Below are 129,275 nucleotides of genomic sequence, written 5' to 3'. Positions count from 1 at the left end.
TCAATCTTGGGAATGGGGTACCTGTCCAATTTGGCTGCTCCGTTGATTGTTAGTTTATAGTCCCCGCAGATCCGGATGGTCTGGTTTGGTTTAAGGAATTTGGGTGCTGCCCACTTTGAGAACTGGACCAATCTTATGATACCCAGCCTCTCTAGCCGGTACAACACAGCATCAAACTTCTCTCTCAGGGCGTATGGCACCGGTCTTGCTTTCAAGAAGCGAGGGGTTGCTTCTGGGCCCACATAAATCCTGGCCTGTAGGCCTTGGATTTTTCCCAGTTCATCCTTGAAGACAGTGTCATATTTTATTAGCAACTCGAGTGGTGTCCCTGCTCGCAACTGGAAGATTTCGGACCAGTTTAATTTAATCTCTTTCAACCAATCACACCCTAGAAGGCTTGGTCCTTCACCTCCTACCACCATCACTGGTAGCTGTACCAATTGGTGTCTAGAATGAACAGTTGCTCTAGTGATACCTATTACCTGGATTTCTTCATCTGCATATGTTTTCAAGTTGGCAGATGTTTGTTCCAAATTTAATTGTTGATCACCTTTATTTAAATATCTGAAAGTGTGTTCTCCTATTACAGTGGGAGAAATACCTGTGTCTCCTTCCATTTTTAATTGTTTACCATTCATTTGCACTGTGACAATAATTGGCTCTGTCTTTCCAACTTTCATGTTGAATAATGAATAAATGTCAGAATTGGTTCTTTCCGGCTCATCTACACTACAGACTTCATTGAACTTCGATTGTTGTTTGGAGGCCTGTTTAAATCTCACTTTGCAATGTTTCAATATGTGTCCACTCCTGTGACAAAAATAACACTCTACTTTTTTAAATTGCCAACCGCTAGAAGAATGATTGTTTCCAAGTCGATACAAATTCATTTTTGATTTTGTTGCTGAGCGATTTCCTCGCATTTTTTGGTTTGCAGGGGCTGTTTCCCACTTCATAGCAGAGTTCTGGCTTTTCACGCCACTTTCTGCTGACTGTTCCTGCCCAACTAGGAGGACAGCGCTATTTTGTGCCCCTTGAATTGCTTGTGAATCCCTTCCGGAGCTTTCCATCACCAGCGCTATTTCTAACGCTTTCTTAAAATCAAGATCCACTTCAGCCAGCAATCTTTGCTGAATAGCATCCTCCTGCACGCCACATACCAAACAATCTCTGAGCATGTCATTCAGGGTTTCACCCAATTCACAATGTTCCGTTAGTTGTTTTAATTTCACCATGTAGATAGCAATGGACTCCCCTGGGACTCCATTCCATCAATTAAACCGGAATCTCTGCATTGTGACTGAGGGCTTGGGTTGAAAATGTCCCTGAATGAGGTCTACTAATTGACTGAAAGTCTATGAATCTAGAGCACTGGGGGCCTTCAAGCTTCAGATTAAACAGTAGGTCCTGCCTCCACAAATACTCAAGAGAATCGCTCTCCTCCTTCCCACCTCTGTGATTTTGTTGGCTTGAAAGTAGAACACAAGTTGATCTATATATTGAGAATAATCGTTTGTGATTTGTTCAAAGGGATTGGTTCTGCCAAACTGTGGCATTTCAGATCAGAATATCTTCTTTTCTTTTTAATGAACTTAGATACCGACAATCTCTGAGCAAGTTACAGCAGCGCATCTGATGTTCCTCATCGCCAGTTTGTTATAGAGTTGATCTTCCAGACAACTTTTCTGAGTGGACACAGTGAACTTTATTTACAAGACAGCAGCAGCAACTTACATATGTGCATCATACTCCGTAACTAAAGAAGAACTCTCCCCTAGAGGTTCCCTGCGCTGCTGAGATGTTGATTTACACAAATCATGTGATCTTACAACACAGGATCATTCTTAAAGCTACAGTCCTAAGTTTATCCAAACTATAATTACCACAGAGAGATTATTACCTTTAAGGTTCTGCTTCTTAGTTTGGTGACTAGTTCCTCGTACTGACTATGCAGAGCCTCCTTCCTCATCCTGCCTTTTTCTTGGTACCTACATGGACCACGACCACTGGAACCACCACACCCACTGCAAATTCCTCTCCAACCCTGAGCAGATGCCAGAACCCTGGCACCGGGCAGGCAACACAACCATCTGCACTCTCGCTCTTTGCTACAGAGAACAGTGTCAATCCCCCTCACTATACTGTCCCCTACTACCACTATGTTCACTTTTGCTCCCCCAATTTGAATGGCTTCCTGTACTACGATGCCGTGGTCTGTTTGCTCATCCACACTGCTGTCTCTGCTCTCATCCAAACAAGCTGAGTGAACCTCAAACCTGTTAAATAATTGCTGAGGCTCACACTCCTGCACTCCTGCCCTCTGGGTCCCCTTATCTTCCTCACTCGCAGTCATACCCTCCTGTCCCTGGCCACTGACCAAATCTGAAGACCCGGTCTTAAGAGGTGTGATTGCCTCCTGGTATAAAGCATCCAGGTAACTTTCCCCCTCCCTGATGTGCCGCAGTGTCTGCAGTTCAGCCTCCAGCTCAATGACTCTGAGCCAAAGCTCCTCAAGCTACAAACACTTACTGCAGACGTGTTTGACCTGGATCACAATGTTATCCAGGAGCTCCCACATGCTGCAGCCTCGACACATCACCTGCCCTGCCATCCTTAAGGTGTTTTAAATAATTACTCAATTATATTAATCATTTACCTATGTCGTTTCATTGTATATTTTATTAACTTTACCACACATTTGTGTACCTTTTAAAGCCTTAGGGATAGAATGGAGCTTATTCACTAGCCCGATACTCACCAAATTGCTCACTCCTTTCCCTGGACTGGAGCAAGAACCAATTCCTATGGGGTGAGAAAGATAGAAAGAGGAAATAAACACCTCCTTCCCTGCTTCACTGAACTTCCCCTCTCACCAATCTCCAAGTCTCCACTCAGTTAGCTCAGCTGAACTCCGTTTGCCTTGGCTGCACTAAAGAATCCTGAATCCATTGTAGACTGAACTGCGGCTTCAGTAACCAGGTTCAGGCACTTAGCTAGTTAACTACTCAGCTCCTACAGCTGAGAGTGAGTTTACCTTGTCTAAATTGCCAGAATGAAAGAACTCAGCCTGCCTGCACAGTACTTTCCAGTTACTGCTAATTGCAGACTAGATTAGCTTTTAAGAACAAAATTTAAGAGTAAAAATTAACACTTTAACACCCCCGCACGCCCAACCGCCAAATTCCAAGTCTTCACTCAGTTATCTCAGCTGCACTCCACTTGCCTTTGTTTGTAATTTGTTAATTAGGTAGTTAGTCAGAACTAGTTTCCTAGCCATAAGTGGCTGAATCAGCTGACTAGGATTTCAGCTGGTATAAATACAGGAGGTTTCACAGACCTATGAAGTAAGTAGCAGAAAGGTGAAACTTTGTCTGAATGGAGTGAGGCTGAGAACTGAACTCTGGGAAGTGAGGGAGGAGGTGCTTTCTGGTCTTGTACAAGAATAGAGTGGTCCAAGAGAAGGAGCTGGAGACAGTGAAATCATGTCAATGTATTTGCCCACTCACTCAAGCTGTCTAAGTCCACATCCTGGGAGTGGCTGGCTGTGCAGTTTACAATATTCTAAGAATCAAGGCTTCTGGAACACTGTTGATGCTGGTGAGACAAAATTCACGACCAAGAAAGAGAAGGAAAGAAACTGATTTTATAAAGAGGTTTGGATAAACACTTGAAGGGAATGATATGCAGGAACATGGGAAATTAACAGGGAATGAAACTAAATGGAGGGGAAAAGGCATGGGGAGGTTTGAACATAGGAATGGGAATATTAAAATTGAGGAGTTACAAGACCAGGAATCAGTGGAGGTCAGTGAGCACAGCGATGATTAGTGAATGGGATTCGGTGTGAGGTAGGACATGGGAAGCAGAGTTTGGGATGAGCAGTAGTTTATATGGGGTCAGAAATCAGCTCTGGGTCGAATAGAAATCAAAGGTTGCATCAGCCTGGTTCAGCCTCAGACATTGGTCAGGGAAGTGGATGCAGTTCATGGGTATGGAATGGAGTTTATAGTGGGGACTGATGACACTGACTTCAGTCTTCCCAAGAGTTTAATGAGAAAGAATAAGAGAATGAATCATGGTTTACAGAATTATCAGGGACACCAACTGCAACACAAGTGAAAGAAAATTACAAAACCAGGAATGCAGTTCGCAATGGGGTATAGAGTTAATAACTGATTATAGAGAATCACCAGCAGCAACAGCAGCAAAGAGGGCAGAGTAAATGATGGGAACAGTAATACAGTTAAACATGGTGGACAGAGTTAATAGAGAGACTTACCAGAGACACCAACAATAGCCAGGATGGGATAGTAAAAGTACTGAACGATGTAAAGTGAATATTTGATCTGAATTTTTAACGATAGACGATCATAATATGTGCAAAGAAAGTAAAAATCCCAGGAGAAACTCCTGTCCATTGTTGTAACATTCCAGTCGATTGTTCTCAGATTCCAATCCATTGTTGTAACATTCCAATCCGTTGTTCTCAGATTCTGATCCATCCTCTTCCCCTTCTCTGGAGCCGCTGATCCCTGTCAGTGTTCGTGGTGACGTTCCCGCTGACATTATGGGATAACACATTGAAAGGATTCCCTTTTAACAGAAGAGGGAAACCCTCCAGTGACACAATTAGGATCCATGGAGAGTGACATTAATTACAGTCACTGAACAAACAAGTTCAGTTAATCCCTTCCAATCCAACACTTCTTATACCACAATAAAGTAGAACATTTACCCGGTCTGGATGTGATTTGTGAGGGTAACTGAGGGAAGGAATGGTGGAAATAGTGGACACACTGACCCTAACCTTCCAATCCTCCTTGGATATGGCGGTGGTGCCAGAGAACTGGAGGGTTGTAAATGTTCCATCCGGTTTAAAAAAGGAGAGGGGGATAAACCCTGTAACTACAAACCAGCCAGTCTCACATCAGTGAAACATTGGGGGAAACTTCTAACTTCTAAAATCTGTAACAACTTAAAATGTGGTTTGGAAAACATGAGTTAATAAATGAGCAGCAGCAAAGGTATGTTCATGGGAAATCGTGTCTGACCAACTTGGAGTTCTTTGAGGAAGTAATGGAGAGGGTTGATGAGCTCAGCCTGGTTCATGTTATGTATATGGACTTTCAATTGTCACATGTTAGGAAGGTGAAACCCATAGATTAAAGGGGCAGTGACATTGTGGATACGACACTGGCTATGGGACAGAAGCAGACAGAAGTGGTCAACGGTGACAATTCAGGATGGAGGGGAGTACACAGAGATGTTCCCCACGAGTCAGTATTAGGACCACTGCTCCTTCTGATACAGTTAAATGACCTGGACATATATAAAGGATAGAATTTTGTTGTTTATAGATAACAGGAATACAGAATGTAAACAGTGAGGAGAATTGGAATAGGCTTTAGGAGGACATAGATTGGTGAAATGGAGAGAGAATTTGTGGTGTCCAATGATTCAATTGTTCTGCCTTTGATTATGTCTGTCTGTTGACTGATCAGTGCTCATGGTGCTTGATTAATTAAGCCTGAGTGTGGACTCAGAGAAAAGTAAATAAAGCTGGAGAAAGTGCTGGAAGCTGGAGCAGACATTTAAAACACTGCGAATAAAATCTGTTAGACACGTAGAAAATCAACATCAATGTGAGATATAAAATATAAAACATACCTGAGAAATGAAATTTAATGCAGAGCAATGTGAATGATTCATGTGGGAGGAAGAATGAGGACAGATGATATAAATAATATCAGGTGATTTTAAGTGAGGTGCAGGGACAGTGGAGAACATGTACACAAATCCTCGAAGGCTTTTACACTCGATGGGTGTGAATTTCCAGCCCCATCCACCACCGGGATCGTCTGCTCCCATCGAAAGTCAATGGGCTTTTGTTTGGGCCACCAAATCTCCCGCAGCAGGTCCCACCATGGCGTGGCTGGAAAATCCTGGCCTCTGTCTCTGTCTAAACCAAATATCCTGCAGGGATTTTTAACAATTTGATCAACTTCTCCTGCCACCTTCAAAGATTTGTGCATTCCAGATTGGAACAACTCACTGGATAAAAATGTTCTCTTTCTCTCCCCTCTGGTTCTTTTGACAAATATTTGAAATCTTGTAACTGAGTGTTTTTCCAGTGGAAACAGTTTCTCCTCACTCTGTCAATACTCCACATTAATTTGAACACCTCCATTCAATCTCCCCTTGACTTTATCTGCTCTAAGGAGAACAATCCCAGCTTCTCTGATCTCTCCATATAACTGAAATCCTCATCCCTGGTACCATTCCAGTAAATCTCTGCTGCACTCCCTCCAAGACCCTCACATCCTTTCTCATATGAAACACCCAGAATTCAACACAATTCCTTTTATCCAATGAGTTGTTCCAATCTAGAATGCACTGCCTGAAGACATGCTGGAAGCAGATTCAGTAGTAAGTTTCAAAAGGGAACAGGATAAATACCGATAGGGGGGATTTGCAGGGTTATAGGGAAAGAGCAGGCAGGAGAGACAAAGCAAAATCGCTCTTTCAAAGATGGTACAGACATAATGGAGCAAATGAATTCCATTCAGGCTGTATGATTATCCGAACCTGTGATTACAGAATCCAGTGAGTCCACACCTCATGTGTACAATTGACATTCAGCTGTTAACTAGTGCACCATCCAGATTCCATCACTTACTCATCAAAATACAAGGCTACGACTGTGACATACGCTACAAACTGGCTTGTTCCATGCTCACATCTGATCCAAAACTGCAGATATTTCCTTAGATCTGCAAGTGGATTTCATCGAAATGGAAATTGAAGACATCTTTCATATCAACCGGCTGAATTTCGGGAAGAATAGATGCCAGCAAATGCAACAAGAGATGTCCAACGTTCCTGTATTGCAACAGTTATGGAAGACTGTGATTGGAGGGTGGCCAGAGTCCTTCCAGGATGTTCCAGAGGCTCTAAGACTATTTTGGCCTCACAGAGATGAGCTTGGGATTCCCCAAGGGCCAGAAAGTCCTTGTTCTCTTAGACCTGACATCCTCCAGCAATTGCACCAAGTGTATATGTGGATAGATTGAACCAGGAAACAGGCTGGAGAACAGTATAGTGATCAGGTATGAATCTAGACATCGAATGATAAGAACGTAAGAAACAGGAACAGGAGTAGGCCATTCGGCCCCTCGAGCCTGCTCCACCATTCAATAAGATCATGGCTGATCTTCTTGTGTTTCGATTTCCACATTCCCATCTACTCCCGATAACCTTTGATTCCCTAGCCTAACAAGAATCTATCTACCCCTGCCTTAAAAATATTCAATGACCCCAACTCCACCACCTTCTGAGGCAGAGTCCCAAAGTCGCACAACCCTCTGAGAGAAAAATGTTCTCCTCATCTCCATCCTAAAAAGGTGACCCCTAAATTTAAAACAGTGCCCCCTAGTTCTGGACTCTCCCACAAGAGGAAACATCCTTTCCACGTCCACCTTGTCAAGGCTGTTCAGGATCTTGTATAATTCAATCAAATCACCCCCCTCACTCTTCTAAACTCCAGTGGAAACAAGCCCAGCCTGTCCAACCTTTCCTTAAAAGACAACCCACTCATTCCAGGTATCAACCTAGTAAACCTCCTGTCAACTGCCTCCAATGCATTTACATCCTTCCTTAAATCAGGAGACCAAAACTGTGCAGAGCATTCGAGGTGCAGTCTCACCAATGCCCTATATAACTGAAGCAAAACATTCTTACTTTTATATTCAGTTCACCTTGTAATAATGGATAGCATTCCATTAGCCTTCTTAATTACTTGCAGTACCTGTACACTAAGTTTTTGTGGCTCATGTACAAGAACATCTAGATCCCTCTGCACCTCAGAATTATGCAGCCATTTTCCATTTAAGTCATACTCTGCTTTTTTGTTCTTCCTGCCAAAGTGAACAACTTCACACATCCCACATTAAACTCCATTTGCCAGATCTTTGCCCACTCACTCAACCTTTCTATATCCATCAAGAACCTCCTTATGTCTTCTTCACAAAATACTTTCCTACCTATCTTTGCGTCATCTGCAAATTGAGCTACCAGCCTTCACTCCCCTCATCTAAGTCATTGATGTAAATTGTAAAAAGTTGAGGCCTCAGCACAGACCCCTGTGGGTCTCCACTTGTTCACATCCTGCCAGAGGGAATGTGAGGCGTGCCAAGTCAACATGCCCTGACATCAGAAGAATCATTATTACCTCACAAGGTACCCACACATCCAATAAACATTTGATGGTCCAGAACCTGAGTATTGCTGAAAAAAAGAGACAGTTTTTGTCAAAGCTTTTCATCTTGCACTCGTCAGGACAATTTGCAAGAATGGCAATATAAGGGAAAAAACAAATTTATACTGTGTGAGTAGAGAGTGCTGATTGGTTAGCAAGTAGACTCTGATGGTAGAGATGCTGCCATGGAGAATGCACCAGGTGATGGTGACTTACAGCTAACTGCTAAGAATTGTTTGAAATGTAAACCAGGCAGCTTGACTCTGATTGATCAAGACATTGCCCTGAGGAATGAACGAGTGAATGGCTGTCACTTATTTTGTTCAGTTAAACAGGCGCAATGTGCGTACATGTTCTTTCTGTCTGCAATGAACAGGGCCCTGTGAATAAATATATGTAGCTTCCAGTACACACAAATGGGCCACACTGTGAGGCTGCCTGACAATCTTAAAATCTTAAATTGATCATCAGCATAATTCTTAGCACACTGCTGATTGTTTAGCAAATGTTCTCCAATCGCGAATCATATCTAATGTTGCACATTATGTTTTATGGGCTGGTTGGATCCAGCCTGTACCTTGCCCATTGTGAACAGTGGATGGGACATGATGTTGATATGATCCGCCAGGTTTTGGGACATACGGCCTACATACCTAGCATCACACTGGCACTGAAACTCATATACCACATTACTCACTTGTGTGATAGGCAAAATGTCTTTTTGGCTTGATGGCAGCATCTTGTTAGTGGCCAATAGCACTCGTGTTGCTATGGCATTGTAGCAGTGTGAAACAACTAGTTTCACCTGCTGCTCAAATTTTGAGATACCTTGCCCTTCTAGAGTAGTGTGAGGTAGATTGGGCACTTTTCACAGCCAAAGGAGACAGTCTTAGGCCCGTTCTTGAGTTTGCGTGATATACAGTGTGAAATAATCTGATCAGGGTAGCCATTATCCTGCAGGATGCCTTTGATGAGCCCTATTTAAGCATCAAGCTTGCATGATGAGCAAATGGCTTGGGCCCTATTTTAAACTTCAAACAGTGCATGGCAGTTAAATGTCAATCACCATCAACTGGTGCATTCTCCATGGCAATGCCTCAACCAATCAGAGTCCACTTGACCAGCAATAAACACTCTGTTCTCATACAGTATAAATTTGTTGTTTCCCTTTCATTGCCATTCTTGCAAATTGACCTGACGAGAGCAAGACAAAAGAGTCTCTTTTTTCATCGATACATCCAATAATTAGAATTTTAACCGATCTCTTCAGCATCCATGGGGTGATTTCTTGGTTGTGATGATTTCGCCAAATATTCATCAGTTCCATGATACATCCAGCGCAGCCACTGCCAACGCATTGGGTGGAATTTTATGCCGGCAGCATTTTACAGTCACGCCAAAGCTAAGGGACTTTTGAAAGGCTCCCGGCATTTTACAGCCCCACCCAGGCCATGACAGGGCTGTAAAATTCTGCCCATTGAGTTCAATCTTCAGCCTTTTTGAGGCACCGTAAGAAGTGGTTTCGGACAACGGAGCCCAATATTCTGGAAAACCATTCAAGGTGATGTGTGAAAAAGTGGGGAGTTGACATATTACCTCATCACCCACACTACCCCAGGCCCAATAACATGGCCGAATGGATGGTCTGCACTGTAAAGTCTTTAATTATAAAATGTTGATCGAATCTTCCAGCACAGGAAGAGGCCATTCTGCCCACTGTACTTTTCAGGCTCTTTGAAAGAGGGACCCAATTCATCCCATCCCCTCACTCCTTCCCTGTAGCCCTGCACATTTTTCCTTTTTCAATAAATATCCATGTCCTATTTGAAACTGAATTATTAAGTGATATTGAATCTTCTTCCATCCCCCTTTCAGACAATCATCATAACTCCCTGTGAAAAAAAAAAATTTCTCCCCATCTTCCCCCCGGCATTTTTGACAATTGTTTTAAATGGAGTTGAAAGTTGTATTGGTGACTTCCTGATTCTGGTTGTGGACCTTGCCTGATGTTTGGGGAAGGACCGTACAGATTAACAATGACAAAAGGCCAATTACTGACCTACAGCTGGAGACTGAAAGGTCACCTTTAATGGTCAGAATCACAATGTCAGACCACAGAGCAAGATGGGATCAAACAGCACAGGAGGAAGGCATTTGGCCCATTGTGTCTGCGATGGCTCTTTACAACAATGAGCTGAAGTTCCACTACTTTAGAATGAATCAATATAAAAATATCCGTATAATTCAGGAGACTGGAGGACCCTCTCTAGCCAATAAAAAATCAAAGCAGCAAGTTTGTACAAAGTGACCTGTAAAAACCCCACTGGACAGAGCTTTGGAATGTAAACTCAGTTTCTAATTGTTGGCTTGTATGCAATGCTGAAAAATTTTATTCACTTAAAGAATGTAAAACATTAATTTTATTGGATAGTGTTATGATTCCCAGAGAGACTGGTAACTTTAAAAAAAGATATGAACTTCCCAGTAAACAACACAAAGAATCACATGACAAGATTTCATGTTTGAAAACCTTTGCTGTAACAAAACACCAAAATCAACCCAGACTAAACACTACTTAATAGGAAACTAATACTCCAAACTAGAGAAAAGGTATTGGCCATTAACTTCTTAACACAGCCAAAAACACACCACATTTATACATTACATGGATCTCTCAGCAAAAACGTAGTCTTGTTTTTAAAAGCCCAAATCCTTCCTGATTTTAACAAGATATTTCTCCCTGCCCAAGATTTCATTGAAGTCACGTTGCGAGGTCTCCAGGCAGATTTCACAGGAGGTCACATCCCTCTCTCCAAATTAATCTATTTTATTTGGAATTAAAGGAGGAAGTTTAAAACATAACTATCTTATAAAGTCCACCATTTGCACAAACAGACATGTATGGTAAGCACTTACCCAATTTCTCAACGTGCACTTTGAGCAGATGTGATTCCTCTCTGGGAATGTGCATCAGTAAAATATGATTGTTTATGTGAACAGAACTGCAGTGACTACACATTGAGCAGGGTGATGCCGCACAGACTGTTTCACCACTCCTCCAACTACCTTCCACATGATCCATCCAGCACCGGTGTCCAGTGTCAGGAGTGTGTGACATCTGCAACATGCAGTGCTGCCAAACCCCTCGGCTTCCCTGTGAACCCACAGCCTCTACCACCGAGAAGACAAAGGCTTCAAGCGTAGTGGAGAAACCACACAAACATCCTTCCCTGGAACATACACGGCATCTTGACATGTGGGGAATCGTCTTTAGTCAGTGTGTAACAGTCGCGTGTGGATGACTGCCTTCAACACAGCACTCATGGTTGAACTGCACCTGATAAACTCCATCTGATCTTTGAGTCTGATCATTGATGAACAAGAAATGCTGCAAGGAGCAGCTCAATCCACAACCCTTGGTGTATTACAGCCTTATCTGAAGGTCTGGAGAAGGAAACAGCCTTCCACTGCTGGACATGCATGGGCACACCCTGGCTCCTGATGGTGTCAATGAGAGCTGGATTTCAGAATGCAGTCTTCAGTGCCAATGGTAAGGACCGCGTTCACTCTGTTAACATTCTCACTGAGGGTGCAAAAACAGACCCAAACATTCTTTGCAATTGATATGTGTGTTTACAACTTGTGTAATTGTGATGTTAGTGTGAGGTCATCCATTTTGGAATTGAAAAAATAAATTCCAAAATGTTCTAAATGGTTAGAAACCAGGAACTGGAGAGGAACAAAGTGGTTTGAGATTCCAAGGACACAAATTATTAAAAGCTGGTGGTCAGGTAAAGGTAGCAATAAAAAAACGATGAGTGGAATGTTGACCCTTACCTCAAGGAAGCTGGATTGTAAAAGGAATGAATTTCTGCTTCAGTTGTATTGAACCTTGGTCAAACCCCATCTGGATATTATATTCAGTTCTGGGCACCCAGCTCAGGAAGTGCCGGGTAGATTCACCAGAATGACAACGGTGCTTCGAGGGTTAAATTATGAGGAGAGCTTGTATAAGCCTGGCTTGTATTCCATTGAGTTTAGAAGATTGAGCAATGATCAGATTCAGGTGTTTAGAATGTTAAAAGGATTGAAGAGGTCGATACAGAGAAACTATTTCCTCTGTTGGGGGAATGAAGAATGAGGGAACATATTGAGCTCAGTCATTTAAGAGGGAAATCAAGAAATAACTTTTCACACAAAGAAACCGGGAATTTACCCCCAAAAGGCTGTGGATGATGGAACAACTGCAGATAACAAGACTGAGATTGAGAGATTTTTGGTGAGGAATGATTTCAAGGGATCTGGAGCTAAGGTGGGTAAATGGTGGTGAGGGACCAATCAGCTGTGATCTAACTGAATGGTGGGAGGGAAAACCACCTCCTCTTGTTCCAATGTTCCTAATCTTTATCAGTCCCTCCTCAGACAGGGGAAGCATTGCAGCAGAACGATGGTTAAACTTTGTTTTTCTATTAGTCAGGACTCATCAATTGACGTTAAATGTTTCTCGATCACCCTTATCTCCTGAGGTTTTGTGGATAAGCACAGACATTAAAAACAAAATGAGGAAAAAGTTCAGATTTTCAAGTGGAAAAGGCTGCGGACACCGATTTCCTTTACTTTCAATTTAGTATACGGTATTCACTGCTCCCGATGTGGTCTCCTCTACATTGGGGAGTTCAAATGCAGACTGGGTGACTGCTTTGCGGACACCTCCGTTCAGTCCACAAGTATCACCCTGAGCTTCCTGTTGCTGGTCATTTCAATTCCCACCTTGCTCTCACTCTGACCTTTCTGTCCTTGACCTGCTACAGTTTTCCAATGAAGCTCAACACAAGCTCGAGGAACAGCACGTCATCTTTCGACTGGACACTCGACAGCCTTCTGGACTCAGCACTGAGGCCAACACTTTTAGATCAGACCCTCTGTCTTCATTTTGTTTTTTTTGCTGGTTTGTTTGGGTCTCGTTTCTTTCTTTATTCCTTCATGTTACATTCAGACGGTTGCTATGCAGCCATTAACACCACATCTGGACACATCTTCTGTTTCTTTCCTTTCCCAATTACCACTGCCTTTGGCTTTTGTTCCATGAAACCTTTTATCCTTTAATCTCTCTTGCCCTCCTCCCTATCACACACCTTCCCTCCTGTTCTTCCACACCTCTCCCCGACCACTTGCTCAAAACCTATTACATTTCGAAACTTCCTGGGATTTATTACAAGTTGTTGTTGTTGTTGTAGCAGTGTGAGAGTCTCCATTTCCCACCACTCCATTTATCAGTCTGCACGCCAAGCTCCCTGGGTCAGTGTGGGCAGTGCCCACCAGTCATCCTCATGGATCAATGAACAAAACCACGTGAGATGATTGGATTAATGGTGCCTTCAACATGAGAACTTGTGGAGCTGAATTCAGTCAGGTGACACCAGAGCAACTCAGAGTGATTCCCATTGGTCCAAATAAAATCGGCCCTCCTGGTAATAAACCCGTGAGTTCTGTCATTGGTGGAGATTGTGGAGATTGGGGCTGTTTAATTGGTTCAACGTTGCTGCTTCTGGTCTCATTGGTGTCAGGTGAGTGCAGCTGGTGTGTATAAAAGGTGCTGCTTGGTGGCTGAAGGGATGGTGAGTTGTTTGGTATCATGGGGGATTTTGTAGTGAGGGCTTTGTTCCCAGTGCTGGTGTTAGTTGGAGCTGTTTGTGGCTCTGATACTTGGCAACAGTTTCTAGGCCAGAGTCAAAGCCACCCCTGTGCCTCAGACAGTCTCTCCTCCTGGGCCTCCCTTTGGTTCCCATTTCCGTGTGTCTGAGGGTGGAAGTGTGTCTCCACTGCAGACTGTGATGGTGCAGTGTGGAGAGGACAAGCTGCTGCTCAGGGTCCAGCTGGATTTATTTGGAACCTGGCACCTGATCAAAGCTGCTGACCTGACCCCGGGGACAGCAGGTTGTTGGCCAACCAGGATCTACTCTCAGAACCACACTGTCCTCTTTGACTATGGATTCCAAGAGTGTGGCAGCAGGTTGCAGGTAATGGGAATCCTCAGCTCTTGCTCTAAGCTCGAAGTAGTTTATTCCCCACTCTTCATTCCAACACTGGGTGAGATGTCAATGATATTGAGGAGATATATCTCCTGCTTTATAAAACTACAAATTAGCATTCTAGTCTGTTATGTACTTTACTTTAACTGGTTCCTGAGTCTCTCCAACGTATGACATCAGCCCCATTGGTCTTGAACTTTCTCTTTGGATCCTCCAAGCTTTTCCTTTTGTTGTTTTGAGGATTTTCATCTCTATTCCCCTCATTCAGATCAATTCAACTGGAAACTTCAGTTTCAGTCCAGTTAAATCCAATTTGATTGTCTCTTAAATGAAGAAAATGGAATAAGAATTAAGTCCTCTTTGACTGAAAAGTAACTCCACACTTCCCAGTTTCCCTGCCATTGGAATAAATGGGGCCCTGGCTTCAAACTGTTCTATTTCCATGCTTCATGTTATTGTCCACTTGTGGCTCCTTTTACTGTTAACTGAAGCTGTCCTTTTGTTGAGAGACTTCCCGATTAATGGACCCTGATCTTGTGCGCATGATCTCTCTCCTTCGATAAGGGCTGAGGTTACAAAGCAACAAATAATCAGATGAGGCCATACGGCCCCTCGAGCCTGTTCCCCAATCTCCCCACAACATATTCTTTGATGCCCCAAAGTAAATCCATCTGTCTAAAATATACTCAATAACTGAGCATTCACAGCTCTCTGGGGGAGTGAAGTCACAAAATGCATGACCTACAGGATGTTCTGGCAGTGTTACATGTAGGACTGAGCACGCTACTGCCGACAGTAATTTAAGGCCCATGATCCAGACCCAGGGTCGGTTTGCTGCTGAACACAAATGTGGGTAGACCAAGCTGTACCTGTGAAAATAATTCTAGTTAATGAAGACTTAGTTAAGCTACAGGAGACAATGGAGACTTCTTCAAAACAGAGCATTCTCTGAACACCCTCAAACTGGGATAGAATTCCCAAGATTCTTTCCTCACTGAATGAAGAAATTCCCTGGTACGTTAATCGTAAACGACTGGCGCCTGACCTGAACTGACAGCCCCTAATAGTAAACTCTCCAGTGATGGGGTAGCAGTCTCTTCACACTGACCCTGTCAATCCCCCTCACAACTGTTTTCAGGGGATGGGATGACTTCATTGTTAACCCCTGTGTAGAACATTCTCATTTCAGAACAGTTCTTCATTCCTTAACCTGATTTTTTCAGATGATTGGAGATTTCCTCATCTACACCACCCACCTGAACCACACCCCAGAGTATTATGGATCTGTCATTGTGAGAACGAATGGAGCTGTCGTTCCCATTGAGTCGTTATTTGAGGTGAGAATCTTTACTCGCTTTGTCAATAAGATCTACAGCTGCTGGTGGTCTCTGAAGATGTCCTAAAATGACTCCCCTGCCTTTCCAGGAAGGGCAATGTGAGCAGTGACCCCATCAAGCCCACCTGGATCCCATTCAGCTCCACCAAGTCTGGAGAAGGGCATCTGTCATTCTCTCTGCGCCTAATGAATGGTATGTGATGGGTGGATGGGGAGTGATTTCCTGTAGTCACTCACTGGGAGTTATAGCCACTGTCTCTAACCCTTGCCTTCTTGTACTTCAGGTGACTGGCTTACAGAGCGCACTTCGACTGTCTACTACCTGGGTGAGCTCATTCACATTGAGGCCTCTGTTTCAATGACCAACCACATGCCCCTGAAGCTCTACATTGACCGCTGTGTAGCTACATTGAGCCCAGACAAGGACTCCACCCCGAGATACAGCTTCATTGACCACAATGGGTAAGGAGCTCTCTGCTTTCTCCAGCTGGTCCCATCTCAATGGCTTCACTTGATTCACTTCCTGTCCCTTTTTAATCTTTCTTCAGTTGCCTCCTGGACAGCAAAGCTGAGGACTCCTTTTCAACCTTTGTGTTGCCAAGAGACGAGCAGGAGCTGGACAAGCTCCGGTTTGACCTGGATGCGTTCCGTTTCCTTGGAGATGACCGTTCCTTGGTAAGAGGAAGCTGATCATTGGGGTCTCCATGTTGGGAGGGAGTCACTGAATCATGACTTGTGTTGAATGTGTCCCTCAGATTTTCATCACCTGTCACCTGAAAGTTGCTCCAGTGGATCAGAGGGATTCCAGGAACAAAGCTTGTACTTTCCAGATGGTGCAGAATGTGTCAGTTCCCCCTCTCTCTCCCTCAGGGATATGTTGTGTGGGGATGTGATGCACAACCTGGTTGATGGGCTCTTTCTCTTGTTTAGCTGGACCCCATTGGAGGAATCGAGCATTGACATTTGTGCCTGTTGCCATGTGGGTAACTGTGGTGCCACAAGGGAGTTGTGGTTAGGTCCCAGAGGAAGGAGAGATCTTGAACCTGAAGCTGGTGGGACATTGATCCTCTAGATGTTGGACGTCCCCCTTTCCCCTCTCTAACTGGAATGTTTGATGTTGCAGAGAGTGAAGCTGGATTGAAGTGGGAGGGTGAGGCCTCACTTGGAGCCCTGCTCATTCTGGATACTGATGTGACCAAGATGGCAACAGAGTCCCTGAATGAGGCTGAGCGAAGGATGCAGGAGAGGTCTCCAGGTGGTGAGTTGGCCGACTGCTGGTTTCCATTTCCCCCTTTGTGTTTCCTTCACTAACCATTAGTTTCTCATTGCTTTGTAGGTGTGGAGTCTGAGGTGGTCCTGATCGTGGCCCTGACTGTGACAGCTGTCTCCCTGATCTCTGCTTCATTCTGGAGGTTATTAGCTATGAGGAGAGGTTGGAGAAACTCGGATTGTTCTCACTAGAGCGACGGAGATTGAGGGGCGACTTGATAGAAGTTTACAAAATTATGAGTGGCATGGACAGAGTAGATAGTCAGAAGCTTTTTCCCAGGGTGGAAGAGTCAATTACTTGGGGACATAGATTTAAGGTGAGAGGAGAAAACTATAGAGATGTGCGGGGCAAGTTTTTTTACACAGGGTAGTGAGCGTCTGGAATTCGCTGCCAGAGGAGGTGGTGGAAGCAGGTACGATAGTGGTGTTTAAGAGGCAGCTTGACAAATACATGAATAGGATGGGAATAGAGGGATGTGGACCCAGAAGTGCAAAATGTTTTAGTTGACGGGCAATATGATCGCGCAGGCTTGGAGGGCCGAAGGGCCTGTTCCTGTGCTGTACTTTTCTTTGTTCTTTTCTTTGTTCATTGCTGGCCTTGCTCCTGTACAGGAAACACAAGCAAACTCAGGTCAAACAGTGATCGATGATCATTAAAATGATCAATAAAGCAGAGACTCCTTCTACCTTGTGTCAGGGAGCTGAATGGTCTATGCATTCTCCTTGTTAGTTAAATATCTCCATGGACCTAATGACTGGTGTTAGTCTATCCAAGCACAGAACTAGGCCTCCTGAATGATGGGTTTACTGAAGGTTGAGAGAAGCAGGAATTGCTCATTTTTTTTCTGGGTGCTTCAGACCCCAGGCTAGGTATCTATAGCCACCCAGTGTGGGGGAGGGGGTGTGAGCAGGCCTGGCATGTGGGGGAGGGGATGTGAGCAGATCTGGGACCTCCTTGTGGACCTGTTCCTGAGCCTGACTGGTGTGGGTGTTTACTCAGGCTGCCTCACTCTCTTCCATGGTGATGTTCACCCCCTGGAGAGGGGGCTCACTGTATTGGAGTGTTTGAGGTTTGCTGTCATCAGTGGTGCCAGAAGGACCGAGTGGATGATCCATCTCAGCCTCCTCCTGAGGTCTCCAGCATCAGATGCCAGTCTTCAGCCGAGTTGATTCACTCCTCATGATATCAAGAAATGGCTGAAGGCCCTGGATCTGCATCTGCACTGGCCCTTACAATATTCCAGCAATAGTACTGAAGGCTTGTGCTCCAGAACTTGCCGTTCCCCTGTTCAAGCTGTTCCAGTGCGACTACAACACTGGCATCACCCAGCAAAGTGGAAAATTGCCCAGATGTGACCTGTCCACATAAAAAGCAGGACAAATCCAACCCGACCAATTCCTGCCCCATCAGTCGACTCTCGATCATCAGCAAAGTGATGGAAGGGGTTGTCACAAGTGCTGCTTGATAGCACTGTCGCTGCTCACTAACACTCAGTTTGGGTTCTGCCAGGGCCACTCAGCTCCTGACCTCATCACAGCCTTGGTCCTCAGGGCAGTGTCCAAACCCCAACCATCTTCAGCTGCTTCATCAAAGACCTTCCCTTCATCATAAGGTCAAAAATGGGGATGTTCACTGATGATTGCACAATATTCAGCATCATTCAGGACTCCTCAGATACTGAAGCAGCCCATGTCCAAATACAACAAAACCTGGGCAATATCCAGGCTTGGGCTGACAAGTGGCAAGTAACATTCGTGCCACATGAGTACCAGGCAATGAACACTTCCCACCAGAGAGAATCTAACCATCTCCCTTTGAAATTTAATGGCATTACCACCACTGAATTCCCCACTATCAACATCCTGTGGGTTACCATTGACCTGAAACTGAACTGGGCGAGCCACATAAATACTGTGGCTAAAAGGGCAGGTCAGAAGCCATGAATCCTGCAGTGAGTATTTCACCTCCTGATTCCATTAAGCCTGTCCACCATCTACAAGTCAGGAGTGTGATGGAATAATCTCCCCTTGACTAGACAAGTACAGCTCCAACAACATTCGAGAAACTTGACACCATCCAGGGCAAAGCAGCCCACTTGACTGGCACCCCATGCACAATCATTCGCTCCCTCCATCACCAATACACAGTGCACAAGATGCTCTGCAGAAACTCACCAAGGCTCCTAGAACAGCACCTTCAAAATCCACGACCACTACCATCTAGAAGAACAAGGGCAGCAGATAAATAGGAACACAACCAACTGGAAGTTCCCTGTTAAGCCACTCACCATCTGACTTGGAAATATATCGCCGTTCCTTCACTGTCACTGGGTCCAAATCCTGGAACTCCCTCCCGAACAGCAGTGTGGGTGTACCTACACCACAGGGACTGCAGTGGTTCAAGAGGGTAGCTCACCACCACCTTCACAAGGGCAATGAGGGACGGGCCATAAACGCTGGCTGAGCCAGTGATGCCCAAACCTCATGAATGAACAAAGTATTTTGTTTCTGTTTTCATGGTAGACGACACGAACAACATCCCAATAATAGTGGAAGGTCAAGGGGCTACAGGGAGCAGGGGTCTTAAAACAACCACTATCACGAAAGAAAGAGTAATGGGAATACTAATGGGACTTAAAGCTGACAAGTCCCCTGGACCTGATGGCCTGCATTCTAGGGTCCTATAAGAAGTGGCTGCAGAGAGAGTTTATGCATGGGCTGTCATCTTACAAAATTCCACAGGTTCTGGAGATGTAATGAAGTCAGGAGCTGAGAGTCCCTGGCGAAATCCATACTGGGCATCAATGAGCAGGTTATTGCTCAGCAAGTGCTGCTTGATAGCACTGTTGATGACTCCTTCCATTGCTTTACTGATGATCGAGAGTGGACTGATGGGGCGGTAATTGGCTGGGTTGGATTGCCCTGCTTTTTGCGTACAGGACATACACGGGCAATTTTCCACATAGCCGGGTAGATGCCAGTGTTGAGCTGTACTGGAACAGCTTGGCTAGGGGTATGGCAAGTTCAGGAGCACAAGTCTTCAGTACTATTGCTGAAATATTGTCAGGGCCCATAGCCTTTGCAGTATCCAGGGTCTTCATCTGTTTCATGATATCACGTGGAGTGAATCGAATTGGCTGGAGACGGGCATCTGTGATGCTGGGGACTTCCGGAGGAGGCTGAGGTGGATCATCCACTCAGCACTTGTGGCTGAAAGTTGTTGCAAATGCTTCAGCCTTATCTTTTTCACTGATGTGCTGGGCTCCCCCATCATTGAGGATGGGGATATTTATGGAGCTGCCTCCTCCAGTGAGTTGTTTAATTGTCCACCACCATTCACAACTAGATGTGGCAGGACTGCAGAGCTTAGATCTCATCCGTTGGTTGTGGGATTGCTTAGCTCTGTCTATCACTTGCTGCTGATGCTGGTTGGTACACAAATAGTCCTGTGTTATAGATTTACCAAGTTGACACCTCATTTTTAGGTATACCTGGTGTTGCTCCTGGCATGCCCTCCTGCACTCTTCATTGAACCAGGGCTGATCCCCTGGCTTGATGATGATGGTAGAGTGGGGGATATGCAGGGCCATGAGGTTACAGGTTGTGTTCGAGTACAATTCTGCAGCTTCTGATGGCTCACAGCGCCTCATGGAAGCCCAGTCTTGATTTGTTAGATCTGTTTGAAATCTATCCCATTTAGCACAGTGGTAGCGCCACACAACACGATGGAGGGTATCCTCAATGTGAAGGCAGGACTTGGTCTCCACAATGACTGTGCAATGGTCACTCCTACCGATACTGTCATGGACAGATGCATCTGCGACAGGCAGGTGGGTGAGGATGAAGTCAATCATTTTTTTTCCCTCACCACCTGCCCCAGACCCAGTCTAGAAGCTATGTCAATTAGGACTCAGCCAGCTCAGTCAGTGGTTGTGCAACCGAGCCACTCTTAGTGATGGACATTGAAGTCCCCACCCAGAGTACATTCTGCGCCCTTGTCACCCTTAGTGCTTCCGTCAATTGGTGTTCGGTATGGAGGAGCGCTAATTCTTCAGCTGAGGAAGGACGGTACGTGGTAATCAGAAGGAGGTTTCCTTCTTGTTTGACCTGATACCATGAGACTTCATGGGGTCCAGAGTCGACACTCCCTCCCGACAGTATAGCACTGTGCGGCCACCTTTGCTGGGATGATGACGGTGGTTTCTGGGACCTGATCTGTGAGGTATGATTCCATTGCTTCACTAGTCTGTGAGACAGCTTTTGGCACTAGCCCCCAGATGATAGTTAGGAGGACTTTGCAGTGTTGACAAGGCTGAGTTTGCCGTTGTCTTTTCCGGTGCCATGGAGAATGCTGGGTGGTCAGCAGAATTAGTTCATTTTCAAGTTGGCTAATGGTCACTAGAGGAGTGTCCCAGGGACCCGTGCTGGAATCTCAACTACTTACAATCCATATGAGCAACTTGGATGAAGGGACCGAGATTATTGACAAATTTGCATCCAATACAAGGATAGGTGGGAAAGCAAATTGCCAGGACACACAGGTCGGGATTTTCCAGCACCACCTGTCACCAGGATCTTCCGGTCCCGCCAAAAGTTAATGGAACTTTGGCTGACCTGCCCCATCCCCTGTGATGGGCACTGCCACATGGGGCCGGAAAATCACGGCAAAGGGATATCGATGGGTTAAGGGAGTCGGCCGATATTTCAGAGATGGATAAAAATGTGGGAAAACGTGAGGTTATCCACTTTTGCAGGAAGAACAGAATAGCAGAATATTATTGAAATGCAGAGAGACTGCAGAATGCTGCAGTACAGAGGGAACTGGGTGTCCCTCATACATGAAACTCCAAAAGTTAGCATGCAAGTCCAGGCAGGAATTAGGAAGGCAAGTTGAATGCTGGGCTTCATTACAAGGGGGACAGAGTGTAAAAGTAGGGACGTCTTGTTACAATTGTACAGGGCTTTGGTGAGACCACTCCGACTGCACCGCGGACAGATTTAGGCACCTTACTCAATGACAAATACACTTACATTGGAGCCAATTCAGAGAAGGTTCACCAGGTTGACCCCTGGGGTGAAGGGGATTGTTTATAAGAAAAGTTTGGGCAGATTGAGGGTATAAACATTGAAGTTTTGAAGAATGTGAGCTGACCGCATTGAAACATATAAGATACTGAGGAAGATTGACAGGGTAAATATTGAGCAGTTGTTTCTCCTGGCTGGGAAATCTTGAAACATGGGGGCACTGACTCAGGATAAGGGGCCCATCATTTACAACTGAAATATGGAGACATTTCTTCACTGAGAGTTGTGAATCTGTGGAATTCTCTACCCCAGAGGGGGAGTGGATGCTCCATCATTGAATATAGTTAACGCTGAGAAAGAACAGATTTTGGATCTCAGGGAATCGGGGGATATGTGGAGTGAGAGCAGCAAAGAGCTCCCAGAATGAGAGCTGCTGAAACATAGGATTGAACCAGGGAGCTTCAGATCCTCAATCTAACACTGTCCCAACTGAGCTATTTCAGCCACCATTTTGCTGTGTTTTTGTGCCATTCTTTTAGAAGAAAATATAACCCCACCTGCTGGAATTCTCCCTCCTGCTCATTCCTCATTTCGTGGCACTGCAACCTGACCAGGGCGTTTCATCTCTCCTCTCTTACACCCAATCACACACCTTCCCTTTTCTTCATTTTATCACCCTCCCCTCGCCTAAAGCCCATCACATTTCAAACTTTTCCCACTCCTCATCAAAACTTATCTGCCTGAAACTGCAACTCTCTTTCTCTCTACACACCCGCTGTCACACCCGCTGAGAATTTCCAACATCTTCTCTCTTCATTAAAAACAATTCTCTCTTACTCCATATCAGAAACACAATGGACATTATGCAAAATAAGTTCCCTCTCACATTCCCTCTCAACTTGTTTGCTTTAAAACTTTGCATTTTTATTCTTCTGAAATTGTCTCAAATTAAACACTAAACTCCTGACATGGACCCATGCATCCATTTAGCACGGATGGACGATCAGTTCACAGACATTTCACTATTAATCTGCTGCTGTTAATTGTTGCCAAGGGCCTTTAAATTAGGCAGAGGGTGATGACATCATACAGACACACTTGGCCACCATATCAGAAAGCTCCCAGAGTGTAATCTCCGATCTAGCGCTTTGAAAGGTTGGAATTATTGATGTAAACTTGGAAATGTTTGACTTCACAGGCTGGGATTGCCTCAATCTCTCCCTACACTAGTCTTCCTCCCGAGCTGTTTGTGTTTGAGCTATCCCACTCGATTTGGGGCAGGATAGTGGGGGAAATCCAGGCCCAGGACAAAGAGACAAAACCTGAAAATCAGAGCCAGGTCATTGAGGAGAGAAGTTAGGAAACACTTCATCACACAAAGGGTGGGAGAAGGGTAGAACTCGATCCCACTATACAATCACAGAGACAAGCTCAATTAATCATTTAAAACCTGAGATTGAAGGAGCTTTGGTGGACCAGGGAACTCAGGGAGATGGGGACAAGGCAGGTAAATAGTGTTAGGATTCACATCAGCCATAATCTCATTGAATAGTGAAACTCATGTTGCTACGTTTCAATGTTTTTCCTGTAGCTTTGATGTGGATCATTTCGAAACAATGGACTCTTCTGATGTCATACAGTCCTCGTGTTATGATGTCATGAAGATAAATAAATTACAGCAGAGCCTTGGTAGCGGAGAGAGTTTTGTTTGAGACGGCAGCAAGCCCTTTGCTTAAGGATTTGTAATTGAAATACAGGACAGGGCATTGGTGAGACCACATCTCGAATACTGTGTGCAGTTTTGGTCTCCTTATTTAAGGAAGAATTAAGTATGTTGGAGGTGTTTCAGAGGAGGTTTACTAGATTGATACCTGGAATGAGCAGATTGTCTTATGAGGATAGGCTGGACAGGCTGGGCTTGTTTCCACTGGAGTTTAGAGGAGTGAGGGGTGACCTGATTGAAGTCTATAAGATCCTGAATGGTCTTGACAAGACGGAATTAGAAAGCATGTTTCCTCTAGTGGGTGAGTCAGAACTAGCGGCAACTGTTTTAAAATGAGGGGTCACCCTTATCAGACAGAGATGAGAGTTGTGCGACTTTGGAACTCTGCGTCAGAAAGTGGTGGAAGTGGGGTCATTGAATATTTTTAAGAAAGATTCTTGTCAGGCAACAGAATCAAAGGTTATCAGCGGTAGGTGGGAACGTAGAAGTCGAAACACAAACAGATCAGCCCTACTGTTATTGAACGGCAGAGCAGACTCGAGGGGCCGAATGGCCTACATCTGCTCCTATTTCGTATGTTCATAAGTCAGCAATGGAAAAGAAAGCTAGACAGCATATGAACATCAGGAATAGTGTTGTAAATGATGATGATGAACAATGTCTACACTACCGGCTCAGTATGGTGCACCAAATATCCTATCCTGCCTCATTGGACGAACAATGGAAGAAGTCAGGGAAATTGTACACCACAGAGACAAAGAAACTTTTATACATCCCGAGGCGTCCCACTCAAACCAGACCCAAGTCCTGTCTCCAGTTCCGGTTGCTAAGAAACAACAGAAAGATTCAGCTGCTGGAGACGGTAACAGAGAAAAGGCACCAGTTACCAGATCGGTGGAACTTGGACCGAACACCAAGGTTGGCACAAAAAACAAACCCAACTGGCGGCTGTGAAGAAGAAGGTGAGAGGGAGGTGAAGGGTGAACTGAGGAGGCAAGGGTCACAGTGTCAGGAGGAGGTGGTCACTCAGTGGGATCGGAGGTCAAGATCCAGTGTATAGACCGTCCACTCTCTTTCACTCCTCAAACTCTTCCACTAGGTATTAGTTCCGGAGCAGCATTCACAGAAACCTTGAGAACAAGCCACTTGTCATCGTGACTAGGATTTGCCATTTGATCATTGTCCAGACTGCCATTGACACTCACTCCTTAAGAAATGCACACTTAACCCGTTCTCACACTCTCTGCAGCTGCTGCCCAATCTCCAGATTTTTCTCCAATCTTGGAAGATATTGCTGTCTCTCACCTATGCTGTCACCCCTCCCACTGATCCTTATTTGAAACCCTCTAATCTCCCGCCCTGTCTCTCACAGCACCGGGACCCCATTCATCAAAGTCACAGAGAACAGCTAGTGTGACAGCAACAATTACTGACATCAGAACCTGGATGTGTGAGAACTTTCTCCAAACCGTCCTCGGTTAAATTAAAGACAGCCTGTTTGGTTCCTGCCAGGACTCGTGTTTCTGGTTTTCACCCATCAGCCTCTCTGACTGCTGGGCCTGACTGCTTGGAATTATGCACCTACCTGAAGCAGAGCTCTGTTTCCTGTTGTGTATCCACAGTTACTTTTAATAATGAAATGTGTCCATCTGCAGGAACGACTGGATCAGGTAAGTGAGGAAAACCAAAGGCTGAAGACAGCGATCACCAGAACGACTGAAGAACTGAACCAGATCAGGACGAAGCTTCAGGAAGAAGTTTTGGGAACCTGAAAATTCAATTTTAGCCTCGTTTAAAAGTTGCCTCATTAACTTTGTCTCCAGATTGTTTCGAAATTCTAAATTGTATATTCACCAAGACTCGGGAACTCCAACCAAGTCACAGCCCGAGCTCCCTCCGTTTGATTTCACTGAGTAGTGAGGTTTATGGTGTGTCATTGGTGAAAGAATTTGTTTTGTAATTTCAAATCTCTCACTCTCATAAGATTGTTCTGGAGAAAATGTTCCAGCGAATACATTTCAAGACAAGAAGCACAAAGAAATTCTGGGGTTAGCTATTTCGTGACTTTTAGTTTAAATGATTTTTACACAGCAACAAGAACTGGAACTGCCCAGCTCTTTCCAATCTGAACTACATGCAAAGAAGGAGGTGTCTCAGAAGGTGGGCGATTTGCAGGGGGGCGTCGCTGACTTGAAAGAAAAGGTATAAATCCCACCCAAAGTGCAACAATGTCCAGTGATTTCCACTGGCCTTATATTGTGTGCTTCTTAACCTCGTAGTAGTTTCATTTGAGGGATCATCATCCCAAATGGCTGCTGTAAGCAGGGAGTTTGTATTAATATTACACTCTGCCCCTATTCCTTTTATTCAGGAGTCTTGTCCATCTTTTCAGGTGTCCTCAGTCTTTGCATCTTGGAGTGTATGTGGTACAATGGAGTATGTTAGACTCAGTCCCATAAAGGGTTAACTGTAATAGTCTGTGATGTCAGAGAAGGAAGTGACTTTCTCATGTGATGTGAGATTCTGGGACAATCTGAAGTGAAAGGAAAACAAGTATGGTCAGAAGCTTGTAAGAACGTTCTCCTTAATCTGTGAATATGTGAAAATAAATGTTAGCGTCTTTATAGCTAGCAGTCTTCACAATTCACTGAAACTGCTCCAGCCCAACAGCACAATCATATAGTGCACAGTTTGTCTTTGATGATGTGGAACTGGAGCATGTTCTTTGTAACAAGCTGAACATTCCCTGTAATGTCGGACTGGCTGGTTAATGTACACTGTGCAGCTGAACATTCCCAGTAATGTCGGACTGGCTGGTTAATGTACACTGTGCAGCTGAACAGTCCCTGTAATGTCAGACTGGCTGGTTAATGGACACTGTGCAGCTGAACAGTCCCTGTAATGTCAGACTGGCTGGTTAATGTACACTGTGCAGCTGAACAGTCCCTGTAATGTCAGACTGGCTGGTTAATGTATACTGTGCAGCTGAACATTCCCTGTAATGTCAGACTGGCTGGTTAATGTACACTGTGCAGCTGAACATTCCCTGTAATGTCGGACTGGCTGGTTAATGTACACTGTGCAGCTCAACATTCCCAGTAATGTCGGACTGGCTGGTTAATGTACACTGTGCAGCTGAACATTCCCTGTAATGTCGGACTGGCTGGTTAATGTACACTGTGCAGCTGAACAGTCCCTGTAATGTCAGACTGGCTGGTTAATGTACACTGTGCAGCTGAACATTCCCTGTAATGTCAGACTGGCTGGTTAATGTACACTGTGCAGCTGAACAGTCCCAGTAATGTCGGACTGGCTGGTTAATGTACACTGTGCAGCTGAACATTCCCTGTAATGTCGGACTGGCTGGTTAATGTACACTGTGCAGATGAACATTCCCTGTAATGTCAGACTGGCTGGTTAATTTACACCGTGCAGCTGAACATTCCCTGTAATGTCAGACTGGCTGGTTAATGTACACTGTGCAGCTGAACATTTCCTGTAATGTCGGACTGGCTGGTTAATGTACACTGTGCAGCTGAACAGTCCCTGTAATGTCAGACTGGCTGGTTAATGGACACTGTGCAGCTGAACATTCCCTGTAATGTCGGACTGGCTGGTTAATCTACACTGGGCAGCTGAACAGTCCCTGTAATGTCAGACTGGCTGGTTAATGGACACTGTGCAGCTGAACATTCCCTGTAATGTCGGACTGGCTGGTTAATCTACACTGTGCAGCTGAACAGTCCCTGTAATGTCGGACTGACTATTTTTTGGAAAAATATACTTTATTCATAAAATATCTGGAACAACATTCCAAACCACTTCAAAATCACCATCACAAAGGTACAATCAGATTCAGCTTTTACAACATGTATCACCAGGTGCATAAGTACAAACAATGAATATTACAATCATTTGCAGACATTCATTTGAGCTGTACAGCCCGAGGGGATTTAAACATTTCCCAGTCCCTCGGTGCCCTGGCAGAAAGGTCTTAGACAGTGACCCTTCCCCATTGCGCCTTTGTGGCAGCTGCCCCAAGCTTTAGTGCGTCCCTCAGCACGTAGTCCTGGACTTTGGAATGTGCCAGTCTGCAACACTCGGTCGGGGACAACTCTTTGCGCTGGAAGACCAACAAGTTTCGGGCAGACCAAAGAGCGTCTTTCACCGAGTTGATGATCCTCCAGCTGCAGTTGATGTTTGTCTCGGTGTGTGTCCCTGGGAACAGCCCGTAGAGCACAGAGTCCTGTGTCACAGAACTGCTCAGGACGAACCTCGACAGCAACCACTGCATCTCTCTCCAGACCTTCTTTGCAAAGGCACAATCTACAAGGAGGTGAACAACGGTCTCTTCGCCACCACAGCCACCTCGAGGGCAACGTGCAGAGTGGGTGAGACTCCTGGCGTGTAGGAAGGATCTGACGGGGAGGGCCTTTCTCACCACCAGCCAAGTCACGTCTTGGTGCTTGTTGGAAAGTTCTGGCGTTGAGGCATTCTGCCAAATAACAGTCTGCTCGGGAAACCATCCCACAGGGTCCACCCTCTCCTTTTCCCGCAGGGCCTCTAAGACGTTACGTGCCGACCACTGCCTGATGGACTTGTGGTCATAGGTGTTTCTCTGCATAAATTTTTCCACCAGGGACAGGTGGTACGGCACGGTCCAACTACTTGGAGCGTTCCGCGGCAGCGTGGCCAGACCCATCCTTCGCAACACCGGGGACAGGTAGAACCTCAGCACGTAGTGACACTTGGTGTTTGCGTACTGACGGTCTACGCACCGCTTGATGCAGCCACACACAAAGTTGGCCATCAGTATGAGGGCGATGTTGGGCACGTTTTTTCCCCCTTTATCTAGAGGCTTGTACATCGCGTCCTTGCAGACACGATCCATTTACGACCTCCAGATAAAGTTAAAGGTGGCTCGGGTGATCGCCATCGTGCAGGTGTCTGGAATGGGCCAGACCTGTGCCACGTACAGCAACAGCGAGAGTGCCTCACACCTGATGACCAGGTCCTTACCCGCAATGGAGAGGGAGCGTCGCTCCCACATGCCCAGTTTTCATTTCACCATAGACACTCGCACCTTCCAGTTTCTAACGCATGCCCCGGTCCCTCCGAACCATATCCCCAGCACCTTCAAGCTGTCAGCTCTGACGGTGTAGGGGACAAAGGATCGGTCAGCCCAGTTCCCAAAGAACATGGCCACGCTCTTCCCACGATTTACCTTGGCTTCCGAGGCCAGTTCGAACTGGTCGCAGATGTGGATCAGTCTGCGCACCGACAGCGGATCCGAGCAGAAGACGGCGACATCGTCCATGTACAGGGAGGCTTTTATCTGAGTGCCTCCACTGCCTGGGATCGTCACTCCTCTTATGCCCGGATCCTTCCTGATGCACTCAGCAAAGGGTTCTATGCAACACACAAACAGGACAGGGGAGAGAGGACAGCCCTGCCTGACTCCAGATTTAATCGGAAAGCTATCTGTTTCCCACCCATTGATTGAGACTGCGCTACTGATGTTAGTGTAGAGCAGTTGGATCCAATTTCAAATTCCCTCCCCAAACTACAGTTTGGAGAGCACATCCACCATGTAGGTGTGCGATATTCTGTCAAAGGCCTTCTCCTGATCCAAGACCTCCGTGATAGAGGACAGGAAGGACTGGGAGGCCGTGCTGTCTGTGGGCTTCACGTCATACAATCTGGCATAAAAGGATTTGCTGATCCTCAAAATGTCGGACTGCGATGACTTTACTGAGCCGTCTTCTTCCTTCAGGCTGCTGATCACAGAGCTCTCTCTGTGTACCTTTTGGAAGAAGAAACGTGAGCACGTCTCATCCTGCTCCACGGAGCGGACTCTGGAACGGAAGATGATCTTGGAGGCCTCCGAGGCAAAGAGCGAGGCTTGCTGGCTCTTCACCTCTTGGAGTTCCTCCTTGACATCGACCCCCATCGACTGCAGCCGGAGCAGATTCTGCATCTTTTTCTGGAGTCGAGACATTTCCCTCTGTTCCTTTCTAGCTTTCTGGGTGCCTTTGAGGATGAAAAACCTCTTGATGTTTCCCTTGATCACTTCCGACCAGTGTGTCAGGGACTCAAAGAGGGGTTTCACGGTTCTCCAACCTTTGAAAACCCTCTTGAGCTCCTCAATGTTCTCTGGGGTCAGCAGTTGCACGTTTAGCTTCCATGCCCCCCTGCCCACCCTCTGGTCTTCCTTTAAGTGACAGTCAGCCAGTAGGAGGCAGTGGTCAGAGAAGAACACTGGCTTGACATCGGTGGATCTGACTGCGAACGCTCGGGACACAAACAGCAAATATATCCTGGAACGGATGGACCCGTCTGGCCGCGACCAGGTGTATCTACGCTGCGCTCCGTCTGCAGGGTTGCTGAAGACGTTGTGCAGCTTGGCATCCTTAACTGTTTCCATCAGGGATCTGGACGTAGCGTCCAATCTGCTGTCGGCCCTGCTGGATCGTCCAGCCACATCGATGATGCAGTTGAAGTCACCGCCCAGAATGACCGGCCTGGAGGTCGCCAGCAGCAGTGGGACTTGCTGAAAAACCTCCAGCCGCTCGGCCTTTTGTGCCGGGGTGTACACGTTAATTAACCGGAGTGGAGCATTCTTGTACATGACGTCTGCTACGAGGAGGCGCCCGCCCACCACCTCCTTAACCTCGGAGACGGTGAAGTTGCCTCCCCGCAGCAGAATACCCAAGCCGGAGGAACGAGAGTCGTTTCCTCCCGACCAGCTGCTACTTCCCCCTGCTGATTTTCCACTGCTTCCTCCTCCTCCATTGATTCGCTCTCCTGAGGAGTGGGAGGTTCAGGGGGCAGTGCTGTTGATCGGCTGTCTGTTGCCTCAATCTTTTCCTCCACCTTGTCTCTCTCTGTGTCCTCCTTTGTCCCGTTGTTCTCACTGGGGGCCATGGTGGTTGGAGTGTTGCAAGTGTCCTTGGTAGTAGTGACATGAAGCATTTCCCTGCTTCCCCCTCGTTGGCTTTGGCTGCCCGTGCATAAGTGAGGCAGCATTTGGGGCAGGTCCTGTAGAGTTGAGCTGCCTCGCCACCCAGGTTGCAGCATTTAGTCTGTTTGCAGTCCTTTGTCTGGTGCCCTTCCTGTTTGCAGTTCTTGCAGAGGGAGGCGCTGCAGTTGGCCGCTGCATGAGCAGACTTGCCACATGAGCAACAAAGTTTGGGTTGCCCAGCGTAGACAAGGTAACCACCGCTTCCCCCGATAGCAAATCTGGAAGGAGGGTGGAAGGTGGCTCCCTGACCATCGGTCTTGAGCGTGACCTTAAACTGGCGTTTGCCTGTCCAGATCCCCAAATCGTCTCTAACCTCGGTGCAGCTCCCCACCTTGTCGAAGTACCTGGTGAGGAAGGTGAGCACGTCGATGACAGGGACGTGGGGGTTGTAGAGATGCACCGTCACCACACGGTCCCGTTGCAACGGCAGAGCAAAGAGCGGCTCCACCGTCAGGATCTTCATCTCCGGCTGGTCTCTCTTCTCCTCAAACACCTTCAGGAACTTGACGCAGGCAGCAACATTCCTGAAGCTCACGTCGAAATATCCAGCGCTGGGGAAGTGCTGCAGGGAGTAGATCTCCGCAGCTTCAAATCCACACGCCTTCAACAGGATCCTCCTGGTGAAGAAGGCCCGATCCATAGGTTCTCCTCCTTCGCTGTCCTTCACCATGACTCAGACGGTGTTTGATACCCCATGGTATGGGGTTCGATTGGTTATAGCATTTGCTTCACGACCTTGCCCTGGCAGAACCACGATCATGGTCTCTCCCCTGCCAGGTAAGTAAGGGTTATGTTGGGCACGTTTTTCCCCCCTCATCTAGAGGCTTGTACATCGCGTCCCTGTGAACATGATCCATTTTGTAGTGCATTTCCACAGCACATCACTTCAGATTCAGGCTAGTGGTGAAAATCTGAAGAGTTTCATGCATTGCTAATTACAGAGACGCCTAATAGGTCACAATGTTCTGTAACTGCTCCCAGACATGCTACACCACAACGTAGCAATTTAAAGCCTTTTATTCTGCACTGGTAAACTGAAAGGAAGCAGAAATATCCAGATGCCAACTATGGTACATGGCCAATAAGACGTAAAGCTCCATCAAGCACTCACTTTGATTAGACAAGTACAAGAGGGCAAGAGAACAGGCTGCACTCCATTAGCTGCACTGTTCACTTCTGAACATTTAATTCAGTGTCTTAATTAGTTTCATTCATATTCAGGTATCACAGTTTAAGCAACTCCCTCTGTGCACTACAGAAAACTCCAGATTAAGCGTTCTGTTACCCTACATGGTGTAAGAAATCTAAAGCCTCTCTCTGCAATCCTACCCCCAAAAAAATGATCTGTACACGCAACACGCCTACCTTCAACTTTCATCCCCTTCCTGTTTTAGATAAAATTCAAAACAACCTGACCACGTGTTAAATCCTGCCAGGATTGGGTGCTGAGTGGTTACTCTCCCCATTGGGTAACCATGTGATCCTGCTGGCTTCTGCAGCCAATGCTCGTTTAACCAAAGTGGAGCCGGCCAAGGGGGCCACGTGCGCGAGAGACTGAGCGAAGGGGGAGTGTGGACCTGCCATGGTGCATTCCACAAAGCAGCGGGGAGTGACGTCACAGGACAGCAAGGCACTTCCTTAAACTCGGAGTCAGGAAACGACCAATTTCAATCGGGGTGCGTGCAACAGTCACAATAATAATCCAAGCATTGGCACAGAGCAGGTCTAGAGGCATTCATTAAAGTTAATGACTTAAACATTTTACTCAATAGATTGTAAAAGAGGTAATCGAGGATTTTTTCTTCAGTCATGGATGGGCAGCTGAAAGCTGCTGCTTACAATCCCTGCGCGGTGTGGGAACTTCAGGACATGATTCTTGGGGGGGCCACGGGTGGAGGAGGAGTTCCAGCTGCTTGAGCTCGAGCCCAGGTTTTCCAAGCTTGAGGGGCTGCAGTCACTGCGGAGCATGAGGGAGGATGAGAATTCCCAGGATCATACGTTCCAGGAGGTGATCACGACACAGGCAGTGAGAGATCAGGACTGGAGACGGGCGGCCATCAGGAAGAGGCAGGAAGTGGAGACTTCGGGGTGTGCGCCGCTCTCAAACTGGGACTTGGGATTGGAGACTGCTGGGAGTGACGATACCTTAAAGAGGTGCAGTCAGATCATGGCACCAGAGGGCAAGGGACAGCAAAGTGTAGAAATGCAGTTGTCATAGGAGATTCTATAGTTAGGGGGACAGACCAGGTTTCGTCATCATGAGTTCCACATGCTGTGCCGTCTCCCTGGTGCCAGGGAAAAGTACATCACACAGAGGAGACAGAACACTCTGCAAAGGGAAGGGAGGGAGTCACAAGTTGTGGCACATATCAGTGTCACCAAGTAGAGGGGGCAGATATTGAGGTTCTATGGTCAGATTTTCAGAAGCTAGGGAAGATGTTGGAAAGTATGACCCTGAGGGTACCATCACAGAATTAATCTCTGGATTGCTCCCAGTGCCAGGCGCTGGTGACAGTAGAGATAGGAAGATAGGGAGGATCAGTACGTGGCTTGAAGCATGGTGCAGGAGGGACGGCTTGGGACATTGGGACCGGTACTGGGGCAGGAGGAACCTAGTCAAAAAGGGACAGGTGCACCTCAACAGGACTGGGACCATTGCCCTGATGGGAAGTTCACTCGTGTGGTTGGGGAGGATTTAAACTAAATTGGCAGGTGGATGGGCACCAGCGTATAGAAACAGAAAAGATGAATAAGGTGCATAAATGGAGTGTTGGACTGTACCAGAGAATGGGGTATTTCCCTATTAGGAGAGCACGATGAAGCAGGAATACAAAGACAGGTTTGCGATGCATGTATGTAAATGCACAAAGTTGAGATATTTTGGTGAATAAGGTTGGTGAGCTACAAGCACAAACAGCCGTGTAGGAATATGATGTGGTGGCAACAAGAGAAACATGGCTCAAAAATGCTGAGGACTGGGCACTCAATATACATGGATATAAAATGCTCAGGAAAGACAGGGAAGGAAAACAAGGGAGGTGGAGTGGCAGTACTGATTATGGAAGACATTGTAGAATTAGAAAGAAAGGATATCCTTCACAGGGCAAGGGCAGAACCGATTTGATTCAAGTTGAGAAGCAACAAGGGTACAGATCACGCTACTGGGGCTATTCTGAAGGTGCCCAAAAAGAGAGAGAGATAGAGGATTAAATCTGCAGGGAAATCACAGAGATATACATGAACTATCGTGTAGTGATACTAGGGAGCTTCAATTACCCAAATATCAACTGGGATAATGCTGGAGTAAAGGGTAAAGAGGGGAAGGAATTTCTGACATGTGAACAGGAGAACTTCCTTGGCCAGTATGTTCTTGGCCTGACCAGGATGGTTGCAGGGGAGGCGATGGCGCAGTGGTATAGTCGTCGGACTAACAATCCGGAGACCCAGGTCAGTGCTCTGGGGACCCAGGTTCGAATCCCGCCACAGCATACGGGATTCAATAAAAATGTCTAACGATGACCATCAAACCCATCTGATTCACTAATCATCGCCCTCCCTTAGCTTAGTTGAACACCACTTGGAGGAAGCACTGAGGGCGGCATGGGCCAGAATGTACTCTGGGTGGGGGAATTCAATTTCCATTACCAAGTGTGGCTGACCAAGCCTTAAAGGACATGGGTGCTAGACTGCGTCTTCTGCAGGTGGTGAAGGAACCAACAAGAGGGAAAAACATACTTGATCTCATCCTCACCAACCTGCCTGCCGCAGATGCATCTGTCCATGACAGTGTCGGTAGGAGTGACTACTGCACAGTCGACGTCCCATCTCCATCATGTTGTGTGGCACTGTCACTGTGCTAAATGGGATAGGTTTCGAACAGATCTAGCTGGGCATCCATGAGAGGCTGTGGGCTATCAGCAGCAACAGAATTGTACTCAACCACAATCCATAACCTCATTGCTTGACATATCCCCCACTCTACCATTGCCATCAAGAACATCATTCAATGAAGAGTGCAGGAGGGCATGCCAGGAGCAGCACCAGGCAGACCTAAAAATGAGGTGTTGACCTGGTGAAGCTATAACACAGGACTACCTGCATGCCAAGCAGCAAGTGATAGCTAAATGATCCCATAACCAACAGATCTAAGCTCTGCAGGCCTGCCACAACCAGAATGATGGGGGACAATTAAACAACTCACTGGAGGCAGCAGCTCCACAAATATCCCATCCTCAATGATGGGGGAGCTCAGTCACACCAGTGCAAAAGATAAGCTTGTGGCCGTCAGCCAGAACTGCCGAGTGGATGGTCCATCTCGGCCTCCTCCAGAGGTCCCCAGCATCACAGATGCCAGTCTTCAGCCAATTTGAATCACTCCATATGATATCAAGAAATGGCTGAAGGCACTGGATACTGCAAAGACTATGGGCCCTGACAATATTTCAGCAATAGTACTGAAGACGTGTGCTCCAGAACTTGCCGCACCCCTAGCCAAGCTTTTCCAGTACAGCTACAACACCGGCATCTAACCGGCTATGTGGAAAATTGCCCAGGTATGGCCTGTACACAAAAAGCAGGACAAAGCCAACCCGGCCAATTATCGCCCCATCAGTCTACTCTCCATCATCAGTAAAGTAATGAAAGGGGTCATCAAAAGTGCAATCAAGCGGCACTTGTTTAACAATAACCTGCTCACTGACACCACTCAGCTCCTGACCTCATTACAGCCTTGGTTCAAACATGGACAAAAGAGCTGAACTCCCGAGGTGAGGTGAGAGTGACTGCCCTTGACATCAAGGCCACATTTGACCGAGTGTGGCATCAAGGAGCACTAGCAAAACTCGAGTCAGTGGGAATCAGGGGAAAACTCTCCACTGGTTGGAGTCATACCTAGCATAAAGGAAGATGGTTGAGGTTGTTGGAGGTCAATCATCTCAGCTCCAGGACATCACTGCAGGAGTTCCTCAGGGTAGTGTCCTCAGCCCAACCATGTTCAGCTACTTTATCAATGATCTTCCTTCCATCATAAGATCAGAAGTGGGGATATTCGCTGAAGATTGCACAATGTTCAGCACCATTCGTGACTCCTCAGATACTGAAGCACTCCATGTCCAAATGCAGCAAGACCTGAACAATATCCAGGCTTGGGTTGACAAGTGGCAAGTAACATTTGTGCCACACAAGTGCCAGGAAATGACCATCTCCAACGAGAGAGAGTCTAACCATCGCCCCTTGATGTTCAATGGCATTACCATCACTGAATCCCCCAATTTCAACATCCTGGGGGGGGTTACCATTGACCAGAAACTGAACTGTTCTAGCCATATAAATACTGTGGCTACAAGAGCAGGTTAGAGGCTAGGAATCCTGCAGTGAGTAACTCACCTCATGACTCCTCAAAGCCTGTTCACCATCCACAGGGCACAAGTCAGGAGTGTGATGGAATACTCCCCACTTGCCTGGATGAGTGCAAGCTGCAAAACACTCGAGAAGCTTGACACCATCCAGGACAAAGCATCCTGCTTGATTGGCACCATATCCACAAACATTCACTCCGTCCACCACGACACACAGTAGCGCCACTGCGTACCATCTACAAGATACACTGCAGGAATTCACCAAGGCTCCTTAGACAGTACCTTCCAAGCTCACAATCACTGCCGTCTAGAAGGACAAGGGCAGCAGATAGATGGGAACACCATCACCTGGAAGTTCCCCTCCAAGTCACTCACTATCCTGACTTGGAAATATATCGCCGTTCCTTCACTGTCGCTGGGACAAAATCCTGGAACTCCCTCCCTAACAGCACTGTGGGTGTACCTACACCACATGGACTGCAGCAGTTCAAGAAGGCAGCTCACTACCACCTTCTCAAGGGCAACTAGGGATAGGCAATAAATGCTGGCCCAGCTAGCGAAGCCCACATCCCGTGAATTAATTTTTTTTAAAAAATCTGGTGCTGGGAAATGAGGCAGGCCAAGTGGACTAAATGTCTCTGGGGGAACACTTGAGCAAGAGTGATCATCATATCGTAAGATTTAGACTAGTAATGCAAAAGACCAAGAAGCAATGTAAGGTAGAACATCTAAATTGAAAGAGGCTATTTTCAATGGGATCAGAAGGGATTCAGCCAAGGCAAAATGGAACCAAAGAAAGACAGAAAGAACTGTAACAGAACGATGGGTGATCTTTCAGCAAGAGATGCTTCAGGCACAGACTTTGTACATTCCAACAGGAGGGAAAGGCACAGGAACCAAAACCCAGGCTCCTTGGAAGACAAGAGATATAGAGAAAACGAAGAAACAAAAAAGGAAGGAGGGTGTATGATGCATGTCAAGTGAATTCTTCAAGCAAGAAACAGATCAAATACAATAGGTTAAGGGGAAGTGAAGAGGAAAATATGACTGACAAAGAGAGAGTATGAGAATAGAATGGCAGTCAACGTAAAAGGGAACCCAAAAATCTTCCAGTAGCACATAAATAGTCACCGGGTAGGAGATGGAGTGGGTCCGAAAGGCACTAAGGGTGATGTATGCTCAGAGGCACAGGGTAAGGCTAGAATACTTAATGAGTACTTTGCATTAGTGTTTATGAAAGAAGAGGAAGCTGACAAAATATTGGTAGAGGTAACGAATGGGGTGAAAATTGAGAGACAGGAGGTATCGCATAGGCTGACTACATTTTGAGTCGATAAGTCATCTGATCTGGACGGCTTGCACCCCAGGTTGCTAAAGGAAGTGGAGGTGGAGATAGAGAAAGGGCTTGCCATAATTTTCCAATCATCCCTTAATATGGGTGAGGTGCCAGAGAATTGGAGTGTGGCAAATGTGACACCCTTAGTGGAGAAAGGCAAGGTCAGTCCTGACAACTGCAGGCCAGTCAATTCAACATCAGTTATGAGGAGGGTTTTAGTGACTGAAGGCACTTGGAGATGTTTGGGTTAATTAAGTTCCAGCACAGATTTGCAAAAGGCAGATTGTGCTCGACAAACTAACGGAATTCTTTGAAGTAACAGAGATGGTTGATGAAGGGAATGCAATGGTTTGTCAGCTATATGGGTTTTAAGAAAACCTTTGACAAAAGTACCAGATAAAAGACTGGTTAACAAAATTGTGATGCATGGAATAAGAGGGTCAGTGTCTAATTGGATAAAAAGTGTCTTAAGGTCAGAAAAAACTGATCCTTATTAGCTGATAGTGCAAGGACTAGGGGGCACAGGTTTAAGGTTTTGGCTAAGATATGCGGGGAAACGAGAGGAAGAGCTTTTGTACACAGTGAGTGGTCATGACCTAGAAAACTCTGCTCACAAGTGTGGTTAAAACAGGGACAATGAACTATTTCAAAAAGGAAATTGGACGAGCATTTGAAGGAAAAAAACTTGCAGGGTTTGGGGAATAGAGCGGGGGAATGGGACTGAGTGCTCCACGGACAGTCAGCATAGACTAGATGGGCCAAATTAACTCCTCCTGTGCCGTAAATTGACTCTATGGCTCTTGTAAATAACTGGGAGTTATCAATTCAGTCTTGTAATCCTACCCTGCTGCGGGCTTGAAAGGATAAATTTGTTAGGAAGAAAACAGAAGTCAATTGCCCCGTACATCCATTCTGTGGTGCACCGCATTACAGTAATTTTACATCTAATCTCATTTAGGAGTTCAGATTTCTAACATAGCTTGCAATCACTTCCAGGCATTCATTATTCATTATTTCCTCCTACTAAACATTGGCAAGACTGAAGCCATTGTTTCTGGTCCATGCTCCAAACTCCATCCCTCACCCTGGCAACAGTCTCAGAATAAGCCAGTCTTGTTCACAGCTTTGGTGTCACATGCAGTGAACTTCCAGCCTCTCATTCCTGCATCACTAAGACCACCTATCTCCACCTCTGCAACATTGCCCGACTTCACCCCCAACTCAGCTCATCTGCTTTGGAAAGCCTCATTGATGCCTTCACTAACTCTAGAATTGACTATCCCAACCCACTCCTGGCTGCTCTCCCACGTTCCACCCACCGTAAACTTGAGGTCATCTAAAATTCTGCTGCCTGCCTCTCAACTCACGCCAAGTCCCGTTTCCCTATCACCCCTGTCCTCGCTGACCTGAACCTTGACTGTAAAATTCTCACCCTTCGTGGTCTCGTCCCTCTCTACCTCTGCAATGTCTTCCAACCCCACAGCCCTCAGATATCTGTCTTCATCTAATTCCCTTGTGCGTTCCTGATTTTAATGCTCTGCCGTTGGTGGCCAGACCTTCAGTTGCCTCAGCTCCAAGTTCTGGAATTCCCTCTTTACACTTCGCTGCTTCTGAACTTGGCTTTCCTCCTTTAAAATGCTACTTGAAAAATACCTCCAAGCTTTTGTGAGTGAGCAAGGATTGCTCAGTTTACTCCAAGTGTTTCTCTCTCAATTCTCTCGAATGCAACGCCTGGCTTTGTAGGAATCAGCTGGTTACCTGTATTAAGTACTCAAACTGGTAGATGCAGAGTCCCAGCTCTGCCATACTGGGTTTGAAGAGCTCCCGCAATCGATATTCTTGCATCAAACGCACAAACACACAAAAGGCTTCTTCCTCGGGCATCTATAAAAGGAAAGAGAAATTTGCTGCAGGCGAGGCACCGGGAAAACGTGCAAACAATTTCATTTCTGCACAGGCTCAAATTAAACCATAAGGCTATTGGCTAAAGAGCAGCGATTATTGAGGAAGATTTCATTGTCAAAGAAGCAAATACAGAAGGTGTAAAAGAAGCTTCCAGCTCTTTACACAATCCCTTGGAAGAGCTGTGGGAAATAGTTATGGCGAGAATAAAATGTGGGTTTTAAATTCTTCCCCTGAGGCTATTCTGTTACTCTATTTGAAATGGGATTACTAGGTCTACAAGATTGCTATAACATTTAACAGAATAAACACCTGGAGCACTCACAGGGCTCCTAGAATGAGATTTTTAAAAGATCCACATAAAACTGGTTGTTACATCCTGACAATGTCAATGAATAAATATTCGACTACTCTTTGACAGCATTTCAGTTTTATGATGGTGTAGTTCAGGCAGCATCTTTCACAGGATGCCTGCTGTGAATAATAATGCCCTAAAATTAGGCTGACTACCTGGCAAGTTTCTGATTGTTTGTTTAATCTCAATGGGCTAGATGGATTACACACTCTACACACTGCTTTCATACAGGAGCATCAGTCAAGGCCTGTTCACTGGGTTAATACTGCACAAAGCAAGTTCCATCCTGTGTGCAGAACACCTGGTTATGTGAATCACAGAGCAGAAAAGACCCTTCGGCCCATCGAGTCTGCACCAACACATGAGAAACACCTGACCTTTCTACCTAATCGCATTTACCAGCACTTGGCCCATAGCCATGAATGTTATGACATGCCAAGTGCTCATCCAGGTACTTTTTAAAGGATGTGAGGCAACCCACCTCCACCACCCTCCCAGGCAGTGCATTCCAGACCGTCACCACCCTCTGGGTAAAAAATTTTTCCTCACATCCCCCCAAACCTCCTGCCCCTCACCTTGAACTTATGTCCCCTCGTAACTGACCCTTCAACTAAGGGGAACAGCTGCTCCCTATCCACCCTGTCCATGCCTCTCATAATCTTATACACCTCGATCAGGTCACCCCTCAGTCTTCTCTGTTCCAACGAAAACAACCCAAGTCTATCCAACCTCTCTTCATAACTTAAATGTTTCATCCCAGGCAACATCCTGGTGAATCACCTCTGTACCCCCTCCAGTGAAATCACATCCTTCCTATAATGTGGCGACCAGAACTGCACACAGCACTCCAGCTGTGGCCTCACCAAGGCTCTATACAACTCCAACATGACCTCCTTACTTTTGTAATCTATGCCTCAATTGATAAAGGCAGGTGTCCCATATACCTTTTTCACCACCCCACTAACATGCCCCTCTGCCTTCAGAGATCTATGGACACACACGGCAAGGTCCCTTTGTTCCTCAGAACTTCCTAGTGTCATGCCGTTCATTGAATACTTCCTTGTCAAATTACTCCTTCCAAAGTGTATCACCTCACACTTTTCAGGGTTAAATTCCATCTGCCACTTACCTGCCCATTTGACCATCCCATCTGTATCTTCCTGTAGCCCAAGACACTCAACCTCACCGTTAACCACCCGGCCAATCTTTGTGTTATCCGCAAACCTACTAATCCTACCTCCCACATAGTCATCTATGTCATTTATATAAATGACAAATAATAGGGTGAGCACAGATCCCCGTGGTACGCCACTGGACACTGGCTTCCAGTCACTAAAGCATCCTTCTCTCATCACACTCTGTCTCCTGCAACTAAGCCAATTTTGAATCCACCTTATCAAATTACCCTGTATCCCATGCACATTTGCCTTCTTTATAAGTCTCCCATGTGGGACCTTGTCAAAGGCTTTGCTGAAATCCATATGGATCAAATATCTGAAATAAAAGATTGCTCTAACAAAGCTGATCCTTGAAACACCAGGGAAAGGGTCGAGACCTTACACTAAGATACTTAGACACAAGCGCCATACCATTACAATGTTCAGCAGGAATTGCTGACCCTGGTACATCACTGGAGAAATTATTCACACTAACCTGCATGAGGAGCAGCCCCACAACGAATGCACTTCCTTGGCAATATCCAACTTCACGGTCAACTAGAGAGTATGCCTGTAACAAAGCAACTGAATGCAGTCTCAAACCTGGGAGAAAATTCAGATACTTACACCACATGGTGACTCAGCAGCACAGTGATGGTTAATAGACAGTTATATTGCTGCTTAACAATAATGGGAATATTGGAAGCTCTGTCTGTCAAACTAACAAGGGCCTATAGAACCAACCTATCCAAGGTCTTGTTCAATTATTTGCACTACCTGGTATACATGAACGAGATTGCACTATAATGGATCTTAAGAGTACAGCTTAGTAAATGTTAAGTTTTCACCTTGCAGGTTATGACGATGCAAAACCCTCCATGGGTTATTCCTTGACAATTGTCAATGTGACTATTATCCGTGTGCTAATAATAAAGTGATAATGAGTCAGACATACCTCCATTGCCCATAGCCCATTGTCGCAGTATGTAACATGTCAGTCAGGCTGCTCAGTCACACGTGACAGAATCTAGGGAAAAGGCCATCCCTTGGTACACTGAGTTCCTTGGGTACATTAACCATTGTATATTTTCTGGAATACCGTCAACCCGTGAGGGTGCACAGGTAAGAGTTACACACACCAGCTTTTAAGCTTAAATTTACTGCTTTTGATTCAAATTCATTGAATTCGACTTCTTTCAGTGCTAACTTCTCTATTTGGTGTTGTCGATGTAATTCAAATCGAGTATAAAAGTACACGGGGAAGTAAAAGTGAAATGAATTATGGCTTGAACGGCTCAAGTTCAAGAATTGGTGAACAGCTGCTTTCTCTGCTGCAAATTAAATGACTCTAGTCTTGTTTGTCTAGTGTTTACTCTAAGGGTGAAATTTGTTTAATTTGAAATGACATTGCAGCCCTCAATGAGATCCCAACATCGAATTCACTTCCCCGTATCCATCATTCCATTTCCCAGCACTGAGTCGATAATTTAAAGATGTGCTGTATTATTCCAATCCCAAGCCACTTGAAGAAGTACGAGGCTAGACACTAATACTTTTCTTGATAATAGGTTTATTTACAGAATGCAGCATTCCATCCGTCTGCTTCCTATCTACTGTAGGCCTGAGGACAGCAGCCACTAATTGTTGCAATTTTGTATTTTTGCATTTTATTTCTGCTTTGCTCTTGATTTTAAGTCTAGGTTGAATATTTAAAGTTATTTTGTATTGAATCTTACTTTGGAGACATTGATCTAAACCTAGCTGTGATTATTATTGATTAGTTAATCAAAGCACAAATCAGTAGGGACGTGTTTTCCCAAGACCTTGTTTTCCATGTTGGGCCATCCACAGCTCTTGTTCGGTTTACGACTCTGTTATTTTAGTAATCTAATGGGGAAAAAGTTATTTTTTTATTCATCAGAAGTCCCTTTACTTACTGTATTCGATGATCCTTGAACTACAACCAGGACAATGATTAGGCTTACATGGGGCGGTCAACTATGGTGTGGAATCAGGAGATGAAGTTTGATTGATGGACATGCAGCCTGACTGATGGCAGTTCAAAGGATGTGTAAACAACTTGAATAGGCAAATTTGTTGAGAGCCTGCAGTGCCTGTGAGGAGAATTGATAAGGACATGTGTTTACCAGGCCTGTTTTGAGAAGATCTGAACAAGGTCGCGAAAGACTGGAGTGGAGCAAGAAATCTGGCTTAAAAGGGACGCTGCTTCCAGGATTCAGTGCTGCAGCCAGAGTGGGATAGTCAACCACTGGAGGCTGCTGGGGGAATGGCCAGGAACAGAGTGACTGACTGCAGTACCCATCCACTGTGAGGTTATTTGGAGACTTTGAGATGTATGAACCAAAGGGAATTTTACCGAATTAGGTTCCTGTCGTGGGACAGACTAATTTGCAGTTATCCATTCTGGGGAGTTGTTGTAAGCAGACCAGTTTGAGGTTAACATTCGTAAAATAATAAATATATATAATATATAAATAATATATATGCCTGTAATATAGTATTATTAGAGTTGCCTTTCTTCCTTTTAATATATAAAGTGCTTTCTCCTTTCAATAAAGTTATCTTTATTTTTACTTTTTTTTTAAATCAATTATAATTGTTATATCACTATCATTATCTTAATTTTCATTATTCAATAATCATTCATTATTCAATAAAATTGTTGTTTTAACACGTTACTTGGCATTGTCACTCATTCCTGTTATGTCTGGAGTACAGCTCCGAACCCAAGTGAGACTCCGTAGGGATACTTTCATCCCCCTTACACAACCAACCAAGTGTCCCAGCAGTCTCTCTTTATAAGTGTTCTAAGTACTTAATTAAACAATGCCCTTCATCAGTGCATCTTAATATAATTAGAACTTCATTTACATGCCGTGGCATAGCACATAACCCTTTGTAGCCCACGGTGTAAGCATGAGTCCCCATGTGATAAGTTACCATTTTAGAGCAGCCTTTAGGGAGCTATCTAACAGAAAGGTAGATGTTCCTTGCACACAGAGGCAAGACAACATTGAGGGGGTGTCAGTGATGGCCTCTTCAGTGTTGGGAAATGTAGTTCACTTTCCAGTATCCGTTATTTCAGGTTGGGATCGAATTGAGGAATGCAAAGTCTTGTGACTTTTTTTAAAAAGTAGGATATCCTGAGAAATTGCAGACCTGTCTGAATTAGGACTGATGTGGTTCTAATCGGATCTGTGTCTTAACTTCATTTATCCACCTTTGTTCCAAACACGAACCTTACCTGACAAAAATCTATCAATCTCAGTTCTGAATAGCCACAGTGGCCTCAACAGCTTTTTGGGGGAGAATGTTCCAGATTTCCACCATTGTGTGTGAACAAGGCCTTCCTGATATCACCCCTGAATGCAAAATGCTGCAGATGCTGGAAATCTGAATTATGAACAGAAAATGCTCAGCAGGTCCGGCAGCATCTGTGGAGAGAGAAATCAAGTTAATATTTCAGGTTGATGGCCTTTCTGAGCCAGTTCTTGTGAAAGGTCATCAATCTAAAATGTTACCTGTTTCTCCCTCCACAGATGCTACCTGACCTGCTGAGTATTTCCAGCACTGTTTTATATCACTCCTAGTGGCCCAACTCTAATCTTAAAGTTGTGGGCCCTTGTTCCAGAGTCCCCCACCAGAGGAAATAATCCTCCACAGTTCCCAGTTTCTCGCCTTTAGTAAATAATCCGATTTAACTTTTTCAGGTCCAAAGTGGATGACCTCACACCCACCCCACACTGAACTCCATCTGCCACAGATTTTCCCCACTTCCTTAATCAATCAATGTCCCTTTACAACTTCTGCTCCCATTTACTCTATTACTGTTTCACCACGGGAGAGATTCTCTTGGTGAATTTATAGAGCAAATCTAAACCACACATCCTTTTTGGCCAAAATGTTGTAACTGGGGAAGTTACAAAGGTCACAAAGTGAAGCTTCACTCAACATCCAGGCCAAGCAGCTGCTGTACCTGGAAACAGGCTTCAGGGTGTGCATGCCTGCTCGTTGTGAGGTGTACTTTTAGAAATTCAATCAATCCAACATGAATAATTTACAAGACACTTGTCTCCCCAACAAAATGTTTCCATAACCCAGCAACTTGCCTTCAAAAGCTTGCATCTATATAGTAAACCCAGGAGAGATCGGAGAACCAGAGGGGTTTAGGGAGGGAATTCCAGAGCTTAGGGCCAAGACAACTGAAGACACAGACAACAGTTGTGAGATGGAGGAAGTGGAGGATGGACAAGAGCCTGAATTGAAGGAGTGCACAGCTCTCAAAGGGTTGTTGGGGCTGGAGGAGGATATGGAGATAGGGAGGAGCGAGGCCATTAAGGGGTTGGAACATAAGATGAGAATTTTAAATTTGGGGTGCTGCTGGACCCATGAGACGATTTAAGTCGGTGACCACTGGGGTGATGGATGAATGAGACTTGATGTGAATTCAGATATGGGCAGAGCTTTAGATGAGCTTAAGTTTACAGGGGGCTAAAACTGAGAGGCCAGCCAGAGGAGAATAGGAATAATCAAGGTTGGAGTAAACAAGTCTTCAGCAAAGGGATGAGGAAATCATAACTGGGTTGGAGTTAAGTCTCATCTCTCACCTTCATGACATTGAACAGCACATCTTGTCCGAGACTGTCTTGTCCTTTAAAGAATTCATGCTCTGGGTACGTGCGAGCAATGTCTCTCCGGATCAACTTCTCACAGGGAGAGGTCATCTTTAGCAACTCTGAATACTGATTTTTCACCGGCATGTCAGTCGCATTGCATAGTAACTGCCAGACAATCCCCCGGAAATGGTGCGGAATTCCTTTCCGAATAAGCTCCTGAAAAGAAGAGACATTTCTTTCATTTCTTCCCCCTCTTATCCAATTTCCCTTCTACCACCTGAAAAGGCACTGGGCTAATGTTTCCTGTGCAGCGAAACCCTGCAGCCCATTGCCCAAGTAACTACTCTACACAGAAGCCCAAACACCGAGCAAATCAACCACAATGAGCACAGTCAAGTGCTGTCTTTAATGTTAACTCCAGCAGAGGTTACTGGACAGCTTTAAGGAGAAGACCTGGCCATTTTCCCCTCCTTAGCTTAGAGCAACTGAGGACAGCTACAGCATCAGTATCCAGAGAAAGGGTTATTGCTATTGGCTTCAGTATGCCAACCCAGAACCCTTCCATTCTGTAATTACCCATTAAGACAAAAAGGCCTATAGAGAATGACATATTGTTTATCAGATATGAACACAATGTTCAAATCACAACCAACCATGCAGTCAGCAAAATCCTTCAGAGCTGCCCACGGGGTGGGAGATAGCATGTGCTCATTAACCCCTCCAGCTTTTCCCTCCTGCATAGTGCTCAGCACCTTACTAACCTGGCAAGATCACCTCTACACTTTCTAGATTTGACCTTCAGCCAGAAATAAAATGAAGTGACTGTTTTGAACTGAAGCTCATTAAGTCTTTCTATTATAGGCGTGGTGGGGAAACTTTGGAGCATGAGCATCCGCAGGCAACAGTCAGGTTAGTAATTTGCTCAAGAATCTTTCACTGCAGTCCTGAGTACCCCAATGACAACATCATCTTTCCCTTGTGCATGATACTCGAGCTCTGGTTGGCACTTTCTTACAGCAGGGGCCACCGAAGATTGATAACTCCAGAGTTGGTAAGAATTGAACCTGTATCCCTCACTGTTACACAGTCTGATGGTTCTCAAACTCACTGTAACACTTTACTCCAAACCCTTCCCATCCCGACTCACCCCACCACCCTCTTGGGTGCATTAGGAATAAGAGTTATTTCATCTCAAGTCTATCCCCTCTCCCACACACCATAATACTGTTGTTAGGGCAAGGGAGAGTGGGGAAATTAAACTCCTTTATTTTTCTCGCCCTATGTCCTAAGCAGAGGTGTTTTAATTTTTGAAATAGGCTTTGGCGTGTTTCCCCAGACTTCTGTTTGTGAAGTTAATTTAAAAGTGACTCGCAGCAAACTCTCTTTAGGGTTAAATCAGAAGTATTGTTTATTCATGCATTCAAACACAGGGGAGATTGTCGCAACTGCATACACAGGAGATAGGAAAGAAAAGAGTTTTACAATTAGGAATAACTTAAAACAAAAAAAACAAAGATGTGGATATTAATTCACATGAATGTCAAGAGTCCAGAATGTCAGAGTCCACTGAGGGTTCCTTCACCTTAGGAGTTAAAGTTCAGGTGGGTTTAGCTAGCTGAAAGCAGGAGTTGCAGAATTCCTTTAAAGTTGGTGCTGACGCAGCAAGTTGGGGTTGGTATCCAGAGACTTGGTCCACTCTACAGGCAATGGCAGGAATCTTCCAGAGAACAAGGTTTTGACTTGAGACAGGCTTTGTTGTCAGCCTGGAGTCCTGCTTTGATGTTGACAGGTTGGATGTTAATAGCAGACTGCCCTTGGAGTTCAGGAATGTAACATTAAAACTTTCCAAAGGCTAAAGAAGTTTAGGTCATGTGATGTTGCCCATTGATGAGACATTTTCAGGGTAACAATCAGTTTCTATGCCTCTGGTCAAAATCTATCATTCACCTTAGGAGATAGATGGTGGTTATTAGCACCTCCACACATATAGCAAGTTTCGATGGCTCTCTCTTGTTACAAGTCCAGGCTGGGCAGACAGAACATATGCTGCTGCCTTATTTCATTGACTCTAATGGGTTCACACAATGATAGGTGAGAGATTCCATGAGGATGAGGGTTGAGCTTTGTCCTCTAATTGCTGCTGGAAGCTTCCAGAACTGTAGCCACCGTACAAATCATGTGACCTGCAGCAGCCATGTTTTTGCTCCAGCAAAGTCCATTATTAAATGTGCAGAAAGTACAATTTGATTCAGTTTAGGATCTCTTTCATGTCTTATGGACATGACACTGTCTTTATCAAAGATCTCTGTATGGTCATTCAGTGACTAACTCTGTTAGGGTAGGGTGCATGTGTGATGTGTGTCAGTGTTGGGGCAGGTGACTAAGAGCTGTGAGCCGACTGTAAGTATGTTTTAGCAAACAGATCTCTGCACAAGGTGCTAAAGCTTTAGGTCATGTACTCATCAGGACAAACACAAGGATGTCAAATTTCAAATGATCACGAGGAGAAAAGGATGCTGATTGGTTGGTAAATTGAGAAAATTTAAACAACAGGTTAAGGAAGCCATTTTATACTGTTACTATGCCACAGCTATGTATTTTCCACGAACAGAATACTGCCGTCAGTCCAAAAAGACATTCTGCCTGCCACACAATTGAGCAACATCGTGTCAGAATTTCAGTGCTGGTGCAACACAAGCCTTCCATCCCAGCGATTAGCTGATCGAATCACACAGCACCTTCCTTCAGTTGTTCATAGTAGCCAGTGCACAGGCTGTAATGTCGAGCTCGCAATATGGCTCATTTACACTTGCGAGAAGCAACATATATTTCATAAGCAGGGACCCATTGTCTGCAAACAAAGCAAATATGTTCAAGCCTTGTGCCATTTTTCAATTACCCAGGAGCTTTGGGAGCCTATAGTTCCCTGTTACTTTCTCCACAGCAATGCCTTGGCCAATCAGAGTTGACTTACCAACCAATCAGCACCCTCTTCTCCTGTAGTTTACAATGTTGTGATCATTTGAAATTTGGCATTCTTGTGTTTGTCCTGATGAGTGCAGGGTGAAAAGCTTCTGCTCTCTTTTCAGCAATATTCAAGCTCTGCACTACAAAGCAACTGCTAGCTACTGTTGTACACGCAGAAGACTATAGTGTGGTAATGCTGACAGACCCTGGAATTTCAGCCTCATGCGAGAACGTTAAAAGGATCACCTTCGCTGAATGTCATCCCAAGTGGTTAACAAATTCAGAATTTTTCTGAGGAATACACAAATGAAAGGTTAAAGTAAACTATTGTGTTTTGGACAACAGCTGTAGGATTCCTGGATATCTGATTTTGAAAGAGATTTTCTCTCCCTCTCTCGCTATATCCCCAAAGCCAGCAATCCACCCTTCATATTCGCCACCCCCCACCCAGCCCCGATGCCACTCGAGCCAGTCTCCAGGAGGCAAGTGACAGCAGGTAGTTTCCATTCTCAGTGCGTAAAGCCAGGTGCTGCTTCCTGTAATACCACAGGATATAAAATACAGACAAACACCCGGATACAAACAGCTGCATCTCTGAGCAAAAAACTCACTACAAAAAAAAACATTTAGAGCTAGATTCCCACCCATGCAATTGCTGGACTTCCAATTCCCAATCTGCACATTAACAGCAAATGGGTTATTCAAGGAGCAGTGGGGCTGAGTAGGGATGAAAATGGAGATCAACTGGTGGATGCAGAATGCATGGTTGAGGTGTTTTCCAAGAAAGAGGACTTTGCCAAAGCTAGTTTAACTAAGACGGGTCTTGTGGTGCAGTGGGTAGTGTCCCTACCTTTGGGCCTGAAGCTCCAGGTTCAAGTCTCACTCCAGACTTGATGACCACAGAAGGCATGTTCATAACATAGCCAGATTATCAGCTTGTAAATCCTTCCAATACACCTGATGGCAGGCTGTAAGAGTGGGAGTGTTTCCTGGTCAGCCATACTGCAGGAGGCAACAGTAAACCACTGCAGTTATTTGCCAAGCACAGTCATGGACCAATCCAATGGGAGTCCATTGTCATCAACACCCTCTTAGAGCATGGTACCCGAAAGAGTAGGAGATTGCCAGGATATTGGGTGAGATGAAACAAAGGGGAAGCATCAAAATGGCTGGCAGCACTCACTGAATAAGTCACCTCACCCAAACAGGATGCATCATAGGTTCCAGAGGAAGACCAGGGTAGAAATTGCAGACGCGCTGGCCAAAATTTTTGAATCTTCCTTAGAATGTGGTGCCAGAGGGCAGCAGGACTTGTTCAAAAAGGTGGAGGAGGAGAAACCTGACAATTACAGGTCAGTCACTTTAATATCAGTGGCTGGGGAAGCTTTTTAGAAACAATAATCCAGGAGAAAATTAACAGCCATTTGGATAAGCATGGATTAATAAAGAGGAGCCAGGACAGATTTATTAAGGATAAATTATGTTTGACTAGCTTGATTAAAGTTTTTAATGAGGTAACAGAGTGGATGATGAGACTTTAGCTCACGGTTTAAATATGAACTTCCAAAAGGCGATTTATCAAATGCCACAAATTAGGCTCGTTAGCAAATTAAATCCATGGGATAAAAGCGACAGCAGCAGCAGCACGGACACAAAATTAGCTGTGGGATAGAAAACAGTTGTAGTGAATCAGACTGGAGGGTAAGTGTATAATGTTCAGTATGAAGGCCGCTGCTGTTTCTAATATACCTCAGTGACTTGTACTTGGAGGTACAAGGCCTAATTTCAAAATTTGTAGTTGACATAAAACCTGGAAGTGTAGTGAACAGCAAGAAAGACAATAATAAACTTCAAGATGACACAGACAGGCTGATGGAATAGGCAAACCCATGGCGGATGAAAGTCAATATAGAAAAGTGAGGAGTGGTAAGTCTTGGTGGGAAGAATGAGGAGAAACATTCAATCCTAAATGAAGTCTAAAAGGCGGCACACCTGGCCAGGGTGAGTGTGTTTGTGGACAAATCTTTGAGGGCAGCAGGACAGGTTAACTAGGCAATTACTAAGGCACGTGGGATCCCGAGTTTTAGAAATAGAAGCATACAGTACAAATGCCAGGAAGTTACCACCTAGAAGGACAAGGACAGCAAGTAGATGGGAATACCACTACCTGGAAGTTCCCCTCCAAGCCACACATTATCCTTACTTGGAAACATATCGCTGTTCCTTCACTGTCGCTGGGTCAAAATCCTGGAACTCCCTCCCTAACAGCACTGTGGGTGTACCTACACCACAGGGACTGCAGCGGTTCAAGAAGGCAGCTCATCACCACCTTCTCAAAGGCAATTAGGGATGGGCAATAAATGCTGGCCCAGCCAATGACACCCACATCCCATAAAAAAAGTTATGCCAGACCTTCAACACAAGTTCACCAGTCCAATTCTGAACACCACACTTTGGGAAGGCTTTGGAGAGGGTATAGAGGAGATGAACTAGATTGGATCCAGGGATAAGGGATTACAATTACATGGTTAGGCTGGAGAAGCTGCGTTTTTTAAAATTTATTCTTTAATGGGATGTGGGTGTCACTGGCATGGCCAGCATTTGTTACCCATCCCTGATTGCCCTTGAACTGAATGGCTTGCTAGGCCATTTAGAAGGCATTTAAGAGTCAAGTCTGGAGTCACATGTATGGCAGACCAGGTAAGGACAGGTTTCCTTCCCTAAGGGGCATTAGTGAATAAGACGGTTCCAGTTTCATGGTCTTCAATACTGAGACTAGCTTTATATTCCAGATTTTATTAATTGAATTTAAATTCCACTGGTGGTGGGATTCGAAACCCCACCCCAGAGGATTAGCTTTAGCCTCTGGATTAGTAGTCCAATGGCATTACCTCTACACCACCATCTCCCCTTAACCTGGAGCTGTTCTCCTTAGAGCAGAGAAAGGCAAGAGGAGATTTGATAGAACTGGTCAAAATCATAAAGGCCTTAGATTGTTTATCTTGATTTGCTGTCTCTCCAATGGCCGATGGGAATAATCAGGGACACGGATTTGAGGTGAATGGCAAAAGACCGGGACCAACATAAGGACATATATTTTTACACAAGTGGCTAGGGTTTCGAAAACTCTGCCTGACAGCGGTGGACAAAGCAGCCTTCAAAAGAGGATTGGGTAAACGCTTGGAGAAAAAAGGGGTGTGGAGGAGTGGCACAAACTGCATTGGTCCTTCAAACAGCCAGGGCAGGTTTGATGGGCTGAAGGTCTCCTGTTCTGTTATACTCTATGAACAGTCTTTCAACTCTATAACCATTTAATGCAATGATATGGAATATAATGAAGTTTGTAATTTCTTCAAATTTCCCAAGTTGATCAATTGAAACCAGATTGGAAGGGAGGGTGCTGAGCAGGAGTTAAGTCCCACTGCAAAGTAACGGGGACTTTATGGTTTATGGGGTCTGATAGGCTGAAGGAAAAAAATGAACGTTGGAAAGCCATGATAAGAAACTGAAAACATCTGGAATGTAAAGCAAGCCAGTTAGCTTCTGGAGGAGGATGAGGTAACATTTTGATGGGCTCCACCAAACTTTCAACTACTTCTCCCTTCTTTTAGCTGCCTGATATATTGGCCCAGCATTTTCTGCTCTCATAAAACTGCCAGGCCCTTGACCTGATTGATACCAGCAAGATCTGGAGGCTGATTATCTGCTTTACCATTTTGGAAACGGTAAAATTACATGGTGGTTCTGGCAGCAGGCTGGTGAACAGGAATTGCCACAGGCCTTTCATCAATAATATTGGCAAAATAACAAGCCGCACCCCCCGTGTCACTCACCCGCAGCAGTTTCTCTTTCTTTTTGCGCACTTCCTCCCATTCGTTGATCAGCCGGCCCCACAGGATCCATGTGTCTTCCTCCAAGTGGCTCAAGTTGCTCGAAGCTGAGGAGCTGGAGACCAGTGAGCCGCTGCTGTTCCGTCGCGACCCATTCACCGACCGTAATGACTTACTGTCGGCCTCCAGCAACCTAGCAAAAGTCGAGAGAGACAATTCCAGTGGGGGTTTCTGGACTCGTAATGGGATATTACTGTTTTGTAAAATGCACACCACGTCTCAGTAATTCCCCTCACACTAGAAACTGGTGCAGCAGTCACAACGGCCAGTCCTTCAATGAGAATGTTGTGTCGCATTAATGACAGGAATCGGCAGTCAACGTAAAAGTTGAAGGAAACCACAATAGTGAGTGCCAGTAATAGGGAACAACCTGCGGCTCCTATCTCACCTGCATGCCCACTCAAACATATCCCAAACAAAATCCTCTGACAACTTGCGCAGCTTCAGCTGAACCCAGTATCAGCTATTTCATGGCTCACCATGGAGGCGAGGCTTATAGGTGCTCCCAATAATGTTTGGGTCTATATTATCCGGCTCAGAAATATGTCAACGCACTGGCTCACGGAGAATAGATCAAAAATGAAACCGCCCAGGTACAGTATGTTTTACACTGAAGCAGTACTGGATTTCTGTCACCAGAGGGCCCCTGTCAGCTAAAACGCGAGAGGGGTCAAAAGATGGGCACTGCAGCATTTTAATTCCAGGGAGGGGCAGGATTAGGGGAACACTGCACACTCTAGATGGACAGTCTTAAATAATACCTCCCAATGTCTGCTGCCTCAACATCTACCCAAATCTTCCTCGGGTTTTCCTGCAGTATCAGCCTCCCTGGGACGTTCACTCTATGCTTTCACCAGCCTCTGCGTAACATTTATCAAGGTGTGTGTGTGCAGCACTCTCCAGGTTTGAAGCAATGCAATACAATAATGCACACCCAGGGTCAGATTTTCAATTCCTTCCCCAATAGCAATGCATTTTGGAAGGAAAAATTAGGAAACGTAATATAAACTAAAGGATAGTTTTAAAGGGAGAAATGGACTGCGTAGGGGGAAAATCACATACGCAACTGTTCATGCACAACAAGTTAGTGAGGCTGTTAAAGATCTTTGCCTTTATCAATAGAGCAAAACAAGTTGCGATAAACTTTTATAAATCACCGAATCATCCCGAGCTGGAGGATGGAGTTTAAATTCTGGGCACCGTGCTTTAAGGAACTTTGTCAAGGCCTTAAAGAGGGAACAGAGCAGATTTACTGGAAAGGTACCAGGGGATGAGGAACTTCAGATACTGCATGTCAAAAGACTAGAGCTGAAGTTATTCTCTTTAGGGCAGAGGTGGTCAGTGGAAGGCTTAGACATTCAAAGTTACTAAAGGGGTTTATTAGAGCAGGCGGCTGCCACAAGGAGGGTCAGCAACCAGAGGGCACGGATTTCAGAAAATTAGCTGAAGGATTAGAGGAGCAAAGAGGATTTTTTTTTAAAAAAATGTCGCGAGTTATGATGATCTGGAACGCACTGCCTGGAAGGATGGTGGAAGCAAATTCAACAGGAACCTTCAAACAGAATTGGTAAATGATTGCAAAGGGAAGATTGGCAGCACTGTGGAGAAGCAGCAGGGGAGTGCAACTAATTGGACAGCTCTTTCAAAGAGCCAGCAAGGCAGGCACAGGGAGCTAAATGGCCTCCATCTATGCTATATGATTCTATCATCGCCACACTGCACAGATTTCCCAATCTATCCCACATAAATCGAGCCTACCAAAACATCTGGTGCTTAAATTGATGATAAAGTTCATGGCTAGGTCCTCCTCCTGACCTTCTGACTTACAGCGGGTACTCTAGATTCCTTCCCATCAATGTCTCCCATCTTTATTCACAAAGCTTTGTATTTGTTTTCTTCAAACTCAATAACCCAATCCAACCATCCGCGATGAAGTCAATATCCTGTACTGGCCGCTCGCCATACAACTGTGAAACAATAAACGAGGTGTACGATGGTCAGATGGTACTTAGCAACATGTCTCAGTTCATGACATAAGAATGATTATGAGGTAAACTCTCCTTTGGGGTATAAGGCGGGAAAATGTGAACTTGTCCACTTTGGCATGAAGGAGCAGCATATTATTTAAATGGAGAGAGATTGCACAACTCTGCAATGCAGAGGGGATCTGGGTGTCCTGCTACATGAATCACAAGTAGTTAGCATGCAAGTACAGCAAGTGATTAAGAAGGCAAATGGAATGTTGTTTATTGCAAGGGGAATGGAATATAAAAGTGTGGATTATTTTGCTAGAGCTGTACAGGGCATTCATGTGACCATATCTAGAGTACTGTGTACAGTTTTGGTTTACTTATTTAAGAAAGGACATAAATGCATTAGACGCAGCTCAGAGAAGGCTCACTCGACTGAGTGGGATGGGGGAGGCTACCTTATGAGGAATAGTCGGACAGGCTGGACGTATCCATTGGAGTTCAGAAGAACAAGAGGTGATCTTATTAAAACACCAGGTCCTGAGAGGACTTGACAGAGTGGATGCTGAAAGGATGTTTTCCCTTGTGGGAGAGACTAAAACTAGGGGACACAGTTTAAAAATAAGGAGTCGCCCCTTATAAGATGGAGGTGAGAAGAGTTTTTTTTTCTTTCAGGGGGGTCATGAGTCTTTGGAACTCTTCCCCAGAGACCAGCGGAGGCACAGTCATTGAATATGTTTAAGGCAGAAGTAGATTGACTCCCTTGCTAGTCAGTAACTAAGGCTATCGGGAGGTAGGTGTAACATAGAGTTGAGGCCACAATCAGATCAGCCATGATCTTGTTGAATGGCAGAGCAGGCTTGAGGGGTCGAATGGCCTACTCCTGCTCCTAATCCGTGTGCTCGTATGTTCCTGTTGCACAAACAGTGTACAGTGCATCTCCAGGACACACACTGTACCGAGCTCAGGAGGATTCTTTTCCTGACTGTCTTATGGAGAATAATTTAATTTAGGATAATATCAGACTTTCACACTAAGAATTGCAAAACAAAGTGCCAAAATAAAGTCCTTGACATTTCATGACTGTAAAGCAACATTAAATGTTGCAAATTGTACTTCACCGCTAGAAAATAATCAGCGAACAGAATCACAATAGAAATCACAGAATGGAGACAGCGGAAGCCGTTACTGCAGGTTACCCCGGACAGTCACCCTCACTGGCATAATAAACCTTGAAGGAAATGCACCAAAAATTATGAACAGGAAAGATACTGCAATCGTAGCTCACATATCATTCTGATGAAGAAAATCTTTCAGCACACAAGCTAATAGGGCTACCACAGGGGATAGCAAAACACCTACCGTGGCAAAGAAACAATCCTCAGAATCTCCGGAGCGACCAGACTGCCCTTTTATTCCATGCTTTTTAATCAAGAACGGGCTTAGAAGAAATAAAGATTCAAGCCACAGGCTTGACCCAAATAGTGAGCCCAGCTTAGTTCTAATTCAGAAAACACAGCTCTGGTTAAATTGCAGCATTGGAAGCTTCCTTGCTACAATGTCACCCACCTTGTGTTCTCCTACAAACAACCCTCACCTGTTTTGCTCCTCCAACTTCGCCAGTAGTTCCAGCTCATCTGGACTGAGGTTATCAGAGGAGGAAGAATCAGGACTGACTGCCGGGCTCGCCATGGGAACAAGGCTTTGCAGTGTTAGGGTCTTCATCCATCAGAAGGTAAAGCACTGTTTCCCGGCAAAATTTATATTATCTAGGAGAGATGGAGAATAGAGAGCTTAACATTGACAACCATCAGATAATCTCTGGTATATACTAGGTGCAGCCAGTTTACCCCAAAGTAAAAGAGATGCACTCCACACCAAAATTAGTCAAGTTAACAGATTTCTTTCCTCAACTAGACCAGGCAAGTAAATAAAAAAGACCTACATTTATATAATGCCTTGCACAACCTCAGGACAATCAAGTGTTTTACATCCATTGAAAGTACTTGTGAACTGTAGTCAATGTTATAACGCAGGGAAGGCAGCAGCCAATTTGTACATGGCAAGGTCTCAAACAGCAGTTAACGGCCAGGTCATCGGCTTTGCCTCGGATGCGGTATAAATATTGGCTCCTGACACCTGTTCTTCTTTGAATACTGCCATGGGTTCTTTCACGTCCATCTGAGAGGGCAGAGCCTCGGGTTAACATCTCATCTGAAAGACAGCACCTCTGACTGTGCAGCACTCCCTCAGTACTGCCCCAAAGGGTCATCCTGGATTATATGCTCAAGTCCTAGAGTGGGGTTTAAAAGCACAGCTTTCTGACTCACTCACACAGGCAGGAGTGTGATCACGGAGCCTTGGCCACCATTTAAAGCCTCATTTTCCCTTATCCATGACTGCAAAAGAGTCCCCTGAATTGGTGCGGTTACTATTACTGCTGGGTGCCAGCACACGTGGTTTTGAAAATAGCCATGTGGGGGTGAACTATTTTGAAGTCTTTCATAACAAGTGCAAAGTGAACCAATTTTAAATATTAATGCACTGAAGCTTGCAGCTTTCATAGAATAAAGTGCTGAACATTTTTCAGCACTTTCATTGCACAAGTAGTACAGCCATTGCCTTCAGGCATTCTTGCAATATTGATGTGGCCTAGTCTATTTGTATCAACAAGGCCCACACTACCCATTCCATTGCTGGTTAAGTGATGTATTTTTGTTACTTCCAGTCCAAGTTTTTTTTTGCCCAGATTACACTTGGTCCTATTTCCAGCCCTGACTCCATTTGCTGGAAGGTTACACCCAGGAAAAAAGGTAGCCAGCTGACAACAGAATTACAGCAAGTTTAGCAAATGGACTTAAACCGTTACATCTCAAATCGCATGTTGAGCTGGCACAAGGCAAGAGTACAATGTATTGAGCCACTGTGGCAAAAGATAGACTTATAGCGAGAGCCAGAGCCACACAGCCAGAGTTCCTGGCCACAGAAACACCATCAAAGGGACCAGGCAATAATTGTTCCAAAACATGGAGCCTGATTAGAGAAGCCATTCCTATATAAGGCAGTATCTATGGATGGTAGAGACTAAAATTGGATTGTTTTCTTAATGACTTGAGAACAGGAACTGTGTGCAAGCAAAGGGATTTTGGCGTGTATGAATACAAGTCACTAAAAACTACAGCATGAGAACAAAAAGCAATCAAAATGGCCAATGGCGTATTGGCCTCTTTCTCGAGAGGGTGGTAATATAAAGTGGTGGATTGAGGAGTGATTGAAGTCCCATTGGGAATCCACATTCTGTCAGCAACATACTTCAGGAAGGGGCGCAGCACAGATTCAGTACAATGGCATAGGGGCTTAATGGGTTAAGTTAAGAGAACTGGTTGTATGATCTTGGGGAAATCTCACCGAGACATTTCAAATGATAAAAGCATGCGATAGGGCAGAATGGTGAAATTATTTCCTCTGGTGAGGGAGTCCAGAACAAGGAGGCACAACATTAAAATTATAGCAGTCAGGAGTGAAATCAGGAAGCACTTCCTTCCTTTCCCCCATAAATGTCAGTGGAAATCTGGAACCCTCTCCTCAAAAGGCTGGGGATTCTGGGGCTCAAATGAAATTTTGAAGACAGCAATCGTTAGAGGTGTTTAGGTCAGAGTATCAGGGGCAGGTACATGGAGATTAAGTACAGAGCAGGCATGATCTAACTTAATAGTGGAATAGGCTCGAGGGGAGGGGTGAATGACTGACTTTGGTTCTTTAATTCACGTTCTGATAGCTGCATCAATCACTTTGAACCAATTCTTTGACCAGCGGAGCTGCGGTTCAGGAGCAGAGAGAAAGGAAGAGCAGGTACTGAAAAAACGTCCATTCATTTGGAGTATTTAAAAGAGGGGGCATTCAGGCAAAGTAGCCGATCGGGAATAGAACCTTTGACTGTTAACTGCACCGTTCCAAGAAATTCAGGCCACAGAAAACATACCTTAATTTATTTCTGACGGGGTTTAAAGCTCATCATGTGGGAAGAAAGTAAATTGCCAGCAGATCTGAAGACTGCAAGCTGCTCCCAAGGCAGGTCCTTCACACAAATTAAACATTCACTCTCCATTTTTGTACAAGTCAGGTCAGGAAGCAATAGTCTGCACACTGAAAGCACGGCTGCACGGGTGATTGCACTGGTCACAGGTACGTGCTGCATCACAAAGCCTGGACAATCCACAGGACAGAGGTCAGTGTAAGATGCAAGGCTGGGTTTAGCACCCCCTGCCTTTTCTGCTGTATTTGGTTCGTCCCCACATTATGTGGAATGTTCTTTGGTGGCACATCATATTAATCTTAGCGTGAAGACTAGAACTAGAAGAATAGCCCTTTGATCTGTTCTGAAAGAATGTGATGCACTATGCACAGAGAGGAATAACTAGGGAGCGGGTTGCAGATCAAAACCAGCTGCAGGATTCAGTGCCATGAAAAGACTGACTTGCGTTTATACAGCACTATCCAGGACCAGCAGAACTCTCAAAGTGCTTTGCAGCCAATGAAGTGTTTTGAAGTGCGGTCACTGTTATGATGCAGGAAACACAGCAGCTAATTTGTACACAGCAACGGGATAATCACCAGGTAAACTGTTCCAGTGATGTCGCCTGAAGGATAATTAATAGTTAGGGAAGGACTTCTCTTGTCATCTTCAAAATAATCCCATGCAATCATTGGCTCAAACCTGGGCCAACTCCCTCGTCAGCAGGGATAGGGAGTGTGGTGTACACACCCCTCCCTAGCAGCGGTTGGACAGGATTGTACACACACCCACATCCCCCACCAGCAAGTTTTAGGCAGGAGAAACTATCTGCCGTGCTTGTGCTACACACATATGCAACATGTTTGACTACCTGGTTACGTAACTACACTGAGTATGGTGGGAAGAAACTGCACAGGTAGTTAGGCTAAATAATTATCCAGTTATTTAAAAGAAAACAACATTTGATTGTTGCTAATCACTTTGCGCCATGTTTATTCAGAGCCTTCAATGAAGCTAGTCCTATCAGTATCCATGCTATTTTGGTCTCATCCATTTACACCACAATATTTTTGAGCCGTTTGGCTCACTTATATACGCTACAAGCTACATATTCACACAAAGGGCCTTGTCCTTTGCAAACAGAACGAGCATGGTCACGTATTGCGCCTTTTTAACCTAAAGGAAAGCTTGGGGGACAGCCATTCCCTTGTTCATTCCTCTTGGCAATGCCTTGACCAGAGTCGACCTGCCTGGTTTGAATTTAAACAAAAGCTTAGCAGTTAACTGGTCTCTGGTGCATTCTCCATGACAATGCCTCCCTCACTCAGTCCACTTGCTAAACAATCAGCACTCTCTTCTCATGTCCCATTACATTGTTGATCCTGTGAGATTTGGTATTCTAGCAAACCTGTCCTGATGAGTGCAGGACGCAAAGCTTCAACAGCACGTCTTTTTTCAGCAATACTCAAGCTCTGTACTGCCAAGCGACTATATATACTCTCAGCGAAAGAGAAATAAAGTATCAGCAACAGCGGGGGCAGGATGTTGCAGGAAATCTCGCAGTGTGTGTCAGTAAAGATTCCTGTCAGCTTGAAGCTAAGTTACTGGAAGTGTGAGGGCAGTGGGGCACCTGGGATCTCAGTGAACAAGCAGACTATTAATCTATTTCCTTAACCAGTGAGAGTTAAAGATTAGGTAACAGGGGAACAGAAAAGAGAGTGAATGAGAATCAAATCTGGAAAAGGAATGAAAAATGAAAGTAAAAGGGGAAACGAAAGACTGATGAATAGAGAGTGTAAAATGGACCAAAAGGGAAAAATAAATTTCAGAACGACTTCAGCATTTTCAAAAGGCGTTTGATAAAATGCTACATGTTGGACTTCTGGCAAAATTGAAGCTCAGGTGATAAAGTTGACAATAGCAGCATGGATACAATAGATACACCTGGTCGCGGCCAGACGGGTCCATCCGTTCCAGGATAGGCTTCCTGTTTGTGTCCCGTGCGTTCGCTGTCAGATCCACCGACGTCAAGCCAGTGTTCTTCTCTGACCACTGCCTCCTACTGGCTGACTGTCACTTAGAGGAAGACCAGAGGGTTGGCCAGGGGACATGGAAGCTGAACATGCAAATGCTGACCCCAAAGAACATTGAGGAGCTCAAGAGGGATTACAAAGGTTGGAGAACCGTGAAACCCCTCTTTGAGTCCCTGACACACTGGTGGGAAGCGACCAAAGGAAATATCAAGAGGTTTTTCATCCTCAAAGGTGTCCAGAAAGCTAGAAAGGAACAGAGGGAAATGTCCCAAATCCAGAAAAACATGCAGAACCTGCTGCGGCTGCAGTCGATGGGGGTCGATGTCAAGGAGCAACTCCAAGAGGTGAAGAGCCAGCAAGCCTCGCTCTTTCCCTCGGAGGCCTCCAAGATCATCTTCCGTTCCAGAGTCCGCTCCGTGGAGCAGGATGAGACGTGCTCATGTTTCTTCTTCCAAAAGGTACACAGAGAGAGCTCTGTGATCAGCAGCCTGAAGGAAGAAGACGGCTCAGTAAAGTCATCGCAGTCCGACATTTTGAGGATCAGCAAATCTTTTTATGCTGGATTGTATGACGTGAAGCCCACAGACAGCATGGCCTCCCAGTCCTTTATCACGGAGGTCTTAGATGACAGTACACGGGAGAGCCTGGACAAACCGCTAACTCCTGACGAACTGACTAAGGCCCTTGAGTCCTTCGAGTAGAGTAAAACTCCCGGAAGCGACGGCTTGCCGGCGGAGTTGTATTCGGCTCTGTGGGACTGGATGGGCCCAGACCTGCTAGGAGTGTACGAGAGTATGCTCCTGGCCGGTAGTATGTCAGAATCCATGAGGAAAGGCATCATCACCCTCATCTACAAGCACAAGGGGCCAAGGCAGATGCAGGGATATAGATAAAGAGGTGAGTGGGCCTCACTGGATTGCCTCTTCGAAAAAGCCAGCGTAGAATTAATGTGCTGAAACTCTTTCGAGTTATCAACAGTCACAGATTGCAACTCTTTCGAGTACAATCACAGTTCTTGGTTTCCGGGAGTGGGACATGAACCCACAACCCTCTGATTCAGAGGCGAGGGTGCTATGAACTGAGCCACAGCAGCTCACCCTGTGCTCTACTGGACATGGTTACATGCAGGAATGCGACTCAACAATTTAAATTGCTGCCTTTCAGGTCTGGGGTGTGAATTGCATTAACAATCATCAGGTCATTAAAAGGGTACTTACACTCTGAGCCCTAACTTTTGGCGGTGAGTTTAGTGGGCAACCAACATGCCAATTTAGCAAGTTCTTAAAGATAACAGGGGGGGCCAAGGGCAAGATGCCGTTTACAGGAGGCAAAATGGCAGAACAGCTTAAATCTATTAGTAAGTTATAGAGATTGAACTCAAGATTTCTCTCTTCACCCCCTCAACCGAATTGCACAGTAATAATGGTGTGGACAGGAACTCACTGATATTTTTCCAGCCAGATTTGGCAAATTGTTTCCATTCTTTAGCTGTCAAGTTAAGAGTGAAAGGAAGTTTCCAACAATATAGCAGTGACTACACTTTGCAAGTACTTCATTGGCTGTAAAGCACTTTGAGGCATCCAGTGGTTGTGAAAAGCTCTAAATATAAATGCAAATTTCTCTTTTTCTTTTAAGCTGATGTTGAGCCTGACCGATAAATACAGGAAAGGCCAACAGCCCCTCATCCTGCAAAAATGAAGCTCATTCACAAACAGAGGTGGAGTTAAAATAAAGTTGCTGTGTGACTTTCTGACCTGTGGCTACTTTGATGATCAGCTGCACAGTGAACCTGCTTTGGTCACAGTGACCTATTCTGCAAAGTCTGAAAACGACACCTGTCAGGCAATTGTACTGCACCCCATCAGCAAGGGTTAGAAAGGCAGCAGTCAGTAAGGCCGCAAGTTCCATACCTCGAGTCCTGGGCTCCCTCACTGTACGCATTGTTAAGGGAAGTGATTTTTTACAAGGTCCTTCATTCAATACTCAGTACAGTATACTCAGGACGAAATATACACATCTCAAAACCATATTAAGGAACAATGGGGGAAATAACAAGGCATTAGCTCCACATGGAGAAACAACGCCCCTTCCAGACCAGCGCTGCAAGCTTTACCTATCAGGATGCTCAGCCTTTGCTCGGAGCCCCACATCTTTGTTGAAAATTTCCTTTATAATTCAAGCAAACAATCTGATAACTGGGTGCAGAGATCAATTAACTTCCTAGTTCCAAAACTCAGCCCAAGATCATTTTAAATATAAATATCAGCTTCCTCCCTTGAAATGTGGTCCCTTATTCACTTTCAATTTGGTTAATCGAATAATAAAATCATTTGAAAGTTCCAGCCAGGCTGAATAATATTTCACTGCCACCTGCACATATTCTACAGTATCTAAGCTGTAAACACAATACTTACCACAATGATAACGACATAAATATTTAAAAGCCATGTCCAGAAAACGCACATTACACAAAGCAGCATGACACAAACTACAACCATCAGGTTTGGGATCAGCACAGTCATCATACAGTCCAGCATTTCTTTAAATCTCGAGTTGGATTTCTGTATGTACTGTAAGATCACAATTTGATATCAGTGAGCAAAGGGTTAAAAAAGGTCAACACCTACAACAGTGATGTCCAGCCAAATGCCAGTTTGGTTCAGTTTGCTGTACTCTGGCTATAGTCACCAGGTTTCACAAAGAGTTCATCTAAGCTGATAATCCAGTGCAGGCCTGAAGGCCGTGTGCTACATCGCCAGAGGTTCCACTAAAACCTCAACTGCTAAAAACGGGTGGGTATGGGTCAGGAGAGAGGATATTAGGTTAAAAATCTGAAACACAAACCCAACCTGCCACTTCCCCGCCCACATCCAGTTTTAGCAAAGGTGAACGAAAGGCAGGCAACAGAACTGTTTCTCAGGAGACGGTTCACTCATTTAAATCCTCCGAGGAGGCTTTGTGCTTTCATTTGAACAGTGCTTCTGTTTCCAAGCTCCCAGGGCCGGGTGTCCCAGGCCTCAGGAAGCCTGGCAGATAAAAGGAGGTGAGAAAGTTGGAATCCAGAAGGTAAGTTCCTTTACAGAACTGCTTGCAGACCAAGAGCAGGAATGCTTCCTGCAGGTCCAGCAACCAAATCTGTAAACCCACCCCCCACCCCCTCCAGCCCTAATTCAACAATCTCCTTCCTACACCCCAAAAACGTCCCCCCCTCCACCACCCCATTACCCACAAACCCAATGGTCACTGGCCCTCAGCAACTCCAACTTTCACCTCAACCTCAAATTCACCTCCAATCCCCGAACATCCCCTTCCCCCATAAACACCTCGTCCCCCTTCCACCATGCACCTTCTCCCCGCACCCCATCACCCCTCCAAAAAAAACTGATCCTGGGCTGCACCCTTTTCTGAAGGCTTCCCCACCCAAGACACAGGCAAGCTCATCAATCTAGCCGCTTCCTCACAAAGAAAGCCCTTTTGTTTTTGCATTTAGGACGGTCAGACTTCTGGTTCCCTCTATAACTCCTCTCCCCCGTGCCCAGTAAATCAAGGCCCAAAAGGTCTGGTCCAGTCATTCATGTTAAAGATCCCATGACAACATTGACAGAGCAAGGGCACTTCCTGGTGTCCTGGCAAACAATCCTCTTTCAACCAGCACTAACAAAAATATATATATTGACACTGTGTTTTCAGATGTTTTCGACAAGGGGCATCTCATATCTTTGTGGATACTACGCTAACAGAGTGAAGATTCTGTGATCCATTATCTATTAATGAAAGGCCAACAGACATTCAAAACGTTCTAAGCTCAGTGAGGGAATCTGATAACATTTTTTTTTAAAACACAAGAGCAAAGCTCAGCTCCATCAATATTTAAGCCCTTCAACTGAATATATTCCCAGGCAAAGACAAATCAATACACTCAGTGTCGATGCGCTGAAACCTAGGAGACAGCTGAGTGGAATGAAACAACTGAGGGAGCTTTGGCTTGAAGGGAAACAGTTTTAGGTGGGAACCGCCAAGCTCACTATTGATTTTAAACCTTGTGGAAAGCATATGACCTAGTTAATAGCAGAAAACAGGTTCACCAAATACAAGTATGTGATTCATGTAATAACATTGCTTTTCTCACCATATACACGGTTTCTCTTCCTGAGTCATGTTTGCATAGGTGGTTGATTGTTCAATAATTTGATCAATTTACATGTTGACAATTCACGTGAGTTCATTAGTTTATATGGTTTCACTGCTTAATTTATAACAATTAAAATATGAAGTAGAAATAATGAACTTTCATTGACAGAAAGCCTCTCACATCTTCATGTCACCTCAAATGCCAATGAAATACGTTTGATGTGGTCACTGTTGTACTGTAGGCAAACACAGCCATGGCAGTCAATCTGCACCAAGCAGAATTTCACAAAATGTAATGATAATAGGCAGATGATCAATTCTAGGTTCTCTGTGAGGCACAGGGTACAAACGCAAAGTTATAATGAACCTTCATAAAACTCTTCCTTGGTCTCAACTGGAGTAGTGTTCCCAACTCTGGGCACTGCACTTCAGGAATAATGTGAGGTTTGAGAGTGCACATGAACTAGGTCACTAATGAAAGAGAGCTTGGAAATAACTATTATTGTAGTCCTGTCTTTTGAGATAAAGGTCAGCCAAAGCATAACTGAATGGTTTGAGGAGCTGAGTGCCTTTCCTCTATGTGATGACTGTATTTTCTTTTTGTGTCATAGTCCCTTAAAGACCAAGGTGAAATGGGGAGTATACCGAAAAACAGGGCAAATTGTTTTCCTGATTATGATAATTAGGTTCCAAGAAATGCTCATTTGACCCAAGGTTGCCATGGAAATGAAAAGCTAAAAGGCAAAGGATAAATAAAAAGCTAATTGTAGTGGTGTTGGTACAAACTTCAGCTTGTGTTTTGGTTTGGCACTTCAGAACACACCCAGAATTTGAGGGGGGAAACAAGCAAGGATCTCTCCAATTCAATCAGTTTTCTGTTTGGCAGTTCAGAACAGATCCAAAAGAACTGAAGATAGGAAGAGCAAGGAATTGTGGATTGGACAGACCCATTGCTGCCGTTTCGATGTTGCTCGAGCCCACTAGACTGTTTAAAAGGGTTGGAAAGGGGGGTCTCTTGGGGTCCTGTGCCATTAAGACTGTTGTGACCCAAATGAGAGGGGCTTTGTAGTTGAGCACCTTGTCGGTGTTAGCCATTTCTGGTGACTTCTGATAGAATACAGCTGTGGATGAATGCAACACAAAGGCTGAAATGATTGCGTGGGAACTGCCAGATCCTATATAATGAAGGCACAGTTGTAAAGACTAAGATTGCACATGGTACCACATTTACATGCAAAGTAACACAAGTGTTTGTAACTTAGTGAAGCGTATTTTTGTCATATCAGCTATTGGAAGTGAAATTTACTTCATTTTTAAATATCCTTCACTTGCTAATTTATGTTTGAATTATGTTGATTTTAGTTGGCTTGTCACAGTAAAAGCTTTAAAAGGTGAAATCTTGTCCCGTGGTTTTCTTTCCATTGACGTGAAGGGGATTCCTTTTTTAAAAATATTTATTAGTCTCTACGGGAGTCATAACATCTTCTTCCTATGTTCCTAACATCATAGGAATAGTGTCATTATCAAATTCCTGTATATTAAGTGTTTGCACACTATTACAGCAACAATTTCAAGCTGAGCATTTTGGAAGGAGTACTTCAGAGGCACAACTTAAGGAAAAAATACTGTCAGTTAAAAAAAAAATCAGATGGCCAAATCAGGTGGGGGGTGATCTGCAAGAGTGAGCACAACAGTGTAGTAAAGACAGCAAAATATCTCCAGGTTATATGAATATTTCTTACAGGTGTCAACTGTAAAGGATAAAAGCAACTCACCAATTTCTGTAGCATACAGAGCATCCTAAAGGATTTCATAGTCCGTGACCCCCGATAAATTGGGGTGGGGCCGGCTTAGGGTTAACTTGGATATGGATCAACAGATACAGATCAAAGGGTGAACAGCATATGCCTTAAGGAGGAGACAACCAGGGAGGAAACCAGCAACTCTAAAGGAACATTCAGTTAGCTCTGGGGTGAGGGTGGCAGGGTCAGAAATAGTCAAAATACACCCATATTGAAAAAGACCTGCAACACCAATCCAGGCAACAATAGGTCACAAACAGGTCAGTTACAAGTAAAATGATGCCCTTTATTCAGAGGGACAAGCTGGGGGGATACTTGGGGAAGCAGTCAGTGGGGACCTGGAAGGGGAACATCCTGCTTGGGAAATCTCCCTAGCCTCTGTAACTGGATATGAAACTAGTTGAAATAAGGAACAGAACATTTAAGAGTTAATAGATCAAACAGGAAGAGGAAGACAGGAGAGTCCCATGGGGTTTTGTGCTTCCAATCCTATTGTTTTCAACCTGCAGAACTGGCCTAGAAACCAAAACAAATAAGAAGCTGGTCAGAATTTGCTGTTGCCACAAAAATTAATAAAGAATAAAGCAATTTAGATAGTGAGGTAATTGATGAAAGATACAAGTGAATTAGATCAGTTATGGAACTGGGAAGGCACACGGCAACACCATTTATATCGCATTTTTAACACAAAAACATCTCAAGCCACTTCAAAGAAGTGTCATCAAAGAAAATTTGACACTGAGCCACAAAGATCTTACAGCAGATGCTCAAAAATTTGGTCAAAGAGGTAGGTTTTAGACAGCATCTTAAGAGTAGGAAAGACAGGTGGAGGCAGAGAGAATCCAGGAGGGAATTCCAGAGTTAAGCAATTCCGCAACTGAAGGCATGGAGCAATTAATATGGGGGCTGCTCAAGATGTCAGGGCTAGGAGAGCGCTGATGTCTCAGGTTGTAGGCTGGAGGAGATTAGACAGAGGGAGGGTGAAGCCATGCAGGGATCTGAAAACAAGGATGGGAAATCAAGTCATTGCTTAACTGGAAACCAGTGTAGGGCAGCAAACACAGAGGTGGTGGCCGAATAGGGCTTAGTGCAAGCTAGGACACGGGCAGCAGAGTTTTGGATAACCTCAAGTTTCCAAAGGTAAAAGTAGGAGGTCGACTAGGAATGCATTAGCAGCATTCAAGTCTAGCGATAAAACAATAGCATGAATGAAGTTTCAGCAGCAAATGAACTGAGGCAGGACAGAATCGCACAACCTTACAGAGGTGGAATCAGGCAGTTTTAGTGACAATGTGGATGTGCGGTCGGAAGTTCATCTCGGGGTCAAAAATGACTCCAATTGCAAATAATCTGGTTTCGCCTCAGTCAGTTGCCAGGGAGAGGAACGGAATCAGTGGATAGTGAACTGAGCTGGTGCTGAGGACCTGGAGGCAATGACTTGAGTCTAACTCTAACCTAACATCTAGAGGAAATTTCTGCACTCAATGTTGGACAAGCAGTCTGACAATTTCAAATCAGCAGATATTGATAAATGGATAGTTGAGAAGTCAATAATATAAGTAACAAACTGGATTAACGCAGACAGACCTTGAAGTACTACAGGCATCACTTTAACGTACAGACAACGTCAATGTGCCTGATAGGATGGTAAATACAAATTCAATAATAGCCTTCCAAAGCAATTTGGATAAATGCTTGAAGGAGAAAGAATTGCAGAGGTATGGGGAGAGAGTGGGACTAACTGTGTTGCGCTTGGAATGAGCCTCTGCAGGCAATATATAAAACATGCATCATTCTATATTTATCCATCTATAAATATAGATGAGGAAGCCAATGCGCTAACTGTGCCACTGGGCAGACCCCATATAGACTGGTTGCCGCTTAATAAGAGCGCTACGCAGTTGAAAAACAGCCACTAGAAACTATACTCAGAAAAGCAAGACAAGTCCTGAAATGCTAACAGGGTGAGCTAAGAGATTGGGTAAACTTGAGCTCTGGAAGGATGAGGTGGGGTGTGGGCCAGGGCAGAGGGAAACCTTTCCCCAAATCTATAAAACCTAAAAACTGCACAGATAAAATAAACCCTGAATATCAGAGTAAGCTGAGAAGGAGAGCGAGAGAACATGGAAATGTTCACTGATCTATCCCCATTGTCTGGGAAATAGCATATCCCAGGATATCAGTCATGCCCCTTTGTCAAATGTTTCTCCAGGGACTCGATCAAGTTTTCACATTGTTGGGTAGATGCCAGTGTTGTAGCTATACTGAAACAGCTTGGTTAAAGGCATGGTTAGTTCTGGGACACAGGTTTTCAGTACTGCAGCCAGGATGCTGTCAGGGCCCAGAGTCTTTGCTGTATCCAGTGCCCTCAGCCATTTTTGATATCATGTGGAATGAATCAAATTGTCTGAAGATTGGCATCAGTAATACAGGGGACCTTGGGAGGAGGCTGAAATGGATTATCCACTTGGCAGTTCCAGCTGAAGATTTTTCTAAATTCTCCAGCCTTGTCTTTTGCACTGAGGTGCTGCCTCTACCATCAATGAGGATCACCTCACTCCCAAGACTTAATGGGCACTTGGATAAATGAAGTTGTTGAAATTACACACAAAGCACTACAGGAATAAAAGAGCAACACCAGATATATCTAGTTTGAGTGCTTTTTTGTATCTGAGCTACTTTACTGCCTATGAGCATATTCGAATCTGCAAGTTTCAATGTGTTCAGGCATTTGGGCCTGTGATCTATGTAGGATTGGACACAGACAGACACACAGACAGACACACAGACAGACACACAGACAGACACACAGACAGACACACAGACAGACACACAGACAGACACACAGACAGACACACAGACAGACACACAGACAGACACACAGACAGACACACAGACAGACACACAGACAGACACACAGACAGACACACAGACAGACACACAGACAGACACACAGACAGACACACAGACAGACACACAGACAGACACACAGACGCCCCCTGAGAAATACAGTCACACTCGAATGGAAATCGCAAGTTCAAACAAATCCCACAAAGCACTGAGCTTGCTAGTCAGTGCTCCTTGCTTTGTGAATATAACTATTTATAGACTCAGTAACTTCCCGCCAGCATTCATACGCATCACTGTCTCCTCTCACCTTGTTCAATATGGTTCTCTCAGTTCAACATCTCGTTTAGTGACACTCTTACTGCAGGAAATTGTGGTGACAAGTGAAGGAACTATCCAAACATTTGCCACTGTCTGGACAGTCAAACGACATGTTCAGAATCACAGCAGAGTAAGCTGGGCCCATGGAGAAGTAGGAACAATTTCGGTGCCAAAGCGATGAAGCCAGTGCTTTCGCTTGCATTCATCCTGTTTAACTTAAATTAGGTGGAAGTACGATCACAGCGCCATGTTCACCTATGAAAACCAGCATCTCCATTAACCTACCCAAGCAGATGCAACTGCTCGTGCAATGCTAGCCTCACAGGAAACAGCTTCTAAAGCTAGGAGTCCATTTCCATCTCCCAATTTTCCAAATGAAATGACATTTTCTTGGATAGCTTGGCAGGGCCGAACCCAAAGTCAAAACACCGCAAGTACAGTGAAGGCTGAAAATTCATAGGAGCTGTCCAATCAGCACCAGCTCAAAGATGCAGGTCAGTTTTAAAGGTCTTCAGAAATCTGCCACACTCAATCAAGTCTCTCTCCCCCCACCGCCACCCCCACAACAAACTGCCAGTTTATATTCAAAGTGGCCTCTCAACTCACCAAAATCCATAGCACCGATATAAATGCTGCACTGAGTCAAAGACAGAATTGTATGAAATGCCACTGTTACTGTACCAAAAGCAACATTCAATAAAGCTCCAGTAATCAGGCTGCATTTTCTTACAAACCAACTGGGATGACGACAGCTAGTAATACACAGAGAAAAAGATACTGCAGCCCCATTTTAATCAACACCTATAAAACTTCAGTTTCCTCATTTCAGGGACTAAGCAATAGGCTTGTTAATTCACTCACAGGCAGATTTCATACTGCAGTTCAGAATAACCACCTTTTGAGAGTCTGTCACTTTCAGGTTGGCAAACATGAAGCAGCAAAACTCCTCCACATATCCAGCTAACACAAGCTGAAGAACAGCTGCTTTGGAGTGTGATCTATGTAGGACACTGTACCCGTGATATCAGGTTGTGAAACACTGAAGCGCAAGCAATTCATGCGCAGTCTAGGCAGGAGTGACACTGTCTCACAGCAGTGAATTAAAATCAGTTTTGTACCATCACAGGCGTGGATGTTCTTTTATTGCAGAGCTTTTCTTAGTGCTGCTTCCTCCATATTTCCACCATTTCACACCCAATTGGGTTCAAAGTCTGAATGTGTAACACAGCTTCTGTTAAGTGATTAATGCTGTCACAAAGAGAGAGCAAACCAGTTCATTCCAACAACTCCAACACACTGAGCTCCTGATTTCAGCCAAAAGTCAATTTAAATAGATTCACAATAAATTATCTTTAAACATGCAGGGGGGCTGGAATCTCAGCCAGCACAATGACAGAGGCACAACATTTTCTGCAGTCCCCAGATTTGGGAGGGCACGACCCACCTGCTATAAAGGTGGATAGGAGCCTCAACCATATCATCTTTAGCAATGAAGCACCTCTTCCCTCGCACACCAGTCCTGCAATAGCTTGCAGACATTGACTGCAAGGGTTCACCAGAGTGAGTAACTGCTGTGTGGGTGAGATAACCGAGGGCAATCAGCATCTATGGATCAGTATACCAGCAAGAAGTGAACACCTCGAGCGAAGGAGAAAGAGCAGAAAACTTCCAAATCAAAAGTGTCACCTTCACTTCAGCAAACATGCCTAGAGAAAGTGGATGTGGGGGAGGGGGAAAGGGGGATCTTCCAATTCTGGATTACAATGATGGTGTGGTCAGTCTGACTGAATCCAAACGGCTGAATGGTGACAGCTCAAGAGACCAATGGTTTCTGCCTCTTCTGCCTTTTCCCCAGAATGACTGCACCTGCAGATTGAATTATTCAGAACAGGAGTGAGCCAAAAACAAATCAATACATTTACTCCAGATTGGATAGGAAAGGAACTTCCAAGCTGATGTTAAAATTACACTGCATTGCAATTTTAAAAGGCTGAAATGATAACAAATCCATAGTGTCTCTCAGTTGAAATCAAACAGTCTGTCCTAAAAAGTTCACTTTGAATTCTTGGAGATATCAGTGACTTATTTTTAACTGGACAGTTGTTTTGAAGTTCTCCCATTAATTAATCATCTGCCCATTCTGAATTACCAAAAAAAAAACACTCAGAACACAAATATAAGCTTTGATCCAAAGCATTACCTAGCACACTTCCCTTTGGACACAGGACAATCCAGGAAAGGAATGCTTCTAATTACTCATCATTTAAGGATGCCCACTGGAGTACTATAAGCACATTAGGCAAAAATTGTACCCTATGAACCGGAGTGTACTTTGACCTGCTCAATAACTAGATAAATGTGGTGAAACACAGGGGTCAGACAGAGAACCCTTACACTATATTCAGCTTACTGAAACATATCACATGCTGCCATTTGATAATATATATTTATCTGCATCAGTCCAAGGCATATAAACCGACAGGGATTAAACTGGACCTCAAGTGCACTGGAGTAAACCAAGTATTTTTAAATTAATTCAAACTTTTACTATGCTCCTTTAAATGTCAAAACTACACTAACCAATGAAACAAAGGGTTCACCTAAGACAGTGAAACCTGAACTGAGGCCTTTGATTTAGTTAGTGCAGAGTTCCTGCTGCTTATAAACTGATTGTATAATGTTAGCCACAAATGTACCATTCAACTTGCTTTGAAGACACAGAGAAACAACAAGCATTACATAAATATATCCATCCACATCAGATTAACAGCCACTCAATGGAAGATAAATGCATTGTTTGTCTATGCTGTAAATCTCCAAGATATCTCGATGCCAATATGTAAATGAACAAATCGAATAACTAGAGATAAATTCCATCAAGTTATACTTTTATACCTTTGACTAAAAAAAATGACAATTCTAACACCCAATAACCTTCCCCCACCCCACCCCTGCCCACCCTTACCTCACAGAACCTAATTTACAACGTTATGGACATTGCAAGCAGCAGATTAGAGAATATTAAAAAATCTAACAAAGACAAAATGATTCATTATCACTGTGTACTCTCCAAGTTAGAAATAGGTTGATTGTACAGGACCAGATGTTGTATATCCACTGGGGTCAGTCAGTCAGGTACTGGTTGGAAAAACTTACACAACTTCAGTCAGATACTGCCAGGTTTAGTTTCTGTCCAAACACTCTTGCTGCTCAACTAAATCTAAACAATTCTTCATCGTAGTCATATTCTCCTAGTCTTAAAATTTAAGCCAAAGAAAGACCCTTCCCCCACATCAAATTCACCACCATGAAATCCATCTCCACTACTTGACTTGTACTTTGACAAACTTCAATCCAACTCCTTACTACATAACTACATTTCTTTGATCTACGACTGGTCAATATCAACAGCCCCAACTCCTCAAACATTGCCACACTCATCTCAAAAGCTGCTGTTATCATCCCCTCTTCAAAACAGCCTCACCTCTCCATCCTCTTGACCTATTAACATTCCCCATTCCTTCTTAAGGTCCTTAAATGCATTCTCATCCCCCATCCAAACCTCACCTCTTCATTATTCCTGTTCAAATCAGAGTCACAGAATTGTTACGGTGTCAGCGGCCATTCAGCCCATCGTGTCTGCACCAGCTGTCTGAGCATTTTAACTTAGTGCCAATCTCCTGCCTTTCCCCCATTACCCTGCACATTATTTAAATAGAAACAATCTTCCAATGCCCTCTTGAATACCTCAGTTGAACCTGCCTCCACCACACTTCCAGGCAGTGCATTCCAAACCCTAACTACTCACTGTGTGAAAAAGTTTTTTCTCACCTTGCATTTGCTCCTTTTGCAAAACACTTCAAAACTGTGCCCTCTGGTTCTCGATCCATTTACGAGTGAGAACAGTTTCTCCCTATCTACTCTGTCCAGGCCCCACATGATTTTGAAAACTTCCACCAAGTCTTCTCTTAGCCGTCTCCTCTCCAAGGAAAACAGTCCCAACTTCTCCAATCTTTCCTCATAATTGAAGTGTCTCAACCCTAGAACCACTCTCATAAACCTCTTCTGCACTTTTTCCAATGGGTTCACATCCTTCCTATGGTGTGGTGCCCAGAACTGTACACAACACTCCAGCTCAGGTCTAACCAGTGTTCATCTAAGAATTCATGCTTAGTGTTCATATTCATATTCAGTACCCTATATAAGTTCATAACTTCTCTGCTCTTGTACACTATGCTTCTATTAATGAAGCCTAGAATACTGTATGCTTTAGAAACACCTCTCTACCTGTCCTGTCACTTTTTTGTTTATTCATTCACAGGATGTGGGCTTCGCAGGCTGGGCCAGCATTTATTGCCCATCCCCAGTTGCCCTTGAGAAGGTGGTGGTGAGCTGCCTTCTTAACCGCTGCAGTCCATGTGGAGTAGGTACACCCACAGTGTTGTTAGAGAGGGGTTTCCAGGGTTTTGACCCAGCAAAAGTGAAGGAACAGCGATATATTTGCAAGTCGGGATGGTAAGTTACTTGGAGGGGAACCTCCAGGTGGTGGTGTTCCCATCTATCTGCTGCCCTTGTTCTTCTAGGTGGTAGTGATCGTAGGTTTGGGAGGTGCTGTCTAAGGAGCCTTGGTGAATTCCTGCTGTGCATCTTGTAGATGGTACACACTGCTACTACTGTGCGTTGGTGGTGGAGGGAGCGAATGTTTGTGGATGGGGTGCCAATCAAGCAGACTGATTTGTCCTGGACGGTGTCCAGCTTCTTCAGTGTTGTGGGAGCTGCACTTATCTAGGTAAGTGGAGAGTATTCCATCACACTCCTGACTTGTGCCTTGTAGATGGTGGACAGTCTTTGGGGGAGTCAGGAGGTGAATTACTCGTCGCACGATTCCTAGCCTCTGACTTGCTCTTGTAGCCACAGTATTTATAAGACTAGTCCAGTTTCTGGTCAATGGTAACCCCCAGGATGTTGATAGTAGGGAATTCAGTGATGGTAATGCCATTGAACATCAAGGGGCGATGGTTGGATTCTCTCTCGTTGGAGATGGTCATTGCCTGGCGCAAATGTTACTTGCCACTTGTCAGCCCAAGGCTGGATATTGCCCAGGTCTTGCTGCATTTGGACAGGGACTGCTTCAGTATCTGAGTCGTCGCGAATGGTGCTGAACATTGTGCAATCAGCGAACATCCCTACTTCTGACCTTACGATGGAAGGAAGGTCATTGATGTAGCAGCTGAAGATGGTTGGGCCTAGGTCACTACCCTGAGGAACTCCTGCAGTGATGTCTTGGAGCTGAGATGACTGACCTCCAACAACCACAGCCATCTTCCTTTGTGCTAGATATGACTCCAACCAGCAAAGAGTTTTCCCCGATTCCCATTGACTCCAGTTTTCCGAGGGCTCCTTGATGCCACACTCGGTCAAATGCTGCCTTGATGTCAAGGGCAGTCACTCTCACCTCACCTTGAGAGTTCAGCTCTTTTGTCCATAGTGACTTATGTACATATACACTCAGGTCTCTCCGCTCCTGCACATCCTTTAGAATAGTATCCTTTATTTTATACTGTCTCATCATGTTCTTTGTACCACAAGTGTATCACCTCACACTTCTCAGCATTGAACTTCATCTGCCACTTATCTGCCCACTCCACCAATGTGTTAATGTCCTTCTGAAGTTCTACACTGTCGTCCTCACAGTTTACAATTCTCCCAAGTTTTGTGTCATCTGCAAACTTTGACACTGTCCCCTGCATACCAAGATCTAGATCATTCATATATATCGGGAAAAGCAAGGGTCCCAATACCAACCCCTGGGGAACTCCACTATAAACCTTCTTCCAGCCCGAAAAATACCCATTAACCATTACTGTTTCCGACCCCTCAGCCAATTTTGTATCCATGTTCTACTGTCCCTTTTATTCCATGACCTATAACTTTCCTCAAGTCGAAACGCCTTGCTCACAATAACTTGCTCAAGCAGCCGATAAGGTAGGCACTCTTCCATCATTCAGCTTCTCTCTATTCACCAACCCACAGCGAATCCAATATGCCGAGACTCGAGATCTGACCCAGGCTTGTGCCAATGGTGCATAAGGAATCAACCAGGAAAAATTTTGTGACGTTATTAAAACTAACTGTGATCTACACTACACTCAGCACTGAGAATACAGCAATAGGGGTCAGCCATAGCACAGTTTGAGCATGCTTCCCTTCAAGTCAAAAGGCCACTTAAAGAGAGAGTTCTAAATTTCCAACAACTTTGTATGAAAACCTGGGGGCTGGATTTTCATCCTCGAGGCAGGTAACAGGATTCAGGAAATTTCCCGGCTCGGCCCGGCTGCCTTGGGAGAAAATGCCTGCAAAGGCAGGATTTCTGTCCGGGGTGGGAATGAAGAGGGGGGTGGTGTTGGGAGTCAGACCCACTTCCATTTGGATGAACTGCTTTAAAGGCCCATGTCAGTGCTCTTGGACTTCACCCCAATTGTAATAAAAACAATAAAGCAGAAAACAACCCTCTAGCCCACACACCGCCTCACACTCCCCATGCAGCCGCCATGCCAACTTACGCCCCTCCACCCATCCCCCATGGCCCCTCACCCTCCATGCCAAGTTATGCCCCTCTAAGCATTCCCATGGCAACCTATGCCCCTTCACCTACCCAAGGCCCCTTGTACCCTCCATGCCAATCTACAGCACTTCCGTGCCCATTCACCCAATACACACGCTGTACAGAACCAGAGAGCCCCGTGAAGTGTGAAAAAGCTTTAAAAGTCATTCATTCGTAACTTTCTTAAAAACAATTATTTTTACTACAGCCCTGTAAAAGTGTCAATCAACCAGACCTTTAAAGTATCAATAGTAGGAACTGCAAGCACTTGACACCTCTATCTTGTGTAAATAAACACTGAGCAATAGACTTAAGAGAAAAAGTTGTCAATCAAGTAATGTTTTCCCTTAGGCGCAACTGCTTCAACAGACTAACGGATGTCTGGGCTATCAGCTAAGCCTCATTATGCAGAAACTTTCCTCTGGTGGGGAGTCCAGAACAAAGAGGTACAATTTTAAAATAAGAGAGTTAGGCTGTTCAGAGGTGATGCCAGGAATCATGAGCTGGATTTTCAGATTCGGAAAGACTCTGTCAACCTTTAGAAATGGCAGCTGGGACCCAATTCCAGGAATGTTTTTCTCAACTAACCCATTTAGTCATCTGAAACACCTCATTTAGATCACTCCTACATCTTCAACATTCAAGAAATCATAAGCCTGATCTACACAACCTTTTAGTCCAAGTTCTGGTGAATCTGGCCTGGCCAATATACACTTCCTGAGGTGCAGTGCCAAGAAACCTAGGATGCAGTTACTACATTTATTATGTTTTTAAACTTGGAATCATATTTTCAATTTGCAAATTTAAATATTATATTAACCTTTTTCACTGTTCACCAGCTCAATGATTTCTGTACCTGGATCCTTCTCAGCTCATACACAGTTCTTAGCTTCTAACCATTTAGAAAATACTCTGTTCTATCTTTCTTAGATAGAAAATGAATAACCTCACAGCTTCCCACCTTGAATTTGATCCGCCACAGTTTTGTCCAGTTCCTTAATCTATTAATGGCCCTTTGCAATTCTGCTCCCAGCTACACTGTTTATTGTGCCACCAGCAAACTTGGATATATAGCTCTATGTTTTCATGTCACATCCAGACAATTGGAGTGCACAGATATAAACATCGAGTCAGGTTTTACAGTCGGTGGGGATGGAATTACCCACCGAAAATGACCGCAATAGACCAGTACAGAAATTCTGAATTTGTGGTTTGTGACTCAGGGCCGAGGCTGATATAGGCTGACTTTGGAAGCAAATCGGCAGCAGTTCTGAACCATCACGTAGTCTTGCTGCTTCAAGAGAGCCTATAAAACACTAACCCTAACTACAGCAATCGACACTGACATATTATCAGGTATGCATCGTAAAGGTAGCAGGCTTTCTGCATCCTCACCACACACTAGTGTACGGAGTACAGACAATCAACATGGTGGCAACATGCCAGTAAAGGACATTAAACATGGAGCCAGCACTGGCTGGTGTATCAATACTATCAGACATAAAATATCTCTATACTAACAGGGGCTTGAGAGAAGGAACAGAACTGCAAACCCAGACTTGCAGCTGAGACTACGTAAGGAGGTGCACTAATTTATAAAATAGCTACGTTGGACTGGTCTTCACAGGATGAGGATAAAGTACCGGAAAATTAAAGATCAAGGGAAGGGACTACATAGATGAATTCAAGTTAAAATGGTAATGCAGAAATCAATGACATTAAAAATAGACACATCTCCAGAAACCCAATGGCTCCAACCTCGGCACATTAAAATAGGCAAGACATTGCTGATGAGTCAGTTAAAATCTTCCAAAACACTCTTGGCTCAGAAACTTGTCTCCATGGATTGTAAATCTGCCAATGTCACTCAGCAACAGTGACCACGAAAGTACCAGATTATTGTAAAAACCCATCTGGTTCACTCATTCCCTTTAGGGAAGAAAATCTGCCATCCTTACCCAGTCTGTACTACATGCAACTCCAGACCCACATAATGTGGTTGGACTCTTAGTTGCCCTCTGAAATGGCCACGCAAGCCATTCTGTTGTATCAAACTGCTACAGAAAAGTCAAAGAAGAATAAAACCAGATAGGCCATCTGGCACCAACCTAGGCACCAGAAATAACAAATGCACACCCTGGCCAATCAACCCTGGCCAATCAACCCCACTCACTCCGGGGGCTCGTGCCAAAATTGGAAGGTCTGTCCCACAGACGAATCAAGCAACAGCCTAACAAGGTTGCACTCTCAGAATCATACCTGAAAGTCAATGTTGCAGACTCCTCCATCACCATCCCCGGGCATGTACTGTTCCGCCAGCAGGACAGACCCAGCAGAGGCAGTGGCACAGTGGTGTAGTGTGTCCCTGGATGTCCGGCACAGTGGTGTAGTGTGTCCCTGGATGTCCGGCACAGTGGTGTAGTGTGTCCCTGGATGTCCGGCACAGTGGTGTAGTGTGTCCCTGGATGTCCGGCACAGTGGTATACAGTCAGGAGAGTGTGTCCCTGGGAGTCCTCAACATATACCCAGGAGCCCCATCAACCGTGGTTCAATGAGGAGTGCAAAGGACAAGGGTCAAGCCACAAGGACGACAAATCCAACTCAGCCAATTACTGCCCCATCAGTCTGCTCTCGATCATCAAAGTGATGGAAGGGATCGCCGACAGTGCTACAAAGTAGCACTTATTTAGCAATAACCTGCTCACTGACACTCAGTTTGGGTTCCACTAGGGCCAACAGACTCCAGGCCTCATTACAGCCTTGGCCCAAAAATGGACAAAAGAGCTGAATTCAGGAGGTGAGGTGAGAGCAACTACCATTGGCATCAAGGCAGCATCTGACTGAGTGTGGCACCGAGGAGCCCCCAAAATAGGTAAGTCAATTGGAATCAGGGGGAAACTCTTCACTGACTGGAGTCATACCTAGCACAAAAGATGACGACTATTGTCATTGGAGCTCAATCATCTTAACTCCAGAACATTGCTGCAGGAGTTCCTCAGGATAGTGTCCTAGGCCCAACCATCTTCAGCTGCTTCATCAATGACCTTCCCTCCATCATAAGGTCAGAAGTGGGGATGTTTGCTGAAGATTGCACAACTTTCAGTACCATTTACGACTCCTCTGATACAGAAGTAGTCAGTATCCAAATGCATCAAGACCTGGACAATATTCAAGTTTGGACTGAAATGACAAATAACAGGCGTGCTACACAAGCGCCAGGCAATACAACTATAGAGAATCAAACCATCTCCCCATGACATTCATACCATTGCTGAAGGTCCACCATCAACATCCTGGAAGTTACAATTGACCAGAAAGTGGACTGGACTATAAATACCGTGGCTACAAGAACAAGTCGAAGGCTGGGAATTCTGCATTCCGCAGCAAGTAACTGACTCCTCAAAGTCTACCATCCATCTACAAGGCACGTGTCAGAAGCATGAAGGAATACTCTCCACCTGCCTGGATAAGCACAGCTCCAACAACAGTCAAGAAGCTCAGCACCATGCAAGTTAAAGCAACCTGCTAGATCAGCACCCCGTTAACTACCAGCAGAGTGATTTCAGTCTGTACTATCCACAAGATACACTGCAGCAACTCATCAAGGCTCCTTCAACAGCACCTTCCAAACCTGCAAGCTCTACCAGCTAGAAGGACAAGGGCAGCAGGTGCATGGAAACACCACCACCTTCAAGTTCCCCACCAAGCCACTCACCACAGTGTCACTGGTCAAAATCCTGGAACACTCTCTTCCTAACAGCACTGTGGGTGTAGCTTCTCCAGATGGACTGCAGTGGTTCAATGTGGCAGCTCACCACTACCTCAGAGGGCAATTAGGGATGGCAACACATGCTGGCCTTGCCAGTGACTCACACATCCCATGAACATAAAACAAAATTTAAAGATAAGAAAGATACATGCAAAAATGCAAGCCTATTAGTCCAATGTCAGTTTAAGGAAGTTACTAGAATCTGGTATTAGAGACAGAGTGACTGAGCATGTGGATAAATATAAACTGATCAGAGTGAACTAGCATGAACTTGGGTAAGTCAAACCAAATGAAATGAGTCAAAATTTTTAGGTAACAAACCTGGTATATCAGAGTGTGTCTATGGATGTTATTTATCTGGATTTCCAGAAGGCACTTGATAAGTTGCCACATAGCAGGCTTAAAAATGAGAACACTTGGAATTGAAGGCAATCCATTGGCTTACATTGGAAATTGGTTAGGAGCAATGCTCCCCTGTAACTCCCTGCGCTGTGCAAGCCCTTCTGTTGCACTGTGCAGTCCCTTTAAGATTGCTGCTCAGTCACTCCATCTTAAAGGGACCACTGCTTGTGCTCAGCCTGTTTGTCCCGAGTGACTCATTCCCGAGTACTGTGTGGGAGGCAGGAGACAGAGAGTAAGGAGATTCTCCATCTCAAGTTGACAGAATATATACAGAATATATAATGGTATACCCCAGGGATATGTACTGGGGCCTGAGGTTTTAAACATATTTGTAAATGACTGTGGGGTAATTTGTAAATGACAACTTTAGGCTGATTAATTGCTAGGCCAAGGTATTAACGGTTACAGGGCTGAGGAGGGCAGGTGGAGATAATAAACAGGTCAGCCATGATCGAATAGTTTCAGCAACTTAAAACTTGCATTTATATAGCACCTTTCATGACCAGACATATCAAAGCACTTTACAGCCAATGAAGTGCTTTTGAAGTGTAATCACTGTTGTAATATAGGAAACTTGGCAGCCAATTTGCACATAGCAAGTTGTGATTGAGGGATAAATATTGGCCAGGACACTGGGAAAAATTCTGCTGCTCTTTTTCAAAACAGTGCCATGGAATCTTTTATGTCCACCTTAGGAGACAGATGAGGCCTCGATTTAACAGCTTATCTAAAAGAAAACTTCACTCTCAGCAGAGCACTGGTATGTCAACATTGACTTTTTTTGTGCTCAGGTCCTGGAGTGGTAACCCAAAAAACTTGACTCAAAGGCAAGCCTGCTACCGACTGCGCCACAGTTACTACATGTGGGAATCCTTAAAGCAGTGATAACTGTCTGCAAATAATTAGAACATTCCATCCCTATTCACTCTTATGGTGTTCGTAAAAATTCAAGTCAGGAATACCACGTCCACGTTACTGACTACGTCACCTCGAATAATGTTGGGATTTGCAAGAAAAGCCAAAATGGGCCAAATGGCCTCCTCCTGTGTGGGAATGACTATAAAATGAGGGATTTCAATCAAGGGTCAAGCATTCTAATCATCAGAACAAAAATAATTTTGCAATTGTATCAATTTACAATACAACTATTACAACCATCTCACGCAATAAATACCACCATTGTAAGCAGTCTGAAAGAAGCCATTATTCTGCAATTCTCTGCAAGCAGTCCGTTACTAATGCATGTGTGCTTTCTACACCAGGAGACGAATATGCATCAGCCCCATAAATAGCCACCAGAAGTCAAGTAAAGATTATGGTGCCTGGAACACAGTAACAGCAGAATTGATGGGGTAAAGCAACCGAGCACATGCACAGGAACTGCAAATCTATATTAAAAAAGTAGTTTTAAATCATGAGTGTGTAAAGCCCATTAAGCGGCACATCCATACAGTATTAATTGAACTAAACAGTAGCTTCTATTTACTTTTACAAAGAAGGTGCAACACAATGTTACATTAACTCTGATGTATATACAAAACCTGCATGAACCACAAACTTATAGAGCCCCAGATTGTTGGCTGAATGGGGCACGAACTGTAGGAGACACACAAATTACCTACCAATATTCACTATAAGCCCACTGACTTCCACAGCTACCTTCACTACATGCTCTGCCACCAGGCTTCCCTTAAGAATCCTGTTCCATTCTCCAAGTTCCTCTGCCTCCGTCACATATGGTCTGATGATTCAACCTTCCATACTAGTGCTTCTGATGTCTTCCTTTTTCCTCAACCAAGGATTTCTCCCCACTGTGGTTAACAGCCCCAGACTCTGTCCATCCCATTTCCTGCGCTTCTGCTCTGACCCCTTCCCAAAATCATGATAGGGTTTTCTTTGTCCTCACCTTGCACAACACCAGCCTCCATATTCAACTGATGATCCTCTGCCACCACCAAACACATTTCCCCTCCATATCCCTTTCACCATTCTGAAGGGGCCATTCCCTCCTCGACACCCTGGCCCCTCTCCTCAGTCCCCTCCAATACCCCCTCCCTTTCCCATGGCACTTTGCTATGCAAGCATTGCAAGGAGAGGCAATGCCTGCTCTGTAATCTCCTCCAATATGCCCCATAGCCCCAAACACTCCAAGCTGAAATACTGATTTGCTAGAACTTATTTCAATCTAGTCTACTGTATTTGCTGCTCACAATATGGTCTCCTCTGCACTGGGGGGGACCAAACCACCCAGGTTGGGTGACTTTAATTCTTCACTTTGCTCTCACTCTGGCCTTTCTGGAACACTGCCGGAGAGCGAGAACAATGAAGCTGGAGGAACAGCACCTCATCTTTCGACTGGACACTTCACAGCCTTCTGGACTCAACACAGAGTTTGACAATGTTGAATCATAGCCTTTGCTCCCCTTTTTGTTTCCCTTTTCTCTGCTGGATCAGTTTCGCTCTCACTCATTTCGCTTTTTCTTTTACTCTGTTTTGCTTTCAGATGGTAGTTGCCCATGATCCTGACATTCACACCTCCTCTCGGCACATCTTTTGTCTCTTTACTTGTCCCATTACAAATTTTTTTTTTGTAAAAATGTACTTTATTCAAAAAATATCTGGAAGAACATTACAAAACATTTCTAAATCGCCATCACAAAAAGTGCAATCAGATTCAATTTTGCCACGTGGATCATGAAGTGCTTTAATACAATCAATGAATATTACAATCATTTCAATATGGTCATAACAGACAATCAGACAATGATACTGGAGTTATCAACATACATCATGTTGCTCTCTGAGGTGCTTCAATACATTTATAATACAATTAGTATTCAATGCAGACATTCATTGTGAGCTGGACAGCCCGAGGGATGTAAACAGTTCCCAGTCTCTCGGTGCGCTGTGGCAGAAAGGTCTAAGACAGCGACCCTTCACCATTGCGCCTTTGTGGCGGCTGCCCCAAGCTTTAGTGCGTCCCTCAGCACGTAGTCCTGGACCTTGGAATGTGCCAGTCCGCAACACTCAGTCAGCTACAACTCTTTGTGCTGGAAGACCAACAAGTTTCGGGCAGACCAAAGAGCGTCTTTCACCGAGTTGATGATCCTCCAGCTGCAGTTGATGTTTGTCTCGGTGTGTGTCCCTGGGAACAGCCCATAGAGCACAGAGTCCTGTGTCACAGAACTGCTCGGGATGAACCTCGACAGAAACCACTGCATCTCTCTCCAGCCCTTCTTTGCAAAGGAACAATACACAAGGTGAACAATGGTCTCTTCCTCACCACAGCCACCTCGAGGGCAACGTGCAGAGGGGGTGAGACTCCTGGCGTGTAGGAAGGATCTGACAGGGAGGGCCTTTCTCACCACCAGCCAAACTACATCTTGGTGCTTGTTAGAAAGTTCTGGCGATGAGGCATTCTGCCAAATGACTTTGACAGTCTGCTCGGGGAACCATCCCACAGGATCCACCCTCTCCTTATCCCTCAGGGCCTCTAAGACGTGATGTGCCAACCACTGCCTGATGGACTTGTGGTCAAAGCTGTTTCTCTGCATAAATGTTTCCACGAGGGAAAAGTAGTACGGCACGGTCCAACTACTTGGAGCGTTCCGCGGCAGCGTGGCCAGACCCATCCTTCGCAACACCGGGGACAGGTAGAACCTCAGCACGTAGTGACACTTGGTGTTTGCGTACTGAGGGTCTACGCACCGCTTGATGCAGCCACACACAAAGGTGGCCATCAGTATGAGGGCGACGTTGGGCACGTTTTTCCCCCCTTTATCTAGAGGCTTGTCCATCGCGTCCCTGCGGACACGATCCATTTTCGACCTCCCGATGAAGCAAAAGATGGCTCGGGTGATCGCCATCGCGCAGGAGTCTGGAATGGGCCAGACCTGCACCACATACAGCAACAGCGAGAGTGCCTCACACCTGATGACCAGGTTCTTACCCGCAATGGAGAGGGAGCGTCGCTCCCACATGCCCAGTTTCCTTTGCACCATAGACACTCGCTCCTTCCAGTTTCTAACGCATGCCCCGGTCCCTCCGAACCATATCCCCAGCTTGCCCCATTACCACTGCCTTTGGCCATGAACCCTTGCATCGTTTAATCTCTCGTGCCCTGTAACCTATCACAAACATCACTTCAGTTATTTTTCCCATCTTTTCAGTTACTAAAACCTATTATACTAACTTTTCCCTGTTCTGATAAAAGGTCACGCATCTGAAACATTAACTGTTTTTCCCTTTCCACAGATGCTGCCAGACCTGCTGAGTATTTCCAGCATTTTCTGTTTTCATTTTAGATTTGCAGCATCCATGGTATTTTGCTTTTACAAAAATCATAGGTCCCTGGATTACACTCCCTCACCCAGTAACTTTTCTACCCAGAACTCAAAACAAATGATGAATTGCACGGTACCTAACTATAACCCAATATGCACCTACAAGAGCAGAGTCAAGAGAGCAGATAATAAGCGAACTGATTTGTCATTTGGAAAACAAGAGATAAGAGTAAAGTGAGTGTGAATCAGCATTTTCCTGGTAAACACACATTTCCATAAACATAAAAGCATGAGATGTGCAGCATGAGCAACAGAGAATCACACAGAAGCAAGCAAGATGGACTCCAATCATTGCAACTGTTTAATTGGCCTCAAACAATCCTAATTCCATCTGTTTGGTGTAAATTCAACATTTCTGGATAAAAAGGCAACAGTTCACTCCGATCCAGCTCTGGGTGTCTTTTACAGTCAGCTTGGTAATAATGTTTGCTTTAACTTCACTTACCTGTTTCATTAACTACTTCAGTTAACACCCGTCCAACACTTGGTCAGAGTCGGAGTCCTCGGTTCACATTAATTAAGGTGAGATAACAGATCGTGGCGGAGTTGCAGCTGCTGAGGCTTGGCACACCTACCGCTCCAACTGGGGTGCTGGCACCCAGCTGCCAACACTGCACCTCGCCACTCTGGTGCCAGCTTTTAAACAACGCAAACAAAAAAGTGGAAAATATCTCAACACTAATTAATTTAAGCGTAACTTAATGACTTAAGAATACATGGTGGCGATAAGGTGCAAAAGCTGCCCAATTCGCAATAAGGCCGTACTTCCCCCCTCCCACCCAGGCAAGATCACTCGCCATTTAGGATTTTGAATTGTATACTGATGACAAGTTAGTTGCCAATGAGCTACAATGTGTGTGTGTGTGTGTGTGTGTGTGTGTGTGAGAGAGAGAGAGAGAGAGAGAGAGTGAGAGAGAGAGAGGATGGTGCAAGACATTGTGTGACATACCATATGGCAGATCTCCTGGTCGGAGTAGCTACAAGCAGCAGCAGCTGATAATTCTACAGCGTCCTTTATACACGGAAGGATCTTTCTTGGGGTTCTTTACAAGATAGGTAACAAAATAAAAATGCAACAAAAAGAGTGGAAGACACAAAAGCATGCTCAAAGCAAACTTTGTAAGGTAGCTTTTGAGAAAAGGAGGAAATTGTGACAGATCAAGGAGGGAGTAGTGATAGAATGGGGGTGGTTAAGGCAGGGGGGGGGCATCCCCTAGCAGGGGGCAGTAACAGTAAGAACTGCCAGTGATGGAAGTAAACTGTTGTTAGAGCAGGTGGTGCTTGCAGGCCACGTGCTTGGTGGAAAGGAGATTGTCCCTAGTAGGATGGGGAGTCCACATGGAGGCAAAGGAGAGAACAGAGGCTTTAACATCAATTCACTGGGACACAGAGGACTTGGATGTTGCGAGTACAGTGCTTTTGTAGACATGAGAATATGTGGCAGTGCGCTACAAATAGGCTGCAATTTGTGCATGGTGGAAACCAGCAAGGGGAGCATTCTTGAGTCGAACTTTGAAGCGATACAAGAGAGGACAGGGTTTCTGCAGGGGCGGGGAGAGTGGTGGAGCCCGTGACAGGTGATACTTCAGAGGTGAAGGAAGGTAGTCTTAGTATTGGATCACTCTTGGAAAAGAAACTGGGCTCAGAGAAATAATTGGAAATAATGGGAGAGTTGAGGGTGACTCTACAGAGGAGACTGAAAGGATGTAGGGATAGAGAACCATGTTAACTTTGCAAAACACAGGATGAGGAACTTAGTCAGGTGCTCAGATGCAGTAGGGGGGCAGAGGTGGGAGGGGGCAGGTAATTGTAAAGAATGGCAAAGAAATGGAGGAGAAACTACAGAGAAAGACACTGTGAAGGCAGAATCAAGAGGAGGGCTGTGGGGATTGGAGTGGGGAGGCATCTAGATACAGTAGTTTTAATTGTGAATACTCAAATCTACATGGTCCTAACATTTGATTTCCAAAATACAGGTGGGGGTATCCAATTTAGCATCTATTCTTTCCTCTTGTCTGATAAATCGAGTCAACCACTAATTATTCCCCTCTCTTGCCTCTTTCCCCCAGAAATAGTACATTTAATTGCAGCATCGTGCTTCACTCAGCGATGGGCCTACCACTCAAATAAAAGCAGAAAATGCTGGAAGTACTCAACAGCTCCAGCAGCATCAGTTCTGCAGAAAGCCAAGCGAGCTGAAACACAAACTGTTTCTCTCTCCGCAGATGCTGCCAGGCCTGCGGAATACTTCCAGCATTTTCTGTTCCTATTCCAGGTTTCCAACACTCAGAAAGCTTCTCTGCTTTGTCTCAAGAATCTCAGCCCCTCCAGACATATCACGGGTAACCAAGACACAACGTGCGTTCATATTCAACACCTCTCACATGGGATGCTTGCCATTTGATTTAAACGTACTGTTACATAAGCCTAAAATACAGTCTCGAGAGTGTCATTCCAAATTAATTCCTTGCTCCATTCTACACCACTCAATCTATTCATTCAGAAAGAGGATTTCAAGCTGACTGTAAATCTGAACCGAATCCAATTGAACAAGTCTAATAGTTTAATGCTCACATTAAGTTAAAATGTAAATAGTTTATAAAATGGGCATCTAACAGCCCATTAACTCATTAAAAAAGACAAAAGGCCAGAATTCTAATTGGAGAAAACCAGCCGTGTGGAAGTGTCTCGCAACAAATGGAGGCAGATAAATGCTAACGTGCAGTGAAACTCAAAGGGCAGAGGAACTCAACCAGTTCAGCTCCCAGGTGCTGTGCGCCATTCCTGAACACTTAGCCTGAAGGATCTGCCGCCAGATAAACATTTGTAACAAGAAAGGTGAACCAAAGAGCAAAGTCCCCAGAACCTAGGAACTAATTTTTAACCCACCACTTTGGAAAATTATAAGATGACCCCGCTCACTCATTTTTAAACTTTGGAAAATTATTTTCTACCCTTTTTAAAGAGATCACCACACCGTGCACCTGATCCAAGCATGATCAGTTAACAACCTTTACCCAAATCTATAGCCTTTTTAAAAGGCAGTGCAATCTGTAACTAGATACACAGCCATTAGAATTTAGGCTCATTTCTCATACTTCCTTACTTATTGAAGAAAATGCCCCTGTGGTCTACAGCTTAACCTTATGTTTCATAAATAGGGTGCAGCACACCACAGGTTAAACACTCCCCACCCTTTTACTGTAAATTTGTTACTGGGGTACGACACAGAATTCTATCATGTCTCATGTGACTTAAAATAACTCAGCCAATCACAAATTCAGAAATAAATTTTACAGTAGCAAGTAATGTAGGTGAGATAGCAAAGTGTGATACAACACTAGGTGTCTAGAGATGAGCAATTTGCATTTGTATCATAATTAGGCCACATTCGTGCACAGTTCTGGTCTCCATAAGATAAAAAGGATACAGAGACACTGCAGAAGGTGCAAAAAAGATTCACAGGGCTGATACCAGAGCTGAGAGGATACACTAATCCCCTCTGAGCCAGAAGGTTGTGGGTTGAAGTCCCACTCCAGGGCTTGAGCACAAAAATCAAGACTGACACCCCAATGCAATACTAACGGGGTGCTGCGCTGTCAGAGATGCCGTCTTTTGGATGAGATGTTAAACCTGTAAAAAGATTCCATGGCATTATTTCACAGGGGTATGTCAAAATGTTGTGCGCCCTTCAAACAGGACCTGAAAGCTACATAAATCCAATATTTTGTCTCAAAGTAAATACACTGAATTAAAGATGTGATCTCTATTTTGGGTGTGGGGTTTAAAACACAGAAAGCCAAGTGAAAACAAGGGAAACTATGACCAAAAGTATCATTTTTGGCATGACGGAACACAGTGGTGAATGCACAGATTTCATTTTAACAGATGTCTGAATTGAAATGTTGAAGGAACTGCAGAGCAAGGGTTGCTGTTGACATGCTTGGAAGCAGCTAGTGAGCTAGTTAATGTGGGGCAGCTGAATAAGCATCAAAATATGGTACAATGGACATGTTCTCTCCTCGTCACAGCAGCAAACAGCAGTCTCTCTCTCTACTGCTCTTGGAGCATTTCACACATTTAAAATAGGCAAAACCTTCTAAATGATTCACACCCCATCGGCTCCTTGTAACAAAATTCAAGAAATAAAAATGGGAATGGGTTAGAAGTGGATCAGAACATGGTCGTTTCAGGTCTGGCGTATTGACTCAACAGCCACCCCGACAAATGGGCTGATGATCTTCTGTCTACTGCAATATTCCTGCAGAGCTGAGAACACAGATAAGCCCCTGATCGAGCTCCATTTCCACAGCTTCATAATTGCTGCCTCAGGAACAATGCCAAGTGTCAACACTTCATCAGCACTTTATCTACAGAATTATGCAGATTCAGGCTAAAAGCTGTTTTAAAGCAGGCAATATTAAACAGAAAACAGTTTGTGGCTTCCTGTTGATTTTTTTTTCTGTACTTTTAGAAGAAAGACTAAATGTCAACATGCTGGGGAGCCCCTGAAAACCATAAACTCTTCTTTTAAATGTCTCTTTGGAAACGTTCTCACTGCTGAAGCGCACCCCACCCCCCTCCCCTCCTTCTCTATAGCTGAAGCAGCAACAGGCAACTGAAACTCGGGTGCGGTGCTCAAACGCTGCCAAGCCTCATCTCCTTTCCAGACACCCACAGGCTTCCCAGCAGGGCGCTGGATGTAAAATCAGCAACTGGAATCCTTCCGATTGTTGAGGCAACGGGGATAGTCGGTGAGGGTAACGCAACTGATGCGGTGGATACAGATTTCCAAAAGGAGTTTGATAAAGTGCCGCACAATAGGCTTGTCGCAAAGTTGAATACCATGGAATAAAAGGGACAGACAGTGGCAGCAATGGGTACAAAGTTGGCTGAATGACAGGAAACAATGGCGAACAGTTGCTTTCCAGGTCGGAGGAAAATAGTTAGCGGGATTCCCCAGGGGCCAGAACCAGGGCCTCTACTTCTCTTGTTCTAATCTTAATGGCCTGGACTTGGGTGGACCAGGCAGAGTTTCAAAACTTGCAGATGACATGAACCTTGGAGATTGTGATGAGCTTCAGGAGGACATGCTGGTGGATTGGGTGGACATGCGACATGTAAAAAATTATGCAGAGAAGTGTGAAGTGATACGTTGTGGTAGGAAGAGCAAGATGAAGCAGGCGATAAGAAATAAAGGTTACAATTCTAAAGGGGGTCTAGGAACAGAGACAGCTGAGGGTATGCGTGCACAAAATCATTGAAGATGGCAGAACAGGCTGAAAAATGGTTAAAAGGGCATACAGGATTGCTGGACTTCATAAATAGAGGCAAAGGATAGAGATAGGAGGCGAAAAGCAAGGAGGGCATGAGGAACCTCTACAAACACTGGTTTAGCCTCAACTGGAGCACTGTGTCCAAATTCTGGGCATTGCACTTCAGGAAGGATGTGAAGGCATTAAAGGAGGTGAAGAAAAGATTCACAAGAATAATTCTGTGTTCCGTGGATAGATTGGAGAAGCTGGGGCTGTTCTCCTTGGAGTAGTGAAAATTGAGAGGAGGCTTAACAGGTGTTTAAAATCATGAGGGGTTTGGACAGAGCAGATAGGGAGAAACTACTCCCATTGGTGGAAAAGGCCAGAACCAGAGGGCACCAATTTAAAGTAATTTGTAAAAAGAAGCAATGGCGACATGAGTAAAAACTTTTTTATGCAGCAAGTGGAAAGCACCGCCCAGTATGTGGTGGTGGCAGATTCATCGAAGCTTTCAAAAGGGAACTGGATAATTATCTGAAGAGAAAGAATGTGCAAGGCTACGGGGAAAAGCCAGGGCAGTGGGACTCAGCGAGCTGCTCTCGCAGAGGCTTAGCAGGGGCTCAATGGGTTAAATGACAACCTTTTATGCTGTAACCATTCTATGATTCTATTATTGTGAACAAATAATGAGGTAAACTAACACCAGCAGCAGAATCTAAAGATTTCGACAGTACGGGAGCAGAATTCCAGAGAGGTGGCTGTCCTTCATGGTTTTACAGAACATTGTTATTTCCTACAATGCAGTTTTGAGGAATTCACATGCATAACAAAAAGAAAATGAAAAGGTAAGTCACCTGAGCAACCTGCTGTATTGGCTTTGACCAATAGGAAGTTTCTCTCTCATAAAAGGCACACTGCACTGAACAGAGGCCGATTGAGTAAAGGAAGCTAACTCGAAACAAGGTCAAAGCTTGGGCAAAATGTAAAGGTGCAGCTGAGACCTACACAATTTCACCTGCTCCACATGGAAATATACGTGTTTAAACTCATCCTATTGGCCTTTTTCTTTGCAAAGTGATGAGATTTTGCAGATTAAACACACATTCTTTATGTACCGTCCCTTACACCAGCCAAAGCTGGCATTCATCTTACACATATATTTGACAGTACAATTCTCCCTCCCCAATCACAGACCAAACAAAGGGATCTGGAGAGAAAAAAAGATATCAGAACCTTTGATGTAAATCATCAGTTTATTTACATTAACTGCAGTCCACCTAATTATGTGACATCACTACTCCAAACCAATTAGCTTTCATTTAGATCCTGAAACAAGCACAAATAAAGATTGCCTGAGGATTGGGAGGTGAAATAAGAATGACTCTTTCATATCTGCAATCTACGATTAATTCAACTGGTGGGATAGGAGAGACATTGCTGTGACAGGGTAGAGGGAGCTTTAATACTGTAAAGAATAGTGCATGCAATAGTGCTCTAAACTGGAGGCTAAAAGAACATCTAATCTCAGATGTTCCGTCCCCTGCGCCAAGAGTCCTCTCCTCCATTCATTATCCATTCCCCAGGACTCATATTGCAAAGCAGCATCATGTACACAGGGCTCAGCGAATGTCTGTTCAGAATGCATGTTCATTTCAATGGTGTATAAATTCATCTGAGAAACTGAAGCAAGCGTAATGAACATACATATACCTGGACTAGGAGAAGCAGCTTGTTCAATAAGTTTATCTAGCTTTCTACTATTACTTTTTAGCGATACGTTCCCCCTTTTCAATCTGGTAAACCTGATTATTAATATGGTTCCATATTCTATCTTTATTAATAACTTCTGTTATGGTGCACAGTTATGATATTACAAATTTTTAGAAAAACTGTTTTAAAAGTTAAATTAAAACCTTGGACTGAGTTTAAAGACTGTTTCAAAATGGCTTCAAGCTACCAGACAGAATTGTACATTCCAGGCTGGGTCTCCTCTTCTGAGAAAATAAAAGACAATCCTTAATTTAACTATCGTTCACTGCGGTCTCGTCCAGCAGATAAAGTTTCATTGACACCTCATTGTAAGAATGTAAATTGTGCCTTGGTCAGGACAACAGCTAAGAACCGCTCTGAAGAAGGGTAATATGGACTCTCTTTCTCTCCCCACAGATGCTGTCAGACCTGCTGAGTTTCCCCAGCATTTTGTTTTTGTTTCAGATTTCCAGCATCCTCAGTATTTTGCTTTTAGCCAAGAATCACAGGTGGGAGAAAGGTCATTTGAAGTGTCAATGCCTTATTCAGGAGATGACTTGGCATTTTGTACAAGTCATATCATAGCAGCAGCCAGCTTAGCTCCAGCAAAAGGCACTGAAAAGGGCACGAAGCTCAAAGACAAAAAACATCATCAGAGAAGCAGACAAGAGCTTCAACGCGGGGAGAGTGTGACCAATAAGAACAGCCAAACTGCTGGAATCAGCTAGGCTAAAAAATGGGCCACACTGCAGTTCCTTGAAAGAGAACTAAAGGAACCCCTCTCTCCCCCACCTGGTTCCACTTATTAAGCTGTTAAAGCAACCTCTGGCAATTCAACAGTGGAAGCCATCGCAGCTGCAGAGACAACTCTGCAACCTCAAGACCTTCACTTCAGACAACACAGCACCTCTACTTTTAACAAACCAGGCCTACGCCGAATATGGACTAATCTCGATTTACGTTTAAGTATCATTTTATCTTCATTTTTAACTAATCTCTGTTTGTAACTTGACCTTTTAAATAACTTCAGAGCAGTAGAGTGAAATAAACTAACTTTTTAAGTAAAAAGGCTTTGCTGCTGGGTTATTTTTACATTGAATTAATCACTCCGAGGGTAAAAGATGCACACTCACACAAATACACAGTTCACAGCTACTTTGAAAAACATCTTTTAAAGCGTCCATGACACCTGATGAAGAGACCAACTATATTCTATCAGCAACAAATTTGGCTACAAAGATAGGTAGGAAAGCGAGTTGTGAGGAGGGTACAAAGGGTCTGCAGAGGGATACCGATAGGTTAAGTGAGCAGGCAGAAATTTGGCAAGTGGAGTATAATATGGGAAAATGTGAGGCTGACCACTGACAGGAAAAGCAAAAAACAGAATATTATTTAAATAGAGAGAGACTACAGAATGCAGCAGTACAGAGGGATCTGGGTGTCCCTGCACATGAAGCACAAAAAAGTTAGTGTGCAGGAACAGCAAGTAATCAGGAAGACAAATGGAATGTTGGCCTTTATTGCAAGGGAGATGAAGTAAGGAACCACTACTGCTAAAACTACACAGCGTATTGGTGAGACCTCATTTGGAGGACTGTGCACAGTTTCGGCCTCCTCATTTAAGGAGGGACATGCTTGCATTGGGAGCAATTCAGAGAATGTCCACTAGGCTGATTCCTGGGATGAAGGGGTTGTTTTATGAGGAAAGATTGAGCAGGTTAGGCCTATACACATTGGAGTTTGGAAGAATGATAGGTGATCTTAGTGAAACATAAGATTCTGAGGGGGTTTGACAGGGTGGATGCTGGGAGGATAAACAAAATACTGCAGATGCTGGAGGTCTGAAATCTGGGTCCTGAAGAGGAGTCATATTTGACCGGAAATGTTAATTCTGTTGCTCTCTTTCCACAGATGCTGCCAGAGTTCGTGTGGAATAGAGCCAGATGTGAAATAGAGCCAGCTGTCGCTGGTCATCTGTAAAAGGAAGAGCAGTAAAGCCTTCTGTGGGAGGCCCATAACTAAGATTTTTCAGTGCGTGGTAGCTTCATGATTTTGGACAGTGTGACTAAGTTATTTTAAAACATACTACTATTGTAAGTATTTCAGCTAAAGCCAAGGGCAGTGCTGAGTCCAGTAGTAGGAAATAAAGAACAGAAAGTATGAGGAGAGGTATATAAAAGTTAAATTCATGAAGCTCAGTGATGGGTGGCTACAATCTGTCATGTGCTTAGAAATTTTATCCAACCAAGGAACGAAACCTGCAAAACTGAAGTGATATCTCACTACGAGGCATCAGAACATAAAGGTAAATTGATAAAGACTTGAATGAATGAAAGAAAGCAATAGTCATCAGTAAATCTAATTCAGAAAAGGCCCTGAAAGCATCCTTTCTAAAGTGCTTCAGATTGCTCAAAGCAAGAAAGCCCGTACAATCGGGAAGGGCCAATTTTGCCAGCTGGTGTAAAAATCTGCAAAGTGATGGGTCACGAAGATGCAGCATAAAAGCTGGAGGCCATCCCACTTTCTAACAACACGGCTAGTCGATGAATCGAGGAACTTTCCAGAGATATGAGATGCCAATCAACAGAAAGGCTTCACAAATGCGAGCAGTTTGCTATTCAGGTCAATGAGACGACAGACGTTGGTAGGGCGGTGCAATTATTCGTTTATGGTTCATTACATTTGTTTGGGAGAAATTTTCTTAGAAACATAGAAAATAGGAGTAGGCCATTCGGCCCTTCGAGCTGGCTCCGCTATTCAATACGATCATGGCTGATCCTCTATCTCAATGCCATGCTGCCGCTCTCTCCCCATACCCCTTGACACCTTTAGAGTCCAGAAATCCATCTATTTCCTTCTTAAATATTTTCAGTGGCTTGGCCTCCACAGCCCTCTGTGGTAGAGAATTCCACAGGTTCACCACCCTCCGAGTGAAGAGGTTTCTCCTCATCTCAGTCCTAAATGGCCCATATCCTGAGACTGTTACCCCCTTGCTCTAGGCCCCCTAATCAGGGGGAAACATCATCCCTGCATCCAGTCTGTTCAGCCCGCCAGAATTTTATACGTTTCAATGAGATTTCGCGCCCCCCCCCCCCCACCCCCCACCCCCATCATTCTTCTAAACTCCAGTGAATACAGGCCTAGTCGGCTCAATCTCTCCTCATACGACAATCCTGCCAACCCAGGAATCAGTCTGGTGAACTCCCTCCATTCAAAGTATATCCTTTCTTAGGTAAGGAGACCAGATCGGCACACAATACTCCAGGTGTGGTCTCACCAAGGCCCCGTACAGCTGGTATTAAGACAACCTTGCTCCTATACTCAAGTCTTCTAGCAATGAAGGCCAACATATCATTTGCCTTCTTAACTACTTACTGCACCTGCATGCTTGCTTTCAGTGACTGGTGTACAAGGACACCCAGGTCCCTTTGTACATCAACATTTCCCAATCTATCACCATTTAAATAATACTCTGCCATTCTGTTTTTTCCTACCGAAGTGGATAACTTCACACTTTACCACGTTACACTGCATCTGCCATGTATTTGCCCACCCACTCAACCTGTCTAAATTGTCTTGGAGCCTCTTAACACCCTCCTCATCGCTCACAGTCCAGAGTGAGTAGCAGGTGAAGAAATATTCAAGTTATTGCGATTTCATGGAATCAGAATCACTTAGGTAGGAGAACAGTGTTCTGGTTTGTACAGACAGTGCTGCCACTGACTGGTGTTATTACAAGAGCCATAAACCCACAGGTAATCATCACAAATTGTATGTTGCATCACTACGCCCATAATTTAAAAAGAATGGAAGCTAAATTACATGCTGTGCTAAATACAGCTGTGAAAGCTTTCACAATTTGTGTCCCCACATGGGAGGCTGACCGGAAATATAAGAGCTCATGGGAACCAAGGGAAAGTAGCAGGTTGGCACTAAATGTGGCTCAGTGACAGGAAGCAAAGGGTAATGGTCAATGGGAGCTTTAGTGACTGGACAGCTGTTTCTAATGGGATACCACAGGGCTCAGGACTGGATTCCTTGCTTTTTCTGATATAGACAAATGTAGGAGGCTCAACTAAGAACAACACAGATGATACGGAGGGGCATGTTAGTGGGGTGGTGAAAAAGGCATATGAGACACTTGCCTTTATCAATCGAGGCATAGATTACAAAAGTAGGAGGTCATGTTGGAGTTGTATAGAACCTTGGTGAGGCTACAGCTGGAGTACTGTGTGCAGTTCTGGTCGCCACATTATAGGAAGGATGTGATTGCACTGGAGGGGGTGCAGAGAAGATTCACCAGGATGTTGCCTGGGATGAAACATTTAAGTTATGAAGAGAGGTTGGATAGAATTGGGTTGTTTTCGTTGAAACAGAGAAGACTGAGGGGCGACCTGATCAAGGTGTACAAGATTATGAGGGGCATGGACAGGGTGGATAGGAAGCAGCTGTTCCCCTTAGTTGAAGGGTCAGTCACGAGGGGACATAAGTTCAAGGTGAGGGGGCAGGAGGTTTTGGGGGGGGGAAGAATGTGAGGAAAAACTTTTTTTACCCAGAGGGTGGTGATGGTCTGGAATGCACTGCTTGGGAGGGTGGTGGAGGCGGGTTGCCTCACATCCTTTAAAAAGTACCTGGATGAGCACTTGGCACATCATAACATTCAAGGCTATGGGCCAAGTGCTGGTAAATGGGATTAGGGAGGTAGGTCAGGTGTTTCTCACGTGTCGGTGCAGACTCGATGGGCCGAAGGATCTCTTCTGCGCTGTGATTCTGTGATACAAAAAAGGCTGCATGGTTGATTGTGAGGAAGAAAGCTGTAAACTACAGGAAGATAGCAATGGACCGGTCAGGAGGGCAGAAGTGGCAAATGGAGTTCAGTCCAGAGGAGTGAGAGGTTGGGGAAAGACAAACAAGGTAAAGGAATACACAATAAATGGTCAGATATTGAGAAGTGTAGAGGAACAGAGGGACATTTAAAGTGCATGTCCAAGAGATCCCTGGAGGTCACAGAACAGGTAGACAAGGTGATTAAGAAATATGAGGTACTTTTCTTTATTCGCCAAGACATCAGCAGGGTAGCTATGTTAGAACTGCAGAAAATACTAGTTTGGCTTCAGCTGGAATACTGCGTATCGTTCTGGTCACCACATTATAGGAAGAATACAATAACATTAGAAACACAAGTTCTGTAGGCAAGACTGGAGAATTGAGTTCTGAGGGAAGATTGGATAGGTTGGGACTGTATTCTTTGGAACAGAGAAAGGCTGAGGGGTGATTTAAATTGAGATGGATTAAATTATGAGGGGCACAGAGTGGATAGGAAGGACCTATTTTCCTCAGCAGAGAGAAGTCATATATTTAAATTAATTAGTAGAAGAATCAGAGGGTAGTAAGGATCCAGAACTCTGCCTGAAAGAGCAGTCAAGGCAGAAACCCTTGTTACATTTTTTTTTTAAGTACTTGATTAAGCAGTTAAAGAGCTGTTACCTACAGGGCTACGGAGAAAGAGCTGAAAAATGGGATTAGTTTCTTTTCTGGTTGGCACAGACATAATGGGTATCCTACTATTTATCGTGTAATCCCTTGCCTTGTTTATCCTCCCAAAATACATTACGTCACACATCTCTGGATTGAATTCCATTTGCCTTTTTTTATCTACCCACCTGACCAGTCCACAGATATCTCTTTGCATCATCCTACAGCTTTCTTCCTCACTAGCACTGCCACTTCCTTTGTGCTGTAAAGTCTCTAAGTTCTGTCCAACTACAGACCTGTGATTTCAAGCCTGTTCTCAAAGCAGTGTTCAGAGATGGGTGCATGATCTGAAAAATGGTTTCACGCTGAAGTATTTTGGTTAACTCGTGGCAGGCCTCTTGGGAAGAAGTTTTTTGAGCTTCAGAGGAAGCTGGTGACTTTTCATTGTGCATAATCCTGCATTCATCGAAAACGTCCCTAATTGTGGATAAAGGGAGTTGCGTAACTTGTCGACATTATTAATCTGTGAAATACACAATCTGTCAATGCAAGGGAGCAATGCAACCATTCTTGAAGCAAGTGACAAAAGTGCCACATTTAGGAAGAAAATTGAGGTTTGGCAAACTGGGCTGAGCAACGGAGTTTCAGATCTGTTCCTGCGACTGACTGAGCTTTTGAATGCAAACACAATGACGGTCGAATGTGTGAAAGGAAGGGTCATTGCTCAGCTTCCAACTTTAGCAGAGCGTCTCAGTGTTTGCTTTACAAATAGAAACACAGTTAAATACGACCTGATTCAGCATTCAACACTTGTGCCATCTTGTTGCCCAAGTGCAGAAACAGGAGAGGAGCGGATAGAATTGTCCTGTGAGGAATTGTCCTCACTGAGAATTAAATTTTAGGAGCAAACACCTTCTGGTTTTAACCATCTCCTGCTGTGAAGGATCTAGAACGGTCATTTCTTTTTCTTTCGTGGGATGTGGGCATCACGGGCAAGGCTGGCATTTGTTGCCCATCTCTAATTGCCCTTGAACGGAGTGGCTTGCTAGGCCATTTCAGGGGGCAGTTAAGAGTCAAGCATGTGGGTCTGGGCTTTCATGTAGGCCAGACCAGGTAAGGATGGCAGATTTCCTTCCCTAAAAAGGACATTAGTGAACCAGATGGGTTTTTGCGACAATCGATGATAAAGGTCACCATTACGGAGACTAGCTTTCAGTTCCAGATTTATTAGTTAATTGAATTTAAATTCCAGCAAATTCGGTGGTGGGATTTGAATCCATCTCCCAAGAACACTAGACTGGGCCTCTGGATTACTAGTCCAGTGACATTACCACAACACCACTGCCTCCCCTAAAAGAAACAATGCAAAGTAAAAGAAGCAATGGTAATATTGTGACCTTTCCCAACAACATACATTTGTGAAACATCATTTTCTGCCATGAGAGAAACAAAGGCAGGCAGAGATCCTGCCTGGAGGTGGAGAAGGATTTACAGGGGTCATTGTCAGACAAACATTACACCGACGATAGACAGATTCTGCAGTGAAGAAACAGGCACACCCATTTCAGGCATTTGTATATAAATACCAGTTTTCTTAAACGCATTGTTAAAAACTCTTTACAGCACTTTTACATTATGAGTATTGTATAGCATTATAGATTAGATGGGGGAGGTCTACAATTGCGACTCCATTTGAAAAGGGGTCCTTTGACTACTGGGCTAGAGGGTCAAAGGAAAAGGCATTGAATGGACATGGGAACAGTGTGGGTAAATGTGATCAGGACTATTTACTCCTTGTGAATAAATGCTGTCATGGACTAGTTAGGCTAACACTTCCATGTATTAACTTGTGTATATTTGAGATATCTTGTATGAACATCTCCTCACTGGAATCAAAACATCTGACTAATCACACTCTAACAGAGTACCTGCCCAAGACAATAGTCTCCAAGCCTTACTGACAATTTGCTGTGCTCACAAACATATCTTAGACATAGCTGGATGGAAATGTTTTAGGCCTTTCTGCCATAGTGCACCAAGGGGCTGGGAATTGTACAGACCCCTCGGGCTGTATGACTCACAAGGAACGGATGCAGTGAATAGTAAATGTATCATAATTGTATTGAAGCACCTCAGAGTGCAACATGATTTATGTCGATGGTTCGAATACCATTGCACTGACTGTAATGGCTACATTGAAATGTCTGTAATGTTCATTGATTGTATGGGGAAAAGTTGAATGTGATTGCACTTTTTGTGACGGCCATTTTGAAATGTTTTGTAATGTTCTTTCAGATATTTTATGAATAAAGTATATTTTTCCAAAAAAAATGTTTTAGAAAGTGACAGCCAAAAAGAAAAGTTAACTCTTTGTTGGGCCCCTGATGGCAGGTTTTGAAAGTTTGGGTATTTCAGACTGCTGCCTTTCCAGAGCAGTTAACAGTCAGAGAGATCAATCAACAAGCCCTGCTAAATGAGATGACAGATAGAAGCAGATGGCTGGCTACTTGATTGCTTGTCAAAAAACAGATAGATGGCATAACACAGTAATGGATGGATAGTGAAAGAGGCAGGCAGCTGGAGAATAAGCAGACAATGAGAAAAAGTCTTCATCTGTTTCATGAATGATCTTCCTTCCATCATAAGGTCAGGAGTAGGGATGTTTGCTGATTGCACACAGCACCATTCACGACTCCTTGGATAGTGAAGCAGTCCATGTCCAAATGCAGCAAGACCTGGACAATATTCAGGCTTGGGCTGACAAGTGGCAAGTGACACTTGAGCCACACAACTGTCAGGCAATGACCATCTCCAACAAGAGAAGATCCAGCCATCTCCCCATGACATTCAATGGCATTACCATCACTGAATCCCGCATTATCAACATCCTGGGGATTACCATTGACCAGAAACTGAACTGGACTAGCCGTTTAAATACTGTGGCTACAAGAGCAGGTCAGAGGCTAGGAATCCTGCAGCGAGTAACGCACCTCCTGATTCACCAAAGCCTGTCCATCTACAAGGCATAAGTCAGGAGTGTGACAGAATACTCTCCATTTGCCTGGATGAGTGCAGTTCCCACAACACAAGAAACACCACCCAGGACAAAGCAGCCCACTTGAATGGCGCCCCATCCACCACTGACACGCAATGGAAGCAGCATATGCCACCTACAAGATGTGCTGCAGCAACTCATCAAGCCTCCAACAGAACCTTCCAAACCTGCAACCTCAACCAACTAGAAGGCCAAGGGTATCAGATGCATGGGAACACCACTACCTGCAAGTTCCCCTCCAAGCCACTCACCATCCTGACTTGGAAATATATCACCATTTCTTCACTGTCACTGGGTCAAAATCTTGGAACTCCTTTCTTCACAGCACTGTGGGTGTACCTACACCACATGGACTGCAATAGTTCAAGAAAGCTGCTCACCACCACCTTCTCAAGGGCAACTAGGGATGGGCAATAAATGTTGGCCTAGCCAGCAACACCCATATCCCATGTATGAATACATTTTTTTTTAATTAATAAAAGGACACTAAGGCAAAATAAAACCAGCTCAGAGTTCCTGCTGGGGTTTTTAATAAGTCGGAGATAATAAATTGGTATAAAGGGTCCAAAGTAAGCATAGGAAGGCAAAGATCTATGAACTTACTTTGTATAGGGTTGAAGGGAATCAGAGTACAACAGGGGCAACCAGTGGATAGGGTCAGATGACAGAGGGGTAAAACATGAATGTGGAAGTCACTTTTACCAGGATGGGACAGAATCTAGAATAAAACAGAGTTCTTATTTTTTTAAAAACACATTGAATTCTCAATCCAGCCAGGACATGGACATAAAAACTTGCACTTAGCAGATCCCATTGGGTCTGACAATTAGATCAGGGAACGACTTAAAACAGATTGAACTGTCCGCATCAGGGTATCTCATACTGTAAGGTGACAGCGAGACCCCCAGTCTCTGTCAGGGTATCTCATACTGTGAGGTAACAGCGAGACCCCCAGTCCCTGTCAGGGTATCTCATACTGTGAGGTAACAGCGAGACCCCCAGTCCCTGTCAGGGTATCTCATACCGTAAGGTGACAGCGAAACCCCCAGTCCCTGTCAGGGTATCTCATACCGTAAGGTGACAGCGAAACCCCCAGTCCCTGTCAGGGTATCTCATACTGTGAGGTAACAGCGAGACCCCCAGTCCCTATCAGGGTATCTCATACTGTGAGGTAACAGCGGGACCCTCAGTCCCTGTCAGGGTATATCATACTGTGAGGTAACAGCGAGACCCCCAGTCCCTGTCAGGGTATCTCATACTGTGAGGTAACAGCGAGACCCCCAGTCCCTGTCAGGGTATCTCATACTGTGAGGTAACAGCGAGACCCCCAGTCCCTGTCAGGGTATCTCATACTGTGAGGTAACAGCGAGACCCCCAGTCCCTGTCATGGTATCTCATACTGTGAGGTAACAGCGAGACCCTCAGTCCCTGTCAGGGTATCTCACACTGTGAGGTAACAGCGATACCCCCAGTCCCTGTCAGGGTATCTCATACTGTGAGGTAACAGCGAGACCCTCAGTCCCTGTCAGGGTATCTCACACTGTGAGGTAACAGCGATACCCCCAGTCCCTGTCAGGGTATCTCACACTGTGAGGTAACAGCGAGACCCTCAGTCCCTGTCAGGGTATCTCATACTGTGAGGTAACAGCGAGACCCCCAGTCCCTGTCAGGGTATCTCATACTGTGAGGTAACAGCGAGACCCCCAGTCCCTGTCAGGGTATCTCATACTGTGAGGTAACAGCGAGACCTCCAGTCCCTGTCAGGGTATCTCATACTGTGAGGTAACAGCGAGACCCCCAGTCCCTGTCAGGGTATCTCATACTGTGAGGTGACAGCGAGACCCCCAGTCCCTGTCAGGGTATCTCATACTGTGAGGTGACAGCGAGACCCCCAGTCCCTGTCAGGGTATCTCAGCCACCGCAGAGGTGCAATGGGGAAAGGTTGCTGTCTAAGGCCTTTCAGCCAAAGTGCACCGAGGGGCTGGAACTGTGTCGATCTCCTCTGCTGTATGACCCTCAATGAATGTATTCTCTAAATATTACACGTTTCACAATTGTATTGAAGCACCTCAGAGTGTAACATGATATATGCAGATAATTTGAATAGCATTGCACTGTGAAGGCCATTTTGAAACATTTTGTAATGCTCTTAGGTATTTTATGAATAAAGTATATTCTTGAAGGAAAAAATCTCATACTGAGAGGTTACAATGATATCCATAAACATATGCAGTAACAGGACGTTCAATTCTTTGAGCTTGTTCCACCATTCAATTCCTTCATGGTTGATCCACATCTCAACTCCATTCACCTGCCTGTCCCTCAGCCCCCTCACCTCATAAAATCGTCTTGAAAATTTCAATTTTGCTGTCTGGATCTCTCATTCTAGGTCTCAGGATTGTTTTTACACTGCACTCAATTAGTGCTAATGACATGTTGAGTTGATCTGAACTTCTCCAAGGATGTAACATTGCAGCTGAAGACTACAAGTTAGACAAGTGAGCAATAGGGGGACAGAATGCTAAAGAAATATCAACTCCGTAAACTAGCACAACGATGCAGGACAGTGAAAGGTTTTGATGGAAGATCACAGACTTAGAACGTTAAGTGTTTTCATTTCGCTTCTGCAGTATTTTGCTTCCGTGTGGTAGTGATACGAGGAGGACAGTTTCAACCCGTGTATAATGTGTACTGACCAGTCAGTAACATCAGGCATTTAGTGAGAGCTACTGAAAATACTGCATCCCCATTGGCAAAGACATGGTGTTTTCCCTTGTCCGTGTACTGGCTGAAGGGACAGGTGACCCACTGACGTGACGATGTAACTAGCCAACTGGCAGTGATAACACCAGTAGTGCATACACTGAGAGGACACAGCTGGCCTTTACTACATTCCACTCACAATGAAACTCAAAATCCACTAGCCCCCACCTCCCTGCCCCCCAATTTCAGTGAATGTCAATGAGTCTGCAGTGAGTAATATTTGATATTACTCCCTAATTGATACTTTAATCACTTCTCAAACGTGTCTCAGTCAGGCATACACATAACATCAGTAACTTTACAGCCTGCATATGTACTGTCCTGCCTTGTGCTCCTGATATTTAAACATTAGGTCATATATAAATTGCCAAGCCTTCACAATTGAGGCCAGGGCTATAATGCCAGTCTGTGCATTATTTATTAATACACGTGTAACATTTCTTTTCCCTCAAACAGGTTATTACTGGAAGCTACAATTCCACAACACATTTGAGTAAAATTGAAATCTTCCAACATATAAAATCATATATATGAACATATATATATCCACATAAAACATTAGAAGCAAAGGGTATAGGACCGAAGCAGCTCGTGCCAGAGAGAGAGAGAGAGAGAGACAGTTCCAGCAAGGCATTCATTTACAGCATTTTTAAAAAAAAATCAAATATTTTTCTTCAGTTGAACTATTCTGTTCTACTCTAACCTAGTCATTCAGATACAAGATTAATAAAGGTATAGACAGCATTTGACATGTTTCTATCTGGTCATTCACACTGTGACTAGCATTCCTACAAGTAGCGAAAGGTTAGGCTGGAGACATGGGTTTGATTCAGGTTAAATTTTGAAATTCTGACAGATAAAAACTAGCCCCAATTAAAACCTCAGTATGAAACTGCCCTTTCGACTACGTCAGGGATCCAGAAAGACAATGGCTACTAGGAGTCCACAGCAGCTACCATCTAGAAGGGCAAGAGCAGCAGATCGATGGGAACACCACCACCTGGAAGTTCCCAAGTCACTCACCATCCTGACTTGGAAATATATCGCCGTTCCTTCACTGCCGCTAGGTCAAAATCCTGGAACTCCCTCCCTAACAGCACTGTGAATGCACTTACACCACATGGACTGCAGCGGTTCAAGAAGACAGCTCACCCACCACCTTCTCAAGAGCAATTGGGATGAGTAATAAATCCTGGCCCAGCCAGTGACGCCCACATCCCATAAATAAACAAAAAGCTTGGGAAATAAATTCAATTCATCAAATCTGTCTGGGGTGAAGAAAAGCTACTCTCGGTAATGGTGACCATGAACCTACTGAATTTGTGTAAGAATCCAGCTGGGTCACTAATGTCCTTCGGGGGGAAATCTGCTGTCCCTACCTGGTCTGGCCTACATGTGACTCCAGACCCACTGCAGCTCGGTTAACTCAACCACCGTCCAAAGGCCTAGCAAGCCACTTGGTTATATCAAACCAGGGGAAAGGTTGTAGACTAAAACTGAACAGGCCACCCTGGTAGGCACTAGATATAACAAAGGCACACCCAGTCCAGTCGACTATGCAACTTTGGTCATTAGCCACTCTAGCATCTGGCTATCCCACAGACTGACAGCCATGCTCACCGAATCATACCTTACAGCCAATGTCCCAGACTTCTCCATCGCCAGCCCTGAATGTGTCCTGGTCCCACCAACAGGACAGACCTACCAAAGGTGGCGGCACAGTGGTACACAGTCAGGGGGGAGTTACCCTAGACGCCCTCAACATCAAATCCGGATTCCATGAAGTCTCATGGCACCAAGTCCAACATGGGCATGGAAACCTCCTGTTGATTACTACGCACCACCCACCAAAACCCCACACCCCACCTCCCTCAGCTGATGAATCAGTACTCCTCCATGTTGAGCACCAATTGGAAGAAGCACAGACGATGGTAAGGGCAAAGAACACATGCCAGGAGGGGGGCTGCAAAGTCCATCACCATGAGTAGCACCATTTCTGACTGAGATGGCAGAGCCCTGAAGGATATAACTGCCAGACTGGATCTGTGGTACATGACAACGGAACCTGTCACAGATGTATCTGTCCATGGCAGTATTGGTAGGAGTGACCACAGCTAAGCCCTTGTGGAAAATGTGTCCTAATTTCACACTGTGAACAGCCTCCATTTTATTGTACAGCTCTACCACTGTATTAAATGGGTCAGATTCAGAACAGATCCAGCAGCGCAAAGCTACACATCAATAAGCAGCTGAGGACTAGCAGCAGAATTGCATTAAACTACAATCTGTAGCCTCAAGACCTGAAAGCCTGTGCCCACATGCAGCAAGACCTGGACAGCATTCAGGCATGGGCTGATGTGTGGTGTTAATGTTACTTGCCATTTAAGTGCCAGGCAATGACCATCTCCAACAAAAGAGAACTTACCATCTACCCATGACATTAAACAGCATTGCCAATGTCAAATTCCCTACCATCAACATTCCAGGAGTTACTATTGATCAGAAGCTTACTGGAGCAGCCACATAAACACTGTGGCTACAAAAGCTGGAACTTCTGCAGTAAGAAACTCACTGCCCAACCTGATTAGCACCCCATCACCATTCACATTCACTCTCTTTACCACCAACGCACAGTGGCAACAGTGAATACCATCTACAAGATGTGCCACAACAACTCAACAAGCCTCCTTAGACAGCACCTTCCAAATCCGTGACCTCTACCACCTAGAAGGACAAGGGCAGCAGACACATTGAAACACCCGCACCTGCAAGTTCCCTTCAAGCCACACACCATCTTGACTTGGAAATATATCACCGTTCCTTCACTGTCTCTGGGTCAAAATCCTGGAACTCCCTTCCTAGCAGCACTGTGGGTGTACCTACACATCGACTGCAGCGGTTCAAGAAAGCGGCTCACAACCACCTTGTCAAAGACAATTAGGAATGGGCAATTATTGATGGCCTAGCTCGTGATGCTAACATCCCATGAAAGAATAAAAAATACTTTCCTTGCCTCCTCTCTCACACTAGTAACTGCAGGCGTGGAACATGCTGAAGATATCAACTGCTGACCGAGCTAAATGGCACAAAAGACGAGGATTGTCTCCCTATTTTGTCACGTATTGATGTGTAGTTTTGAGCTGCTGGATCTGTTCTGAATCTAACCCATTTAACACAGTGGTAGAGCTGTACAATAAAATGGAGGCTGTTCACAGTGTGAAATTAGGACACATTTTCCACAAGGGCTTTGCTGTGGTCACTCCTACCAATACTGCCATGGACAGATACATCTGTGACAGGTTCCGTTGTCATGTTGTCACATTTGAGGTAGCAAGCAAAGTGAGAATCATCGCTCTATCCCTTTCCCAAGCAGTTAAACAGTTCATCATGAATTCAATGCAGGAAAAATAAACCCACCAACCATTCTATGACAGCACTGGTTAAATTATCTTTTTAAATAAAGGTCTGGGGTGCTTACATGCTCATTAAGGTGAGGAATGTTAAAGTTGGAAATATCAGAACAATTTTTGCCATATTGTCAGTTTTCAATTTCTCTCAAAATATATATTATATAAGATTACATACGGTTTACGACAGAAACAGGCCAGACAAACCAGTGTTTCTGCTCCACTCGAACCTCCTCCCACCCTTCCTCATTTAAATTTATCAAGGTAACCTTCAATTCTTTTCTCCCCCTTATGCTTGTCCAGCCTCCCCTTAAATGCATTTATGCGATTCACTTCAACCACTCCCTGTGGTAGCGAGTTCCACATTCTCACCATTCTGAGTAAAGAAGTTTCTTCTGAATTACCAGTTGGACTCCTTGCTGACTGTCTTATAGCGATGGCTTCTGGTTATGCTCCTCCACACAAGTGGAAACATTCTCTCTGTATCCACTCTATTGAAAGCATCTTCGAAGTAAGTGACCTCCCTATTCTTCCTACCAAAATGTACTGCCTCAGTTATCTGTGTTGAACTTCTTTGCCAATGATTTGTTCATTCTGCAAGTTTATTAATGTCCTCCTGTAATTTGTTGCAGTCCTCCTCAGTATTGACTATTCCCTCCAACTTGGAGTCATCCATGAACTAGAGGTTGTATTTTTGATTCCAAAGCCCAAATTGCACATGTAAATTGTGAACAGCAGTGGTCCCAACACTGATCCTTGTAGAACATCCCACCCTCTGCCATTTTGAATAACAACCCTTTAGTCCCTCTTTGCTCTGTCTTGAAGCCAGTAATCTATTCTGCCACTTGTCCCCTGACTCCATATTCTCTAATCTTATTCATTAGGCCATTATGGGGCACCTTAGCAAAGGTCTTTTGAAAAGCCACATAAATTACATCCACCACATTATCACTGTCTACTCTGTTACCTCCTCCAAAAAAAAATCAAAGTTGGTGAAGCAAGATTTCCCCTTTTGAAATTTTTAAATCCATTATTACATTTTTCATTTCTAGATATTCTTCTATTACCTCCTTTAGAAGGGATTCTTACCACTGATATCAAGCTGACTGATATACAATTGCCTGGACCTTTTCTGTCCCCCTTCTTAAATATAGGAATTACTGTCCATGTGCTGGTCCTCTGGCACTACACATTTCTCTAATGAATTAAATGAGTAGTAATGCCTCTGCTATCTCTTCTCAAAATCTTTCAATATATGTGGATGCAATCCATCTGGACCAGCAGCTTTCTCCTCTGAATGCGTTTAGTTCGTTCAATACAGCTTGTTTTGAAAAAAAAACTTTAAGTGCACTTATTGCATTGCTCATCTCATCATTCAATGTCAGGTCTGCATCTTCTATCGCCCTGGTAAATACCAAAGCTAAATAATTATTTAATCTTTCTGCCACCTCTCCATCATTACCTGCAATATTATTGTCTATGCCTTAATGGTTCTATTCCCATCACAGCTTTCCTTTTTTATTGATGTGCTTCAAAATATATTTTATGTTCGTTGATAATTTAATTCTATAGTTCCTCTTGGCTTCCCTATTATTTTTTTTGACTTCTCTCTCAATTTCTTCATATTTTCTTACCAGGCACCACTCTGCTATGTACTAAAGGTTTGCCTCTTTCCTAACCCTCAATTGTTCCTTTGTCTTTACTCACCCATGGAGTCTCACTAATGTTTAGTTTGTTCTTTCCTTTTGGCTGAATACATTTTCCCTGCACTCTGTTGAACATAGTTTTAAATGTTTCTCATGGTGATTCCACATCATTGTTTGCCAATATTGTTGCTCATTTTATTCTCAAATTCTATTCTCAGCCCTTCACAATCAGTTTTTCTCCAATCTATTTACTTGATTTTAATCACACTTACCTCGTTCTCTGCCGTAATCTTAAAGCATATTGGATTATGGTCACTATTGCCCCTACTCTTACATCTCTTAACTGCTCTGGTTCACGCCCATTGTTAGATCCAATAGCAAATCATTCCACATTGGACTTTTTACTTATTGGGTTAGAAAGGAATCCTGTACACATTGTAGGAACTCCATTCCCTGATCCCCTTTACCTACTTCTTCTGTGCAATTAACATCAGGGGTGTTGAAATTCCCCCATAATTATTATTTTATGTTTTTTATACTCAATTTCCTCATTTGTCTGCATACTGCTTCCATGTCCCTTCCACTATTAGGTGGTCTGTAGACGACACCTATCAGTCTGACTGATCCTTTATCTTTTACCCCTATCCATTTGGGTTCTATTATTTTCTCACTGATAGCTGTGTCCATATTTTCTATTCCAAAGAAGTGCAGCTACTCTACACCTCATTTTCCCCCTCCATTTTTTCTAACCATATTATGCCCTGGAACGTTTAATTCCAGTCTTGATTCAGTAGACTTGATTCAGTAGCCATGACTCAGTAATCCCGACTACGTCTGGCACCTCCCAACACGATTACCTACACCTCCCCGGGACAATTATTTATTATGGACAATGTGTGTATTGCCATACAGACATGAACTTGTTTTTACTAGGATTTCCTTTCACTTTATATTTAACCATCTTTTTAGGCTCCTGCTCTATAATTTACTATCTCCATGCCATCAATGTCCTCGTTTATTTTACTCTTTCCTATGTTTAATGGGCCGAATGGCCTAATTTCTGCTCCTATGTCTTATGGTCTTCTCCTGCCCTGTTTTGTGTACATTCAGGCTGCCCTCATTTCTGATCGATCCTCACCCTTGTTGCTAGTTCAAAATTTTTGCCACCTCCCTATTTAGTCTCTCTGTTGGGATATGAGTCCCACCCCAGTTCAGGTGGAGCCCATCCCATTGATACAGCTCTTTCCCGCTCCCGAACTGGTGTCAGCGCCCCATATAAAGGGGTTCCTCTTTCCCACACCGGCTCTTTAACTACACATTAATGCTCTTGATTTGTCTGCTCCTCTGCCAATTTGCACGTGGCTTGGGAAATAATTCAGAGGTTATTATCCTTGAGGTCCTGTCTTATAATGAGCCTAACTCTGAATGCTCTTTCAACATGGTCTCCTCCTGATCCTACTTATGTTGTTTGTTCCAACATGGACCATAACCACAGGATTTATTACCTCCCTTTCTAAGTTCCTCTCCAGCTGCCATGAAATAACCCTCACCCTGGCAACACACCCTCTGGGATTCCAATTTTTTAAAATATATTCATTCACAGGACGTGGACTTTGCTGGCTGGGTCAGCATTTATTGCCCATCCCTAATTGCCCTTGGGAAGGTGCTGGTAAACTGCCTTCTTGAATCGCTGCAGTCCCTTGGTGTGGGTACACCCACAGTGCTATTAGGGAGTGAGTTCCAGGATTTTGACCCAGTGACAGTGAAGAAACAGCCGATATATTTCCAAGTCAAGATGGTGAGTAACTTGGAGGAGAACTTACAGGTGGTGGTGTTCCCATCTATCTGCTGCCATTGTCCTTCTAGATGGTAGTGGTCATGGGTTTGGAAGGTGCTAAGGTGCTTTGGTGAATTCCTGCAGTGCATCTTGTAGATGCTACTACTGTGCGTCAGTGATGGAAGGAGAGAATGTTTGTGGATGTGGTGCCAATCAAGCAGGGGCTGTGTCCTGGATATTGTCCAGCTTCTCGAACGTTGTGGGAGCTCCACTCATCCAGGCAAGTTCCATCACACTCCTGACTTGTGCCTTGTAGATGGTGGACAGGCTTTGGGGAGTCAGGTGGTGAATTGTATGACGCACGATTCCTAACTTCTGACCTGCTCTTGTAGCCACAGTATTTATGTGGCTAGTCCAGTTCAGTTTCTGGTCAATGGTAACTCCCAGGATGTTGACAGTGGAGGATTCAGTGATGGTAAAGCTATTGAATGTCAAGGGGCAATAGTTAGGTTCTCTCTTGTTGGAGATGGTCATGGCCTGGCACTTCTGTGGCACGAACGTTACTTGCTACTTGTCAGCCCAAGTCTGGATATTGTCCAGGTCTTGCTGCATTTGGACATGGACTGCTCCAGTATCTGAGGAGCCGCGAATGGTGCTGAACATTGTGCAATCATCAGCGAATATCCTGAAGGGTTCTCAAAATTCCCACATTTTTCATATCAACAAGGATATGACTTTTGGACTGAGGGGACAGAATACGCATTCTTCCCTTTAAAGCAATCAACCCAGGGAAAGACTTAAACTAAAGCCCATTAAAATCTTGCATAAATAATCGCTACTAACTACTAAGGCAGGAAGACCACAATCAATGCAATTATGCAAACCCATCAATACTCCACATATACAATGGCTTTCAGTTCAAGACTAGTTACGGGGGCAGGAAGACAATGATAAACATCATGCAAGCCCATTAAAAACAACAAGACAACAATCACCTGGGGAAGCCCACCAAAATCAAACAAAGAACTAACCTTGATTTGGATTGAGATAAGAAATTCGAAAAAAAACAGTATAACTGGGCCAGGAGATCTGAAGTGTTTGTTTTGGGCAGGGACACAGAAGGGTGAGCAGTTTTGAAAGCTGACACAGGGCACTGAGCAGTTGGGAGTGGTTGAAGCCGAGTTTAAGCAGGGAGCTGAGCCAAGCGGAGGAAGGAGATCTGGAGGTTTGCAGGTCCGCAGGCAACATCACGGCGAGGGGCATAGGGTGGCAGGCTCAACCGAAGACAAGGCGTAGTCCTCCACGAAGATCGACCACCCAGAACCGCGCCCTCCACCCAACTGAAGAACTTTCGCAGATTCCACAGACCAGGACCACGTGGGGACGGCAGGCCCCAGAGGACACAAAGAGCGTACCCCAAAACTGCAACCGGCTTACCTGGCTGGATTTAGAACTGTCAAGGAATCCTGGTTGGTGAGCATGATCCCTGACCTCTCCCAGTTCAATTTAGTTAGGTTTTGGGGGTGGGACAAGGGTAAGGGGATTAGTAGCGTGATTTTCCCTTGTTATGCCGTGTGTTCCCCATTCTTAACTAAGTGTACTTTGTAGGTCTGTATAATCTCAGTGTAATCCTAATGTTATAAATTCATATGTGACTTCAATAAACCCAGTTTTTTGCTTGCACCAAAACCAGTTGTCTGCTGCACTTTGTCACAACCCCCAAATAAGTCCAAGGTCTAGAACCCAGGGAGTGGGAGCGATTCGAACCACTCAGAAGTCAGAGGTGAAGCTGACACACACCACCACCCCCTACAATCCCCACTTCTGACTTTATGATGGAAAGAAGGTCATTGGTGAAGCAGCTGAAGATGGTTGGACCGAGGACACTATCCTGAGGAACTCCTGTAGTAATGTCCTGGAGCTGAGATGACTGACTCCAACAACCACAACTATCTTCCATTGTGCTAGGTATGACTCCAACCAGCGGAGAATTTGCCCCCTGATTTCCATTGGCTCCAGTTTTGCGAGGGCTCCTTGATGCCACACTCGGTCAAATGCAGCCTTGATGTTGAGGGCAGTCACTCTCACCTCACCTCGAGAGTTCAGCTTTTTTGTCCATGTTTGAACCAAGGCTGTAACGGAGATGAGTGGCCCTGGCGGAACACAAGCTGGGCGTCAGTGAGCAGGTTATTGCTAAGCAAGTGCTGCTTAATAGCACTGCTGATGGCCCCTTCCATCACTTCACTGAAGATTGAGAGTAGACTGAAGGGACAGTAATTGGGCAGGTTCGATTTGTCCTGCTTTTTGTATACAGGGCATACCTGGGCAATTCCCCACATATCCGAGTATATGCCAGTGTTGCAGTTGGCTAGGACTGCAGCAAGTTCTGGAGCAAAAGCCTTCAGTACTATTCCTGGAATATTGCCAGGACCCATAGCCTTTGCAGTATCCAGAGCCTTCAGCATCTCAGGTATCAGCATGCTCAGATGATTAAAGAACATTGAAGCGCAGTGACTGTTATTTAAGAAAAATTAACAGAACATTTATGCATGGCAAGATCCCACAATAACTGAACGAATTCAACTACAAATGGTAGTTTTATTGAGGGAAGAATATTTGCCAGAACACTGTGCAAACTCCCTACACCACAAGCATGACCATGGGCCCAGCACTATCAACAACAAAAAATATATAATCAACAGTAACCTTTATTTCACCTACGGTGCAAAACACCAGCATAGATTTGACTATTTCACAAGTTAGACAAGGTTGACCCTGGGAGATCGAGAATGAATATAACCATCTAAACTTCATCAATCTACCTTTGATTAATGTGCATGCAAAACAGTGAACGGATAAAAATTCAAACCAAATTTGCTTTCTTGCCCAGAGAGAGCACACTGACACATTGCCCGAACTTAGATCTCATCTAACACAGCACAATAATACACAGCGCCAAGTCAGACGTCATTTAACACTCCGCCCCAAGCCAGACCCCGTTTAACACAGCACACTAACTGCCCCAACCCAGAATCTATATCTCACAGCACACTGACACACTGCCCCAGACCCCATCAGACACAGCACACTGACACACTGCCCCTTCCCAGACCCCATCAGACACAGCACACTGACACACTGTCCTGATCCAGACCCCATCTAGCCCGGCACACGGCCGCCACACGGCACACGGCCCCCACACGGCACACGGCCCCCACACGGCACACGGCCCTAACCCAGGCCCCATCTACACAGCACACTGACACACTGTCCCAACCCAGACCCCATCTACACAGCATACTGACACACTGCCTGAAACCCGGACCCCATCTAACACAGCACACTGACACACTGCCCCAGCCCAGACCCCATCTACACAGCACACTGACACACTGCAAATACCCAGACCCCGACTAGCACAGCACACTGACACACTGCACTAATCCAGACCCCATCTACACAGCACATTGCCCTAACCCAGACCCCATCAAACACAGCACACTGCACTAATCCAGACCCCATCTACACAGCACATTGCCCTAACCCAGACCCCATCAAACACAGCACATTGCCCTAACCCAGACCCCATCAAACACAGCACACTGCCCTAGCCCAGACCCCATCTAACACAGCACACTGCCCTAACCCAGACCCCAGCTACACAGCACACTGACACACTGCCCTAGCCCAGACCCCTTCTAACACAGCACACTGCCCTAGCCCAGACCCCATCTACACAGCACACTGACACACTGCCCCAACCCAGACCCCATCTACACAGCACACTGCCCTAACCCAGACACCATCTAACACAGCACACTGACACACTGCCCCAACCCAGACCCCATCTAACAAAGCACACTGACACACTGCCCCAACCCAGACCCCATCTAACACAGCACACTGACACACTGCCCCAGCCCAGACCCCATCTAACAAAGCACACTGACACACTGCCCCAACCCAGACCCCATCTACACAGCACACTGACACAGCCCCAGCCCAGACGCCATCTACACAGCACACTGCCCCAACCCAGACCCCATCTAACACAGCACACTGACACACTGCCCCAGCCCAGACCCCATCTAACAAAGCACACTGACACACTGCCCCAACCCAGACCCCATCTACACAGCACACTGACACAGCCCCAGCCCAGACGCCATCTACACAGCACGCTGCCCTAACCCAGGCCCCATCTACACAGCACACTGACACACTGCCCCAGCCCAGACCCCATCTACACAGCACACTGACACACTGCCCCAGCCCAGACCCCATCTAACAAAGCACACTGACACACTGCCCCAACCCAGACCCCATCTAACACAGCACACTGACACACTGCCCCAACCCAGACCCCATCTACACAGCACACTGCCCTAACCCAGACCCCATCTACACAGCACACTGACAAACTGTCCTAATCCAGACCCCATCTACACAGCACACTGCCCTAACCCAGACCCCATCTAACAAAGCACACTGACACACTGCCCCAACCCAGACCCCATCTAATACAGCACACTGACACACTGCCCCAACCCAGACCCCATCTACACAGCACACTACCCTAACCCAGACCCCATCTACACAGCACACTGACACACTGTCCTAACCCAGACCCCATCTACACAGCACACTGCCCTAACCCAGACCCCATCTAACACAGCACACTGACACACTGTCCTAACCCAGACCCCATCGACACAGCACACTGCCCTAACCCAGACCCCATCTAACACAGCACACTGACACACTGCCCCAAACCAAACCCCATCTACAGAGCACACTGACACACTGCCCCGAACCAAACCCCATCTACAGAGCACACTGACACACTGCCCCAACCCAGACCCCATCTACACAGCACACTGACACACTGCCCCAACCCAGACCCCATCTACACAGCACACTGACACACTGTCCTAACCCAGACCCCATCTACACAGCACACTGCCCTAACCCAGACCCCATCTAACACAGCACACTGACACACTGTCCTAACCCAGACCCCATCGACACAGCACACTGCCCTAACCCAGACCCCATCTAACACAGCACACTGACACACTGCCCCAAACCAAACCCCATCTACAGAGCACACTGACACACTGCCCCAAACCAAACCCCATCTACAGAGCACACTGACACACTGCCCCAACCCAGACCCCATCTACACAGCACACTGACACACTGCCCCAACCCAGACCCCATCTAACACAGCACACTGACACACTGCTCCAACACAGACCCCATCGACACAGCACACTGCCCTAGCCCAGACCCCACCTAACACAGCACACTGACACACTGTCCTAACCCAGACCCCATCGACACAGCACACTGCCCTAACCCATACCCCATCTAACACAGCACACTGACACACTGCCCTAACCCAGACCCCATCTACACAGCACACTGCCCTAACCCAGACACCATCTAACACAGCACACTGACACACTGCCCCAACCCAGACCCCATCTACACAGCACACTGACACACTGCTCTAACCCAGACCCCATCTAACACAGCACACTGACACACTGCCCTAATCCGGACCCCATCTACACAGCACACTGACACACTGCCCCAAACCAAACCCCATCTACAGAGCACACTGACACACTGCCCAAACCCAGACCCTATCTAACACAGCACACTGACACACTGCCTTAACCCAGATCCCATCTAACACAGCACACTGCCACACTGCCCTAACCCAGACCACAGCTACACAGCACACTGCCCTAACCCAGACCCCATCTACACAGCACACTGACACACTGCCCCAACCCAGACCCCATCTAACACAGCACACTGCCACACTGCCCTAACCCAGACCCCATCTACACAGCACACTGACACACTGCCCCAACCCAGACCCCATCTACACAGCACACTGACACACTGCCCCAACCCAGACCCCATCTACACAGCACACTGACACACTGCCCCAACTCAGACCCCATCTAACACAGCACACTGACACACTGCTCCAACACAGACCCCATCGACACAGCACACTGCCCTAGCCCAGACCCCATCTAACACAGCACGCTGACACACTGCCCTAGCCCAGACCCCATCTAACACAGCACACTGACACACTGCCCTAACCCAGACCCCATCTACACAGCACACTGCCCTAGCCCAGACCCCATCTAACACAGCACACTGACACACTGCCCCAACCCAGACCCCATCTAAACAGCACACTGGCACATTTCCCCAACCCAGACCCCATCTACACAGCACACTGACACACTGCCCTAACCCAGGCCCCATCTAACACAGCACACTGCCCTAACCCAGACCCCATCTACACAGGACACTGCCCCAACTCAGACCCCATCTACACAGCACACTGCCCTAACCCAGACCCCATCTACACAGCACACTGACACACTGCCCTAACCCAGACCCCATCTAGCACAGCACACTGACACACTGCCCCAACCCAGACCCCATCTACACAGCACACTGACACACTGCCCTAACCCAGACCCCATCTAGCACAGCACACTGACACACTGCCCCAACCCAGACCCCATCTACACAGCACACTGACACACTGCCCCAACCCAGACCCTATCTAACACAGCACACTGACACACTGCCCTAACCCAGACCCCATCTACACAGCACACTGACACACTGCCCCAACTCAGACCCCATCTAACACAGCACACTGACACACTGCCCTAACCCAGACCCCATCTACACAGCACACTGACACACTGCCCCAACTCAGACCCCATCTAACACAGCACACTGACACACTGCCCCAACTCAGACCCCATCTAACACAGCACACTGACACACTGCCCTAACCCAGACCCCATCTACACAGCACACTGACACACTGCCCCAACTCAGACCCCATCTAACACAGCACACTGACAGACTGCCCTAGCCCAGACCCCATCTACACAGCACACTGACACACTGCCCTAACCCAGACCCCATCTACACAGCACACTGACACACTGCCCTAACCCAGACCCCATCTAGCACAGCACACTGACACACTGCCCTAACCCAGACCCCATCTACACAGCACACTGACACACTGCCCGAACCCAAACCCCATCTACACAGCACACTGACACACTGCCCAAACCCAGACCCCATCTACACAGCACACTGACACACTGCCCCAACCCAGACCCCATCTACGCAGCACACTGACACACTGCCCCAACCCAGACCCCATCTAACACAGCACACTGACACACTGCCCAAACCCAGACCCCATCTAACACAGCAAACTGACACACTGCCCTAATCCAGACCCCATCTACACAGCACACTGACACACTGCCCCAACCCAAACCCCATCTACACAGCACACTGACACACTGCCCAAACACAGACCCCATCTAACACAGCACACTGACACACTGCCTTAACCCAGACCCCATCTAACACAGCACACTGACACACTGCTCCAACACAGACCCCATCGACACAGCACACTGCCCTAGCCCAGACCCCATCTAACACAGCACACTGACACACTGCCCTAACCCAGACCCCAGCTACACAGCACACTGCCCTAGCCCAGACCCCATCTAACGCAGCACACTGACACACTGCCCTAACCCAGACCCCAGCTACACAGCACACTGTCCTAGCCCAGACCCCATCTACACAGGACACTGCCACAACTCAGACCCCATCTACACAGCACACTGACACACTGCCCTAACCCAGACCCCATCTACACAGCACACTGACACACTGCCCTAACCCAGACCCCATCTAGCACAGCACACTGACACACTGCCCTAACCCAGACCCCATCTAGCACAGCACACTGACACACTGCCCTAACCCAGACCCCATCTACACAGCACACTGACACACTGCCCAAACCCAGACCCCATCTAACACAGCACACTGACACACTGCACTAACCCAGGCCCCATCTAACACAGCACACTGACACACTGCCCTAACCCAGACCCCATCTAGCACAGCACACTGACACACTGCCCTAACCCAGACCCCATCAAGCACAGCACACTGACACACTGCTGCAACCCATATCCCATCTACACAGCACACTGCCCTAACCCAGACCCCATCTACACCGCACACTGACGCACAGCTACAACTCAGACCCCATCTACACAGCACACTGCCATAGCCCAGCCCCATCTAACACAGCACACTGACACACTGCCATAGCCCAGACCCCATCTAACACAGCACACTGACACACTGCCCTAACCCAGACCCCATCTACACAGCACACTGACACACTGCCCTAACCCAGATCCCATCTACACAGCACACTGACACACTGCCCTAACCCAGACCCCAGCTACACAGCACACTGCCCTAACCCAGATCCCATCTACACAGCACACTGACACGCTGCCCTAACCCAGACACCATCTAACACAGCACACTGACACACTGCCCTAACCCAGACACCATCTAACACAGCACACTGACACACTGCCCAAACCCAGACCCCATCTAACACAGCACACTGACACACTGCCCCAACCCAGACCCCATCTAACACAGCACACTGCCCTAACCCAGACCCCATCTACACAGCACACTGACACACTGCCCAAACCCAGACCCCATCTAACACAGCAAACTGACACACTGCCCCAACCCAGACCCCATCTAACATGGCACACTGCCCTAGCCCAGACCCCATCTAACACAGCACACTGACACACTGCCCTAACCCAGATCCCATCTACACAGCACACTGACACACTGCCCTAACCCAGACACCATCTAACACAGTACACAGACACACTGCCCCAACCCAGACCCCATCTAACACAGCACACTGACACACTGCCCTAACCCAGACCCCAGCTACACAGCACACTGCCCTAGCCCAGACCCCATCTAACGCAGCACACTGACACACTGCCCTAACCCAGACCCCATCTACACAGCACACTGGCACACTGCCCCAACCCAGACCCCATCTACACAGCACACTGGCACATTTCCCCAACCCAGACCCCATCTACACAGCACACTGACACACTGCACTAACCCAGGCCCCATCTAACACAGCACACTGCCCTAACCCAGACCCCATCTACACAGGACACTGCCCCAACTCAGACCCCATCTACACAGCACACTGCCCTAACCCAGACCCCATCTACACAGCACACTGCCCTAACCCAGACCCCATCTAGCACAGCACACTGACACACTGCCCTAACCCAGACCCCATCTACACAGCACACTGACACACTGCCCCAACTCAGACCCCATCTAACACAGCACACTGACACACTGCCCTAACCCAGACCCCATCTACACAGCACACTGACACACTGCCCTAACCCAGACCCCATCTACACAGGACACTGCCCTAACCCAGACCCCATCTACACAGCACACTGACACACTGCCCTAACCCAGACCCCATCTACACAGCACACTGCCCTAACCCAGACACCATCTAACACAGCACACTGACACACTGCCCTAACCCAGACCCCATCTAACACAGCACACTGACACACTGCCCTAATCCAGACCCCATCTACACAGCACACTGACACACTGCCCTAACCCAGACCCCATCTACACAGCACACTGCCCTAACCCAGACACCATCTAACACAGCACACTGACACACTGCCCTAACCCAGACCCCATCTAACACAGCACACTGACACACTGCCCTAATCCAGACCCCATCTACACAGCACACTGACACACTGCCCAAACCCAGACCCCATCTAACACAGCACACTGACACACTGCCTTAACCCAGACCCCATCTAACACAGCAAACTGACACACTGCCCTAACCCAGACCCCATCTAACACAGCAAACTGACACACTGCCCTAACCCAGACCCCATCTAACACAGCACACTGACACACTGCCCTAATCCAGACCCCATCTACACAGCACACTGACACACTGCCCTAACCCAGACCCCAGCTACACAGCACACTGACACACTGCCCTAACCCAGACCCCATCTAACACAGCACACTGACACACTGCCCTAACCCAGACCCCATCGACACAGCACACTGCCCTAGCCCAGACCCCATCTAACACAGCACACTGACACACTGCCCTAACCCAGACCCCATCGACACAGCACACTGCCCTAGCCCAGACCTCATCTAACGCAGCACACTGACACACTGCCCTAACCCAGATCCCATCTACACAGCACACTGACACACTGCCCCAACCCAGACCCCATCTACACAGCACTCTGGCACATTGCCCCAACCCAGACCCCATCTACACAGCACACCAACACACTGCCCTAACCCAGGCCCCATCTAACACAGCACACTGCCCTAACCCAGACCCCATCTACACAGGACACTGCCCCAACTCAGACCCCATCTACACAGCACACTGCCCTAACCCAGGTCCCATCTAACACAGCACACTGCCCTAACCCAGACCCCATCTACACAGCACACTGCCCCAACTCAGACCCCATCTACACAGCACACTGCCCTAACCCAGACCCCATCTACACAGCACACTGACACACTGCACTAACCCAGGCCCCATCTAACACAGCACACTGACACACTGCCCTAACCCAGACCCCATCTAGCACAGCACACTGACACACTGCCCTAACCCAGACCCCATCTAGCACAGCACACTGACACACTGCTGCAACCCATACCCCATCTACACAGCACACTGCCCTAACCCAGACCCCATCTACACCGCACACTGACGCACTGCTACAACTCAGACCCCATCTACACAGCACACTGCCATAGCCCAGCCCCATCTAACACAGCACACTGACACACTGCCCTAACCCAGACCCCATCTACACAGCACACTGACACACTGCCCTAACCCAGATCCCATCTACACAGCACACTGACACACTGCCCAAACCCAGACCCCATCTAACACAGCACACTGACACACTGCCCAAACCCAGACCCCATCTAACACAGCACACTGACACACTGCCCTAACCCAGGCCCCATCTACACAGCACACTGCCCTAACCCAGACCCCATCTAACACAGCACACTGCCCTAACACAGACCCCATCTACACAGGACACTGACCTAACCCAGACCACATCTAACACAGCACACTGACACACTGCCCTAACCCAGACCCCATCTACACAGCACACTGACACACTGCCCTAACCAAGACCCCATCTAACACAGCACACTGACACACTGCCCCAGCCCAGACCTCGTCTACACAGCACACTGACCTAACCCAGACTCCATCTAACACAGCACACTGCCCTAACCCAGACCACATCTAACACAGCACACTGACACACTGCCCTAACCCAGACCCCATCTACACAGCACACTGACACACTGCCCTAACCAAGACCCCATCTAATACAGCACACTGACACACTGCCTTAACCCAGACCCCATCTAACACAGCACACTGACACACTGCCCTAACCCAGGCCCCATCTACACAGCACACTGCCCTAACCCAGACCCCATCTAACACAGCACACTGCCCTAACACAGACCCCATCTACACAGGACACTGACCTAACCCAGACCCCATCTAACACAGCACACTGACACGCTGCTCCAACCCAGGACCAATCTAACATCACACAAACACACTGCTCCAACCAGGCCCCATCTGACTTTGCACCCTAACACACTGCCCCAACCCAGTGATAAAAACAAAAAACTAAAAGCTACTGCGGATGCTGGAAATCCAAAACAAAAACAGAATTACCTGGAAAAACTCAGCAGATCTGGCAGCATCGGCGGAAAAGAAATCAGTCAACGTTTCGAGTCTTCATGACCCTTCGACAGTTCTGCCGGCCACTGATTTCACCCTAAATCCCACAAAGACCATGTAAACTGCACATTTCTTAACTTGCAGTTCAATTCAACCTTCCACAAAACAGCAACCCTGTAGGGTGGTGTAATAATGCACTACCCCATAAACTGATAGGAGAATAACACGTACAATGCCTCCAAAAAAGCTCAATCTCAGCATTGTCTGTTGGCACAAGGTTAAGGTTCACAGCAGCTATGCTGTAAGAGAGAGTGCAAATCAAAAGATAATGAACCCTTGCAAGAAAGGTACCTCAATCAGCTTGGGAGGTTTTCATCTTCATATAGATTGGACAAATCAAATTGGCAAAGGTAGTCTGGGGGATGAGTTCATCGAGTGTATTCGGGGCAGTTTCTTGGAACAATATTTTTCTGCTACCAGCCAGGCAACAGTATTTTAAGCATAGATGGTAATGTGTAATGAGACAGGATCATTCATTAATGGTCTCAGTGAAGGATCCTCCAAGCCAAGTGTGGTCATAACATGATAAAATTTCACATTCATTTTGAAGGTAAGAAACTTGGGTCTGAAAATAATGTGTCTTAAACTTAAACTTAAATAAAGGCAATCACAAAGATATGAAGATAAAGTTGACTCAAAAAGACTAGGAAAGTAATTTAAAAGGCAAGATGATAGAGAAGCAGTGGCAGATATTTCATAACTCTCAGATATATTCCATCGAGAAAGAAAGCATCTAGAAGATGGATGCATCATCTGTGGGCAACTGAAGTAGCTAAAGATGATATTAAATTGAAAGAAATGGCATATAATGCTGAGAAGATCAGTGGTAGGCCAGAATGTTGGGAAAACTTTAGAAATCAGCAAAATACACTTAAAAAAAGATTAGAATGCAAATAAACTAGCAAAAAATATTAAAGCAGACAGTAAGGGCTTCTGTAAGCATAAAAAAGGAAAATAGCTTCAATGTTGCTGTGGTACAGAGGGATCTGGATGCCCTTGTACATGAATCATAAAAGAGTTAGCATACAGGTACAGCAAGTAATTAGGAAGGCAAATGGGACATTGGCCTTTATTGCACAGACTATAAAAGTAGGGATGCCTTGCTACATTTGTATAGAGCGTTGGCAAGACCACATCTAGAGTACTGCAACCAGTTTTGATCTCCTTACCAAAGGAGGTATATGCTTGCATTTGAGGGAATTCAGCAAAGGTTAATGAGATTGATTCTAGGGATGAAACAATTGTCTTATGGGAAGAGGTTGAGCAAGTTGGGCCTATACTCATTGGAGTTAGGAAGAATGAGAGGTGATCTTATTAAAACCAGACTAGATTCTGAGGGGCTTGACAGGGTAGAGGCTGAAAGGACCCTTGTGAGAAAATCTAGAACTACAGGGCACGGTTTCAGAACAAGAGGTTTCCATTTAGAGGCAAGCAGGAACAACTTCTCTCAAGAGTTGTTAATCTCTGAAATTCTATACCCCAGAGAGCAGTGAAGGCTGGGTCATTGAATATATTCAAGGCCAAGTTAGACAAATTTTTGATCTATAAGGGAGTCAAGGGTTACAGGGGATTGGCAAGAAAGCAGAGTTGAGGCCACGATCAGATTCGGCCATGATCTTATTGAATGGCGGAACTGGCTCGAGGGGCCGAATGGCCTACTCATGCTCCTATTTCTTATGTTATGTTTCTTATGTAAAACAATTCAAAGGTAGCAACAATTAAATTGCATGTTAAAAGAAGAGGGCAAAGAGCTCATTTTTAATTGTGGGAAATAGAAATTTTACTTCAAGATTGCATTCTTGGCAGATGCAATGAATTCAGAAGTTATAACTCTATTTCCCAATTTTCAGTAAAACTGTTTATTTTGAAGAAAGGTATTAATACTGTACTTCTGATATCTCACATGCCCAATCACCACTAGTCACCACAAGGAAACCAGACATTCCCCAAGGGAAGTAGGAAAAGGAACCTAGACTGGTGTTAACTCAACTTGCTCACATCACAAAATACGATGTCAATGGGCCAATAAAAAAAATTAATTATTCCCCTGCCAGCCCCACATACCACAGAATTATTATGGCACAGGAAACCACCATTTGGCCCATCGTGTCTGCGCCTTCTCTCAGAATGAGCAACTCATCTAGTGCCATTCCTCCACCTTCTCCTCGTAACCCTACACATTCTCTTCTCAGATAACAGTCTAATTCCCTTTTGAATGCTTCAATCGAACCTGTCTCCACCACACACTCGGGCAGCACATTCCAGGCCCTAACCACTCGCTGCGTGAAAACATTTCTCCTCATTTTTCTTAATTTGTTCATGGGTTGTGGGCATCGCTGGCTGGGTCAGCATTTATTGCCCATCAGAACTGAGTGGCTTGCTAGGCCATTTAAGAGTCAACCACATTGCTGTGGGTCTGGAGTCACATGTAGGCCAGACCAGGTAAGGATGGCAGATTTCCTTCCCTAAAAGGACATTAGTGAACCAGATGAGTTTTGACAACAATCTACAATGGTTTCATGGTCATTATTAGACTTTTAATTCCAGATTTTTTATTGAATTCAAATTTCACCATCTGCCATGGTGGGATTTGAACCAGGTCTTCAGAGCATTACCCTGGGAATCTGGAGCACTAGCCCAGTGACAATACCACACCCCCCTCATATCAACAAACCAGGGGCACAAAAATAATTTTAGCCACAGTTACCATAAAATAATTCTCCTCAAAGTTATTTCATTCCTGGCTCTATTACAAATTTTACCACCTGCTGCACCTTCAAGAGAAGTCAATGATCTCTGCAAGGATGTCAAATTTTATGATTTACATTGTTCCAGTTGTACCAGAGAACCCTACAATCTCACTGAACCTACATCATTTAATGGTGAATTTGATCATTCATGTCTCTACATATCTCGAAAGCCTTGACTAATTCCATATCTTTAATCCGACGAGGGATTGATAGTTTGTGTCCGAGCGATAGCCTATCTTAAAAGAAAGCTGGCATTTACAGAAATCAACTTAATAATGGGCAAGCATTCCCTAAAGTCATGACACATGATTTCAGGCCTCCTGGGGCAACAGGCCATTTTCAATATATTTATTACACATTTATGCTTCCCATTACATACTTGCATGTTAATGCCATGAATAGCGGGTGTGTCAAATGCTCGTGTTATATCAGCTTGAATTGTGAAAATCAACCAGCAATACAATTTTGTTATTCCTTGTAAGTTGACAGGCTTGAGCTGTAGGGTACAAACGGCAAGTATTTGTAATGGTTCTAGTGTTTTTTTTTCATTTATTCTTTCATGGGATGTGGGCGCCACCAGCAAATCAGCATTTGTTGCCCATCCTTAATTGCCCTTGAACTGAGTGGTTTGCTTGGCCATTTCAGAGGGCAGTTAAGAGTCAACCTGGAGTCACATGTAGGTCAGACCAGACAAGGATGGCAGATTTCCTTCCCTAAAAGACATTAGTGAACTAGATGGGTTTTTACAAGTGATAGTTGCCATGATCACCATTACTGAGAGTCGTTTTCAATTCCAGATTTAATTAATTTAAATTCCACCAGCTGCCATGGCGGGATTTGAACCCATGTCCCCAGAGCATTAGCCTGGGTTACTAGTCCAGTGATATTACCATTAATCCACCGTCTCTCTCTAGTGTGATGGACAAAGTAACATACAACATGACAATACCTTGAAATACATGGGATTCTTTTTCCCCGATTTAAGTTTTAAGAAAGCTGTTGCACGTGTCTACCTGATAAACTACAAGCTGAAGGCACAGCTCCCGATGGTGGGCTAAATCAAGGGGGAAGTGCAAAAGAGGCCAGAGTCAGGAGAACAAAGAGTTCGGGAATGAAAGATGGGTCTAGGGCTGAAGTAGGTTACGGAGATAGGGAGGCACAAAACCATGAAGAAATTTAAACATGAGGTTCAGAATTTTAAAACTGAGGCACTAAAGAGTCAGCCGGGTCAGGGTACTGGGCAAGCAAGACAGGATAGTGCAGCAGAATTTCAGATGAAATGAAGTTTATGGAGGGTAGAAGATGGCAGGTGGGCTAGGAGTACAGTGAAATAATTGAGTCTGGAGGTGATAAAGATTTCAGGGGCACATAAGCTGATAGTTCTTGGAGGTGGAAGTAGGCAACCTATGTAATGGATAGAATACAGGTCACTCAAACTCAAGTTGTATAGGTTACCAAGGTTATAACCCCACGCCTGCAGGCTACGTAATCAAGGTGCAGTGTGTAGAGAAGGAAGAGAAGGGGTCCAAGGACACATTATTGGAAAATATTAAGTATGGTACAGGAATAGGAAGAGAAGCCAGTGCTGAAGATGCTCACTCTTACTTCAGGGTAGGTAAAAGTGTAACCAAGGGAAATGACAATAGGAAAGCATTGTATGGCCGGCCACAAAGGCAGCAGGTTGAGGACAATGACAAATAGTGCATCAGAGTCAGAGAATGTCAGAGAAAAGCAACCAATTACTCCAGAGTACAGAATAATTCCCACCTGTAGAAAATAATTCATTAACTTCAGGAGTCATTTAGAATCCTCTAATGTTCTGCAGAATCTGCTCAAAAATAATTAGCACGTAAGTGACTCAAGTGGGGCATCGCTAACACAACTCAGACCCTTACAGGAACACATATGGTATAAAGCTCCTGTCCTTCTGAAACATCCTCTGACTGACTATGGGCAGCATCACAAGAAAATAAGCTCAATAAAGCTAGTGATAAATAGCTCTCTAAACTGGAAGCTCTCTAAACATCAGACAAGGTTTGAACATTCAAATCAAACACAGGATTTGTGGCAGTTCATTAAATCTATACAAATAGAGGTGAGCTGTAAACAACTCTCTGCCCATCTATTTTAATTATGGGTACCATTTGGTGTTACGGTCTGAACTGTGACTGATCGCTGGTACCTCTTCTGTTTGGTTCCTGTCATCCATGTATACAAAAAGAACACTGCTCATGTCAGAAACGTACTTGCTCACTCACCATACAGACTCCACATTCACATCTGTCCAGCTTCCCAACATACGGAGCTTGAAATCGGAAAACCAGGTCTTGCCCCCAGGACTCAACCACAGGGAAAAGCTGCAAGAAATCAAGTTGACTTAGTTACTATGAGGAGTTTGAGGGAGCATCAATAAAGAATGTGTGCAATAATGTCATTTTCCATTCCACACAGGTGTACTAAACTGCTACACAAATGCAGCTTTTAGAATTACAACACATAGTATAGCTCACAGGAGAAAACCAGCCTGAAAACTTGCACCTATCAGCTCATCGCTCAAACTGCCCATTATAAAATTAGAACACACGGCAGTTCCCAATAGCCCTTAAAAAGATTGAATGCTGAACGTGGAGAGTGTAATAGATTCCCATCAGCCAGCAGACACCAGGCGTTCCCTCAAAATGGTGGAGGTGGAATGAGGGATGGGAGGGGGCGGTGGCACTATCAAGGACTGGAAGACACAAAGAGAAAAATCAGAGTGTCAAAGCCTTTGACTAATTGTGCTGGTCCCCTGCCAGCCAATTCAGAGCCACAGAGAGTTTCCAGTGAGTGGTCCAGACACCAAAGGTAACAGGAATATTACAGAATCCTTTATTGTACAGTATGAACAGAATGGGTCAGTACAGAGGGTTACAGTGGGGGGAGAAAGCAGTCAGGGTTTAGTCCACAATGTACCCACCAACCACTGAACATGGGCAGGATAGGTTTCGTTTATACCCTTTGTCCCTTACCTAATCTTGAGTTGAGATTAAATTAGTGGTTTAAATCAACTTTAAACCTTCTTGTCTGGTTTCCTATTGCCAGAAAATAATTGAAAAACAGCTGGAGCCTGCAGAACATCTCCAGTGGCAGGGTTTGCAAGATAGGGTAGAGACTCTAGAAAAAGTTATTTATTGACAGGTGCATAAATATTTCCACCAAAAGCAGTTTTTTGCTCCTATTCCACCACCTTTTGACACCATAGGGGAGCTTTGAGCTCATTGCTGTGCCGCCCCACCCCTTCCCCAAAATCACTAGACCCGTCTCTCACACACAGACACCATTCCTGGGTCTCACCAGTCGATTCATCAGATAACTCTTATCGACTGGTACTTTCAATATCAGCAGGCTGGCAGCAACAGAGCACATACCATCTCATAGGTCATGAGCTGTCAGGTAAAGTCCACAGCACAGAACACCTTGCTGCTTCAGGTACTGTTTGATTAAATCCACACAGTGGGACGAGGCTGACACTTGGAGGGCAGGAGGGTTATGCTCAGTCATCCATCATAATTTTAAAAAACAACACATTGATTCAAGGCTGCATCTTAAATTGGTAACCAGCCCTTAAATTGGTAACCACCATTTATAAAGGGAGAATTAATGTGGCAGCACTTCACGCGTTCTAGTAACTGGGAGATGGAGCTTCTCTGTTACAATCATGCCATCTTTTACCTAAGTATTGGTCAGAAAGAATGTGCTATATTCAGAGAGCATAAAACACATGGGGTCCACCTACAGGGATGAAACTGAACATGAGAAAATGGCTGGTGTTAAATACCCACAAACTGTAACACTGATCACTGGGACCCAGAACAGGAAGCTGGATAGCAAGGAGTTGGAATGGAAGAACACATTCAGCAAGGCTGGAAAGGTCTCCGATCCTGTCCCATAACTGCGCAGAGATAGCTGATTTCAGCCAGATGATTTCAGAAGTGTGTTCATCAGAATTTCCTTAATCAGTATGTTCCCAGCACAACAGGGAAGGAGACATAGCTGGATCTGGTTGTGGGGAACAAAGTGGTTTCAAGTGGATCAAGTGTCAGTAGGGAAACATTTAGGTGACAGTGATCATTGTATCATAAGGTTTAGATTAGCTATGGAGAAGGACAAGGAGCAATCCAGAGTAAGAATACTTCATTGGAGGAGGAACAATTTCAAGGGGGGCAAAAACGGATCTGGCCCAGGTAAGTTGGAACCACAGATTGGCAGGCAAACGTGCAACAGTACAATGGGCTACCCTTATAGCCTAAATAGTTCAGGTACAGTCGGGCTAAGGCAGGGCAACAAAAGCAGATGGATGATAAGAGAAATAGAGTACACGGATGAAGCACAAAAAGGGTGCGTATGACATGCCAGGTAGATAATGTTAATGGTCCGCTACTTATATTGTGAGAAGACACAGTTGAAGATCATTACTAATTAAGCACTTGGAGCACATCAAATTAACAGGTCCAGGCATCAGGCCATGGAGCGGGTCACTAGACCAGAACATCTGCCCTTCTTCCGCAGTTACGTTCACGCCCGGGTGTCCCTGGAGAGGGGGCAGGCGGTTTCCACTGGCGCACTTGAGGTCTTCCGCGACCAGTGGGTGTTGCAGAGGCTGGAGTTTATCATCGGTCCCAGGAACAGCTTTTTGAGTTTTGTTAAAGTGCCCCTTTAAGGGGCATTAATTTGTTTATTTTATTGGTTTCAAAACGAGCTTATAAATAGGGGATAGCTGGGACACTGGGTGTGTGGAAGCAGAGCTGAGAGACTGAACAAAGTTAAACAACTCTCAAAGAAAAGCTCTGTGTCTTGGTTTCAACTTCACCAACTGGTTTTAACAGAAAACAGAACAAGTTGAGAACCAGGCTGAATATAGAAAGTTCAGAGGGGAAGTGAAAAAGGAAATCAGAGGGGCAAAGAAAGAGTAGGAGAAGAGACTGGCAGCTAACATTAAATGGAATCCAGACATCCTCTATAAGCAAATAAATAGTAAAAAGGTATTGAGAAGAGGAGAGGCGCTGGTTAGGGACCAAAAAAGAGATCTACATGTAGAGGCAGAGTGCAGGGTTGAGGTACTAGATCCATCTG

The 129,275-nt window shown here is 45.3% G+C and overlaps 2 protein-coding genes across 4 annotated transcripts; one reads left to right on the top strand and one right to left on the bottom strand.

Annotated features, from left to right (window-relative positions):
- Nucleotides 1-13,232: 13,232 nt before the first annotated feature.
- Nucleotides 13,233-126,524, bottom strand: LOC144673803 (EVI5-like protein). 3 transcript variants are annotated; one of them, XR_013574426.1, is made up of 8 exons: nt 126,422-126,524; nt 55,829-56,000; nt 52,205-52,394; nt 45,396-45,620; nt 41,264-41,338; nt 39,112-39,237; nt 25,225-25,407; nt 13,233-17,495 (listed from the first exon to the last, which is right to left on the bottom strand). XR_013574426.1 is itself a non-coding variant. In XM_078535460.1 (7 exons), exons 2-7 carry the CDS (start codon nt 55,954-55,956, stop codon nt 26,146-26,148), a joined length of 771 nt encoding a protein of 256 aa, XP_078391586.1. In that variant the 5' UTR covers nt 55,957-56,000; nt 71,067-71,234; the 3' UTR covers nt 25,685-26,145. The 3 variants fall into 3 exon arrangements, 1 of the variants encoding a protein (XP_078391586.1); XR_013574427.1 differs by lacking the exon at nt 41,264-41,338 and having other exon boundaries at nt 17,479-17,495; XM_078535460.1 differs by lacking the exons at nt 13,233-17,495; nt 25,225-25,407; nt 126,422-126,524 and adding exons at nt 25,685-26,172; nt 71,067-71,234.
- LOC144673804 (zona pellucida sperm-binding protein 3-like) lies at nt 15,695-16,338 on the top strand (the record flags this gene model as incomplete). The annotated part of the gene is made up of 3 exons (XM_078535461.1): nt 15,695-15,815; nt 15,907-16,084; nt 16,171-16,338. Coding segments are annotated over 3 exons (441 nt in total), but the record flags the coding sequence as incomplete, so codon positions are not given.
- Nucleotides 126,525-129,275: the final 2,751 nt, after the last annotated feature.

Source organism: Cetorhinus maximus, unplaced genomic scaffold, assembly GCF_964194155.1.
Source record: "Cetorhinus maximus unplaced genomic scaffold, sCetMax3.hap1.1 HAP1_SCAFFOLD_480, whole genome shotgun sequence".
Taxonomy (NCBI): Eukaryota; Metazoa; Chordata; class Chondrichthyes; order Lamniformes; family Cetorhinidae; genus Cetorhinus; species Cetorhinus maximus.
The sequence above is the reverse complement of the archived record's forward strand: the minus strand, read 5'-3'. Positions and strand labels throughout refer to the sequence as shown.

Bases quoted from the DNA above. Each gene is read 5' to 3' on its own strand.
- LOC144673803 (XM_078535460.1), bottom strand. From the start codon at position 55,956: ATGAAGACCCTAACACTGCAAAGCCTTGTTCCCATGGCGAGCCCGGCA. The intron at 39,238-41,263 runs GTTAGTGTGAAT...TTCCTTTTATAG, and splicing joins TGGGGCTGCTCCTCATGCAG to ATGCCCGAGGAAGAAGCCTT. The intron at 26,173-39,111 runs GTAACCAGCTGA...CTTTCACTTCAG, and splicing joins AGTTTGAGTACTTAATACAG to ATTGTCCCAGAATCTCACAT.